The sequence below is a fragment of the Delphinus delphis genome, chromosome 11, assembly GCF_949987515.2.
Source record: "Delphinus delphis chromosome 11, mDelDel1.2, whole genome shotgun sequence".
Lineage (NCBI taxonomy): Eukaryota > Metazoa > Chordata > Mammalia > Artiodactyla > Delphinidae > Delphinus > Delphinus delphis.
The window spans coordinates 94,618,085-94,735,487 of record NC_082693.1 but is presented as its reverse complement, the minus strand read 5'-3'; the positions used below and the strand labels follow the sequence as shown (position 1 = coordinate 94,735,487).

Here is a 117,403-nt window from a genome sequence, read left to right as displayed (position 1 = left end):
TTTCTCCCTGTTTCTTCATCAAAGATTTTTTTAAAATTGAGGTATAGTTGATGTACAATGTTATATAATTTTCAGATGTATGACATAGTAATTCACAATTTTCAAAGGTTATATTCCATTTATAGTTATTACAAAATATTGGCTAATTTCCTATATTATAAAATAAATCCTTGTAGCTTATTTATCTGTACATAGTAGTTTGCCCCTCCCCCCTTTCCTCTCCCCACTTGTAACCACTAGTTTTTTCTCTATATCTGAGTCTCTTTCTTGCGGGCCTCTCACTGTTGTGGCCTCTCCCGTTGCGGAGCACAGGCTCCGGACACGCAGGCTCAGCAGCCATGGCTCACGGGCCCAGCCTCTCCACAGCATGTGGGATCTTCCCGGACCAGGGCACGAACCCGTGTCCCCCGCATCGGCAGGCAGACTCTCAACCACTGCGCCACCAGGGAAGCCCCCCCTTTTTTTCTTTTTATAAATTTATTTATTTACTTTTGGCTGTGTTGGGTCTTCGTTGCTGCACGCGGGCTTCCTCTAGTTGTGGCGAGCGGGGGCTACTCTTCGTTGCGGTGTGTGTGCTTCTCATTGCGGTGGCTTCTCTTGTTGCGAAGCACAGGCCCTAGAGCGTGGGCTTCAGTAGTTGTGGCTCGCGGGTTCTAGAGCACAGGCTCAGTAGTTGTGGCGCATGGACTTAGTTGCTCCGCGGCATGTGGGATCTTCCTGGACCAGGGCTTGAACCTGTGTCCCCTGCTTTGGCAGGCGGATTCTTAACCACTGCACCACCAGTGAAGTCCCCCGAGTCTCTTTCTTTTTTGTTGTATTCACTAGTTTATTTTTTAGATTCCATATATAAGTGATATCATACAGTATTTGTTTTTCTCTGTCTGACTTATTTCACTTAGCATAATACCCTCCAAGTCCGTCCATATTATTGCAAATTGCAAAATTTCATTCTTTTTTATGCCTGGGTCATATTCCATTGTATACATATACCCCATCTTCTTTATCCATTTATCTGTTGCTGGATAATTAGGTTGCTTCCATTTCTTGGCTATTGTAAATAATGCTGTGATGAACGTTGGGGTGCATGTACCTTCTTGAATTAGTGTTTTCGTTTTTTTTCGAATATACAGCCCGGAGTTTTAATTTGTAAAATAGGAGTAAGACCACCTCATTGGGTTTTTGTAAGAATTAGAAATAATAAATGTGCAGTGCCTGCCACATACAGGGAAGAGTAAATGGTAGTTATTATCATCCTATTAGATGCTAGGTGGCAGCAACTAGAGGAGTAAACCTACCTAGAAGAATATCTTCTGTGAGTTGCTTAAACTTTTATAATTTTATAAATGCACAGCCATGAATCTCACAGACAGAGAATATGCTCCTGGCAAACAAATCAACTTATTCATCATATACTTATTTAGCGCCTACTCTGTGCCTGGGACCACACTGGACACTTGAGGAGAAAGAGGTGAACAGCTCTGTCCTCATGGAGTTTACTGCCTCCTGCAGGGAGATAGTGGAAACTGAACAAATATCTAGTTCCAACTGAGAAGGAAATTAGCAGGGCACTGTGATGGAGAATAGGGAAGTGAGCACCTGCAGAGGGGGTGTGGGGAGAAGGCCTTACTTGCAGGATGAGAAGGAGCCAGTTAGGAGAAGAGAGTTGCTGGGGAAAGGTCATTCCAGGCACAGACACAGAATTTAGAGCGGGAGGTGAACAGCTCCAGTTGGCAGGAGAATATAATGGGAAAGCTTTAAAGGTTTTAAGGAGGGGAGTAAATGGTTCAGATTATGTTTTAAGAGCTCACTCGCTGGGTGCTGTGTGGAGAATGGATTGGAGGTGGGTCAAGAGAAGCAGCAGGGAGACCAGTTAGAAGGCTCCTGGACTGATCCAGGGGAAGGATGATGGTGGCTTGGACCAAGGCAGACTTAGAAGGCATGCAGAAAAGTAGAAGAATTTGAGAAATATGTTGGAGGCAGTAATTAATTGTATGGAGTAGGTTTGGAAGAGGAGGAATCCAGAATGACCCTGGGCAAACCTGTCAGATGGGTAGACGGTGGGACCATGTTCTGTAGTGGTTAAAAACTGTACAAGGAATAAGGGAGTTTGGGTGGCTGAATAGAGGGAATTAAGAATTCTGCTTGGTCTAGCATGCCTCCAAGAGGGCAAGAAGGCAGCTGGAGCTCACCAGAGAGCCCTGACCTGGAGATGTAAATCCTGCAATTTTTGACAACCTCCCTTTAAGATAGAATGAGAGTCCCTAAATCCATCTTCTCTGTGATGTATTATTTTTCACATCGCAATGCATATATCGTTAACAGTAGAGGAAAGCGGAAACTGGAGCTTTCCAGTTTCACACATTTCAACAAAAGAAACAAAATTACCAGGCTTTGGGGGAGGGAAGGAAGCTGAGGCAGGACCCCACAGTGACAGAAACTGTTAGCATAAGTTGAAATGGCGGTTAATTAGGAATTCAGTTGAAACATCTTATTAAACACAGGTTGCTAAGCAACAGTGGCCACCTGAAACAGTGTGGCTGTTCCTTCTGCAGTGGAGCTCCTGGGCCTTGGGTCTGAGCTGTTGCAAAGTTACGCTTTTTGGCTGGTCTGAGCCATGCCTTTACACACAACCTCATATACTCCCTTCTTTTGGGGGGGCGTCCCTCTGTGAGTCACTGTCCCTGTCTCTCTGGGATCATTAATCTCTGTCAGATCCCAGTTAACAGCACAAATGTGCTCATATGTCACCCATTCTATACAAATAAATCCCTTGAAATCACCTCCTCTGTCCCTGGCCACGGTGCTATTCCACCCCCCAATGTCTTGAAAGAATTGTCTGCACACACTACCTCCACTTCGTCTTCTCCTCACTTCGACACCTGTCCCCACACTCCACCAAAAGCACTCTGGCAAGTTCAAGTACAGCTTCTCTGATGTACAGCCACATCTTTCTTCTTTCAGTGGCATTTGACATAACCGATGACTCCATGCTTCCTGAAACACTGTCCTTTCTGGGTCCCTCTTGGTTTTCCTCCTGCCCCTCTGGCCAATCCTCTCTCCTTTGCAGGGCCTTCCTCTTCTACCTCAACCCTAAGGAATGGTGATCTCCAGGGCTCTGTCCTGGACCTGCTGCTTTTCTCTTTACTTCTCACTGAAGGTGATGTCTTTCATTCTTTTTTAAATTTATTTAATTTATTTTTGGCTGCATTGGGTCTTCCTTGCTGCGTGCGGGTTTTCTCTAGCTGCGGAGAGTGGGCGCCACTCTTTGTTGTCGTGCCCGGGCCTCTCATTGCGGTGGCTTCTCTTGTTGTGGAGCACGGGCTCTAAGTGTGTGGGCTTCAGTAGTTGTGGCACACGAGCTCAGTAGCTGTGGCTCGTGGGTTCTAGAGCGCAGGCTCTGTAGTTGTGGTGCATGGGCTTAGTTGCTCTGCGGCACGTGGGATCTGCCAGGACCAGGGCTCGAACCCATCTCCCCTGCATTGGCAGGCGGATGCTTAACAACTGCGCCACCAGGGAAGCCTGATGTCTTTCATTCTTAATGCTGTAAATGCCATTCATATGCACCGGATTCCAATCTTCAGCCTGTGTGTTTGTCCTCTGAGTTGCAGACTCATATCCATCTGTAGAGATAACTTACATCGTAAACTGCAAAACAGAACACTTTATTCCCTTACCCCAAACCTATTTCTCTTCTAGTTTTCCCCATTTCAGTACTCAGCACCATCAGCCACTCAGGAACTTCCTCTTGATTCCCCCATCTTTATCGCTTACTTTCAATCCGTCAGCAAATCCCTATAATTCTCCAAAACCTATCTCAGATATTTCCTCTTCTTTCTATCCCTACTGCCACCCCTTAAACCCAGACCACTATCATCCCTGCTCTGGATTTCACTGAAGCCTCCTAGCTGGTCTCTCTTAACCTATCCTGTAAATTGGATTAACTCCTCTGCACCAGTGCTGTGCAGGCTGGGTGCTCGTTTCCATATCATACCACACCTGTCGGGCCTTCCCCCAGTTATTTCATAAGATCTTTGGGGAGAGGGCAGGACGACTCATGTTGAGGTTAGAGAGATAGGGAAGAGCCAGAGTAAGAGTTATTTATCTTTTTTTTTTTTTTTTTTTTCCTTGCGGTACGCGGGCCTCTCACTGCTGTGGCCTCTCCCGTCGCGGAGCACAGGCTCCGGACGCACAAGCTCAGCGGCCACGGCTCACAGGCCCAGCCGCTCCGCGGCATATGGGATCTTCCAGGACCGGGGCACAAACCCGTGTCCCCTGCATCGGCAGGCGGACTCTCAACCACTGCGCCACCAGGGAAGCCCTATTTATCTTTTCTTAATAGAGAAAAATGTTTTCTTCTTTCTTCCTTTTTTTTTTTAAAATTTATTTATTTTTGGCTGCGTTAGGTCTTCGTTGCTGCTCGTGGGCTTTCTCTAGTTGCGGCGAGCAGGGGCTACTCTTCGTTGCGGTGCGCGGGCTTCTCATTGCAGTGGCTTGTCTTGTTGCCGAGCACGGGCTCTAGTTGCGTGGGCTTGTGGCACACGGGCTCTACAGCGCAGGCTCAGTAGTTGTGGCGCACGGGCTTAGTTGCTCCAGGCATGTGGGCTCTTCCCTGACCAGGGCTCAAACCCGAGTCCCCTGCATTGGCACCAGGGAAGCCCCCAGAGTTAAGAGTTATTTGTTCAAATGATTTACTGCGTGCCTACTGTGCTCTGGACACAACAGCAAACGGGAGGACGGCACAGTTCCTGCCCTCTTGGAGCTTCCATTCCAACATAATCCAAAGGAAAGGAGACCAACGCTTTCCGGCCCCGACAAGCGGGGGGCATGGTGCTAACCGCTTTGACACCCGGTCGGCCACCTATGACTCGGGGAAGGCCTCAGCTCTTCGCTTCATCTGCAAAATGGGATGATAACGGTTAGCTCCTGACTCTCTGGTGCTCCCCCGGTGGTAGGGGGTGGGGATACCGCCTAAGTGAAAGGGGATCGCAATAACTGCCCCGCCTCCATCCCCAGAGGGGCAGGGCGGGCCAGTGGGTCACGTGGCCGGGCGGCGCTCGCCGGTTCCCAGCGCCAACCGCTGGCCACCCCGCCCCGCCCCGCCCCGGGGCACGCCCCCCACGCCCGGCGCGCGGCCCCCGCCTCCATCACCCCGCCCCCGCCGCCCGTCGGCTGGAATCCTGCAGCTCGTACCCGTGCAAGCCCGGCTGGTGCGGGGAGCAGCGGCGCGGGCTCGCTGGGACCGCTGAACAGCGGGGTCCAGTCTGGGGGCGTCAGTGACCGCCGTGTAGGGTGGGGGCGCTGGGGTCGACGGGAGAACTACTGAGTTGGGGGCTACAGAGCTGGGATGTCCGCCCCCGGGCTGCGCCCAGCGTGGGGGGAGGGGGCGGCGCGACTCCCCCCCTCCCCCCTTTGTCTTGGGCTGAGGGGAGGGGCTGCGCTCGGCCAGAGCAATGAGCACAGTGCCTGGCGCGCAGGGAGCCCTCAAACTATCCCGGCCTTGATTGCAACCCCAGCGCGGGGAGAAAACAGGAAAGGGAGTGATAACTGGGCTGACAGAGGCTAACTGCCATTATTAAGCACCCAGGCTGGCCAGGCGCCGTCACCACCCTTTCCTTCCCGCGGTGGCAGCCTTGGCACACAGGGCGCACGTGTGTCCTAGGATTGTGAAAGAGGCAGAGCTGGGATGCGAACCTGGGCCATTTGGCTCTTGCCGGCTGCGCTAGGCTGAGGAAAACGCGTTCTTGAACCAGCCTTTGAAGATTGAGAAGGTTTGATGGGTGGAGATAACTGAGCGAGCTCTGCCCCAGTTCGCTGTAAGACCTTGGGAAGTCGTTTGATCTTTGAGGGCCATACTTTCCTCCGACGTGAAAATAGCTGGACTTAGGAAGACTGAGAACTAATATGTGAGTAGTGCTTTGCAAAGTGTAGAGCACTTTCAAATACGTTGTCATAGATAACGCCTCACAATTAACCCACCAAGGGAGTGTTTTTATTAGCCTCCCTTTATCAATAGATGGAGAAATTGTGTCCTAGAGAAGTTTATAAGATCAAGGAGCAGGGGCAGAGCATTAATGTTGAATAAATCAAAGGCTTGTAGGATAACTGCCTTGGATGAGCATAAAACTCTGAAACATCCTGTGAGCTCACCGGAGCTCCTAGCTGTTAGTTTAAAACAATACTTTGGCTGGGTCTGCTTGCCCCTTCCCAACTCCCAACAACTGTGTCCCAGCAACCCAGATCACCAGGCCGCAGCAGTTTTAACTCTTATTAATTTTTAAATGGTTCCTGGTTTGGGTTGGACCAGCTACGAGGAGTCCTTTAGGCAAAGTCAAAACTGGGAAGTAGTCAGATAGGGGGTTGCCTGAATTCTGAAAATGCCAACTGAATGTTTTGGGTTTTCTGAGCAACAATTATTTTGAGGGCATTGGTGATACATAATAATTTGTGTCCTTCCTATTGACAGGTTCACCTTCTAGCAAATTACTGGAAGGAACATGAGAAATGTAAGTAGGGGTTTTGAAATCTCAGTTAAAGGAACTGAAACTGTTTATTTGTAGAATAATGGCAGTTAATTTGGTGATACCATTTCTAGGGGTACAGTAAATTGGCAGGCGCTTATCAAATGCCCATTTTTGAGGGGTGTATTTACTAATACATGCAGTGAGGTCTAGGCAGGTGGCAGTCGGTCACCACAGACACTGACAGGTACCCTGAGAGATGCTATTTTTGTTCAGTCCCCATTGGCGTGTGAAAGGGAAGAGGGGCCAGGTGTTTTCTACTTCTGTGATGTGTGTCAGGTGTTTTCTGGGCTAGGTCTTATCACCTATCATATAACCTTGTTTTTCCTCACAACAAACTTAAAAGGCAGGAGGGTTTTTTTTTATCCTTTTAGAAATGAGAGTGAAGCTTAGGAAAGTTAAGTAAACCAGCCCTCTTGGTGCCGAAAAAACTTTTCACTAAACCACACTTTTCCCATTGTTGATCGATCCAGGTTCAGAGTCTGTGAATATTTAATGAGAAGCTACTTTTGTCAGGTGCCTTTGAGTATTTTATTGAATCCTCATGACAACCCACCATGCTTTTTGCTGTTTCAGCTGATCACCTTAAAATCAACTAGGAAGCCTTAAAAAAAAAAAAAAAGCCCAACCACTCCTACAGGGCAGGAGATAAGCATTTATAAATCCATGGTGATGTTGTAGTCCCTCTTTCTAAATATAATGTGGTGCTCTGGAGACGCCAACAGCAGTAATTCCTTTAATACAATCCTGACATCTCAAAAGGGGTGGTGCAAAACAAAGTGAATTGCAAGAGCACATTCTTCCACTGACAACAATTAAATCTGAAAATGTCACTGGTTTCCTGTGATAAGTGCACTCGATATTGATTAGTGGGACTAACCACTGATCTGACACTTGGACCAATTAGGTGTTACTTATGAAAAAACATCTGGTGGAGATTCCAGCATGTCCAGTAAGAAAGGTGATTGGTAGTTTGTTAAAAGGCCTTTGCCTTCAGGTGCTTAAATCTGAGCATTGAGGGAAATAGTGACAGAGGCAGCCTTCAGTCCTTTTTTTTAATTTTTGGCTGTGTTGGGTCTTCGTTGCTGTGCGCAGGCTTTCTCTAGTTGAGGTGAGCAGGGGCTACTCTTTGTTGCAGTGCACGGGCTTCTCATTGCGGTGGCTTCTCTTGTTGCAGAGCATGGTCTCTAGGTGCGCAGGCTTCAGGAGTTGTGGCTCGCAGGCTCTAGCGCGCAGGCTCAGTAGTTGTGGCGCATGGGCTTAGTTGCTCCGCGGCATGTGGGATCTTCCCGGCCCAGGGCTCAAACCCGTGTCCCCTGCGTTGGCAGGCGGATTCTTAACCACTGGGCCACCAGGGAAGTCCCAGCCTTCAGTCTTAACCCTCCTCGAACCAACCTCCACAACTCAGAGGTTGTTTTAAAAATATAAATCTGATCAGGTCATTTTTTTTTCTGCCTTTACTGGAAAGGCACATATTTTTGTTGTTGTTGTTTTTATTCATCCCAGACTTAAAAAAAATTTTTTTAATTGAAATATAATTGATTTACAATGTTGTGTTAGTTTCAGGTGTACAGCAGAGTGATTCAGTTATACACATGTATATCTATTCTTTTTTAGATTCTTTTCCGTTATAGATTATTACAAGATATTGAGTATAGTTCCCTGTGCTATACAGTAGGACCTTGTTGTTTATTGGACATTTGTACAGCCAAGAAGTAGATCAGTGGTTGCCTGGGGTGGAAGTGGGAACAGGCATTGACTGCAAACAGACAGGAGGGGTCTTTTGGGGTAATTGAGATCTAAAACTGGATTGTGGGGATGGTTATACAACTCTTTAAATTTACTAAAAATCATTGAATTGTACACATAAAAGAGATGAATTTTTATAGCATGCAAATCATACTTCAATAAAACTGTTAAAAAAATAGAACCCCTTTTTTGTTCCCCATCTCTTACCCAGTCAAGGCCCTGAATGCTTGGAAGATGTCCACCCTCCAGCCTCTCCCAATGTGCCCACCATGTTCCTTGCATGTGAGCCATTCTGGGCTGATTGCAGGTCTTTGGATAAAGATTTGGTCATCTCGAGGCCTTTGCACATGCTGCCCCTCAGCTGGCCTCTCCTTTCTGTCCTTATCTGCCTGGGAAACACTTTACTCTCTTCCTTCAAGACTCAGCTTGGGGCTTCCCTGGTGGCGCAGTGGTTGAGAGTCCGCCTGCTAATGCAGGGGACATGGGTTCGTGCCCCGGTCCGGGAAGATCCCACATGCCGCGGAGCAGCTGGGCCCGTGAGCTATGGCCGCTGAGCCTGCGCGTCCGGAGCCTGTGCTCCGCAACGGGAGAGGCCACAACAGTGAGAGGCCCGCGTACAGCAAAAAAAAAAAAAAAAAAAAAAAAAAAAGACTCAGCTTGAGCATTTCCTCTGCCAGGAAGCTTTCCCTGATTTTTGCAAGCCAAACCAAGTGACACTGCTATTATTTTAAATTAAAAATTTACACGCCTGGTACCCTCACCAAACAGCCCTCTAACCATGATCTGTTCATGTCTAGAGCCCAACAGGTGTGACTCACAGGAAGATTGTTGAAGAAATACCTGTGTTGTCAAGATCACCCTTTAGAGCCTACCGTATCCACACATACAGGTGGGGAGTGATCCATTTGTCTGTTCATTCGTGAACATTTAGTGCCAAAGTACTTATCCCTCTGGATTCAAAAATGATTAAGATGAGACACTAGTCCTCAAGGAGTTCCCCATCCAAGTCCTGACCCTGCTCTGTCTAAACGGAGTGGTCTCAGGCAGGTTACTTAATCTTATGTAAAATGGGTGTGGAGTAGTACCTGCAGTCACAGGTATGTTGAGAGGATTAGATGGGTTTTTACTGGTAAAGATCTTCAGGCAGGACCTGGCACAGTAAGTGCTCAGGGAATGTTAGGTAGTCCTACAGGGCGTGGTGGGCTAAGGGATCAGGGGACAGATTCCCGGGGAAGGTATCACCTGAGCTGGGTTGTGAAGAATAAGTAGAAATTACTTTTTTCTCTTTACCCTGAAGCATGTTGAGTGAAGTTTTAGATACTTTGTTAAAAAAAAAAAAAGACTCTCAGCTTTATTGTTAACTGAGAAAGACATGGGGACAGACAGGCTTAAGTCATTTGTACACACACAGGCAAAGATGAAGGACCCTGACCTTGGTGGAGGTACCCATTCCCACGGTTTGCCCCAGCCTCAATTTCCTAAGAAATCCTGTAGAAAAGTGTGGTGCAAACTGGAACTTATGTGCTGAATTCAGCCTGCAAAAGTGTTTTGTTTGGCTGGTACTGTGGTTATAAAATTTTTTGAAGTAATATTTAAATGTTACAAAAAATAATCTGGATTTCCAACTTTTCTTTTTTAAAAAATTAGAATATGTGGGGACACTGGTGCCTACACGGTGGGCAGCACTTGGCTGGGGCTGCTAGTTTTGTTTCCTTTAGACGGCATTTGTCCTCTCCGGCTTGCCAGTCCCCACTGTTTACAGCATGCATGCATCTGTGCTGGCATCTGGCCACTGAAAGCATGTAAGTCTGTGACTGCTGCTGGCTTGGAAGAAACTCTTGTTATCTATATAGTGTTCATCACCGAACAGAGCTACTGCCCCGGATACCTGTCTCCTTACTTTGTGGTTTAGAATGGACAGTCTAGGGCAAAGGATTCCTAAGAAATCATTTTCTTCTCCCAGTGCCAGCCCCCTGCTGACCAAAGCCATACTTCTTCTTCTTCTTCTTCTTTTTTTTTTTTTTTTTTAACCACCTTTGCTTTATTGCTAAGCACTTCAGACAGACTTACTGATTTTGGCGGTGCCTTTTGTCTTTTTGCTCACGTTTTATTTATTTATTTTTTTATTGGCGTATAGTTGATTTTCAATGTTGTGTTAGGCCATACTTACTCTTAAACATGACCCATCTTTCCAGGGTTTGGGAGCATGTAAAAAACAATGGATATGGAGTAGAAGGCTTGGATCTGTTTTTTTGTTTGTATTTTTAAAAATTTATTTATTTATGGTTGAGTTGGGTCTTCGTTGCTGCATGCAGGCTTTCTCTAGCTGCGGCGAGTGGGGGCTACTCTTCGTTGTGGTGAGCGGGCTTCTCATTGCGGTGGCTTCTTGTTGCGGAGCATAAGAAGCTCTAGGCGCGTGGGCTTCAGTAGCTCTGGCATGTGGGCTCAGTAGTTGTGGCTCGTGGGCTCTAGAGCGCAGGCTTAGTAGTTGTGGCACATGAGCTTAGTTGCTCCGAGGCATGTGTGATCTTCTGGGCCCAGGGATCGAACCCGTGTCCCCTGCATTGGCAGGCGGATTCTCAACTACTGTGCCACCAGGGAAGTCCCTAATTTTTAAAATTTTTAAAATTCTTCTCCCGTGCCAGCGTGGCTTGCAGGATCTTAGTTCCCCGACCAGGGATTGAACCTGAGTCCCCGGCAGTGGAAGCGTTGGAGTCTTAACCACTGGATCACCAGGGAAATCCCCCTGTTTAAAATTTTTATTATTAATTTTGCTATCTCTTTATTTTTCTGATTTTCAAACAATACATAAAAATACATAAAATGGAAATTTAGCCCCCCTCAAAATCTGTCCCCCCACACCCCATAATCACTATTAGCGGTCTGCTATATTTTTTGCACTTTTTAAAAGCTACTCTGCACTGCTTGCTCGATGGATGCCAGGCTCTTGACTGAGCTCATTACGTACGTCTCTTTTGCTCTTTGCAGCAACCCTGTGAGGTTATTATCATTCCATTTTACAGATGAAGACACAGATGAAGACCTAAGATGAGTCTTAGGTTAAGTAATGTATTCAGGGTCGCACAGTGAGGGTGCAGTGGGAGCATCCTCACTGTGTGTGTTCCAACACATTTCTTTCCAATTCCAGAGCCGTTTTTCCTAACCATCTCAGGGTGAAGCCTCCCTAAGAAGACCACCAACTAGGAACTAAACATACTCCCCTGGAGAAGTGTATTCATAAAAGTCTCCTCCTTCTGCATTGTTCTCCATTCATTAGATGTTTCCTGAATGGTGCTGTGCAGGGGTTTCAGAGGTGCTCTCGGTGCCTGCCCTCTGTGACTTCACAGGTGAAGGTTATAGATCAATCAGTGAAGTATTGGAATTATGTGCAATTTACAGTAGTAATAGAGAGGAGAGAGCAGTTCTTGGTGGTTGGGAAGGGAGGTGTCAGGATAAGTGATACTTAAGCTGTGTCTTGACAGATGAGTTATTGTTTAACAGGTACATGGGGGTAAGAATACTTTGGCATAGACAAAAGCATGATAAGTTGGAACAGTGGTTTATTTGGTGAACTGGAATGATATAGCATGGCTGTAGGTTAGGTCATGGGGAGGCAGGCAGGGTGCCAAGTGCGCAGGGCCTTTGGGTGTTGTTCTAGGACTTTGGGATTTTGTCTGTAGGCAGGGGAGCCGTTGCAGTGATTCTGAAAGGGGAGTGACATGACTGGTTTATGTCCGAGGTAAAGTCCTACAGCAGAGTGAGGATGGATTGGAGGCAGGGAGGCCAGGCAAAGAACAGTTACAGTTGGTTCATCGGAATGAGTGTGGAGATGTCCAGTAACTGAGCGCAGTGATAACCGCTGACATTCACTGAGCTCTTCCTGTGTGGTCAGATTCTGTGCGAAGTGCTCTGACTGGGTTCTCTCATTTAACTTCCACAGCTCCGCCTAAGCCCAAGTGTTGTTGTCCGTCCCCCTTCTACAGGGGAGGAAGCTGTGAAGATGGCTTGTATAAGGTCACACAGTGGCTGAGTGGTGGAGCCAGAATTCAAATCCACGACTGTCAGAATCTAAAGCCCTAAGGCTGCACATCTGAACCTAAGCTGCAAATGTCAACACCTGTGACTAGTACGAGGCCGACTGTCCTGAGCTTCGTAGCAGGACCTTTGTATGAAGTGCAGGTCTAGTTGATTCTACATCTAAGACACATCCCAGATCTGTCCTCTTACGTCTGTCCCTCCCCTCAGATGAAGTCACCCTCATTTCTTGCCTGAAGTCCTATAGTAGACTCTTGTCCCTAAAACCTATTCTTACAACTGCCAGACAGATCTCTTTAAAAAGTAAGTCGGAAAAAAAAAAAAAAGTCGAACCACGCCGCCTTCCTCATTTAATCACACCCTTGCTCCTCATCAGTCTTTTTTAAAAAAAATATTTATTTATTTATGTATTTTGTCTGTGCTGGGTCTTAGTTGCGGCATGCGGGATCTTTGCTGTGGCATGCAGACGTCTTGGTTGCAGCATGCAAACTCTTTTTTTTATTTTTATTTATTTAATTGTTTTTGCGGTACGCGGGCCTCTCACTGCTGTGGCCTCTGCCGTTGTGGAGCACAGGCTCCGGACGCGCAGGCTCAGTGGCCATGGCTCACGGGCCCAGCCGCTCCGCGGCATGTGGGATCTTCCCAGACCGGGGCACGAACCCGTGTCCCCTGCATCGGCAGGCGGACCCTCAACCACTGCGCCACCAGGGAAGCCCAGCATGCAAACTCTTAGTTGCGGTATGCACGCGGGATCTAGTTCCCTGACCTGGGATGGAACCAGGGCCCCCTGCCTTGGGAGCGTGGTGTCTTAACCACTGGACCACTGGAGCAGTCCCTCTCATTACTCTGAAATAAACTCTGATTCCCTGCTGACCTGTAAGGGCCTCTCCGTGATCTGTCAGCTGCCTGCCTTGCCAGCTTCACTCTGCATCATTCTCTCCCTCTCTCACTGAATTCCAGCCCTACTGACCTTCTTTCTGTCGCTGGAACATGCCAGATCTGTTCCTTGGGGAATTTGCTTTTGTTCTTTCTTTCTAGAATGTTCTTTTCCAGGATATTCTCATGTCTGGCTCCTTCTTACCATTTAGGTCTTAGTTTATTTCTTAAAGCAAATTTATTTTCACTACTGGCTTGTTTATTTTTTATTTTAATTAGTTAATTAATTTTGGCCACACTGCAGGGCTTGTGGGATCTTAGTTCCCTGACCAGGGATTGAACCTGGGCCCCTGGCAGTGAGAGTGCACAGTCCTAACCACTAGATCACCAGGGAATTCCCCTAGGTCTCAGTTTAAATGTTATCTCCTCAGAAGGGCCTTTCCTGAGCCCCCAGGGTAAAGTAGTTCATGAAGCTCTCTATCACATCCCCCTTTTTGACTTTCTTCATTGAACTTACCACAATGTAATATTCAGTGTTTGTTTTCTGTCTCCTTCCACTAGGATAAAAGTTCCCTGAGGTGTAATAGCTAAAACTTACAGACTACTTACTCTTGTTAGGCACTGTTATAAGGGCTGTAATATATTAAGTTTTTAAATCCTTATAGCAGTTCTAAGAGGTGGATACCTTTATTATCCCCATTGTGCAGATAAGGAAACTGAGTCTTAGGTAGGGTAAGTAACTTGCCCAAAGTCACACAGCTACTAAGTGACAGAGCTGGAATTTGAACCCAGGCAGTCTAGCTTTAGCATCCACTCTCCTAATCGAGTGAAAGCAGGGACGTTGTCTTTCCCACTTCTGTATCCCAACACCTTGGACATAGTGTGGCTTTTAGCAGGCTCTCACTAAAAATTGTGGAATGAAAGATTGTAGTCACAATAGAAATGTAATTAATTATAAACAAAAACCTAGGAATTATCCTTGATTCTGCTCTCTCCCACTCACAGATCCATCTACAAGTTCTGACTGAACTACTTCTCACCACAAAACATATCCCGATATGTCCACTTTTCTGCATTCCCACTGCTACCATCCCAGTCCAGTTCACGACTGGCTTTCTCCCAGACTACTCCAAAGACCTCCTAAATCACTGGTCTAGGGTGACTCTTCAACCAAATGATGGATGTCTACTGAAGCAAAGAGCCAGGTGTGTGATTAGGGCAGAAATGTTTATATATGCTGAGTGAAATTTTGCTAGCTGACTTATACCCTAGCAATTACTGATTTGAGTGGGGAATATTTAAGACCCTCTGTGGTTCTGCAGCTATGTGTTGAGGTGCTCTGAGGCATGGCAGGGACCTCTCGGGGGTGCTGAGGGATATTTTAAAATCTTAGAGGAAACCTAGTGTGTTGGTTTGCCGGGCTCCCCTAACAAATTACCAAGACTGGATGGCTTCAACAACACAGTCCTGGGAGGCTAGCAGTCCAAGATCAAGGTGTCAGCAAGTTTCATTTCTTCCAAAGCCTCTCTCTTTGGCTTGCAGATGGCTGTCTTCTTGCTGTACCTGAAGTGGTCTTTCTTTTGTGTGGGCATATCCGTGTTCTAATCTCCTCTTATAAGGGCACCAGTCATATTGGATTAGGACCCACCCATATGACCTCATTTTACCGTAATTACCTCCTTAATAGCTCTGTCTCCAAATACAGTCATAGTCGGAGGTCCTGGGGGTTAGGACTTCAACATGAATGAATTTGAAGAGGGGACACCATTCAGCCTGTAACACAGTGCCGCCTGATGCTGCAGACTGCTGGCTTGAGGCAGTTTCAGCGTTGGCTTACACTGCATTCCTTCTGATAATGTCTTATATTTGCCAAGCCGAGGTTTTGGAGGTTGTTGTGATAAAAAGCAAGTACTGTGTGTAAGTCAATGTGGAAGAGGAAAAGAGAGTGGGGTGTCCAGTCTGATTTCGAGGTTTGAGACAGTGTGCGGCGCCCAAAAGGCACTAAATTGTTAGGACATAAACACTTACTGAGTTTGGGGCTTCCCTGGTGGCGCATTGGTTAAGAATCTGCCTGCCTATGCAAGGGACATGGGTTGGAGCCCTGGTCCAGAAAGATCCCATATGCCGTGGAGCAACTACACCCGTGCGCCACAACTACTGAGCCTGAGCTCTAGAGCCCGCAAGCCACAACTACTGAGCCCACGTGCCACAACTACTGAAGCCTGCGCACCTAGAGCCCGTGCTCCGCAACAAGAGAAACCACGACAATGAGAAGTCCGCGCACCGCAACGAAGAGTAGCCCCCCACTCACCACAACTAAAGAAAGCTCGTGCGCAGCAATGAAGACCCAACACAGCCATAAATAAATAAATACATTTATTTTTAAAAAAAATAATGAGTTTTTTTGGGCTTATCTACTTAATGACAGAACTATTAGGTATTTCTTTAGGCCTAGGGGCATCATGAAGCAATTATTGAATCACTAAAGGCGCGTGAGTGGCGGAAATTTGGGAACCTTTACTCCAAATGAGTCAGTGGATCCCTGAGATCAAAAACACCAGCGTTAAGTTTTTAATTATACAGACTTCTCCAGGTGCTCCCCAAACCTACTGAAAAAGCATTTGGGAGTTGAGCCCAGGATCCACTGGTTTAGCCTAACCCCCTCATTAAGGCCCAGAAGGGGAAATCTCTTGCCAGAGGTCATACAGCAAGTTAGTGGTCGAGCTGGGATTAGAATCCAAATTCTAATGGAATCTGTCAGATTCTCCTCCCCTTCATCAGCATTTCTGATGTCCATACCTACAAATGTTGTCACACCATCTGCTACTTAAGCAGACATGGCCCTGACCTCAAAGGCAGATGGCAATTACATGGACAAACTCCATATTGAATACATGAGTGTGCGTATTAAAAGTTTATATCATACAAGACCTACATGAGGAAAACTACAAAACTCTGATGAAAGATACCAAAGAAGGATTAAATAGTTATTTCCTGTTTATGGATAGGAAGACTCACTGATATCACGTCATGATATCAGTTCTTCCTAACGTGATCTATAGATTCAATTCAATCCCAGTCAAAATCCCACTAAGTTATTTTGTGGATATTGACAAACTCAGTCTAAAGTTTGTAGGGAGAGGCAAAAGATCCAGAATTAGCCAACTCAAAATTAAAGAACAAAGTTGGAGGACTGACACTACCCAACTTCAAGACTTCCTATAAAGCTACAGTAAATCGAGACAGCGTAGTGTTGGTTCAAGAATAGACAGATCAATGAAACAGAATGGAGAGCCCAGAAATAGACCCATATAAAAATAGTCAAATGATACTTGGCCCAAGGAGCAAAGGCAATACAATGGAGCAAAGATAGTCTTTTCAACAAATGATACTGGAACATCTGGACATCACATGCAAAAAAAAAAAAAAAAGAATCTAGACAGACCATACACAGTTTGGAAAGATGAGCTCAAAATGGATCATAGACCTAAATGTAAAACAGAAAACTATAAAACTCCTGGAAGGGACTTCCCTGGTGGTTCAGTGGTTAAGAATCCGCCTTCCAATGCAGGGGACGTGGGTTCTATCCCTGGTCAGGGAACTAAGATCACGCGTGCCACGGGGCAACTAAGCCCATGTGCCACAACTAGAGAGGAGCCCACGCGCCGCAACGAAGAGCCCGTGCGCTGCAACGAAAGATCCCGCGTGCCACAACTAAGACTCCATGCAGCCAAAAGTAAATAAAAACAAACAAAAAAAACTCCTAGAAGATAACATAGGAGAAAATCTAGATGATCTTGGGCTTGGCAATGACTTCCAAGATATAACACCAGGGCTTCCCTGGTGGCGCAGTGGTTGAGAGTCCGCCTGCCGATGCAGGGGACACGGGTTTGTGCCCCGGTCCGGGAAGGTCCCACATGCTGCGGAGCGGCTGGGCCCATGAGCCATGGCCGCTGAGCCTGCGCTTCCGAAGCCTGTGCTCCGTGACGGGAGAGGCCCCAATAGTGAGAGGCCTGTGTACCGCAAAAAAAAAAAAAAAAAAGATATAACACCAAAAGCATGATCCTTGAAAGAAATAACTGGTAAGCTGGGCTTCTTTAAAATTAAAAACTTCTGCGCTGTCAGGAGAATGAAAAGATAAGCCACAGGCTGGGAGAAAATATTTGTAGAAGACATATTTGATAAAGGACTGTTATCCAAATTATACAAAGGACTCTTAAAATGCAATAATAAGGAAATAACCTGATTATAAAATGAGCCAAAGATCTTAACAGACATCTCTCCAAAGAACATATACAGATAGCAAGTAAGCATATGAAGAGATGTTCCACAGCTTGTGTCACCAGGAAAATGCAAATTAAAACAATGAGATACCACTGCACACCTATTGGAATGGCTAAAATCTGGAACACTGACAACACCAAATGCTGACAAGGCTGTAGGGCAACAGGAACTTTGCTGATGGGAATGCAAAATGGTACAGCCACTTTGGAAGACGGATTGGCGGTTTCTCATAAAACTAAGCATAATCTCACCATATGATCCAGCAATTTCACTCCTTGGTATTTATACAAAGGAGTTGAAAACTTATGTTCACACACAAACCTGCATACGATGTTTATAGCAACTTTATTCATAATTGCCTAAACTTAGAAGCAACCAAGATTCCTTCAGTAGGTGAATGAATAAACAAACTGTGGTCCATCCGGACAATGGAGTAGTATTCAGTGCTAAAAATAAATGAGCTATCAAGCCATGAAAAGACATGGAGGAATCTTAAAAGCATTTTACCTAGTGAAAGAAACCGATCTGAAAAGTCTCCGTACTGTGTGATTCCACCTACATGACATTCTGGAAAAGGCAAAGCTATGGAGACAATAAAAGGGTCAGTGGTTGCCAGGGGTTGGGGGGAGCGAGGGATGAGTAGACAGAGCACAGAGGATTTTTAGGGCAGTGAAAATACTCTGTATGTTACTGTAATGGTTTGGTTTTCTTTGTTTTTTTTTTTTTTTAATTTTGGCCATGCCGCATGGCTTGCGAGATCTCAGTTCCCCAACCAGGGATTGAACCTGGGCTTCTTTCACTCAGCATAACGCTTTTGAGGTTCAGCCATGTCATATTTATCATAGTTTGTTCTTTCTGATTGCTGAGTAGTGATGCACTGAATGGATGGATCTCAGATTGGCTATATACTCACCATCTGTTGGGCTGTTTCCATGGTTTGGCTATTACGAATAACGCTATCAACATTCACATGAAGGTCTAAAACTAAAAAATAAATTAAAAAATAAATAAATAAAAGGGAATCCCTTGGCAGTCCAGTAGTTAGGACTTGGCGCTTTCACTGCCGAAGGCCTGGGTTCGATCCCTGGTCAGAGAACTAAGATCCCACAAACGTGCAGCGCAGCCAAGAAATGAAAAACAAACCAAAAAACCCCAACATTCACATGAAGGTCTTTGTGTGGACAGAGGTTTTTCTGTCTGTTGGGTAAATATCTAGAAGTGGGAGTCCTGAGTGGTGTGGTAAGTGTCTTTTAGAAAGAAAGAAACTGCCGAAGTGTTTATAGCATTTTACATTCCCACTAGCCATGTGTGAGCGTTCCTGTTGCTCCATGTCCTTGACAGTACTTGATCTTCTCAGTCCTTTTATTTTATTATTATTTTTTTGCGGTACACGGGCCTGTCACTGCTGTGGCCTCTCCCGTTGCGGAGCACAGGCTCCGGACGCGCAGGCCCAGCGGCCATGGCTCACGGGCCCAGCTGCTCCGCGGCATGTGGGATCTTCCCGGACCGGGGCACGAACCCATGTCCCCTCTATCGGCAGGCAGACTCTCAACCACTGCGCCACCAGGGAAGCCCCTCTTCTACTTTTGAAGGAGTTTATGTAACATTGGTGTTTTATCTTCCTTAAATATTTGGTGTGGCTCTATATGCTGCGCGGAGACCCTCTGCACCCCTGCGAACATGGCGCTGCGAGTGGCGTGGCGCGGAGCGTGAGGGCCGCGGTCTGCAGCCTGCGCGCCATCTCTGCGCCCAACGCGCCCTGCCGCCTCGGCCCTGGGGACTGCGGGTGGGCGCCGTCCGGGCGCTGCGCACCGGCCCCGCACTGCTGTCGGGTCGTAAATTCACAGACAAACATGAATGGGTAACAACAGAAAACGGTGTTGGAACAGTGGTAATCAGCAATTTTGCACAGGAAGCTTTGGGAGATGTTGTTCACCGTAGTCTGCCTGAAGTTGGGACAAAATTGAACAAACAAGACGAATTTGGTGCTTTGGAAAGTGTGAAAGCTGCTAGTGAACTCTATTCTCCTCTCTCAGGAGAAGTAACTGAAATTAATGAAGCTCTAGCAGAAAATCCAGGACTTGTCAACAAATCTTGTTATGAAGATGGTTGGCCGATCAAGATGACACTCAGTAACCCTTCAGAACTAGATGAACTAATGAGTGAAGAAGCATATGAGACATACATAAAATCTATTGAGGAGTGAACATGGAACCCCTAAATAAACTAGTTTGAAACAACTTAACCTAGCATAGTTGTCTTAAATTAGTGGTGGATTTTTAAAAAGCAACTTTTAGCAAAAGAAACTGCTTGCAACAATGTTGCCTGAAAAAAATACCCCTTAACTTCCTAATGATTTCAGATAAACACTATACATCTTTTTCACAACACCCTGTGATTTTTAGGCTAGTCTCCAGTTATAATACTCAGAATTCCTGAAATTATCTGTGGTAAAACTAGTTACAAAAATTATGTAATTCAAGGATAACATTGTTATCTTAACCTTATATAATATTGTGACTTGCTTACAGCCGTCCCTGGATTTGGGTCAAAATACTCAATGAACTTGCCACTGGAAATAAATGACAGTGGAGAAAAGTTTGTTAGTTGTATAGTGTCCAGTGAAGAACATTACTGTCTTAATTTTGCAATATACTGTGTTTGCTGGTGCTATTTTTATACAGTGAAGCAACAGCCTTGCAGGAAAATAAGAAACAGTTTAATAATAAAATATTCAACTTCTTAAAAAAAAATTGGTGTAATCACCAATGAAGCATCTGGGCCTGGAGTTTTCGAGTGGGAAGGTTATTAATTATAAATTCAATTTCTTTATTATAGATCTTGAACTATTCATATATTTTATGTTTTTGTATGTTTTGGTAAATTATATTTTTCAAGAAATTTATCCATTACATTTAAGTTGTTAAACATATTGGCGTAAGGTTGTTCATAATTTCATCTTATTCTGTAGATTTTGTAGAGATGTCCTGTTTTTCATTACTGTTGTTGGTGATTTATGTTTTCTCTCTTTAATGAATCAAGAGATTCATCAGTTTTATTGGATGCTTATTCCATTTACCTTTAATGTAATCACTCATATGATTGGATTCCAGTCTGTCATCTTGATATTTGTTTTCTTTTTGTCCCCTCTGTTTTTTGTTCTTTTATTTCTCCATTCCTGGATTGTTTGGGTTAGTTATTTTTAAGTAATTCATTCTTTTTCTTCTATTGACTTTTTAGCCAGTTCTTTGATCATTTTTTAAGTGGTTACTTTAGGGATTACAGTATCCGTCCTTAATTCATCACAGCTGATTCACGTTTAACGAAACCTTTACAACAGTATCATTGTATTTACACCTTTATTGTCCTTTGTACTGTTGTCATTTATTTTACTTCTATAAATGATATAAACTTAGTGATCCACTACTATTTTTACTTTAAAAAGGCAATTGATTTTTTTTTAAACTTTTTTTTTTTAAATTAATTTATTTTGGCTGCATTGGGTCTTCATTGCTGTGCATGGGGCTTTCTCTAGTTGTGGTGTGCGGGGGCTACTCTTCGTTGTGTTGCGCGGGCTTCTCATTGCAGGGGCTTCTCTCGTTGCGTGCAGAGCATAGGCTCTAGGTGTGCGGGCTTCAGTAGTTGTGGCATGCGGGCTCAGTAGTTGTGGCTCGCGGCCTCAGTAGTTGTGGCTCGTGGGCTCTAGAGCACAGTCTCAGTAGTTGTGGCGCACGGGCTTAGTTGCTCTGAGGCATGTGCGATCTTCCCGGACCAGGGCTTGAACCCGTGTTCCCTGCATTGGCAGGCGGATTCTTAACCACTGTGCCAGCAGGGAAGCCCGGCAATTGATTTTTTAAAAAAATTTAAGTAAAGAAAGAACAGTAGTATTTTTATTTACCCACATTTTGCCATTTTCAATGTGCTTCTTTCCTTTTTGTGGACCTGAATTGTTATCTCTCCCTCCAGCCTGAAGAATTTTCTGTAGCATTTCTTGGAGTAAGGGTCTCTTGGTTACAAATTATCCCAGCTTTTGCTTTTCTGAAAATGTCTTTGTTTCATTAAAATTTTTGAAAATTGTGGCAAAAATACACATAAAATTTACCATTTAAAAAAGTTACCATTTTATTTTTTTAAATTAATTTATGTTTTGGCTGCATTGGGTCTTCATTGCTGTGAGTGAACTTTCTCTAGTTGCGGTGAGCGGGGGCTACTCTTCCTTGCGGTGCACGGGCTTCTCATTGCAGTGGCTTCTCTTTGTTGCGGAGCACGGGCTCTAGGCACGCAGGCTTCAGTAGTTGTGGCACGTGGGTTCAGTAGTTGTGGCTCGCGGGCTCTAGAGCGCAGGCTCAGTAGCTGTGGCGCACGGGCTTGGTTCCTCTGCGGCATGTGGGATCTTCCTGGTCCAGGGCTTGAACCCATGTCCCCTGCATTGGCAGGTGGATTCTTAACCACTAAGCCACCAGGGAAACCCCAGATTTACTATTTTAAAGTGTACAGTTCTGTGCCATTAAGTACCTTCATATTATTGTGCAACCATCACCACCATCTATCTCCAGAACTTCTTCATCTTCCCAAACTGAAACTCCATCCTCATTAGACACTCCCCAATAGAATAGAGGGCAGACTAGAGCCCAGAAGTAAACCCATGCATGTATTGAATATGATCATATGAGTTTCAACAAGGATGCTAAGACCATTTTATGGGGAAAGAAGGTTTTTCAACAAATAGTGCTGGAACACAGTATTGTAAATTAACTATACTCCAATAAAAATTAATTTAAATAAATAAAATTAAAAGAAAAAACAAGTAGTGCTGGGAAAACTGGATCTCTACATACCAAAAAAAAAAAAAAAAAGGAAGTTGGACCCTTACCTTTACATATACAAAATTTAACTCAAAATGGACGAAAGAACTAAGAGACCTCAGAGATGTAACTATAAATACCTAAGTGATCTAATTATAAAGACCTAACAACTAAAACTGTAAAACTCTTAGAAGAAAACAGGAGAAAACTTCATGACATTGATTCAGCAGTGATTTCTTGGATATAACACCAAAGCACAGGCAACAAAAGTAAAAATCCATTAACTGGACTACATCAAAATTAAAAACTTCTTTTCATCAAAGGACACAACCAACAGGGTGAAAAGGCAACCTATGGAATGGGAGAAAATATTTTCAAATCATGTATCTGATAAGGGATTAATATTTCAGAATATGTAAAGAACTCCTACAACTCAACAAAAAAACCCCAATTAGCCTGATTAAAAAATGAGCAAAGGAGGGACTTACTTCCCTGACGGTCCAGTAGTTAAGACTCCACACGTCCACTGCAGGGGGCACAGTTACGATCCCTGGTCGGGGAACTAAGATCCCTAGCAAGCCGCGTGGTGCGGCCAAGAAATAAAAAAATTTAAAAAGTTAAAAAAAAAAATGGGCAGAAGACTTGAATAGATATTTCTCCAAAGAAGATATACAAATGGCCACAAGCACATGAAAGAGTGCTCAACACCATCCTTAGGGGAAATGCAAATCACAACCGCCAAGAGGAAATAACAAGTGTTTTTTGAATGTGAAGAAAAGCAGTATGTTACTGGTTGGTAGTGTCTTTTATAGTGCAAAATAAAAATAGTAAAAAGAAAAAAAAGGAAAATAACAAGTGTTGACGAGACTATGGAGAAATTAGAATGCTTTTGCTGCTACTAGGAATGTGAAACGGGGGAACAGCCACTGTGGAAAACAGTATCCAGTATTTCGAAAAACTAAAAGTTTCAGGGCACTTCCCTGGTGGTCCAGTGGTTAGGACTCTGCGCTTCCAATGCAGGGGGCTCGGGTTCGATCCCTGGTCGGGGAACTAAGATTCCACATGCTGCATGCTGTGGCAAAAAAACCCCAAAGATGAAAACCCTAGAAGTTTCAGATTTGCGAGATGAAGCGTGTTCTGGGCGTTGGGTGCACAACCGTGTGAAAATGGTTAAGATGGTTAATTCTATGTTGTGCATATTTTACCACATTCAAAAAATATTTGAGAGAGAAAAAAGTACACGAATTCCAATTTCCAGTTTTTGGTGACAATGAATAATGCTGCTGCTGCAGACATTCTCATCCAGGTTTTTGTGTGAACATAAGTCTTCCTCTCTCTAGGGTAAGTATCTAGAAGTAGGATTGCTGAGTCATAAGATAAGTGTATGTTTAACCTTACAAGAAACTTGACGAACTGATTTTTGTAGTGGTTGTACATTTTGTCACACCAATGTGTGAAAGTTCCAATTGTTCCACATTGTCACCAGCACTTAGTATTACCGTTTTTTCCGCTCCGTTCTAATGGGTGTGTAGTGATGATCTCATTGTGGTTTTAATTTGCATTTCTTAATGTCTAGTGATGTTGAATCTCTTTTCCTATGCTTATTTGCCATTTGTATGTCTTTTTCGATGAAGGGTCCAGATCTTTTACTCATTTTGAAAAATTGAGTTGTTTGCCTTGTTTCATTGAGTTTTTTTTTTTTTTTTTGCGGTACGCGGGCCTCTCACTGTTGTGGCCTCTCCCGTTGCAGAGCACAGGCTCCGGACGCGCAGGCTCAGCGGCCATGGCTTACGGGCCCAGCCGCTCCGCGGCATGTGGGATCTTCTCAGACCGGGGCATGAACCCGTGTCCCCTGCGTCGGCAGGCGGACTCTCAACCACTGCGCCACCAGGGAAGCCCTCCACTTAAGTCTTGAACCCTCAAAGTCATCCACGAGGGTTGGAATCAGTTTCTTCCAAACTCCTGTTAATGTTGATATTGTGACCTTTTGCCATGAATCTTATTGGCAGCTAGAGTGGAGAATCCTTTCCAGAAGGTTTTCAGTTTACCTTGCCTGGATCCATCAAAGGAATCACTGTCTATGGAAGCTACAACCTTATGAAATGTAGTTCCTAAAAATCAGACTTGAAAGTAGAAATTACTTCGTGATCCACAGGCTGCAGAACGGGTGTTAGCAGGCATGAGGATGTTAATCTCATTACATCTCCATCAGAGCTCCTGGGTGACCAGGTGCATGGTCAATGAGCAGTACTATTTTGAAAGGGTTCTTTTTTCTGAGCAGTATGTCTCAACTGTGGGCTTAAAATATTCAGTAAACTATGTTGTATACAGATGTGCTATCACCCAGGCTTTGTTTTTCCATGTATAGAGCACAGGCAGAGTAGATTTAGCCTAATTCTTAAGGGCCCTAGAAAATCCAGAATGGTAAAAGAGCATTGGCTTCAACTTCAAGTCATCAGCTGCGTTATTCCCTGACAAGGGAGTCGGCTTGACCTTTGAAGATGTGAAGCCAGGCATTGCTGACTTCTCCTCTTTAGTTATGAAAATCCTAGATGGTGTCTTCATCCAATATAAGACTGTTTTATCTGCATTGAAAGTGTTGGGTGTAGCCATTTTCATTAATCATCTTAGCTAGGTCTTCTGGGCAACTTGCTGCAGCTTCTACATCAGCTTGGTGTTTCACCTTGTACTTTTATGCCATGGAGGTGGCTTCTTTTCATTAAACCTCATGAACCAACCTCTGCCAGCTTCGGACTTTTCTTCTGCCGCTTTCACACCTCTCTCATCCTTCCTAGAATTAAAGAGCATTAGGATCTTGCTCTGGATTAGACTTTGGCTTGAGGGAATGTTGTGGCTGATTTGATCTTCTTTCCAGATCACTAACTTTTTTTTTCAAACCAGTAATAAGGCTGTTTCGCTTTCTTATCATTTGTGTGTTCATTGGAGTAGAACTTAAAAAAATTTTATTTATTTGGCTGCGTCAGGTCTTAGTTGCGGCATGCATGTGGGATCTAGCTCCCTGACTGGGGATTGAATCCAGGCCCCCTGCATTGGGAGTGCAGAGTCTTATCCACTGGACCACCAGGGAAGTCCTTGGAGTAGCACTTTTTAATTTCCTTCAAGTATTTTTCCTTTGCATTCACAACTTGTCTGTTTGGTGCAAGAGGCCAGCTTTCAGCCTAATCTTAGTTTTTGGCATGTCTTCCTCACTAAGCTTAATCATTTCTAGCTTTTGATTTAAAGTGAGAGATGTGCGACTCTTCCTTTCACTTGAACACTCAGAGGCCATCGTAGGGTTATTAATTGGCCTGATTTCAATATTGTTGTGTCTCAAGGAATAGGGAGGCCTGAGGAGAGGGAGAGAGACGGGGGAACGGCCAGTCTGTGGAGCAGTCAGATCACATACATTTATTGATCAAGTTTGCCATCTTAGATGGGCGCAGTTCGTGGTTTCCCAAGACAGTTACAATAGTAACATCAAAGATCACTGATCACCATAGAAAAAATAATACTGAAAAAGTTTGAAATATTGGGAGAATTACGAATATGTGACACACAGAAATTAAGTAAGCAAATGCTGTTGGAAAAATGGTGCTGGTAGACTTGCTTGATGCATGGTTGCCACAAACCTTCAGTTTGTGAAAAAACGTCAGGGACTTCCCTGGTTGTCCAGTGGTTCAGACTCAGTGCTTCCAATGCAGCGGGCCTGGGTTTGATCCCACATGCCACACTAAGACCCCGTGTCAGTGTGGCAAAAAAAAAAACCCCAAACCACCAGTATCTGCAAAGTGCAATAAAGTGAAGCAAAATAAAACAAGGCAGGGGACTTCCCTGGCGGTCCAGCAGTTAAGACTCCGTGCTTCCAATGCCAGGGACTCAGGTCCGATCGCTGGTCAGGGAACTAAGATCCCACGTGCCACATGGTGCAGCAAAAAAAACCAAAAAACAAAAAAACAAAGCATGCCTGTACTTTCTTAACAGTGTTAGATCTTCCCAGTCTTCTTTTTTTAAAAATAAACTTATTTATTTTTGGCTGCGTTGGGTCTTCGTTGCTGCACACGCGCTTTCTCTAGTTGTGGCGAGTGGGGGCTACTCTTCATTGCGGTGCGCGGGCTTCTCATTGCGGTGACTTCTCTTGTTGTGGAGCACAGGCCCTAGGCGTGCAGGCTTCAGTAGTTCTGGCACACAGGTTCAGTAGTTGTGGCGCACGGGCTTGGTTGCTCTATGGCATGTGGGATCTTCCCAGACCAGGGATCGAACCGGTGTCCCCTGCATTGGCAGGCGGATTCTTAACCACTGTGCCACCAGGGAAGTCCCTTCCCAGTCTTCTGATCTGTGAACAAGGATGTCTTTTTGTTTATTTAGGTGTTTAATTTCTTTCAATTATGTTCTATAGTTTTCAACGTACAAGTCTTGTACTTCTTTTGTTAAATTTATTCCTAAACATTTTATTCTTTTTGATGCTGGCCTGTGTGCTGTTTAAGCAGGGTGACTTCATCATGAACATAACATTTTGGAAAACCATCTGTCTAGAGATTAGGTTCTTTGGTTGGAAAAGAAGCCTGGAACATACCTTTATGATTCCTGTTTTTTCCCCCTTTCAGTTTTTAGTCTGTATTTTGAATTTGGTTGGAATAGGGCCCTGTGTCACAAGGGCTTCTGTACAGTGAGAGAGAGCCAGGATACGGGGAAGGCAGGCTTTGGAATCCAGCAGAACTTTGGCTTTCTCTGGCTGTGTGACCTTGAGTACACATCTGAGCTGCCCTTTTCTCATTTGTCAGTCTTTGGAGCTGTTTTTGAGGATTCAGTGAGCTAAGTAAATGAAAAAGCACCTGGCTGCTGCTTGGCCCCCATTGGGCTCATTTCCTAGACTGATGTCTCAGAAACAGCCCAACTGGAAACTTGGGGCTCCTTTTAGCGCTTCTGAACTTTTCATTGTGATAATTTTCAAATACACATAAACATCGAAATCACCTTCCTGTATTCCTGACTGTGGATTAATTCACATCTTCCCCCTCCTTAGCACTGCCTCTGGCCTGGCGAGGACAGCCTGTTTCCCCTCCCCGTTTAATTTCTGCCCCCACTTTCTCCTTGCCACACTGGGGTGAAAACGTTAACACTTCAGTCCAGCTGTCTTTAGCCAAAGAGCCTAGGACTATGAACGCTGGGAATTTACTGCTTGGAAATGGGTTAGAATCCTAACTATTTCCCTTTTGAGGGCTCAGATCAACCCTGGGCCCCTAGTTGTGGGGACCATTATGGGGCCCTTTCTGTAACAGGCACTCAGCATCTTCTCTCTGGTCTCAGTCAAGTGGACCTGAAGCTGGTTTTCCCACTAGGATCTGATTCTTCACTCCTCTGGGCAGGGTCCCTCCTCACCCCTCTCCACCGCTTCCCATTCATCTCCCCCACAAGGTCCAGTTTCATGCTACCCTTCCCGGAAACCTTCCCGATTCCCACCAGCCAGAAGCTTTTACCCCTGCTGCCTGTGTCCCCTGCGTAGACCACTGAACACTTTTCTGTTTTATCTTGTTTAAGCATCATTCTGTCTTTTCTTCTAGATCTCGAGCTGGCTAGCCTGAGGGAAGGGCTGCACCCTGTCCACGCGTGTTGTCTGGCCTGGCACAGGACACAGGTGCTGCACGTACATCTGCTGGACCACTGACCTGAGGCAGGTGGACACCTGTTAACATTTTCTGGGGTGGGCGCCGATTAATGCTTAGTGTGCGGGTTCACCGCACATGGAGGTACTGGTTATTTTTCCTGAGACAATGTAAAATAGTGGAAAGGACAAACAGGAGTCTGAATTATGGTACTTGAAGAGAGTCTTCTTTAGCCCTCAGCAGATGATCGAACATAGTCAGTGTAGAAGCTCCGTGACAGTAACAAGGAAGACCTGCTGAACGATGCCAGAGCAGCTCACTCTCAGTATTCTTCTGAGTTTTCAAACTTGTTCAAAGCCGATGTAATGTTCAGTTCGAGGGAGGACTGGTAACCTCTCTTCAGTGCCCAGCACAGTATCAGACTCTGCGTTGTCATCTCTCTCGGCCTCCTGGGTTTATTTCCACACGGTTTCCTTTCCTACAGCCTCATTCCCCTGACGATTTCCTGACTGGCAGGTAGCAAAAACAAAGTGTAACAGAGAATAGGGATGTACTGTCAGCCCAGCTCCAAGTGCTTTTTCAAGGAGTTACTTGTGACTTAGGCAGATATGACCCCTCTTAGGTGCTCATTCTTAGCCCTGTAAGATGAGGGTGATTGGAAGACCATGAGGTTATCCACAGGGGACCACAGAAGAAGGACCTGTATCAAGCTGATAAAGGCTAATTAGTATCAATTCCAATTGATAACATTTAGCTGGTATTTGTGTTTTCCCCTGAACTTTGGACAAATTTACCAAAATCTGTTTTTTAAAATCTATTTTATCACAAAATCACGTAACAGTTAGGGAGGGCTGTAAGCTAGTGCTTGCACCCCCCTCACCAACCTGAATCCTACACATCAAGCATGCAAACTGAGGCATTCTAAGATAAAGATGCAAGAAGTGAAACAAAGTCAGGTGTCTGTCTCACACAGTTTATTTAACAATAGGTAATAAGAAATCAAATTTAACAGTCTATACAGTGATCCAAAGTTCATATTTATAAGTAATCAACTTTAATCTCATGATTTACAAGTTGAGGGTTTTTGCTTTCTATTTTCAAGTTTTACAGAAAGTGTGTGTGTGTGTGTGTGTGTGTGTGTGTGTGTGTGTGTGTTTTGGGGGTGGACAGGGTAAGGAGGAAGAAAGCAAGCAAAGAAGAAACCCCAGGGACATTTTGCATGTTAAAATCATCCCACTGGAATTGTTTCTTACCCTCTTTTTAATTTTTTCCTTTGTTAGATGTAAAAATAACGAAAAAAATTCTTTCAAGAAACAGAACCACAATATATAATACATCAATTTGGCAGCTGCCCCTGTATATTTTGAAAAAGTCATTTTCTCTCTACATGTACAAATTACTTTAATACTTGAAGTTTTTACGATCAGACTTACGGAATAGAAAATTTTCTGGAGCACAAAAGTTGACTTGAGGGGACTTTTTTTCCTTTTTTTTTTTTTAAACATTTTTAAAAGAATGAACATCTTTGCACCCAGAGAAAAAAATTGGTATTTTAATATATATTTATATATATTTATATATATATAGAATGTAATTTTAAAGTAACATTAACCCCTTTTGTCCTCTGGTTTTAGAAATGTTCTTTTTTAACTCTTCCATAAAGTGAGGAAAATAGGGAAGAATGTCAACCATCTGCACCAGTAAATAATAACTATTAATATTACATATTTTCATTAATTTAAAAAAAATAATAAAACCTATTGGAGGTGCAAGGCGGGAGCATGTGGTTGGCTTCACAGACCTCAGCCTCCTCCCAGTGCACACTTGAACCAAACACACAAGGAAAAAAAAAACCAGGCTGGTGGGGACCAGCCATAACAAAAATAGATTCTTTGTGTTCTATCAATCACCCCTCAGGTTCATTTCGCATGTTTGCTTTAAACCACAAACAGCTACCACGCAGTTCTTGTGTGTTCCAAGGAAAATTGTCTTTTCGGCTAAGAAAGATTCAAAAAAATTGTTTTCAGTACAAAAAGTCTTAAGAGAAAATAATTTTTTTGCTCCCAAAATACTACAAGGTGTCTCTAGTGTATGTCTAGTGTACTCTGTGAGAGGTTTGAATTCAAGTCTGAGTTGTCGGTGCTGAGTCCCAGGTCCGTGGCGCTGGCACCATGGAGGTTTGCCATGCCTGGATTGCTAGTCAGCTGAGAGAGCATCGAATTCTGGTCCGGGCTGGCAAAATGCCCTTGTTCCATGGGGTTGCCCTGGGCAGCGACCAGTCCAGGATGTGGAGAACTGGTCTGTGGGGAAACGTGGTGTGGAGAAGGCTGAGGCTGCATCCGTGGGGAAGGACTGGAGTGGGGGGGCTGGGACTGTGGCCGCGGAGAAGGAACAGGCTGGGGAGACCGCACTTGATTGGAGAGAGATGGGATCTGCTGGCCTGGAAGGTGCGGGGACTGAGCCTGACTCGGGAGCATATGCTGCTGGGGGCTCATGGGGTTGGGCTGAGCGGGTGACCCCATCTGTTGCTGAAGGAGTCGCTGCTGATAGGCCTGCAGGCCAGCTCCTGCCTCTGCCCCCAGGGCCTGGGGGAGCTGGCCCAGCTGGCCCCCGCTCCCTTGCTGCAGGTGCTGCATGTGCTGCTGCATCCGGGGCGGCGGCGGCGGCGGCTGGGGGGCAGGGTAGCCCAGGCCCTGGGGTGGCTGAAACTGGCTGTGGCTGGCCAGCCCAGGCCCGACTCCTGGCCCCGCTCCCTGCTGCTGCTGCTGCTGCTGCTGCTGCTGCATCATCTGCTGCCGCCTCAGAATGTCTCGGAACTGCGCCGGCATGGTGCTGTGATTCATGCTCATCTGCTGAGCCTGGGGGCTCATCCCCCCCATGGGCGGCGGGAGCTGCTGCTGTGGCGCTTGCTGCTGTGGCAGGCCGGCCCTCTGGACGCCCGCCTGCATGGGATTCAAGTTCGGCATGGCGGGGCTGGAGTGGACCCCCTGCTGGCCCGGCATGGCGGGGGGCTGCAGCCCTGGCTGGCCCTGGGGCACGCCGGGCTGCCCGGGGAGGGGCTGCGGATTGGAGTTGGCGTACTTGGCAGCCCGCTGCTTGATGAACGCAGCCAACAGCTGGGGGTTGGCGTGAAGGATACTAAGCACCTGTTGCTGCTGCAGGGGGGAGCTGGGAGACCTGAGAGTCCGCAGAAGGTTTTGTAAGGCTTGTTGAGACACAGTGCCCGGTTTGAGAGGGCTCACACCTACCTGGCCCAATCCCGGTTGGGGAGCCATGTTCAGGGGCTGACCATGCTGTGACACTGACATCATGGCTGGCCTGGGCATCCCGGGCTGCAGGTGCTGGGGCTGAGGCAATCCTCCTTGGGCCCATGGTGGTGGCTGCTGCATCCCTGTGGGCCCCACCCCTGGCTCCAAATGCCCGCCGGGACCTCTGGCCATGGGGGGTGCGTTCATACCCATGGGGGCCATCGGCGTCATCTGGGGCATCTGGTGCTGGATCGGCCTTTGAAAAATTTGCACATGGGCCATCTGGCGCTGCGTCTCGGCTGCCCTCTGAATCTGCATCGCCATTTCCACCGCTGCAGGAGGGGGTCCTGGGAGGGGTGGCTGAGTAGTCTGCGGAGGGGTCGGGGGGGTGACCTGGCCGGCTGCCTTGCCCTGGGACACCGGGCCAGCAGCCTGAGTCCTGGGCAAGTAGGGCGGCATGCTGGCGGGAGGGGTGGGCTGGGGCTGGGAGGGGGGCTGGGGTGTCTGCGGGGTGGTCGGCTGCTGGCCGGTGGGCGTGGTCGGGGTCGCAGGCGTCGGGGAGGGCAGGCCCTGCTGCTGCCCCACCACGCCAGCCCGCTGCATGCTGGCCATCCTCCTGCGGAGCATCTGGGCTTGCTGGAGCCGGTGCTGTAGCTGCTGCTGCCGGAGCTTCTGCTTGATGTTGAGGCAGAAGGGCACGGGGCACTTGTTCTCCTGGCAGTGCTTGGCGTGGTAGCAGCAGAGGGCGATGAGCTGCTTGCAGATGGGGCACCCTCCGTTGGTCTTCCGCTTGCAGCCCTTGGTGTGCTGCACAACCCGCTTCATCTTCTGGCAGGAGGGCAGGGAGCAGTTGGCATTTCGGCACTGGCAGGCGTGGACCAGAGACTGGATGCACCGCTGGATGCTCAGGCGGCGGGAATCTCCCGGGCTCTGGGTGGCCGCGGCCTGCTGGTTGTTGCTCTCGTCATCTAACCCGAGACCGAGTTTCTCCATTTTGTGGTCATGGTTTTTAGTGTTATAGCAGGTGATACACAAATCATAATCCTGGGGGAAGACATAGGTGCAGGTCAACTCTCCAGGATTAAAGTCATTCAAAAGCAGTTACATACTCTGCGTGGGCTAAAAAGCCCCGTTTTAGAGAAAGCCTCTAATCAACTACTCAGATTTGAGACCAGGCCCCACCCACCCCGTCCTGTTACTCACCAGTGGCCCCGGAGCCCAGGAAGGCCCTCCAGGCCTGCATAACCTCTGTCTGAATCGCATCTCAGGCACCTGGAAGCCCCCCCGCCCCTCCCCTGCCAGGGGCCTACCTCGCACACGGTGCAGTGCCAGCGCGTCTCCACGTGGTGCTTGCACTCGTTGCAGGTGTAGACGAAGCGGTCCTGGCTCTGGGTGTGCAGCTCCACCAGCATGCACATGGTGGACCACTGGGCTCTTCGGAGTGAGGAGAACTCCAGGTGCTTGTCCCTTGCGAGGGTGAGAAAGGCATCCCGCCCGTCCATCAGGTCGCAGGGGATGAGGGGGTCGGGATCAACGATGGGAGGCAGGGAGTTGGCGGCGGGGCCGGCGATGAGACGGATCACAAAGAAGACCTGCAAAACAGACAGGCTCATCCTGACTCTGGCACTAGAGCACCACGGGGCACTGGACCAGATGCCGCGGACGGGTGGGCCAGGCTGTGCACCTGGGGGGCCAGGACACCTGGCTTAGTTTTATGACCACCTCGCAAGGTTACACGACATGGCCCTCTTTCTCCTGCTTCACTACCTCTGTGCTCTTCTCTGGGACTTGTCTACGATGGGCCTAAAGAATCTACATCTTATGTTTTCTACCTCATTCAATAATTTTTTCAAAAGAAGACTGGTCGGGTACAGCACCGTACAGTGGACATTCTGCCTCAAAGTGGTCTACTTTAAGATACAATCCATGATTTAACCTGACTCTAATCATAAGGAAACAGAAAAATCCAAATTGAGGGACATTCTATAAACAATTGGGCTGGAGTCTTCCATGTCATGTTAAGAAAGTAAGGCCAGGAACCAAAACATGGCGACTCGGCATGGAGCAGGAGAAGCAGGCCCGAGACGGCAGCAGCGGGCGAGGTTCCTGAGCGTGAAGCCACAGCGCGCTCACACAGAAAACGCCCTCCTTCCTAGAGGGACTTGCTGCAATAAAGATAAAGAAAATGTAGCAGAATGTTAACAGCTGGTGAATCTAAGTGAAGGCTATGGGAGGGCACCTTCTATATAACTTTCCTGTAAGTTTGGAGGAAAAAAAAAGTTGGTAGGGGTGGGAAAATTAAAAAAGCAAAACCTCCTTCATCCTTGCTACAGAAACAGCAAAAGTTGAAGTTTGTTCACTGAAGTTTAAAGACACACAACCACCATTAATTCCCATAACCACTGGTGTAAAGGCTGCAAGAGGAAGCTCGGATTATATATGTAATAATAAAATGTAAAATGGAACCTTCAAGAGATCAAGAACTTGTAACTGCTGTATTGCCCACTATATTCTACCAGTTTTTCAGAGGCTGAAAATCTGTGCAAACTGGCAGTAACATTTGTTATATACTTGGGCAGCAATGCTGGCATAAAACAAGAGTCTAGAAAAAGAACACAGGGACTTGCCTGGCAGTCCAGTGCTTAAGACTCCGTGCTTCCACTGCAGGGGGCGTGGGTTCGATCCCTGGTCGGGGAGCTATTAAGACCCTGCATGCCACACAGTGTGGCCAAAAACAAAAACTTGAAAAAAACAAAAAAAAGAAAACATAGGACAAGAGTGCACACACTGACTAAAGACATATAAAAACAGATGCCGAAAGTTAAAAACATCAAGGGAGGACCGTGATGTGTGTGTGACCTTGTAATACTGGGTGTGACATTGTGGCTCAAAGAAAGCACTCATAAAGCAAGGAAGAGCATTTTGAAAATGCCTGATCTAACAAGTAGGGAATGTCTGCAGCAACCCATTCAAAAGAGGGGCAGATAAAACCATCTGGTGACTCCCTAGGAAATCTTCACTATGGCCAACCATCCAATAACAACCATTATGACTGATTCCACTGTATGTCACCCTAGAGCTAAGACAATACTTGAATTTAACCTAAATTGACAACCTTAGATTCTAACTCCTAACAGGTGACTACTACCCACATCTTCTTCAGATGATGTATCCACAACTTAAGTCACACCTATTATGACATACTCTAAGGGCTTTCCCCAACTGCTGTTATGATAGAATTCTGTGACACTATATATTGCTCAAAACAGCTGACAATCATTATCTAAGTGAGGCATCCACACCTTAAACCAAGACTTCAAGTCCCCTCTCCACATAATGGCCTCTTCCTATAAGAACTTGACTATGATGTCTGAACAGAGTCATACATGTTAAAAAACAACAACAACAACAAACTGACATGAATTACCCTTCAAGACTCCTCATCTTAGCAATGATGACGTTGGGGAGAAAAAGTCCAACACACCCAGTTTTACTCCCAAGCTACCTACAACAATAAAGCAATTTAAATAATGAAATAATTCAAAGTTTTAACTTTGCTGAGAAGGTGTTACAGGTGCATATATGAAAGTTTAACTTTTCTTCAATTCTCTACACTTCCCAGTTCCCTTTCAGGAAGGCAAATATTCATTCATTTTGCCAAAGTTCCATTACAGACAAAGTGGAGTGGCCAAATGGAGTTCTAAGGAGCTTGGTCTAAAACAAAACAGTAAAGATACCCAACAAGCCAATCTCCTGAACAACGGACAGAAATACAAACATAAAAGGATCACAAACAACAGGGTCAGACAAACTATGCTTACACTTTCCCAGCACCATCTAGCTTTATAACAGCTACAAATCAAAGACGGCTTACGTTTCCTATTCTCAGCACCCACTCTAGCCATCCTCTTTTTGCCTTCTTTCCCCTCAAATGATTTTCTTCCTTCTGAATTTCAAATGGTCTGGTGCTCACGTCATAAATACCAACCACGGTGGGGAGCTTTTGAGAAATCCTGCCCTGTTCTTTTCCATGCTTGGTGGCTATATCTTACCTCTTTATGCTTCTCCATGGTGGCATACAGTTTTTGCGAGAGGTCATTGGATACATTGGGCATGCCTGGCTTCTTCTTATTGCCCCTACTCAGGCTGCTCTTGTTTTTGCTAGTTTTCTTATTATTCTTCTTTTTAGCATTTTTGCTGTCTCCCTTTGTCACCTGCAGGTTAGCACAAGAGGACGAGAAAATGTTAACTATTTGTTAAGAGATTTAAGAAAAAATAATGGTAAAAAGACTCCATTTTTTTCTTTTTTAAGACTCCATTTTTGAAACTAGAGATCATAACCTTCCACCTTACACCATCTGCTCTCTTCATTCCTCCTCTCTTTTTTAAAGCTGTTATTTACAGTAAACTAAAGTTCACTAACGTTTTTGCACTTATTTTCTCCCAGTGAAGAATGTCTCCACTAATGTCTCTTCGTTAAGACAATAGCTTTTTGGCCAGAAGAACCCCGCAGACCAAGGAGACACCTCAGGTGGACCCAGGCTATCCCAGATTTGAGGACAAGAACAAGGAGTGAGTGGCAGTGTGGGGTAGTGAAGTGCACACAGGAGCAGGGAGCCAAAGGCCTTGGCTACATTTCCTTCTGCTCACTTTCTAGAATTTTATGGGCCTACTATTAAAAAAAAAAACTTGAAAAACGTTCAATCGAGGAGTTTAAACTGCAGGCTGTAAAGGGTTTTTATTAGACTATTTAAGGGTGACTTTAATAGTTCAGACTCAGCAAGGGCAATTTCCCCATAAACTATGGGGAAATAAATGACAAGGAAAAGCTCCTCAGATGATCCTTCTACAACATAGGTTCTGTTTGGGGACTGGCAAACTCTGGCCCAGACCTGTTTTTTTTTTTTTTTTCCCCAGACCTGTTTTTGTATGGCTAAGAATGATGGTTTTTATATCTATAAAGTGTTGTTTAAAGAAAAAAAGAAAAAACAGAAAAAAAAGAATGTGCTGGAGACAATATATGACCTGCAAGGCCAAAATATTCATAATCTAGACCTCTGCAGAAAAAGTTTACCAACCCCATGCTCTAGATGGGTAATTTTCTCAGTCTTCCATTACTAGAAATCCAAGATTCCATTTAAAAATGAGGTCTGGTACTTCCCCGGTGGTCCAATGGCTAAGATTCCGTGCTCCCAATGCAGGGGGCCCGGGTTCGATCCCTGGTCAGGGAAGTAGGTCCCGCATGCCATAACTAAGACTCTACGGAGCCAAATAAATAAATATTTTTAAAAAATGAGGTCTGGGACTTCCCTGGTGGCACAGTGGTTGAGAATCCGCCTGCCAGTGCAGGGGACAAGTGTTCGAGCCCTGGTCTGGGAGGATTGCACATGCCGCGGAGCAACTAAGCCCGTGCGCCACAACTACTGAACCTGTGCTCTAGAGCCTGCGAGCCACAATTACTGAGCCTGCGAGCCACAACTACTGCAGCCCACGTGCCTAGAGCCTGTGCTCTGCAACAAAGAGAAGCCACCGCAATGAGAAGCCCATGCACCGTAACAAAGAGTAGCCCCTGCTCGCCACAACTAGAGAAAGTCCGTGCACAGCAACGAAGACCCAAAATCAGCCAATCAATCAATTTATATATTAAAAGAAAGAGGTCTGATGCTAAAAAAGGCTTAAAACCACTCAACTAGAACCACAGTAACTTATCTACGCCAATATTTCTTGCCCAACTTGAAGAGCTGAGAGCTTTAAGACCATGTTGAAAACTTAAGCTCACTTCTGGGTTATACATGAGAATAGGTAGAGGCTGGAAAGGGAAATGCAAAGCCCTCACATCTGTGCTTTCGTTGCTCGTGTTCTCCTCTCGCTTTCTCTCTTCCTCCTCCTGTTCCAGTTCCTTAATGCTCTCTTCCAGTACATTGGGCCAGAAATCACCTTCAAAGTAAGGCAATTCCTTCGCGCTTGTTAATCGATCTTCAGTAGCTTGTTTAAAAATATCCTGTGAAAATATCCGTGTACAAATAGGAATTTATATATTAAAAAAAAACACGTTTATTATACAGAAGCAGTCATAGCTAACGGATGCAAGAAACATGAAGAATCAGATGTGTCTTCTGGAAGATGGCAGAGATTTTATACCCAAGTCTGATGTCCGGGGAGACATTTAGTGTCACAAACAGTGAAAGGTCTGGTCTGAAATCAGTATTTCTGGTTCCTCTTTCCTCTACCCATGAGGACAGGGAAATTATCTGCCTTTACATAACCAAGTGGCAAACTATCCTGTCAGGAACAATGGCAAAGGCAGCATCATTCACACCGTGGCTTCTACCACTCTTGAGACAGAACGCAGTGCGACAGGAGGCACGCCCGCCTTGCACACACCCTTGAAGTATCAGCAGTTCCTACTGAGAAATATGTTCAAAACAACCCCAATTACAATTACTGGAAACCACATCGTTAAAGAATGATTTGCTGGGCTGCTTAGGAAAACACCCATTTCATGTTTTCCTCCCCATGAGTAAAAACAGATAAGATATTTAGTAGTTCAAGTTTCTTAACATGGGATACCCTACAATCACAAATGGCTATTAAATATTTTGCCAGATCCACTCATCTTAGTAATTCAGGAAAGAAAACACCCGCTATCAAATTAGCTTAATTTTACAAATTACATGGAAGAGGGAGAACAAACAGGAGATTTCTGTTAAGATAGTAAAAAGAGCAGAATACAGAGCAGCAGGATTAGTCAAGCCACAGTTCTATCATCCCCCCCACCTCCTGACCTTGTAGTCGTGGACAATTCGCTCGGATACAGCCTTGTCGAGCATCTTTTTGTACCACTCCTGCAGTCGCTTGGGCTTGGGTATCTTCTGGTCGGGGGGGTGGCAATGGAAGATGTAGTCGTCTCCTTCACTTGGGGGGCATGCCCAAATATGCCCTGTTGTATACCTAACAACACAAAGAGAAGGAACATTCAAGAGAAAGATCACCCATCCTAGAAAGAATGTTATACTTTAAACTACAAAATGGAGTCAGTACAGAAACCAATAATTTCCCCGAGATAACATGAAGTGTGCAATCCACATCAGACCAAAAGTCTTAGGCCAGGGACTTCTCTGGTGGCACAGTGGTTAAGAATCCGCCTGCAAATGCAGGGGACGCGGGTTCGAACCCTGGTCCTAAAAGATCCCACACGCCGTGGAGCCACTAAGCCCATGAGCCACAACTACTGAGCCTGCGCATAGCAACAAGAGAAGCCACCGTAATGAGAAGTCTAGACACCGCAACGCAAGAGTAGCCCCCGGTCGCAGCAACGAAGACCCAACGCAGCCAAAAAAAAAAAAAAAAAAAAGTCTTCCAGGCCAGAACTAGGCATAACCCTGGATCAAAAAATTCCCAAATTTGCATTTAAAGACCAAACAAAAGCTACAATGCAAAGGAAAATGAATCCATGTCAGCAGGAGGGCTAAATGAAATGCAAACTGTTAAAAGGAATAACCTGCAAGGTGAGGTGGTGAGGTGCTAAATATTCTCAAGTACGTATATACCTTGAAGGTAAGGAACCAGTCTGATGAATTTTTTTTTATCCCCAGACCTTAGTGTGATTTTGGTTTTGATACTCAGGTGCAAAAGGACCAAGTGCAGGTTAAGGTTCTGGCCCTTCAAATCAAACTGTACCTAATAGCTTAACTGAACAAAATAAATCTGGGATGGGTGCAACTACGGTCAAAATATCCATTTCTTTCCCACTGGCAAAATTAACCAAGGGTCTCCAAATTATAGTTCCATTAGATGAAAGCCAAAGTTGAGGAAAAAAGACCAAAAGTCACATATCTGCATGTATATCTCACCATAATATCAGTGGTGATTAGTTTAAAACTAATTAAACAAGTTGTTTTGCATTTGTTTTTATGCTTACCCTAATTTCTTGACGTATTCCAAATACCCAATTAGAATTTCATGATAGACTGCAGTCCTCAAGCATTTAGGACGGAAGAAATGAACACTGTCCAGGTATGATATGTAAACTCTCCTATACCAAACGAGGAGAAAGAAGCCAGGTCAAGTCACGCAACGAGTTCCTACTGATGTGGCTAAAAACACCTTCTCTCTTTTCTGTGCCGTTTGCTGACCTTGTCATTTTTAATGCTTATGACACAATATTACAGTTATTTAGGTAAATGACTAGATTGTGAACCCGTCGGGGGGTTTTGTGGGCCTGTGGCTCTATTACAGTCTCAGCACCTAGCAGGGCCTGAGACACAGTATAATCAGTCAGTATTGAGCAATCCAAACATTCTGGCAGCACTCTTATTCTGGCCTTTATACTATTTTGGAAATGGAGAATTCTAAACCATATTCTACCTCATTTGTATGACATTCTTTCACGTACATCTCAGCAAGGTACTTGAAACAACCTAAACTTAATTACATTTTCTGAAAAGTCGTCATTTTGTGTTTTAAGCTGCTGTTCACATCCCTTTCCCTATTACTATGACCACACAAGAGCAGTATTTTCTAGTTTTGTTTTACTTCAATACTACACACTTGAAAACTTGCATTTCCAAAACAAGCACATCAAATATTTTCTTGTCCATTATGCTTGTTTACCTTACTATAACTTCAAACTCCCACGCAAATTAGAAAGTAGCCATAGTAAAGTCTTACCTCTGGTTCGGCGGGGGGCAGTCAGAACCATACTCTTGAACATGCATGCCAAAGAAACACAAGTCAACACCATCAATCTCCTCAAAGGCAAAGAGGGCTTTCGTTCGATATGGAAAGGATTCTGCCATCTCTCCACTGTCTACAAACCTATACAATTCATGTTGGAGGGAAAGACCACAACGTTTCATTCAGATTAGATTCATCAACAGTAACTGTGTAGGAGCAACTGTGGATCCACAAAGAAAAGGGGAAATTATGAGGTACCTTGCTTTCATGCCTGGTTTGACTTCCACAGTTTTGTCAGAAGCATGAACTACTCTAACGGTGACCTCTCCTGACTCAGGGTGATTTTGTCGCCTCAGAAAGTCATTCACACGATTCTCCAGAAAGGTGCCAAGCCTGGTAGATGGCAACCCTAAGAATTTAAAAGTTAAAAGTTCAGTAGTATCTAAGGTGCAAATTTATTACTATCAGTCTTAAGTTTCAATACCAAATCTCATTTCTGCTTTTTCAATACTAACAAGATTACTTGCTAGATTTTGTTAAGTTAGCAATCTAGTTAATACTTAAAAAAAAGATTTAATGTGGAACCCTTTACGAGTCTATCATCCTTACAGAGCGCCATGCTAATCATCTCTATATCATTCTGATTTCAGTATATGTGCAGTTAAAGCAAGCAGGGTAGTTAATACTTTTTAAATGTTATTTTCCCCAACTTTTTATTTTGAAAAATTTTCCTTTTCAGAAGAGTCAAAAAACAGAACAAACACTCATATGCACTTTGCCTCAATTGCAGTAATATTAAACAACTGTCAGGTGCTTTGATAAGCTTTACAGAGGATTAAAAGCAACCTGTAGATCAGCAAAAAACTGCAAAGGCATCATTCTACAAAACTAAAACTGACGGCCATCCCCACCCAACTGAAAAGATCAGACAGGTCTAAATGCAGTCCCGACTAAGGGTATACACAAAACTGAGGGAATCAGTTTGAGGGAATTCATGAGATGGCAATTCTGGGAAAGTATTTCCACATCTGGCCTCCATCAGGATACGTGCAGGAACAAGAAAAACATATATCCTCCTTCCTATAAATAACTAGGTCTAATGATTTTCACACCAAAAACTACATTACAGTTCAACTTTAAGTACATCATGGAAAAATTATTTGGTTTTAACTTTGGTTAAATATTTCAAACAGGGGCTTCCCTGGTGGCGCAGTGGATGGGAATCTGCCTGCCAATGCAGGGGACACGGGTTTGATCCCTGGTCGGGAAGATCCCCCATGCCGTGGAGCAACTAAGCCCGTGCACCACAACTGCTGAGCCTGCGCTCTAGAGCCTGTGAACCACAACTACTGAAGCCCGCGCGCCTGGAGAGGCCACTGCAATGAGAAGCCTGCGCACCACAATGAAGAATGGCCCCCACTCAGAAGCGAAGACCCAATGCAGCCAAAAAATAAATTAATTAAAAAAATTTTTTAAAATTTCAAATAATGTTGAAACAAAATAATTCATTCTGGATGTTTATTTTTAACTATGCTTCAGTGAAGCTTTGCCAAATTTTACCTGTAAGAATGAAACTTACTTTTAGCAGAAAACTTATTTTCTTTTCTAGTTCGTGCAGTCTTCTTTAAACAGCCATCACAGACAAATCTAAAATGTAAACCAAGACTTTGCTTAAACAACTTAGAGAAACACTTGAAGTAACGTATGCTATAGAATCTATCTTATGTATGTGTAAGGTTGAAATTTAAAAGACAACCTGGGAGCAATATTTCTAAATACACAACAAAAAGTTAATGTAACCAATATACACAGAGCTTTTAGAAAACATTAAGAGAAAAAGGATAAAAAACCTAATTGCGGGCTTCCCTGGTGGTGCAGTGGTTAAGAATCTGCCTGCCAATGCAGGGGACACAGGTTTGAGACCTGGTCCGGGAAGATCCCACATGCCGCAGAACAACTAAGCCCGTGCGCCACAACTACTGAAGCCCGCATGCCTAGAGCCTGTGCTCTGCAACAAGAGAAGCCACTGCAATGAGAAGCCTGCGCACCGCAGAGTAGTCCCCCAGCTGCCACAGCTAGAGAAAGCCCGCGCGCAGCAATGAAGACCCAACACAGCCAAAAATAAAAAAAAAAAAAGAAATAAAAAACCTAACTGAGAAATAGATAAAAGACATGAAGAAATGTGAAGGGCATATAAATTGGCATACACGCACAAAGATGCTGAAGAATCACAGATTAAAGCAGAAAATTTGTGTCATGGCCAATCACATTGGCAAAAGTCTACATGCTACCGGTGGGAATGTAAATAAGTACGTTTTGAAAGCAGCACTAATATTTTTTTAAAAAAATATTTTTTGACTACGCTGTGGGATCTTAGTTCCCTGACCAGGGATTGAACCTGTGCCCCCTGCATTGGAAGCCCAGAGTCTTAACCACTGGACTGCCAGGGAAGTCCAGCAGTAATAGATTTTAAATGTACATTCTCTTTGTTTTTGCAATTACATAAGGATATGTGCATAAGTAGAATTTAAGTACTCATCAACGCCTGGCTGACCTTCAGTTGCAAGGATCATTGCAACTCCCTTAATTATCCTTACCCACTCTTAATTAAGGAAAGCACTAAAAAGGCCTATCTAAAGACAAGCCATATAAACATCAACTACTGTGCTTTTCCTTAGTGTTTTTTTCTGGAAATTTGTTAATTAGCCTCTTCTTTCCTGTGACCTCTGAACTAGCATCAACAGTCAGTCCAGGGGACTTTCCTGGTGGTCCAGTGGCTGAGACTCCACGATCCCAATGCAGAGGGCCCGTGTTCGATCCCTAGTCAGGGAATTAGATCCCACATGCTGAAACTAAAGACCCTGCAGCCAAAGTTCTTGCGTGCCGCTACAAAGATCCCACATGCCACAACTAAGACCCGGCGTAGCCAAATAAAGAAATGAATGAATGAATGAATATTAAAAAAAAAAAAGTCACTGGAGGGAAAGCAACCTAGAAAATAAAGCTCTTAAAACAACAACAACAACAGTCCAGGAAAAGAGCAGAGAGTAGATATCCATTCAAATGAGTCATTTAATACACAGATACTCCCCCAACCCTTCCCTTGGAACAGAGCTGGGATCAGCCCCATTCCTGGACAAAGAGAGGTAGCCCATAGCAGTAAACACATAAGTGTCACAATGGACAAAAATCCACTCACTGCCCATGAAAGGCATTGATGATGTGCACCCTGGGTAAATATGTGGAGAATATTCAGAAACAGAACATGAGGCCCAAGAATACCTAGTTCATTGAAGTCTGTATCTAGTCATTTTCATGCAACTTTGCCTTTCACTGGACAACACCTAGTTAACTATTAACCAACTCCCCAAAGGATTTTATGTTTGCTTGCTTGCCTGTTTATTTATTTATTTATGGCTGCGTTCGGTCTTCGTTGCTGTGTGTGGGCTTTCTCTAGTTGTGGCGAGCAGGGGCTGCTCTTCGTTGTGGTGCATGGGCTTCTCATTGCGGTGGCTTCTCTTGTTGCGGAGCATGGGCTCTAGGCGTGCGGGCTTCAGTAGTTGTGGCGTGTGGGCTCAGTAGTTGTGGTGCATGGGCTTAGTTGCTCCACGGCATGTGGGATCTTTCAGGACCAGGGCTTGAACACATGTCCCCTGCACTGGTGGGCAGATTCTTAACCACTGTGCCACCAGAGAAGTCCCCTGGTTAGGATTTGATTTAAAATCTTTTGGGGGACTCTCCTGGTGGCACAGTGGTTAAGAATCTGTCTGCCAACACAGGGGACACAGCTTCGATCCCTGGTCTGGGAAGATCCCATATGCCTCAGAGCAACTAAGCCCGTGCGACAAAACTACTGAGCCTGCAAGCCACAACTGAGCCCATGTGCCACAAGTACTGAAGCCCGCGTACCTAGAGTCTGTGCTCCGCAACAAAAGAAGCCCCTGCCTCGCCACAACTAGAGAAAGCCCGCGCACGGCAACAAAGACCCAACGCAGCCAAAAAAAAAAAAAAAACCTAACCATGGTCACCATTCAGTATGCTGTTCAGTGCGATGTTCTCTCAGAGGCAGAAACTGAGGTGGCTCCTTGGCAACCTGCATTATCCATACCGTCTAGTTTTTCTACTACAATGTAAGTAATGTTCAAAATCTAGCAGGTTTAACTGTGTCTAACATCTCCTTGCTGGTTTCCAGGTGCTACAGACTTCCTGTTACCCTCTACTGATAAATCTTTTGTATTTACTTTTGATGCACAATGACCACTAAAGAATTTAAAACAGAATAAAGTATTTGTATATGGATTAAAACAATGCAAATAAGAGAAATATCTATATTTTTGGATTCTAGGTTATTTAATATTTTAAAACTGGATTTTAATGATCTTTTCCCAAACCAGAATAATTCTAGGGACTTCCCTGGTGGCGCAGTGGTTAAGAATCCGCCTGCCAATGCAGGGGACACGGGTTCGAGCCCTGGTCCAGGAAGATCCCACGTGCCGCAGAGCAACTAAGCCCGCACGCCACAACTACTGAGCCCGCTCACCTAGAGCCCATGCTCTGCAACAAGAGAAGCCACCGCAATGAGAACCCCATGCACCACAACCGAGAGTAAACCCCGCTTACCGCAACCAAGAGTAGCCCCCGCTTACCGCAACTAGAGAAAGCCCGCTCGTAGCAATGAAGACCCAACACAGCCATAAATAAATAAATAAAATAAATAAATATTAAAAAAAAAAAAAAAAAGAATCTGCCTTCCAACACAGGGGACATGGGCTTGATCCCTGGTTGGGGAACTAAGATCCCACGTGCTGCGGGGCAACTAAGCCTGCGCGCCACAACTAGAGAGCTTGTGCACTGCAACTACTAAGCCACAACTAGAGAGAAGCCTGCACGCCACAGCAAAGAGCCCGCCCACCGCTACTAATACCCAACACGGCCAAAAATAAATAAACAAAAAAAAGAATAATTCCAAGAGACAGTAACTTTGAAGATAAAACATAATCATTGCAGAGAAGACAAACTTCCTAAAATTCACAACAAAGAAAAAGTCTAGGGAAAATACTGATGTCTCACCCAGATGGCCAGATGATCTCATGATGAAGGACACAGATCTGATGCATCTTTCTTCCACACTCCGTACATTCAACAAACCTGGAAAGGAAAAGTCAAAATGTCAAGATTAAATCCAAAAATTCAACCAAATCAAAACTTCCAATATTTCCCAATTTCTGACAATTCAAAAGATAGCCAAAATCACGTCCAAAGAATTGAAGAATAGGTTTTAAAAGCTCTTTAGTGTAAAAGGTAGAGCAAATCTCAAAAGCAGTTTAGTCATTAAATATGAACTGTGACTATGGAATAAAAAGTGAAAGATCAAGATGACTGCTGGTTAAACTTCCAAGTGAGTCTGACACCATCATATCCATTCCAGGAATACCTAGAATACCAGTACATCTCTGTACCTCTGAATACTTCTGAAAGGCCTCACTATAAAGAAGGGGATTATGAACTGGTTTGAAAATACAGAGGACAACAGGGCTGGAATAATGGCACTGAGCAGAGGTAGCTTTGTGCTTCACTCAAGCCTATAAAACACCAAAATATTAGGTAGATTTAGTGAAATGTAAATGAATACTAACCATATGTAAATTTTAGCACTTCTACCATCTCTGTTAGATGTATGTTATAGATTTAGTCCAAGAATATAGAATCATCTCACTAGCTGTGCAAACCAAGAGAATGAAAGGAAGAAGGAAAATCAAAGTGTACTGACTACTCAAGGGGAACTACTTACAGTTCAGGATCCAGAGTGTCATTTTTTCTCTTCGAAAATTGTTCTTTATTTATTGTACTAAGGAAAAGAAGAGGGACACAATGAGAACAAGCAACACAGAAAGATTAGCAGTCTGACTACTGTTCTAATTACCAAAGGGCAAAAACCCCACCCTGTAAGTGGATTATTTAAATCTAAGAATATACCAAGGATACAACAGTACCTTCTTGGCTCCCACAAAATGCACATTTACATGCCTATGTTTTTGGAAAGGACTTTATAGTAAATCTGTTCCCATTTACAGGAAGAGAACCCAGTAAGAACTAAAAACATGAATTTGTTCTTCTTTTCCTTTTAAAATCTTGCCTACTACTCTTAGTGTTAGGTATTTACACCTTCTAATAGTTTAATGTTCCTAGACTGAGCTACGTATGAAAGATACTGTGTATAGAGGGAGCTAAACCACTATTTATAAAAAATACTAAAATTTCAGGAGTCTAGTCAAATTCTTTATATTAATAAAAAATTTCAATGTTAAGAATACATATTTCAGGTTATTCATTAAAAAATTTCCACATGGCCTCCTACTCTGAAATCTAGCCTACCACACTGCTCATAGCCTCACAAATACAGGAGCTAACAGCCTTATTCTCCACCTAGAACAAACTGCAGGGGGCCCAACTTCGACTACTGTGACTCTACCTCACAAAAATGAGGAATGAGGACATTTCCCCATTTAAACTGTTTTCTATTAGTTACAGGCTAGAGATTCATCGCTACCTGGCCTAAGGTCTTGCTACCCGAAGTGTGTTCTAAAGACCAGCAGTCTAGAAGGACCTGGGAACTTGTTAGTACCGCATACTCCCAGGCTCACTGCTGACCTGAGGAACTGCAAGAGGGGTTTCTACACTCTTCACAGTCAGAGTGGTGCTGTCCTAAGGTACAGAACATGTGGTAAGCCACTCAGTAGTACCCATGGTAAGGCTGCCTCCCTTTGCTGCATCAGACCTGACTTCCCTGGTTTACCCAAGGTCAGAAAAATCTCTTAAGGTTCAAGGGGACCCAGTATCTACCCCAAGACCAGTACCAGACCCCACTATATTATATGTCAATGGTGACTGAAGAAAAAGTACAACTTGAAAACCCAATTTGAAAACACTAACCAGTTTTTCTCAGAAGCCCTGTTTTTACTAGTAACATAACAATTCCATACTTTTTGGGGAAATGTTCTGAATTGACTGTTTATTATAGGTTAAACCGGAAAAGAAGCTGAAGAATATTAAAAGGACACCAAATAGTTCTTTCTTCCTAAAACAGTCCAAATTTGTGTGTGTAAACTAAATCTTAGAGATCAGAAGTACTATGAGGCAGTTTAGGCTATGTTTAAAAATTTTTCTTGGCATTTACCAAACCACAAGAGCATGCGAGATTGTGAATGTCCAACCAAGTCTCTTTCTAATAAATCACTCTCACAAACTCCTAAACCCCTAATGATGTTAAATGACACTGACGATTATAATGACTTTGGTATCGTTAACCTTTATGAGAAGGCTGTAAGGTGGTTATATTTGTTCAATTCCTCTCAAACTCAAAACAGTTAACAATGAAGTTCCCTTGCACTACAGCCTTTCACTTTTTAGGAGAAGCTGATTATTTCCCTATAGAAGAAATATATCTGAAATGACCATCCAATATTGATGTATTCCCTAGATCAGTACCGACACAACTCACTGCTGTGATGGAAATATTCTCTATCTGTGCTGACCAATATGGCAGCCACTAGCCACAGATTGTCTACTGAGTAACTGAAATTGGGAATTTTAAATTTTATTTACTTTGAATTAATTTGAATCTAAATAGCTACCTGTGGCTATACGATACTGGACAGCATAACCCAAGACCACTTAGAAGCCTGAGCATAATCACCTGACAACAAACTGAGAAATAAGAGAATACTTTCCAAAATAATATAGTTACTTACGTTTGAGGCTGGGAAGGGTCATCCCCCAAAGAAACGCTCTCCCCTTGGATTTCATTGAAACACTTCTCACAGAAATGATACCTGTCGGCAAGAAGGCCATACTGGGGTGAACTGTTCCGTTCACACAACACAGCCCAAGCCAAGCAACGAAGCCACCAATCACAGCAGGCCAAGAGGGGGACGGGAGCAGAGAGCAGGTCATCAACGGCGACAAGGACATTCAATGATGCAGATTTATGGGCACCACAGTTTGGGTTTTGTTTTTGGTTTTTGTTTTTTGCAATCAAAGCCAAGTGCAGACAACGACAAGCATGAGGGAGAAAAAAAAAAACACAAAACAAACGAAGAAATGAGGGATTGCAGGACAACAAAAAACATAAAAGCAAGACAAGACAACACAAAGCAGAAAGCCAAGGCAAAGCACAGATTAGCATTAAATATCTCAATGGGATCACAAGTAGCAAATGATTACAGCAAATAAAACAAACAAGTCTCACACAGACCTACAGCCTTTCATTTTAGTAATTTATGCTACTTGATGCAAATAATCGAAAGTAGGATAAATATACTGTGGAGAGAAGAACTACTACTCTATTACCTAAACATAGCAAAGAAAAAACCTTCCCCACTTCCAAAGAAAAAAATCCACTATGGATACAGTACCAGGAAACAATCATCTAGAAACAACTGTGGTTTGAAAAAACACCCCAAATTTCCTTTTGATCCCAAGGAAGCCACATAAGTACAATAAAAAGTCTGCACAAGCAGTTAAACACTGATTGTAGCCACCAACTGACATAGTTTAAGAGGGAAAAGGCAGTGGTGTATGCAGATACATGATTATATATTCCTGGGCGCTGTAGATTGGTGCTTAAAATCCAAAAAAGGTACATAAATGCCAAGATTATAGCATGAGATTACAGCATGCCAGCTGTCACTTGCTTTTTTTTTTTTTTTTTGGCGGTACACGGGCCTCTCACTGTTCTGGCCTCTCCCGTTGCGGAGCACAGGCTCCGGACGCACAGGCTCCGCGGCCATGGCTCACGGGCCCAGCCGCTCCGTGGCATGTGGGATCTTCCCAGACCGGAGCACGAACCCGTGTCCCCTGCTTCGGCAGGCGGACTCTCAACCACTGTGCCACCAGGGAAGCCCAGTCACTTGCTTTCTTGAACAACTTGAACCCCCACTTTTCCTAGGTTTTAAGGAGTAAAACACTATAGATTCTTATGACTACAAAGCATTAGGGGAGTGCACCTAACTTTTTGTAAATAAAACAAAAAGCTTAAGTGACTTTTTCAAAGCTAGAAATACATCTGTAGCACACAAGTTCAGCAAAAAACGACCACCATGGGTTTGGGTCATCAAAGTATTGACTGTCCAGCCTTGCTTTTTTATTTACATCCCATGCCAGCTATACTGCTGGCTGATTACACAAAATAAGAGACAAATCATGATTAAGATAGATTAGCAAATCCAATTTGTGTGATTACAGCCCTTATTTGAGCAGGAGAAAATAAGGCAGAAGTGTCTAATTTATTAGAAGCCTACCGTCCATGGTCATATGCAAATTTTTGTAAGGAACAGTCTGGTACAGAGGTCTCTTTAATGTGCCCAACAGAGGCAAAGCAAATACCCTGGGATCCTTTGTTTTTACATACTCCAAGAAAAACTTAGGTATCAGCTGCACACAAAAAGGAAACATTTCCTAAAAGATACAGCTGGCTAGGAAACTTTTGGTTAAAGTTTTCTGGGTGGTTTTGGGAATGGCAATAGATGGCAGCAATTTCACAGGGAAGTAGATCAATCAGTTTGAAACTTTTTTGTTTTTGCCTGAGGCTGTGGTGAGCTATACAAGGACAGTGGGAAAAAAATATGGGGCCTGGGACGTAATCCCAGGTATGCCACCAACTCATAAAGTTGCTTAACTTCTTAATGCCTTGGGTTCCTGCCTTATAAAAATAAGGGCCCAGAAAACTGATACCAGAACTTGTGCTGTACAGTTGTTTTCAAGCAAGTTACACATGAACCATGACTGTATGTGTGCTGGTCCATCCGCATGCACTCCCTGGACACGCGGACACTCTGACCATGGTCCACACAGGTCGAGCTTACCTGTTCTGGTAACTGTAGTAAGTGGCATCACGAGGGATTGTGCATAACTGTTTGCCATAGCAACAGAGTGTCTGTGGAGAGAACTCCAACTGCAAAAGAAACCATTTGTTAAATATGGTTTGAAGGGCAAGCTAAAATATTTACACTGGCAAGTAAATCAGAAACAGAAGTTAGTGAAGCCTTACTTCTCATTATGTCTCTTATAATGGGTTATTTCAGTTTCCAAGACAGTTCACTGAACTAAAACTAATCTTGTTTGCTACTGTTTTATTCCACCACTCTGAGGTAAGCTTAACAGTCATATCCTTCCACCATTTACCAAAGAACTGAAGAGGACAAGAGGAGCTCAATGTGAATTGCCATGTACAGAAAAACTAGTATATGCCACGCCCCGTGCACCACAGGTAAATACGACCAAGTCCCTATCCAAGATGAACTTACAATCTGATGACTCAGGATTCTAACTGGCAAGTTTTCCATGCAGTTCTTATCTGTGCAAACATTTCTTACCTTTCTGCCACAGCAGTATCCAAGGCTTTGCATGACTGGGTCAATTTCTTGTTCAAAGACCTCAGACAGCTTGGAGCAGTATTTGTACACCCGTGATGTTTTCCGATTATATAACCAAGCATTGTTGAACATAAGCCAAATGTCATCCACATACTGCCAGGGCTCCTGATACTGTCCAGTGTCTAACTTCCTTTTGATAGTAGAAAGATCCATGGGGCTCTTCACAATATCAAAGTAATCCTAGAAGGACAAAGTGACACCAAACAACATTATCCAAAAGTCTCACTATATTCAAGGTCCACAGCATATCTTGCTATAATCATTATAAATTTTCTGGATAATGTTGAGTCTCTGATGTGTCTGTATTTCCAAAGAAATGATCGATACCCATCACTATTTTAAATCATTAGTCTACAGAGATATGAAGCAGCCAGGGGCAGAGAGAATAACAACTACTCTGGATTTTGTAGGAGCAAGCTGATCGTCTACAGGAGCGATTCTAGATACTTTACCATAGTACATGTGTGATCAACTTAAAAGACCAAGAAATCAAAGACCCTTCACATTTTAGTACTAGATGCAGCCTACAGATGAAACTAAGCCCAGAAAATATTGGTGATCTGTCTAAGGCCACAGAAAAATATAGGGGAAAAAAAAAAGATTCTAACAGATTTTTGCCCCTCGAAGCACTCCAATGACTTATCCAATACAACTTAAAATACTCAAATGAAACCTCCCAGCAGCCTGGTGTATAAAGGCAACTTTAAAAGCAGATGAAGCTAATTTGGATCTATCTTTCCTATCATGAACTACTGCTACTCAAGTGATAAAAATAAATAAACCATATGATCCAGCAATCTCACTCTTAGATATATACCCCAGAGAAATAAAAAGATACACACACCAATTTGTATGTAAACATTCACAGGTGTGCTATCCCCAACAGCCAAAAAGTATAAACAACCCACATGTCTATCAACTAATAAATGGATAAAGAGAATGTATGCACATCCATATGATGAAATATTGCTGGGCTGTAAGAAGGAATGAAGTATTGATTTGTGCTACAATATGGACAAACTTTGAAAACATTACGCTAAGTGAAAGAATCCAGTCACAAAGAACCACATACTGTAAGACTCTCTTTGATGAAATGTCCAGAAGAGACAAATCCACAGAGGCAGAAGGCAGACCAGCAGTTGGTTGGTAGTAGGGGCTGTAGGTGGAAATGGGGAGTGACTGCTTATGGAAATGGGGTTTCTTTTTTGGGGTGATGAAAATCATCCAAAACTGACTGTGGTGATAACTGCACAATTCTGTTAATACACAAAAACCATTAAACTGTGCACTTTAAATGGGTGATTTGTACAATATGTGAACTGTATCCGAATAAAGCTGTTAACAAATTTTAAAAGAAAAGAGAAGTACCACCACATACTTACAGGGATTCCTAGAAGCTGGGGGTCCACAGGTTGACGAAAGGGAAGGGATTCTGGATCCTGTCGGTAAAGTGCCTCCAATGTTGGCATCAATGCCTGTCGTAACTCTTCAGGTTTGAAAACTTAAGAAGAGTATATTTGAAATTAGTTACCAATTAAGCAAAAGAGGAAAAAAGGTTCAAGTCAAAACTATAAAATATATCTCAAGGCTCAGAAAACACAAAATTCTCTACATTATCCCCATGAAATATCACTAAGGGTGTTTCTATTTCCTGGTTCAGAGAGATCCTTTATAACACCTTGTCGAGGGGCTTCCCTGGTGGCGCAGTGGTTGAGAGTCCGCCTGCCGATGCAGGGGACACGGGTTCGTGCCCCGGTCCGGGAAGACCCCACATGCCGTGGAGTGGCTAGGCCCGTGAGCCATGGCCGCTGAGCCTGCCCATCTGGAGCCTGTGCTCTGCAACGGGAGAGGCCACAATAGTGAGAGGCCCGCGTACCGCAAAAAAAAAAAAAAAAAAAAAAAAAAAAAAAAATCCATCTTGTCTAGTCACCTTTAAATACCCTTCATGGCTCAGATAATTTCTCAGTCAGAAACCCAGTTAAGATAGTCTTGACCAAGTAGAAACAGAATGCTAAGCCTTCCAAAAATTTATGAAAAGACTTGTCAGAATGTTCCAAAAGATACGACAGGCGGGGGATGCTGTGAAGCAAGAACGGAAGAAGCCCTCCTTCCTGGTATCAGCATGTAACAAGTCAGAAATTAGACCTGGTATTGTCTTATCGCCAAAGGAATCAGAGCCACTGAAGGCCAAGAGTCCTTTGAAATGTTTGATGTTTTAGAGCTTCAGCAGAAGACGTATTTACTATTTTAATGGCAAATGTTAGGTTCCAGTCTAAAGAAAGAACTAAATTGTTATTGCCAGAATGATGGACTCAGTTGATCAAATTATGCTCAAATGTGTTCTCAGTATGTCTCCCAAAAGTCAGGAAAGATTTGCTGGCATGTCCCAAATGGAATTAATTTAAACTACCATTTAAGAAGCTGGCCATTAAGGGTCCAGTTCGAGCTTTGAATCAGTCTGAGCAGAGAGGCCTTATTACTTCTTCTATTTACAAATTAATTTTATCTTCAAGGGGGTATATCTGTCAGTACCTTGAGTATTTTTTCACCACATGGTGGGGGCTGACATGAAAAAAATCAGACAGACGGGAGAATCTTCTTTGTCTCATACTTTGTTGTGCTTTGAGCAAATTTGTGAGATTAGCTGTTTTAAAAGCAGATTCCTAATATTAAGATTGGGTTTGTTGCAGCCTAGATCAAAATAACATCTCCATATATAACAAACATTTATTCATTCATTCATTGGCCATGCCATGCACATGCAGGATCTTACTTCCCCGACCCGCGGGGGATCAAACCCATGCCCCTACAGTAGAAGTGTGGAGCCTTAACCACAGGACCGCCAGGGAAGTCCCAACAACCTTATTTTTAAATGAAAATAATTTTTTAACCCCATCATTTTAAAGTATATTGTATTCATGGAGCACTTTTGTATACGTCATCTTCAGGAGCCAGCAGATTCCTCTTTGAGATAAGTCCTACCTGTGCCATTGAAGGGGTCACTAGAGCCACGAGAAGTTCCAGTCCTAAACTAGTTAGTAAACTAATTTCTGTGGGAATTGTTTAACACTCTCTGCTAAGCATTGCTGCTTGCTTGGCTTGACTCATTAATATTCAGTAGCGTGGTTCAGAGCAGAGACTCTGAATCAGCCTGCCTGGGCTGAGTGAGCTGGGAAGTGTTACTTGACCTTGCTGAGCCTCAGTTTTCCTGCCTGTAAAACAGTGATCAGTAACCTCACAGAGGGGCTGTGAAGTTCTTAGATGAGACACGGCAGGTTGTAGCACAGTGCCTGGCGCACAGCAGGTTAACAAAAAATATTATTATTGCTATTATTTCCTGCATTTTAGTCAAGAATATTATTTAATAATTTCTGTCCTCTAACAAAGATAAATTTGAGAAATTGTTAGCCACCCAGTGACTGTAGGATGCACATATACCTAAAGGAAAGAAAATTTCTTCTCCAACATTAGCAATAATGAAGAGACCAGGCCAAGGGCTCCAAGCTTAATGAAATCACATTAAAATTCAATTCCAAGGCCCAAGAAATCCAATCTCACTCTACTAAGGTCTTTGGTTTTTACTCTGTCTCCACAAACACAGAGCCTAAGAGACTCACTCTTCTTTTTTGACTGTCCTGGGGCTGGAGATGACTGGGCTGCTGAAGTACTTGGCTGGTCTTCCTCCTCTTTTGTTTCAGTTTTTAATTCAGTGCCTCTCTCTTCTGTTTCTGTAGGTTCCACTTTACAGTCTTCTGCTTTAGTCTAAAAGGCAAGGTAGGAATTTTTGGTTTTCTAAAGACATGTAACTGAGAAGCAATAACATCATTATCTTACTTACTCTCCCCTGTGGATGTAGCTGAAGACCCTTTTTCATATGGAAATCAATAAAATAAGACCTAATTATAGAATACTTTCCTGTAACATGTTTGAATTCCTAGACAGAGGTCCTAACCAAAAAACAGCAGTAACTGCCCTACTCTCACCTCTGGAATATCCTCTGGCTGAGTATCTGCTGGTTCTGGTGCATCCACTTCCATTTTAGCCTCCATTTTCACTTCCTGTGAAGGCTGCTTCTCAGGAATGGCCTGAGAATTCACTTCCGTGCTACTAGTAGATGGAGGGTTTGATACCTGACCTTCGATGCTTACAGCTGGCTGGGAAAGCTGGGTAGAAAGAGGGGGAAAAACAAAAAGTTTGCCTATTACACACAACAAGATGGCATGATTAACTACCTATCTTTAGGCTAGTGTCATTACACCCACTGATGGTGCTTTCACTTACTCAACCTATTTCGCCCCCTTGAAGTAAATTACACTCAAGAATAGGAGACTGAGGACTTGCAAATATAGGTTGGTTGGTTGCAGATAAAAGAGTAGGCAACTGTTTCTTCAGTAACTCATTCTGTGGCAGTGTGCCTGGGAGGGGGGTTTCAGAAATGACTACCTCAGAGGAGTTCATGTTTATAGAAAAATGGAAAGAGAACAAGGATGACTGGCAATCTTTTCTTTTAAACTTCTCATTAGAAAAGGTTTCAATGTACAGGAAAGTAGAGAGAATATTATGAACTCCCACAATAAGCAGCTGTTTTGAATCATCACACTTTAATGGGATAACTAGCAATCTCTGTTTTTCCCCTAAGTCTTCCAATAAGATATCTCATAATGAGAAATTAGTATTTTCAGAAACTATCCTACATAGAATTAAGTTTCCTTTCTGCATCCTGCCTTTCCTTACATATCAGAAGCTAAGATGAACCAGTCATGGATAAGCAACGTTTTATGAAGTAGCTATAACTCATGGGGATCCTCAGCTTGCCAGTATGACAGAGAACTGAAATATTAGTATCAGTGATCAAGTAGAAAGTTTTAGATTGTGACACATAGAGTTCTATTAGTAAGAATGCAAGTATTAAATGTGCATTTGGATCTCTACTATATAGATAACAAGCCTTTCACAAGGAAGCTACCGGTTTGTTTCAGGCCCATAGTTTTCTAATCTCTTACATGATGAATTTTCTAACTTTGGCTAGTACCACAGACACTCATAAATCGATGATTTTGTTCATTTGCTCTTGAGTACATCAGTTCAGACTGTATGAAAAGATTCTTTAAATATCTGTAAAATTCACGTGGGGTATTAAATGTACTGTCGATGCTCTCCCTTTGTCACCTCTCCTTACATGCCTTCGAGCCTCGTAATACAACATGACCATGGTCAACATACGATCTAAACAAAATCTTTTGAGCTCCTCCTACGTTAGGTACGACAGCAAGAAAAAAAGAGAAAGAAGGTCTGTAACTATAAACAGATTCTAGTCTAACTGCGGAGACAACAATAAGAGAAGAAACAACACAGAAGAGAAACAGCACAGAGAATTCCCCGGCGGTCCAGTGATTAGGACTCGGCACTGTCACTGCCGTGTGCCCGGGCCAGGATCCATGGTTGGGGAACTAAGATCCCACAAACCATGTAATGCGGCCAAAAAAAAAAAAAAAAAGGGAGAAAAGAATAAAGAAACAGCACAGAAGCAGTGTAAAACTACAGCACAGCTGACACGATCCTGCTTAAAGCCCCGTCTCTGCTTACTGGAGTTGCCGGCTGCGGAGGCAGCAGTGGCGCCGTCGGGGTGGGCACAGAGGCTGCTGTACTCTGCTGGGACAGAGGCTGCTGCTGCGCTTGGTCAACTGAAGGAGCAGCAGGAAGTGAAGGCTGCACTTGGGGAGGAAGTTGTGTTGGTGGCGGTGTAGGTGTCTGTCTTGGAGGAGGATGTAGAGCCTGGGACTGTGGCCCAGGTGGCATGGCTGGAGGTGTAGGAACAGGGGCTGGAATTGCTGTTGCTGGTGGCTGCTGAGCCCCTATGCTTGGGGGAGTGTGGTGAGGGGTTGGGGTACGACTAGGTACAGGTGAGGGTGAGTTCTGATGCAGAGCTGGTTGAGGGAGAGGGGGACAGTGAATGTGGCTCCCTTGGGACCCAGGAGGCATTATAGGAGAGTTCACAGGGCAGGAAGAACTGGACATTTGTGCCTGTTAAAATGAAAAACATAAGACGCAATTCAGAACAGAATTGAAAATCCAACCAATACAGTATGTAATTAAGTAGACTTAGTAATCCTTTCATGTTCAGAATACCATGTCCATAACTGTTTTTATTAAAAGCTTAATCATCTATTTCCACCCATTCTTTGCTGTCACCCTTCTCTGTAAAAACCCAAATTAAGAAGTTCCAGGAATCACGGAAACAAGTTTAAAAAAACAACAACAACAAAAAACCCATTTGTGAGACATACTTGAGACACTGGTGCTTGACTGCCAGACGGAGCCAAAGGCATATTTGTTACATTCATTCCCTGTGTTGAGAACTGAGTCTGAGGAAGGAACTGGCTCTGGCTGGAAGGCTGCTGCATGCGAGGCCCATAGCCCATAGGCTGTACACACATACAAAAACAAAAACAAAAAAACACAGAGCACCAAATTGCTTTTTTTCAGTTATTCTACTATAGCTGGAATTACCAATTGCTCTGGCTCTGCTATGGGGAGGGTGGGGTAGGAAAGGAAGAAAGTGGTGCTACAACAGCTGACGCTCATGCCAAGATAATGGAGAACAGCGTCACAGCTTACCTAAGCCCACCGTCAAGAAATTGCACAAATGCATCTAGAACGAGGCACATAGGTAACTGCCTATACACTCCGTTTGTTTTATAAGTGAGGAGAGCGAATCACAATTTCATGAGGTCTTTGCTTACGTAGGCGGTATTGTTAAAGCACAAACTATAAGACTCCATAGTGAGTAATTATGGATACCAAAGGCCAAGAACTTCAAAGTCTAAGAAAGGTATTTGTTTCATAGGTTAAAATGAAGAATAAGACCCCTCATTAAATACAGCAGACTGGTGCTAGACAACTCCAAAGAGGCTTAACAATTGATAGTACTAACTAACTCTGAGAGGCAGGGTAAGGGTTGGGGACAATATTGAAAGCTGGATGACAGGTTTAGAATTTGCACAAGGAGCAGTGAGATGCTCAGAGGCCATCTTCTCCACGCTCTAAAATCAGGCAACTGCCCCTCCATCACCCTTGACAGTTTCCTGCCTGGGTAGGTTCTGTGTTTGGGGGAGAGAGGCATTACGGAAGAGAGATGACTGTGTCAAAGTATGCAGACTACTCAACACTGAGACTCCAGGCAGTGGCGACTGGCTGCTCCTACAAGCTTTCTAGTACTGTGACTATATATGAACAGTATTTGGAAGGAAATCTTTCTTTTAGTGTTTATTTTATATAAATTATAATCAAGAAAGTCCTTAACGATACAGGATCCTATAATAAATATACTTTAGACACCTGATTTTCCCACTTAAAGCTGTAAACACCTTTCATGCCATCATATAAATTCTGAAATTATTGCTTATGAAGCATTCCAATTTACAGATGTACTGTAATTTAAACATAATCCCTTACAGTACATTCAGGCTATGGCCTTTTCCTAAAACACAGTACATAACGTAGCATCCTTAATATGCATTTTCTTCAAATTATATCTTTTTTTTTTTCGGGACACGGGCCTCTCACTGTTGTGGCCTCTCCCGTTGCAAAGCACAGGCTCCGGACGCGCAGGCTCAGCGGCCATGGCTCACGGGCCTAGCTGCTCCACAGAATGTGGGATCTTCCCGGACCGGGGCACGAACTCGTGTCCCCTGCATCAGCAGGCGGACTCTCAACCACTGCGCCACCAGGGAAGCCCTTCAAATTATATCCTTTTAGTATCTCAAGAATTATTTATGTAGGATAAATTTCTAAAAACAACGCATACAGGTAAAAGAGGTAGGTGAAAATTAAGGACTTTAGTATTCTCTGCCTAATTGTGGTATATGGTTTAGTTTTAATTATTTAATCATGTCTATATTAAGGGTAAATACAACAGAATTATAGAAAAAAATCAGTGTTAAGAATTAATTATGTATAGTTAGCTGTTTAAGCAAGTGTGAGAATTTGTTCTCTGAAAGAAAAAAGGATTTTAAAAATGTCAAGTAAAGGCCAAAGATTACTCAGAGGTCAAACTTACCGGGTTGAGAGTTCCAGGTTGAGCTAACTGTCCATGGTGCTGAAGAGGAGAGGTTTGCCGGGGTCCAATAGGGGGCTGGGGCATACTCATCTGGCCAAATTGATTCAAACCTGTGAGTAAGTGTAAAATATTAGATCTGAACACCTTCATGTAATTGGAGAATAAAAGAGTTCTTATTTATGATTCTATGTCACTGTATCAGGACAAATAAAGGCACCTGCTTCCAACTGTGAATCTCTGTTTAATTCACAGCAGCCACAGAAGGGCACTGTTAATGAATGTATGGTCTCTGAACCAAATTTTACAATCTGGAATAAATTTCATCTTGGCTAGTTGTTTTTAAATGGATGCTTGATCATTTAATGTCTTTTGCCCCTTGACCTGTCAGCCAATCTGCTCTTCACCCTTCCTTCCTCCCTGGGCTCCCACTCTAATAAAAGGCTTTCTGATTTCTCAGGCAGGTAATTATGATAGCTGCTGCTGGCCTGCGGCAGGTGTAATCTTGTAATACACTAGGAACTCTGTTAAAAAAAAGCCATGGTTAAGTACACCGATTTCCCTCATAATTTACCAGGTTGTGGAGTTATCCGAGGCATCATCTGGTTTGGCACACTGCCACGGATCATAGATGGATCAGGTAGAGGGCCATCTAGAATGGAATACAGAAATGGTTAGAAATGCATCTTTTAGGCAGCCATTCCCCTTTAAAAAATAAAGTATAACTTACAGAATTCAGTCTGAATATCAAAAAAATAAAGCTATGAAGTAGACAGGAACCTGAAGAAAATGTTATTTCTGGAACACAAGAAAATGCCTCCAAATGGTTTTAGTACATTTCTTTATGAACCAGGGTGCTTTCAGCACTGACAGGACAATAATATAAAAGCTCATATTTAAACAGACTAATACAGCATTTAATATGCTGTTATTTGATCAAGCCTGATTATTTCATTGGTATGAAGAATACCTCTATAGACAATAGCCACAGATTCTATCCAGTGACCAAGTTTGACTGTGTACCCCAATAATGTGTTTTTATGCATACAAGCCCATTGTGAACACTGACTTTAAATAATACATATTACACTGCACTTTATCTCATCATGCAGCTCTTAAAACAAATACAAAAATAGAAATAACTAAGAATGATGAAAATATACATATGTATATACTCTAAATGTATATTAAGGAAACTAGCACCTTTAATATGAAAATAGTTTCCTTGGTTTGCTCACTAATTATGTTTATGGTATCTTCCGTTTTTTTCTTCTTTCTTTAAAGCTTCCAGGTAGGGCTTCTTTGGTGGCGCAGTGGTTGGGAATCCGCCTGCCGATGCAGGCAACACGGGTTCGAGCCCTGGCCTGGGAAGATCCCACATGCTGCGGAGCAACTGAGCCCATGTGCCACAACTACTGAGCCTGCGCTCTAGCGCCCTCGAGCCACAGCTACTGAGCCCGCGTGCCACAACTACTGAAGCCCGTGTGCCTAGAGCCCATGCTCCACAACAAGAGAAGTCACCGCAATGAGAAGCCTGCACACTGCAATGAGGAGTGGCCCCCGCTCGCTGCAACTAGAGAAAAGCAATGAAGCAGCAACAAAGACCCAACGCAGCCAGAAACAATAAATAATATAATAAATAAATTCATTAAAAAAAAAAAAAGCTACCAGGTAGTATTTACTTTAGAGACCTTTCTCATTTCATTTTATATTTGCTTCAGTATTCTCTGTAGTACTTTTGATTTTTTGGTTTATAGTTTAAAAAATTTGGATTCTTCTACAATTAATTCCTGTGTATGGGGTAAGACAGGAATCTCAGTCTATAAACACATACTTAGGGCTATTCAGTTCCACTAATATTTATCCCTACCCTACTGCACCAGTACCATCCTGTCTTTATTTTAACGTAACACTACAGTTTAACATCTGATAAACTTTTAACTTGGCTCAAATTTCTGAAGAATTCAAGTAAATTCAACCACACCCAAGTATCTCAAATTTGTCTACTTGTCTCTGTATCTTAGTTACTGCCCTAGTTCAAACCATTAGCACTGAGGCAGTGTCCACAACTCTAGTCTTGACTTTGTTTCTGAACAATTGTTCTCGTACCTACTCAAAAAATACCTGCATTTTCCCTTGCTAGTGGGGCCTCTGTGTATGCTGTTCCCTCTGCCAGAAATGCTATTCTCAATTCTTTTCACATCATGGCTCAATGAGAAAATGTATCTAGCACAACACTGCAGTTAACAAATGAGGCTGCTAAAAGTTCTCCATTTGACTACTTCAAGGCCTGTGGGGGGTGAATTTCTCAGCCCACTTATAATCCACTAATGGCCTAAGAGTTGGTACCTGCTGGCTCATTTGGCACTATCTATAGGTAGCCAGCTTTCCCTGACTCAAGAAACATAGGTTTTCCCTATCATAGCCTTTCACACATCATTTAAGTAGCCTGTATTTTTCCTCACCGTTGTGTACCCACACCATATTTCACTGCTTGGAACCTAGTAATGAGTCAATAAATGAATAATGGAATGCATGATCATCCTGGCTATCCAGTTAATTCATTAGGTCAAGAAGGCTGAAACTGTCAAGATGAATTTCAAATGCTGCTTCTAAAATATAAACAGTTCTTAGACTTTGAACATATTGGGTCAGGAAGAAAGTGTGATAACGTAAGTAACATATTGTTTAGGATGTATCAAAGCCAGTAAGGCATTTGAACCTGCTCAGTCTACATCTATTGGCTGGCTGCCTACCATATGCAAATCAGTGAAAACCTGTGGACTATCACTTCCTAGGTGTCACTATGACAGAATAATATCTTTGGCACTAAAAATGATGCCATATTGTCAAGTCATGTCCAGAAATTTCAATATACTGTTCAGCTTACTGTTTTTACTAGAGAATGAATTATTTTCTTTGAAAAGGCAAAAAAGAGTCATTTGAAAGCTCAAGAATAGTTACACAAGCCAATGCAAATTAGTGAATTTGGTTAGGTACCGTTTTATTTCAGTTTCTCCCCAAAATAAATATAATAAAAAGCACTTACTAGAAGTCATTCCTGGTTGTGGCTGCCCCATGTTAGGCCCTGGGTTCATGGAAACTGGCACCATGCTTGCAGCACTTGGTAGCATGTTCTGTTTTTGTAGTCTAGTCCTTCGTTTTTCTTCCAGTTCTTTCTGGATCTTATAGATCTTCTCAGCTAGCAGGTGGTAGTATTCCGCCTTTTTGAATTTTGAAAATAGAGATGAGGAAAAAAGGGGGACTACCATCAGGTAACAAAAAATGAACTAAGAACAGACATTAGCTTCATTTAAAAAGGTAGGCAGAAATGAAAACGGAGAAGAGTAAATCTAATCTACTTTCCTACAACATTAAAAATATGAGCTCATGTTTGGAATGATCATATGAATAGCTGCTATATAATGAACCTACATAGTAAAGCATGACTTTTCAAAGTAGGTTTACAATTTACAGCATGTGGGAAGAATATGCTACATTTTGAAAAAGTGCCAATTTAGGGAGGAAGGTTCAACTGATACAGAAATACTACTTGAGATGAAAATACTAAGCAGCTGATTCACCATATTCTAGTGAAAATAGCACAGAGCTGGTAACAGCTCAACCACTTTTTAGCTGACAGAAGGACAACCCAGATAAAGTGCCACATGAGTGCACTGTATTATTAAGAGGAAAAATGTAAGATTCTTGACGTACACTTTAAGAAAACTGCTTTGTTATCGTGACTCCACAGTGAGAGTAAGACAGGATGGCTAAAGGGTGTCCTCTAAAGTATAGTATTCCGTGTATGTGCAACTAAGAGGAATAAACTAAACAGCCAGAAGAGGTCCACTTTTGCCTTGAGTAGAAAAAAACAGACGCTCACTCGATTGTTCGCAGATTCATACATGTCCCCTTCCACTTTCCGGGCATATGCAACCAGGTTTTCCATCCGTCTGTCTTTTAAAGCAGCAGGATCCGGAGTAGGAAATATGGCTTGAACACTAGGAATAGAAAATCCTTCTACTATTATATCATGTCAGCATTTTTTTACTCACCATATAAGTACACAGTATTTTAAATGTCTTCCTGATTAGTATTTACTCATTTTTATACAACGAACACTTTAGGTAAAATTTTAAAATGAGGTATGAGATGTCTTCAAATATAAATTACTGACCAAAATGAAAGTGTCTCTCTGTGGTAATGAAACGGTTTTCCTGATCAGAATTAAGAAATGACTCCATAAAAATACTTTCTGGTCCCAGTCACTCTAACGTAGAGCAAGAAACTTATACTGTGGGACCTCCCTGGTGGTACAGTGGTTAAGAATCCGCCTGCCAATGCAGGGGACCCGGGTTTGAGCCCTGGTCTGGGAAGATCCCACATGCTGCGGAGCAACTAAGCCCGTGCGCCACAACTACTGAGCCTGCACTCTAGAGCCCGTGAGCCACAACTACTGAGCCCACGTGCCGCAGCTACTGAAGTCCGTGTGCCTAGAGCCCGTGCTCCATAACAAGAGAAGCCACTGCAATGAGAAGCCCATGCGCCTCAATGAAGAGTAGCCCCCACTCGCTGCAACCAGAGAAAGCCCGTGCACAGCAATAAAGACCCAACGCAGCCAAAAATAAATAAATAAACAAATAAAATTAAAAAAAAAAAACTTATACTGTGCTATTTGCATAAAGGAAGTGAGAAAACCTGACCTTTGCCAAAGTACCAACAGCCTTAAGATCCTTCTCTCTTTATTCAGCTTAGTAAAATAAAACTGAATAATCTCTACAAAATCTTAAATGATCAAAAACTTGAAGTGAAGGGAACAAAAATGCATAATAATTCTGCTAAATTCAATGTCTTTTGCTCTCTAGCAATTCCCTGCAAAATGCTTGGCACTAACTTTCCTGAAGGTTGACAAAATGTGATGTCAGCTACTAATTTTATCATCTGGACATCTCATGTTCAGTTGTGTATTATACCTGAAATAACCAAGTGGAGAAGAAATAAATGGAAAACCCGAATTAGTAAAAAATTTGCAAGCACATAATAAACATTTAACATCAAGTCAGATGATCAATCCTAAATAATCTATTGTGATCACAAGATAAGTTTGTTTTGGTTATTCCTTATTAATTCAGTATTAAAATCTCAGAGTTTTCTCCTTGTGTCAAATTCCATTATTGATGCTATCATTTGAGAACTCCTAAATGAAGCTCAAGTTGAATTAGTAGGCCAATGTAACATAAAAATAAGAAGATAAAAGACAGACCACATGGTTCTAAGCCAATACAAAATTGGATGAATTGAAGGAGATCCCTCTATTAAGTGTAAGGGAAATGAAAAAAGACTGATTCTTCCAAGAAAAAAAAAAATGCTGCATTTTGTTTGAAGTATAAGCTCTCTAATCAGTAAGGGCAGAGCTCTATCTTTAGGATACTGGGCACATTACATTTTACCACTCTATAAGCCTTCCCCCTCTTTCATCCAACAAGACAGTGCTTGTGAGGCAGTGTGCCTGGCATACATAAACTTCACACCAAACAGTGCAGGGGTATTTCACATACTACTACAATGTGCACGTTTGGAGGACCAGAAGACCACAGAGAGACCACCCAAACAGATTCAATTTGTCAAGATAATAAAAGCTTTACCAAGGATAACAACAGAAGACAGTGTTGCCTCTACCATTCTAATGATCTAAGACCTAGATTTTCTTTTAAAATATGAGTTTTGTTGAGATAGCATTAAATGAATAATTTTTTTTTTTTTTGCGGTACGCGGGCCTCTCACTGTTGTGGCCTCTCCTGTTGCAGAGCACAGGCTCCGGACGCGCAGGCTCAGCGGCCATGGCTCACGGGCCCAGCCGCTCCGCAGCATGTGGGATCCTCCCGCACTGGGGCTCAAATCCGTGTCCCCTGCATCGGCAGGCAGACTCTCAACCACCTAAGCCCTAACTGAATAACTTTTAACTAATATATATTGATTATTGTTGCTAGGCGGAATCATTCACACACCATTAAAGGCTGAAAAACTCCTAACAAATGATGGTGAAAATGTTGAGAAGCAGAGAATAGGAAGCAGGAAAGCCATAGAAGTAGCAGCAGCAGCAGCCAGGCTATAGAAAAATCAGTAATATTTCTCGTGTTTAAGTGCCTGGCAGATTGGTAGCATGTTGACCTGGTAACTCCTTATGAATAAGACAAGCCGACAATCTTACAGTTTGTGAACAAGATGATTTCGAAGATCCTGAGTAATATCTTCATGCCATTGTTTCCGAATTCCAGTACTGGATGGTTGAGCTGCTGTTGGCATAGGACCCAGGGAGGCCACACTGGCATTTTCACTCATCATTGGGCTTTTAAAAGGAGTGAAATAGTTTTAGTGAAGAAGGGTAGGAGAAGGAGGATCTCATTTAAGTAGAGCTGACAGTGATGACTGCAATAGGACCAATACACTATGACAAGTCTATTTACACATAAAGAAGTCTGGGGGAAATGGTGTGTATGTATTTGTACTTGTGTGAGGGAAAAGAGTTAAACCCACAACATTTCTTTGTGTGAAGGGGTAGATGATGTCTTGTGTTTAAAAGACTAAGTCTTGTGTTATAAGACTAAGTTGTCACTTTGACACAGCTTATCCCAGGGAATCCACTGGGCAATGGATTAATTGTTAACACTGGGATAGAGCAAACTCGTTTTTTAAGCAGCTGCATTTGGAACTTTCTACTGTATGTGGGAAGGTGTCAGTTACCCCAAATAATTGATACAATTTCTAAAGAGGTTATAGAGAGCCTAAAGAATAAACTCAAACATACTATTTGTCTTCATTCATCAAGGATATCTTCAAATCAAGCAAACTAAAAAAACTCAAGGAATTCTAACAAGTGTCTGAAATCTGACAAAGGGCACAACGCAAGATAAAACTTACTTTTGAGAATTTATGGCTGAATGCAACATCGAGTCAGAAAGAAGATTCGACGTTTGAACCCCTACACCTCCATTTACTCCCATAGGACTAGCACCTAGGTCAAAACAAAAAGCAAGACAGAGTATTTTAAATGCCAGCAACAATAAAAACAACAAAAATGGATGAAGAGAAAGGAAAAGCTATGAAAGTACTAGAAGAAAATATCACAGAAATTTTTATCCTTTTAAAGTAAGACCCAAAACAGAAGTCTTAAGGACATTTAGAAATTTGAGTAATAAGTAAAATAATCACCATAGACAAAGTCAAGAGACAGAAGACAAATCGGGGGAAAAAATGCTAGCATTGTATATAATAAACAATCATTTGCGATATAATTAGCAACACATATATAAAGGCTAATACACAAAGTACCTTTACAACCCAGTGAGAAAAAGATGAAGAATCCAAGAGGAAAGGAATAGGCAATTTACATAAAAAAGAAATACAACAGCTTTAAAAGTATGCAAGTATGTTCAACTGCATTTAAAGTAAAACTTAAAGTAATATATTTTTCATGTACGAAAATATGAAAACTTTTTTTTTTCTTTTGGCTGTGCGGCTTGAGGGATCTTAGTAGCTTATGGGATCTTAGTTACCCAACCAGGGATCGAAACTGTGCCCCCTGCAGTGGAAGCCTGGAGTCCTAACCACTGGACGGCCAGGGAATTCCTGTGAAAACTTTTTTATAGAGTCTGAGAATACCAAGTGTTGAGAAAGGTTTGGGAAAAGAAGCATTTTCAATAAAAATTCACAGATGTGTAAACTGACCCACTCTTGGGAGAGCTATCTGGTAACTGCTAAACAAATGAAAAAATGCGTGCATATATTCATTGACTTAGGATTTCCACTTGATATTGTCTTACAGTTATATATGTATGGACAGACATAAGAGTAATGATGTTAAAAGGAGCTAAAAAACTAGAACCAAAATTGCTTAGGGAACTGAATTAATATATGCAGGTGCTTTCATAAGCACAATCTATGTAAGGACATGTATGATGACCCCTAGGGAGGGGAATGAAAAACAGTGTTTGGGTTAAACATTTTTAATTGAATACTCCTTCAAATTGGCTTGAATAGCTCTATGTACACATATTAACTTTTTTGATTAATGATTTTAATGAATATTATTTCTTTAAAAACAAAAAAACAAACAATATTTACACTAAACCAGATTTTCATGTGGTTAAAAATTTTTCTGATATACAATTTTATTAATATACCCTCCAAGATATTAAAAAAAAGAAAAAACTTCCGTAAAATGAAAATAATTGACTAGATTTCTAGACAATGGCTAATAAAAATCCTGTTGCCTTCTTTCATCATGCTTCCCAAATGCTTAGGCAGAACTCTGCTTCTGACATCATCAAGGCAGGCTCTAAAATGTAGTTGCTGGTAGTGGTCTACTTGTCACTATGAACACTCCACGTGTGAATACTCATTTTTAGAAAAATTACGTACCCTTAACACAGATTTGTTTTACTGGTCGTAAGAATATGAAGGTAAAAGAAACAGTGATTACACTATGTATCAATTTGCTTATCTTACTGCCTTCTGATGGCACATGAAAACACAGCCAAACATTCCCTCTGAAGTATCCGGGTCCATTACTGCAAGTAATGGCTCCATAATAACTTGAGAAGGATACCCTTATATAGGTTCGCATTCAAGACCCTAAGAGTGAGCATTCACTTGAGAATACAAAAATGTAGGAAGAAAGACACTACTGGCACTGAGAGAATAAGTCAGAAAGAAAATGAACAAAAAAAGAATTCAAGGCACCTAATATTCAGTGAGTGTGTGTGTGTGTGTGTGTGTGTGTGTGTGTGTGTATTTTAAAGCCCTAGGGGGAATCCTAAGCCATAGGAGAATACGTATTTTTTCTAAGCCCTAACACAATCTTTACAGAATAAGTGAATTCAATAGAAACCAGAAGATTAAGAATGTGGTCAAATATGGTCATGGAAGGCTTACAGTAAAAAGCTCTAATATGGAGTTCTGGAGTGGATTCCCTCTTGCCCTCCCTGTTACAGAGTCTCTATAACCTGATACACGTAGTAGAGATCTTGCTATTTTGCCTATTTAGTCACTTACCTGCCCATCCAAACTAGAGATGTTTCAAAAGTAGGGATCATGCCCCCTTTAGTATGTTTTTTTCAGCACACAGCACATCTAAGTGAATGCTGTTTTTATTCAAATGCCCTTGTCACTCACAGGTACGTAAAATTTATAACTCTGAGAATGTCCCTGCATTACAGGACTTTGGTATAAAAGGAAAAATTACTTCAAAGGAGGCCTTTGACTATCTGGCTTGTGCCTGAAGAAAAGAAACCATGATGACATTTTATGTTTGTTTTACACCAGTTTTCAAGATGGGCTCTGACACAACAAAGAAATATCTGAGGTATTCTAAAAGTACTGGCTCACAATGATGATTATTATCAAAAAGGCACCGTTAACTCAATAACAAGAAATGGAAAAACCTGATTAATCTTAATCCTAAAACATTTTTTAAAAAGACACTGAGAAAGGGGAAAAAAGAAATCCAAGAAGCTAGTTAACTTTCAAATAATCTTGTGGGTATATATAAATGTACATGCAAATACACAGATGATACAAGAGAAGATGACAAGAACTAAACTGGTAATTATACACAGAAACTTGAAAAAGTAATGGGAAACAACCAATTACAAAAATGAAAATCTAGGCCAGGGGTAGACAGCTGCATTGGGTCAAGATCCTAAAGCTCAAGGAAGATGCACTCTACATAACTTTGAAAGAGAGAGGAAAAAAGCAATCATAAGTCGGGGGGGGGGGGGGAGGAGGGAGGGGGAGGGGAGGAGGGAGGGGGAGGGGAGGAGGGGGAGGGAGGGGAGGAGGGGGAGGGGGACGGAGGGGAGGGGGAGGGAGAGGGAGGGGAGGGGAGGGGAGGGGAGGGGGAGGGAGAGAAGGAGATGGAAAAGGGGGGGAATGAAGTCCTCAGATCTCTCTTTTAATAAATATGAGCTTGAAAACAAGTCTGAAAAGGCAGGAATGCTCTTCATTCCGGTTTCTAGTCCAGTTTTTAAAACTCCTTTCTCAATAACTGTTTAGCATTGCTTCTTATGAAATAGTGTACATTTCCTTAAGTTAAAAATAAAAATCAGTAAGATTTACATTCTTACAAGAGTAGCGTGCCCAATTTTCTCATTTAGAATCAAACAGTTTGCAGAAACTAAAGCCTACTGCACTTACTAATAGAGGGATGAAAATGGGTTTCAAAGGAAAAAGCATGGTAGATTATTCCAAATTAGACAGTTGTCTAATTACAGAAGAACTTCATCATCAAGAACAATTTTAGAATAAGAGGCAAATAATTAAAAGTTATGGGCTTACCTGTGCTGGGCATTTAACAATTTATATAAAATTGCTTAGATGTTCAACTGCCTGACAGTAAAGGGATAGTCATAGGGCAAATCTCCTTTATTTTACCATACAATTAGAGAATAAAAACTACCCCCAAATCAGGATATTAAAACACTGCTCACACTTCCCCTTCCCTCTCAGTTTTACTATAGGAAGAGGTTAGGAAAACAAGTGTATTTGATAAACTATTTCAAAGGCAAACGACTACTGCTGCCAGATATGCAGAAATCTATATTAACAATAACCAAACATTTCAAATCAAAAGAATACTACCAAAAGAATACTTTGAGCCAAAACAGTTTCTTTTTGGCATTTAAAATATCAAAAAATTTGGAAACTTAAATGTCCACCTGTAACACACTGTTCTATGCGACAAAATACTATACAAGTATTAAAAAGGATACATTAGACATGGAAACGGAAAGATGTCCACATTGTGTAAAGAAATAAGTCTGTTATAACACATGGGACCCCACTTCTAGAAATATGAACTAATATATGTATAACAGGATTAAGAAGGATATAAACCAATAGCAGTTGCCTCTGGTATGTGGATTACAAGGGGATTTCTACACTATAATCTTTTAAAAGTTACTTCAAAAAATTAATCATGTAACAAAAAAAGTAAGAGAGGGAGACATGGAGAGAGAGAGAGACAATAAAAGAGATAGACACACACACAGAGACTAAAATGAACAAAGAAGTTAACCTTGCATATTACATGGTATTTACACACACAACTGGTATCACATCTGTCACTAGGAGGACACAGACTTACTCATGTTGCTCATGGGCCGCATCCCCTGGGGAGACTGTCCAGATTGCTGGTTCTGCTGGTTCTTTGCTTGCACCTGGGGCTGTGTTGGCATCTGATTTACTTGATAGGGTAGTCCAAGGGCTGCATAAGCCCTTTCTATAGAGCTGGGATCAATCTGACTAACAGTGCTTAGGCTGGGAGTAGACTGTTGACCCACCCCTAGAGAGCTAGTATTTCCAAGTCCAACTGGTGCTCCAGTCAGAATTGCTAGAGAAAACAAAAGAAACAGTATTACAACATTAAAGATGGTGAGAAAGAAAACACTAGGATGTCTGAGTGAATTTTAAACACAAAATTATTGTTACGTGATTATGAAATACACACATCTTGTTTCCCATTATTTCCTTGAAAAAATTTCTAGATGCAGAACTGATTGGTCAAAGGGGATCATTGGCATGAAAAGCTTTTGATCCAAAATACCCAAAAGCCTTCCCACAGGCTGTATCAATATTCCCATCAGAGTGTATGAAATGCCTCAGAGCCACACAAAAGCCAACACCAGGTAGCATCATTTCTATCAATGTGACAGGAGAGAAATGGTACTTTATTTCATTCCTTAATTTAACAGGGAACTTTTTGGTATTTCCTCCCTCTAGTGAACTATTTCCTAGTCCCAATTCTCTACTGGGCTATTTATGATTTCTTCATTAATTTATGGAATTTAATTACTTTTTAAAAACATGCTATATATACAGTTCCAAATTTATCTTTCAATCCTAAATGCTAAATGTTTTGTTTCTAAAGGAGGTGTGGTGGCTGCACTTTCTACTTTTGACTTGTCTTTCCTCTAAGAAAAGCTCATCACCCCAGGCTTCTAAAAATAATCTCAAACTTTCTTCTTTCTTTTTACATTAATTTCAAATTATCTAAATATTTATATCACAGGTATAAAAGAGTAACTTGCCCAATGTCAAAGCAATGATCTTTCTGGATCTTATTTTAGGTAATAAGTACTTCCATTCTAACCTTATTAATATGAAGTTAGTGGTAAGTGGAAATAATCTAGTGTGATAGCACTAGGCAGTCACAGGAACTTCACACAATCAAGAGGTACTCTACCATCTCACCAAGTTGTGCTGGTGAGTCTAAGAATACTTTTGATATAAAGCTTCAAAAGATTTAGTCACTTACACTGTTGATTTCTCTTATCTCCAGCATTTTTAAGGGGTAGACACACAGGACAATCATGCCTTGTACAATTCTTCCAGTGTGAAATGATTTGTCGAGAAGATGCACAGTGTGCCACTAAAAAGAAGAAAAATGATTATTTTTTCAAATGCAGGTTATATTTTTATATTACTGTTAGCTAACTTATCGATCACATAATGAGTGCTACAAATGCTATTAACTCATTGCATATTCATAACACCTCTATAGGGTAGTTATTAATCCTCCCACTTTATAGTTGAGAAAACAGGCAAAAACTGGTTAAGTAATGTGTACAAAGTCACAGAGCACCCAAAGTGGGATTCAAACTCAAGTGGTCTGGCTTCCAGAGCCTCTATTTTTCACCACAAAGCTGTGCAATCTACTTTACATTATAAAAACCTGGGGACTTCCCTGGTGGTGCAGTGGTTAAGAATCCGCCTGCCATACAGGGGTCATGGGTTCGATCCCTGGTCCGGGAAGATCCCACATGCTGCAGAGCAACAAAGCCCGTGCGCCACAACTACTGAAGCCCATGCGCCTAGAGCCTGTGCTCCGCAACAAGAGAAGCCACTGCAATGAGAAGCCTGCGTGCCACAACAAAGAGTAGCCCCCACCTACCACAACTAGAGAAAGCCCCCGTGCAGCAACAAAGACCCGAGACAGCCAAAAATAAATAAATTAAATAAATTAAAAAAAAACCCTATAAAAACAGATTTCTCTTAAAAAAAAGAAATGGTACAAATTAACTTATTTACAAAACAGAAATAGAGTTACAGGTGTAAAAAACAAACTTATGGTTCCCACGAGGGAAAGGGAGGGGGGGATAAACTGGGAAATTGGGATCGACATATACACACTACTATATATAAAATAGATAACTAATAAGGACCTAGTGTATAGCACAGGGAACTCTACTCAATATTCTGTAATGACCTGTATGCGAAAAGAATCTAAAGAAGAGTGGATATATGTATATGTTTAACTGATTCACTTTGCTGTACAGCAGAAACTAACACAACATTGTAAATCAACTATACTCCAATAAAAAATTAAAAAAAAAACAACACACAGATTTCTAATGACTCTATAAACATACAAATTGTACTAAGTTGGGTAACATTCTTTTAGTATTGGCCTACATGATAGTTAGCAAACCCTCAATAATATTTAAAGCTATGCTGGGGCAAATAAAAGTCAGTATCACCCCAAAAGGGAAGAATCTAAAACTTCCTCTCCTACCACATCTCTAGATACTCATTCACAAAATGATTCTGAATTTTATCATAATTAAATACAGAGTAAGGCATTATCAGTAAGGAGTCTCAAAAGAGAAGAGAGAAAATGTGATCAGCTCTAACTGTAAAAAAAAATATTAATTGCTGAGCACAAAAACCTTTTGAGCCCACTCACCTTGGCAGGACTTGCCTGACTGGCAGTGTGTCATGTGGTTAAGGACGTTCTTCATTGTACGACAGTGGGGAAGGTTGCACTGCCTCACTTCCCCATTGGCCTGCTCTCGCCGCTGGCACTTGTGAGCGTGCAAAAGGAGAACAAGCTGCTGCTGGATGAGCTTGCGCTTCTCTGGATCAGCTGTGTGTGCTCCAGAACCCATCCCTTGGGCCACCGGAGTCACCAGGCCTGGCTGCTGGACCTGCGGGGTCTGCTGCTGGCCCTAAGGGATAAAACAATAAAGATGCATTTGATGTTAGGTGTCATAGTTTGCTACCTCCTTAATAAATACGGACTTGGAGATTTTCAATGAAAACCTTTAAGGACAGTCTACCATGTACCAGACCCAATTTTTTGACACAGGGGATTCTACGATAAATGATGACTTCTACCAAGAAGAAGCTCAATTTAACAAGAAAACAAATTGCTATATTAGCAAGCAATATAATCAAAGTATGTATAACATACAGAGAGCAAAAGAAAGAGAAGGACAACTGTAAAACAACTATACTCCAATAAAAATTTTTTTAAAATGTGTATTTGTATTTGGTTGCTCTGAAGCAACTCTTCTGAAAACAGAAAGAGAAGGACATGGTAAACTCCAGTGCGAGGGGGGGAAAGGAAGGGATCTGTTGTGAAGAGCGTGTTCAAGTTAGGTTTTGAAGAATAGTGAAGAGCTTCTTGGGAGAGCTGGCAGGGGTCTTTCAGGTGGGTGAAAAATTAGTTTCTGTAAACCCTGGAAGAAATTTGGTTTTTCCTAATAAAAAAGTAAACATTTCTGGAGGCAGAAATGACATGTTTTGTTCATCTTTGTCTCCAGTACTTAGTGAAGTATCTGAAATATAGGCATTCAATGACTATGGGACACAAAGCAAAAAACCTAAAACATCTGAAAAGGAAATAAAATTCCTATAGGACAATTTTTTCCAAAGATGGACATGGACTACCTGACACATTTACAAATGGAGATAGTTTTACTTTAGAAAAATAGCAACGTTAGAAGCTTTGGAGATTTTACCATAACAAAAATCACTGTTAAAAACAATCTGTAACTTTGAAAGGGAAGTTACTTCTGTGTTATAGCATCAGATACAAATCAGTAGATGTGGTGATTGAGAGTTGGAATCCTTTTTCAGAGAGTCCTTCCCAAGAGGAAAAAGGTTCCACTTTTGTATCCTACAAAAAGAATTGCTCACAAGGAGAAGCTGCATATGGCAGGACCCCAAAACTTTCAGTGTAGCAGCCCCATTTGCTCCTATTTGGACAGCATCCTTACTGGTCAATACTGCAAGTAAAAAAACACCAGGTGAAATGGAAGGAAGGCACAAGCTTCCTCAATCACAGGGGCCATCCATTACATCCTAGTGTGTATAGTATAATAGAAGACATAAGAGGTTTAACACAATTCTGTTAAAGTGTCAGATGGAAGACAAATTTGTAAACAGATTACTACCCACCATGTTGGGCATTCCTCCACCAGGAGGAACTGCCTTTTTGTCCATTGCAAATGGAGATAAGCTATTTGGTAGTACAGACTTTGTCGGAATCTGTAGACCAAGGCCACTGGCTCCAATCTGCTGTCCAGAATTCTGAGTATATGGTGAACCGTAAGGATTAGGGTTGTTCATCATTCCCATCTAAGAACAAGAAACAGAAGAGAAATTAAATCTTATTCCCCACACTAATAGGAAATTACTATTTCCTTTCCTTTTCCACTTCCTAATTTACAAAGACAATTTTAAAAGAAACTCTCTGTATACATAAACAGACTATAATCTAGGGGCCTGAGGTACAGTAAATTTAGAGCTGTTTGCTGTAAATATGCGATAAATGTTTTAGAAAAATGTATAAGCGTCTTCATTTAGCTATATCTACTAAGCAGGCTCTGCCATTCATCTCCACTTTTAATGCACTAAATAACTTTCATTTAAGGTGCAAACTATAACTTAATAAATTCAATTCAACTCAATAAACCATCTAATCCTTAAATACATTAGAGAACTTGATATATCAAAATGCTTATTCCAGCATTTTGTTTATATAAAAGGTAGAAGATTGGTAGCCTGGGGGGATATGTACTTTTTTACTTAGGGACAGGATAGAACAGTGATTTTAAAACTTTTTCAATCTGAATCCTTTAGGTATAGCATGCAAACTTCAAAGTCTGCACCATTTCTTGCTGTCTTACACCTAGCTGCTTTATTAAATTGCCTTCTTGGCTCTTAAAGTAATCTGAGTGTATGTGCAATCCCTATGTACTTTAAAATGTAAGTTTTGGGAATTCCCTGGCAGTCCAGTGATTAGGACTCCACATTCCCAATGCAAGGGGGCACAGGTTCGATCCTTGGTCGTGGAACTAAGATCCCACATGCTGTGCAGTATGGCCAAAAAGAAAAAAAAGTAAGTTTTTTCCTGTGTTTATGTAAGTCCACGTGGAACCATCATACTGTATAATGATTAACTTGAACAGAGCATTAATTATTCAAAAACCAAATGTTTTACTGATAACAATGATGCAACTTACAATTCTATCCTTCCACATAAGACCCCACTGTAAGTCAATCATCACCTACTAGGCAAGCACTCAGAATGAAAACTAATGACACTACAGCTACTGTCCAATTAAAAGGAGTCATACTAGATTTCTATATCCTTCTCAGAGAGATCCAATTCTATCAAAGGGTCCTTCAAATTCTGCCTCTAGCCACCCAATCCCCATCATTCCCATGTATACATGCCCACTGTCACTTTCCTAATACAAAGCAAAGCTCTTCATCACAGCTTTTGTAGACTGTGACTAACAGGTTTTCTTGCCTTCTGTCCTCACTTGGTTTCTACTCATAAAGGGGGAAAACCACGGTATACCAGACCTTTCATGATCTTCATGTGAACTGACTACTTCTCCATGGTATCCTATCTCCTATACCCATTAACTTGCAAACCTGAGAGCATCATGCTTCTTGAATCGCCAGCATTTGCTTAAGATTTTCCCTTTCCCTACAACTAGGCAGTTGAGTGGCACACCCTCCTTTCCTATTTTTTACTCCTGAATGCTGACCTGTAAAGGAAATAAAATATTAAATTCGCAAAGAGGCAGGAATGATGATAGGGAACGAGACTGAGGGAAGTGGCATAGTGTGGGTGAAAGCATAAAAAAATGAGGCAGCATGAATGGGAAGCATCCAGAGTAAAAAATTTATTCAGTCTCCAATAACTGGAATTTCCTACGTGAATCTGGCCAGAAAATCAAATACAAAAACAGGCTTAAATGCAAAGTTCAGGTTTCTTTTGGTAGTTTCCAATGTGGCTGGGAGTGCTGCTGCTACATATTGCTTTTTTTTTTGCGGTACGCGGGCCTCTCACTGTTGTGGCCTCTCCCGTTGCGGAGCACAGGCTCCGGACGCACAGGCTCAGCGGCCATGGCTCACGGGCCCAGCCGCTCCGCGGCATGTGGGATCTTCCTGGACTGGGGTACGAACCCGTGTCCCCTGCATCAGCAGGCGGACTGTCAACCACTGCGCCACCAGGGAAGCCCTACATATTGCTTTTAAAGTACTAATATTTATACTAATATAGTCCCAATAGTATGCTCACCTACACCTGGGGGAGTATTTTACTTGTATTTCTTATTAGCATGGAAATTCATGGTAGACATAAAATGAAAGCCATTTAAGAGTCCATAATTTATATAGATAAAATGCTGGGATTTGTAAGATGCCTTGATGTCTCCTGTTAATAAGCTAATACCTTCATCAAACACGTCCTAGTAGAATCTGGTCCTTCACACATTTGTTCACATGGATATTGCCTTGACTGCCTACACTAACCGAGTTTCAACCAATTCCTGACATTGCTTGTTCCCTCAGTCACAATGCATTACCTAGAAACTCCAAGTTCACTCTGTAGCAGACTACGGTCTCAAATATACAGATTGTACTAACTGCGGGTCAGCTGGCAGTAATTCACTCCTGACACTTCTGGTCACTCTCACCAACAAAGACTCTCTCAGGCTTTTTGTTTACCTATCTCCCTCAGAGTTCTGCTGTCAGTGTTAGAAAATGAAATGCAACCAACCCCCCCCACCGCTACCCTTTCTATTTACCCACCCCCCACTACTCCCCCGCGAAATGGAATAGGAAGGGAATATACTGTACTTAATTTCTGCTACACTGTAGTTAGTTATTTGATCTTGTTCCCTTCTCTATAGCTAATGGGATCCAGATGTCCAACTAGTTAACTACCACCTACCTGAACAGCAGCGATACAGATCTCCACCTAAACTGAAAAGGCAGAGGACCAGGAAGCCACAGTCCTAGGCAACTAAAACCAAAGGGCCTGCAGGGGACTATTTTATCTTTCTTTAAAAATAAATCTGACACTACAGGTTGTTTCTTAGTGTTCAATACATTAAAAGGGAACACAGGAACACATAAGACACACCATGGTACCAAACACTGACAAATAAAAAAGTAGTGCCCAATATACAACAAATATAACAGTTTAGGAACATTTAACATAGGGACAAAAATCCCTTAATAAGACTTGCAGGCATCAACAGTAGTGCACATCGATACTAAATGTGAAAATGTGACTCCGTGATTCACCAAATAATAACAAATTAAACAACATCCTGACATGTCCTCCAGCCTATCAGATTTGATAAATACATCTATATCCAAGTCATTCGCCAGGCACTATGTTAACCATGGCAGGGGCAGGGCAGCACGTACAATGATAAACAAGGAAGACTACAGGGATCTCTCAGAACAGAACTGACAACAAATCTTAAACGTTTTCTAGACTCAGTCCTATTACTCTTATACCACTGCCTTAGTTTAGGGGGGCGTCATCACCCCACAGGGACTATTTTTCAAATTGATACTGTACACCTAAAACCACACCCATCTAGATCGTAAATTTGGGAATAAGATCCTCCTCTTTAGAACCCATCAGGATATGGCATTAAGATCTGTCTTTTTCTCTCTCAACATGCATTATTCCTCCCTGCCTTATACTTAATACCCTCTTAACTGGCTCTTCCTACCTGCTTCACTCCTTGCCTATCCAAGAACACACAAGAAAGACAAAGATGCAACATATCAATCACTGCTCTTACTTTAAAATTTATAGGTTAAACACTCTTTAATATCACATGCCAAAGCGCATCACAAACTGATGTTAATTTTAAGAGAAGAGCTCCAAAAGTAACAATTTACATCAACTTTCAAATATAAAATATAGGTGGGATTTCCTTGTTTCATTTAAAACAAGGAAATATTTTAATAATTAAGTTTTTATATTTGAATTGCCCCTTTCCATGAAAATATAAGCTCCACAGGTACAGGGATTTTTGTCTGATTAATTTACTGCTATATATCCAGTCCCTGAAACAATGTTGATACAGAAATTTGTGATTTAGATTAGAAGTAGGACAGTGCCCCACTCTCAACCTAGGCCTTCTCCCAATGTGCCTTTCCTTCCTTTATTTTTCTTCACAGCACTTACCTGGAACACTATGAATTTATATCTTATGTGTACACTAGAAAGTAAGTTCCGGGCTTCCCTGGTGCAGCAGTGGTTAAGAATCTGCCTGCCAACGCAGGGGGCATGGGTTCGAGCCCTGGTCCGGGAAGATCCCACATGCCGCGGAGCAACTAAGCCCGTGCGCCACAACTACTGAGCCTGCACTCTATAGAGCCCACGAGCCACAACTACTGAAGCCCAGTGTGCCTAGAGTCCGTGCTCCGCAACAAGAGAAGCCACTGCAATGAGAAGCCCGCGCACTGCAACGAAGAGTAGCCCCCGCTTGCTGCAACTAGAGAAAGCCGGCACGTAGCAATGAAGACCCAACGCGGCCAAAAATAAATAAAATAAATTTTTATATATATATATATATGTATATGTGTGTATATATATATATATATATATATATATATATATATATATATATATATATAAAAAGAAAGTTCCATGAAGTGAGTTTATTCACTGCTCTATCTTCAGCATCTAAGCTAGGACTTGGGGCTTCCCTGGTGGCGCAGTGGTTGAGAGTCCGCCTGCCAATGCAGGGGACGTGGGTTCGTGCCCCGGTCCGGGAACATCCCACATGCCACGGAGCGGTTGGGCCCGTGAGCCATGGCCACTGAGCCTGCACGTCTGGAGCCTGTGCTCCGCAACGGGAGAGGCCACAACAGTGAGAGGCCCGCGTACAGCAAAAAAAAAAAAAAAGCAAGCTAGGACTCAGTAAATATTTGTTCAATCAGTGAAACTTTCAATGTCTGTCATCCCTGCCCCCCCACACCCCATATAAACATCAGGAGGGCAGGGACTCTTCACAGGCAGGTTCCTAGAAATCTAGAAGAGGTACCTAATAAATATTCTACCTTCTTGTTTCTGGTTCTCACTCCAAGTGTTCTAAGTAAACCACATCAAAACAGCAACATAAAAGTGCCAGAAAGGGAGAACCTATAGAGTAGATAGTGATGCCAAACAGAATTTTTTCCTAAGTCAAGATGTCAATATTCTTTATCCTGTAGCAAAAAAAAATATTTAAGGGCTTTCATTTATCTACATGTGACCTCAGTGCCCCCACTCCCAATTCATCCGTATGTCTTCATTTCATCCTTGAACTCTCACCATCATTATTCTCAGGAATATAGAAGTCCCAATGCCTGCTCAAATTATTCCTCTTACAGAGCAAGCTTGCTCCTGACTCCTTGTGAAAATCTCTCCCATCTCTAATATCACCTTCCAAGCGAAGCCATCTCTTTCATTCAACAAGTATTTACTAACTACATGCCAGGCACTGGCAACCATAGTGTGATACCATTTTAAGAAAAAGGAGTAAAATGTGTATGAAAAATATGGTGGAATAAACATCCAACATATGCTTATAACATCTTAATTATACATACAGAGTACACATTTAAAAGGTTTTTAAAAATATATTTAGCATTCTCTACTTAATAAGGCTAAGAAAGTAGGCTTTTTAAAAAAGAAAAGGCTTTCGGACTTCCCTGGCAGTCCACTGGTTAGGACTCTGCGCTTCCACTGCAGGGGGCATGGGTTCGATCCCTGGTCAGGGAACAGAAGATGGAGCAAGAGAGCCAACACAACACTCAGGATAGGCCCAGGGATGGGGAAGGCCAAGAGAACAATTCACACCGCATGGCCCCTCTATGAAACACAAAACCTATTTTTCTCTAAACCTTTCAAATAACAGCCAAAATCAGGATAACTGGAAGACCTGGAATGTTGGTTGAGGCTTTATAGTAAACTAATGCATCTTAATTTCCATCAACCGTTAAGAAAAAAAAATAACACATCTCTTAAAAAACAGGGACATCCCAAGCAATCTTCAGGTAGACAAATAAAGTCTACCTGAAGATAATATAATGCTGGTTATCTCAAAACTGTGTTGTTTTTTTTTAAGGAAGGCTATGAAGGCTAAAATGAGATGAATTAGAAATGAAATGAAAATATTCTAATACTTGTGCCACAGGGAACAGGAATTAGCTGGCAATCATTTGTAAAAAAAAAAAAAAAAGTATCACTTACATTTAATATAAGAGCTTCATAAAACTTGTGACAACACAGTAGATCCCTGGCATATAATATGTGGGAAATGATACATGATGTAAGAAGATTAAACATGAACAATAAAGAATAAATGAATAACTGACCTCAAGCCCTCCTCCTCCATCACTGGAGCACTGAAAAACATACTGACGGTACACAGAAACCAGAACTGCACTTACCTTAAGAGGCTGGGGCCCTCTCAATCCTGTTTGTCCTCCCATCTGGGGAGAGCCTTGCTGCAGTGGCTCAGTCATTAAGTTGCCAGCATTTCCCATGCCTGGGTTTGGGTACTGCATATTAGGTCGCCCCCGGCCTGCTCCAATTGAACCGTTCATGACTTGATTAGGCATCATCCCTTGTCCATTGCCTGCAGTCAACATTCCAGGATTCATGCCAGCATTCATCCCTGTGTTCATTCCCATGCCAGGCTGATTTACTGGACTGTTCATCATACCTGTTGCAGATGGTGTGGGACCCTGATTTGGTCCACTAGTGCCCATCCCCATGTTGGGGGAAGTCAAGCCTGCCTGTGCCATTGGGCTTTTGACCATGCTATTTATCAAACTTAATCCAGGACTGTTCTGTTGGGCCTGGCTGGCCATGCCTTGGCCTGGGCCACTAACCCCCATGTTGAGGTTAGGGGAACTACCAGAACGTAGCAATTCTGACAGTTGTTTATGTTTAGAGGCTGCATCTTGTACCATGCCAAGGCTCGTCTGAAGCTGACTAATATCACCACCATTGGTTAGTCCCAATTCTGTAGAGTTGATTAATTCATCTGGTAAGTCGTGCTCCAAGTCAAATAGAGAGCCAAAATCTAAAAACAAAGAGGAAAGATAAAGGTTAAAGTATGACAGAGTCAAAATTACAAAGTTCTCTATACTTTGTTCTTGATAAGCATTAAATATCATTTCTAAACCTCACTCCATGGAATACTATCTATTTTTATTAGTTTTTCATATTATACTAAAAAAAGGTGTTTTATATATATATAAATATATATAAATTATTGTCATGCCAACAAGTTTGAACACTTACAGACTGTACCTAAAACAAGACCAGAGAAAAGGGGAATACATCTTACATGGGGGGAACACACACCCATTACATGAGTTGCCAAAAGTTTGTACTGACAGTCATGCAAAAGATACACAATTAAGTTGTGTACCAGACTTCCCTGGTGACACAGTGGTTAAGAATCCCCCTGCTGGGCTTCCCTGGTGGTCGAGAGTCCGCCTGCCGATGCAGGGGACACGGGTTCGTGCCCCCGTCCAGGAAGATCCCACATGCTGTGGAGGGGCTGGGCCCGTGAGCCATGGCCACTGAGCCTGCGCGTCTGGAGCCTGTGCTCCGCAACGGGAGAGGCCACAACAGTGAGGGGCCCGCATACCGCAACAAAGAGTAGCCCCTGCTCGACGCAACCAGAGAAAGCCCACGCACAGCAACGAAGACCCAAAGCAATAAAAAATAGATTAAAAAAAAAAGGTGTATACTATTCCAGAATTCCTTAGAAGAGCTTAAAATAACTTATCTATACACAAAATAAATTCAGAACAAAAGATTTAAAATATAATAATAATAAAAAAAGACAACTGATAAAAAAGATCTCCCCTTTGTAAACCATTCAGTGTAAGCTCCAGGAAGACAGGAGCTGCTTACCACTTTACCAAATTCCCATCACACAGTGCCTGCTACAAAGCTGAATGAATTTGCTTTGACCTGACTTCAGACTACAGATTAGTTTTCCTTAACCAAAATCTAGCTGAACAGGATACAAAACCATGCCTCTAGATTCTTCAACAACTGACAAACCACTACCATTCCACCTCTGCCCCATCCCTGAGAAAGAGGATGCAAAAATTATGGATTAACCTAGGTTTCTCATCCTTGGCACTATTAAACATTCTAGGCTGGATAATTCTTTGGGGAGAGGGGGAGATTGCCCTATGCACTGTAAGATACTCAGCAAATCCCTGGTCTCTCCTCTTAATACCAGTAGTAGCTCTAACCCATTTGTGACATCAAAAATGTCTCCATATATCACCAAATGTTCCCTGGAGGTGCAAAATTGTCCCTTGGTTGACCTGTTGACAGTACTAACTCATTATACAGATTGAGGTGTTTTGAGTTTTAATTCTCCAAGTAGTTTTAACATTAAAAGGACACTTCTGGGTATTTAAAAATTAAATATATTTGTATCTACAACTGATAATCCTATTAAAAATAACCCATCCATCAAAGACAAGATACCACTCTAATAATGATCGTGTTGGTCCAATTACCCTTGGTTCGTAAGTGCAATTCTTCCTCTATGTGTCCTTCCTGTTCTTTTGCATTCTATCATGGCACTGAAATTAACATGTGTGTCTATATTTCTCTCCTCCTCTCCTGCCATCTCTTCCCCATCACCACCCCTCACCCCACCTATGCACCCAGACTGTAACTCCGGGAATAACATGTCTTACCACTTACATACCAACTCCTTGCCTAATGCCCAACAGAGATAAGCAACTGGTCATATTTTAGTTGAACTGAATTATACCCCAGGATCTCAGGACATGATTTAGAGTCCAGATTTTTACAGAATTATTCAATTCCTTTGGAAAAATCATGTGCCCCTCCATCATAAAAATAAAATGTCTTATGAATAGTTGTGGAATATGAATAAGGTTTCAAATAAAATTTACCTGACATGACTACTCAAAAGGCAACTGCTTAATATCAATATAATGATATATTTCCTTCATTATTTCCTATTTACATAATTCACAATACTGGAATCATATACACTTTTAAATAAATAAATAAATAAATAAAATTATTTATTTATTTATTTATTTTTGGCTGTGTTGGGTCTTCATTGCTGCTCACAGGCTTTCTCTAGTTGCGGCGAGTGGGGGCTGCTCTTAGTTGCGGTGCGTGGGCTTCTCATTGCAGTGGCTTCTCATCACTGAGCACGGGCTCTAGGCGCGCGGGCTTCAGTAGTTGTGGTACGTGCCTCAGTAGTTGTGGTTCGCAGGCTCTAGAGCGCAGGCTCAATAGTTGTGGCACACAGGCTTAGTTGCTCCGCAGCATGTGGGATCTTCCCGGGCCAGGGCTCGAACCTGTGTCCCCTGCATTGGCAGGCGGATTCTTAACCACTGTGCCACCAGGGAAGTCCCCATATATACTTTTAAGCAATTTTGCATTCTACTTTCCCCCTGGAGTATACAAGGAAACATTCCATCATCAGCATATTTTTAGTGTTAAACATTTAGGAAAAAATAAAAATAATCTCTACCTATTTAGAAACTTAAAAAATACACATGGGGTATTCCCTGGCAGTCCATTGGTTAGGACTCTGTGCTTTCACTGCTGAGAGCCTGGGTTCAATCCCTGGTCAGGGAACTAAAATCCCACAAGCCATACAGCACAGCCAAGAAAAAAAAAATAATAATAAAATAAAATAAATCAAAAATACACAGGGACTTCCCTGGTGGCACAGTGGTTAAGACTCTGTGCTCCCAACACAGCGGGGGCCCGGGTCCAATCCCTGGTCAGGGAACTAGATCCTACATACATGCCACAACTAAGAGTTCACAAACAACAACTAAGGAGCCCACATGCCACAACCAAGGAGCCGGTGAGCTGCAACTATAGAAGCCCGCCTGCCACAACTAAGACCCAGTGCAACCAAATAAATAATATTTAAAAAATTAATCAAAAATCAAAAATCAAAATACACACATACGTAAGTGATAAAGGAGAAATCACAAACTGAGAAATAATAAAAATACTACATTTCAAAACTTAAAGGTTTATGTTAGAAAATAAAGCTTGAAATTAACAAGTATCCAAGTTATGTTAAAAAACAGTAAGAAGAAGATGATCAAATATAAAAGCAATTAAAAAAATAGAAAAATGGAGATAGAACTGAGAGGTTATTAACAAGATCAGAATTTGGTTCCTTGAAAAGAGTAATAAAAGATAAACTTCTGGGAAAGTTAAGGAAAAAAGACAATAAAAAGAGAAAGTGGTCCTACTAATCAATTTCACACAAAAAAACTGAAGAAAGAAAAATGAATAAATTCCTCATAAAATACTCAATAGGGCTTCCCTGGTGGCACAGTGGTTGAGAGTCTGCCTGCCGATGCAGGGGACACGGTTTCGTGCCCCGGTCCGGGAAGATCCCACATGCTGCGGAGTGGCTGGGCCCGTGAGCCATGGCCACTGAGCCTGCGCGTCGGGAGAGGCCACAACAATGAGAGGCCCGCGTACCGCAAAAATAAAAAATAAAATAAAATACTCAATAAACTTCAATTAAAAAGAAATTATATAGGATAAGTGTCCTAGCTTCTCCAACAAATCAATGGCATAAAAGGGGGAAGGAAAAAAAAAAAGAGAGAGAATGAGAGAAGCTGTTATCATTCAACAACCAAACATACCTCGTTTGGATCCTGATTCAAACTAACTGGAAATACATTTTAAGAGAATCAGGATAATACAGACTGAATAGTGGGTAATATTAAGAAATTATTAATTTTGTTAGGTATGACAATAGCATAGTTAAGTTAAAATAAGTCCTAAGAGACATATATTTAAGTATTTCTACTGAAATGACAAGTCCGGGATTTGCTTTTAAAAACTCCAGCAGAAAAAAAAAGGGTGTGTGGGGGGGTGGTGGACAAAATGATCAGTAACTTGTAGTAATAGGCACATAAGAGTTCTTTCTACTGTTCTACTAAATTGAATTATCTCATTTAAAAAACTTTAAAAGGAGACAGAGAAAACCTGAATAATCCTATTACTATTAAAGACTTATTGGTTAATTTTTCCCATTAAGACCAGAACTAGATATTTTTACAGGCATGTCCTACTGAACTTTCAAGGAAAAGACAATTCAAGCTTATACAAACACTTCTAGAAAATAGAAATACTCTGAAAACCACATATGGCCAGTAAAAGAAAAGGAAGTCATGAACACAGAAGCAAGAATCCTTTAAAAAAAAAAGAGAGAGAGAGAGAGAAAAGAAAAAAAAGAAAGAAAAAAAAATGAAGAGCAAATCAAGTTTATCAGTGTTTTATAGATGTAATATCATGATCGAGTTGGGATCATCTCAGGAATCCAGAAGGAGAGTTTAGCATATTCACTGTAAGTAACAAAGGAGAAAGAAAACATTATATCTATCTCAATGACTATAATAAAAGCACTGGCTAAAAGTCAATACCCAATCACAATTTTTTTTTTTTTTTTGGTGGCTGCATTGGGTCTTCGTTGCTGCACATGGACTTTCTCTATTCTCTAGTTGGAGTGACCAGGGGCTACCCTTCCTTGTGGTGCACAGGTTTCTCACTGTGGTGGCTTCTTCTTGCTGTGGAGCACAGGCTCTAGGCACGTGGGCTGCTTCAGTAGTTGTGGCACACAGTCCCTAGAACAGGGGTGCTTCAGTAGTTGCGGCCACAGGCTTAGTTGCTCCGTGGCTGCAACTACTGAGCCTGCGCTCTCGAGCCTGAGAGCCGCAACTACTGAGCCCGTGCTCCACAACAAGAGAAGCCACAATGATAAGAAGTCTGTGCACTGCAATGAAGAGTAGCCCCTGGTCACTCCAACTAGAGAAAGTCCATGCGCAGCAACGAAGACCCAATGCAGCCAAAAATAAATTAATTAATAAAAAAAAAAAAACTGATGGGAAGAAGGATATATGTGTATGTATAACTGAATCACTTTGCTGTACATCTGAAACTAACACAACAGTGTAAATCAACTATACTCCAATATAAAATAAAAATTAAAACAAACAAAAAAAAATGATGGGGCTTCCCTGGTGGCGCAGTGGTTGAGAGTCCGCCTGCTGATGCAGGGGACACGCGTTTGTGCCTCGGTCCGGGAAGATCCCACATGCCGCAGAGCGGCTGGGCCCATGAGCCATGGCCGCTGAGCCTGTGCGTCCGGAGCCTGTGCTCCGCAACAGGAGAGGCCACAACAGTGAGAGGCCCGTGTACCGACAAAAAAAAAAAATGATGGGAACTTCCTTAAACTGATAAAAAGGTCTCTTCCAAAACCTAAAAACTGACAGCAAATATGGATAATGGACCAACATTAAAAGTAGCCTCTTTAGCATCGAAACAAGACAAAGATACCCATAACAACCACTTCTATTCAGTGTGAACTGGAGTCTCTAGCCAAAGAAATAATATAAGAAACACTCATGAGTCAAGATTGAAAAGGAAGAAACACAACTTATTGTATGCAAATGATATAACTGTCAACATGGAAAACCCAAGGCAAAGAAGTAGAAATAGTGAGAGGGTAGCCAGGTGATTGAACATACCACAAATACAGACAAATTAAATTGCACTTCTATACATGAGCAAAAAATGATTAGAAATAAGTTTTAAAAACGCAATAGGGGAAAAAAGATCTGACAACGTTATTAGAAAATATGTGTAAACTGTGAAACTAAAGACCACCGAAACAGGACTTCCCTGGTGGTGCAATGGTTAAGAATTGCCTGCCAATGCAGGGGACAGGGGTTCGAGCCCTGGTCCAGGAAGATCCCACAGGCCGCAGAGCAACTAAGCACGCGTGCCTAGACCCCGTGCTCTGCAACAGAAGAAACCACCGCAATGATAAACCCACGTACCAAAACAAAGAGCAGTCCCTGTTCACCACAACTAGAGAAAGCCTGCGTGCAGCAATGAAGACCCAAAGCAGTCAAAAAAAGACCACCTAAATAAATAAAACAACATCACAAAATCACAAGTGTCTGGATACAAACCCTCAATGTTATATAAAGACTTCAATGCTTCCCCAATATTGATCTAGATTCAATGCAATGCCAATCAAAATTCTAACAGTTTGGACTTCCCTGGTGGTGCAGTGGTTATTCATCCCCCTGCCAATGCAGGCGACAAGGGTTCGATCCCTGGTCCGGGAAGATCCCACATGCTGTGGAGCAACTAAGCCTGTGCACCACAACTACTGAGCCTGCATTCTAGAGCCTGCGAGCTACAACTACTGAGCCTGCATGTCTAGAGCCCGGGCTCCGCAACAAGAGAAGCCACTGCAATGAGAAGCCTGCGCACCGCAACAAAGAGTCACCCCCACTTGCCTCAACTAGAGAAAGCCCGCGTGCAGCAACGAAGACCCAACATGGCAATCAATCAATCAATAAATTCTAACAGTTTTTCAAAGAACCAGACAAGATGATTCTAAAGAACCTAGTTTCCACCTCTGTGTAACAGGAAAAGTACCCACTTCACAGGTTATTTGTGAGAATTCAATGAGTTAATATAAGTAATTGGAACAGTGCCTGGCATATATTAAGCACTATGAAAATGTTACCTCTATTATTATTTAGTGGAATCATCACTCTATTAGGAGATAAGACTAGCTCATAATAATAAGAACAAATTTTTTTCAGGCACTCTCAATGTGTCAGGCATTGTCTCTGTGGCTCCTCAATAACTGTATTATTCTCATTAATCCTCTAACAACTTCAGAAGTAGTTAACAGCCACATATATAGAGTCCATTGAGGAAAAATCAACTTCAGTAATACCAAAGTCTTACTCCAGGCTCTAGTCTTGAGGACTTTAATTTAACCTGTACTACAGCCAAATCTGCTGCACTTGGTTGTTGTTTCATGTTTATTATGCAAAACATTTAACATCTCATTACAAGGTTTCACCTTAGAGATGAAAGTCAAATCTACAGAACTCTAATAATTCTTAAAACAGTTTGGCTAGACATGAAAACTATCAATCTCACAAAGATCTCTCCTTATTGGTTTAGGGCACTTCTACTCTTACATTAACTCAGCTGTTTTGGGTGCTTAACAAAGTATGACGTTTTAAAACACCGTGGCCTTTAAAATGAGGCGATTTTGTAAATTTCATGAACTTATCAGGTTAAAATAACCATCCTAACTTTCATCCAGTACTTTATTTCAGAAATGGTATTTAATACTCCGTAGATGAAGCAGAATTAACCTAATCATAAAAAACCCACCTATCAAGGAAGTAAAGGTGCATAAACACTTAAAACTACAATATTGAATTTGAAGGACACTACGAAAATGTAACGAGGGCTTCCCTGGTGGCACAGTGGTTAAGAATCCACCTGCCAATGCAAGGGACACGGGTTCGAGCCCTGGTCCGGGAAGATCCCACATGCCACGGAGCAACTAAGCCCATGTGCCACAACTACTGAGCCTGCACTCTAGAGCCCACGAGCCACAGCTACTGAAGCCCGTGCACCTAGAGCCCGTGCTCCGCAACAAGAGAAGCCACCACAATGAGAAGCCCGCGCACCGCAACGAAGAGTAGCCCCCACTCGCTGCAACTAGAGAAAAGCCTGCGCGCAGCAACGAAGACCCAACGCAGCCAAAAAAACCAAAACCAAAAAACAACTGGTAACAACCTGTGGGTTATATACAAATTTGATCGAAGATGATAATCAATATTAAGTTTCACAGGATCACATAGCTATGCATGTTGGCAGCTGGTGAACTGTGAAAGCTAATAGAGCCAAAGGGCAAAAGTACAGGTTAATTTTCAAAATATGCATTTTAAAAAATTAATTAATTGGTTGATTTTTGGCTGTGTTGGGTCTTCGTTGCTGCACGCGGGCTTTCTCTAGTTGTGGCAGCGGGTGCTACTCTTCGTTGCGGCGAGCAGACTTCTCATTGCAGTGGCTTCTTTTTGTTGTGGAACACAGGCTCTAGGCGTGTGGGCTTCAGCAGTTGTGACTCATGGGCTCTAGAGAGCAGGCTCAGTAGTTGTGGCGCACGGGCTTAGTTGCTCCGCAGCATGTGGGATCTTCCCGGGCCAGGCTCGAACCCGTGTCCCCTGCATTGGCAAGCAGATTCTTAACCACCGTGCCACCGGAGAAGCCCGAGTATAGTAACATTTTGAGAGAAGCTTTGCAGTGAGGGTTGGATTTGTTTGCCTAATTGGGGTTTGCTCCAAGGGAATGCCTATAGGGGATCCTAGATGGTGAAACTATCGTACCATTTCTGAAAAAAAAAGAAAAAGTCTCCTAGAAATTGTATATCTGTAAAGAGAAAGGGGAGCGTGACTTTTAAAAAAAATCTGCTACATTTTCTACATGCATGACAACTGGTAAACAAAACGGATCTTAAGAAAATAAACAGTTCACTTTGTTAACTACAATTTACCAAAAACTTCAAAGACAAATGATAAGTGCATTTCAAGAGATAAATGACAAACCCTAAGTCTTCCTGCCATTAGGTTCCCTCCCTGCTACTGATCCTGTGCAGTGTCACTAGCATTACTCTTTCCCTGACCATGTCACTCTTCTCATAAAATTTTTATCCAGATGGTGAGATGAATGTCAAATTCCTTAGCATATTTGTCTTTCCATATTAGGACCCTAACATCCTTTTCCATCTGTCTCGCATGAAAACATTCCACCGTATGGTCTGTTCCAGTCACATAAAAACCACTTGTATTTGTTCCACCTGAAATACCACTCCAACTTTCCCTACTTTTTTTGTCTTGGCTGCACCGCATGGCTTGCGGAATCTTAGTTCCCAAGGAGGGACTGAACCCGGGCCCTCGGCAGTTAAAGTTCTAACCACTGGACCACCAGGTAATTCCCAACTTCTAAGAAAAGGTAGGTCATGCTCTCCTACCCCCATTTTAATATACATTTTCTATATGAAGTTTTCCCCCAATACTCCAAACCCCTCCTGTCAGAAATAATCCCTATCCTCTGCCTTTATCTAAAACATTTAAAACTTATCAGAGTAGGGCTTCCCTGGTGGCGCAGTGGTTGAGAGTCCGCCTGCTGATGCAGGGGACACGGGTTCGTGCCCCGGTCCGGGAAGATCCCACGTGCCGCGGAGTGGCTAGGCCCGTGAGCCATGGCCGCTGAGCCTGCACGTGCTCCGCAACAGGAGAGGCCACAACAGTGAGAGGCCCGCGTACCACAAAAAACAAACAAAAAAAAAACAACAAAAAACCTTATCAGAGTATAACTCATGGGAAAACTGTGTGGATACGTGTACTACCAACTCCACCAGATCCTAAAGGCTTTGAGAGCAGAAATTGCACCTTGATTCATCTTTACATTCCAAATACCTAAAACTTGGTGGGTAGTCAATGTTTCTTGGCTCGAATGAAAGGTGCTCCAAATGAAAATAGTGACTACCCAATTCAGGAGAATCACACAACTTCAAAATATGCAAATTTAACTCATCACAACCCCCCCCCCCCAATCCATATCCATACACAAACACTTCTCTAAGTATTGAATAAATGACATCCTCACCAATTCTGCTACCCAAGCTTGAAACTTGGGAATTACCCTTGATTCCTCTATGGCAATATTCTGACACTCATTAATTAATCCCCAAGTTCTGCTGACCACCCACGTTCTCTCAAACCTTTTCACTTCTTTCCGTGTACTAATCCAGGCCACCCTCATCACAGCTGGAATTCTGAAACAGTCATCTCACTGGTCTCCCTGCCTATTTTCCCCTGTTCCTTTCCAAACCATTCCTCGCTTTAGTCAATCATCTAAGGTACAATTCTGTCCATCCATTTAAAAGAGCTAAAAAAATCTAAACTCCAATAAGCAGTAACTCCAATAAATCCTGCAAGATTGGCCCCTTGCTCACCTCTACAGTTATATTTCTTGCTATCCCCCAGATAGACGAAATTTACAGATTCCATGACAGACCATCTCTTGTTTTCAACCTGGGCTCACTCTTAGAAACCCTTTATCCTTCAAATCCCAAGATCAGACACCGATTTCCTCAAAAAAAGCCACTAGAGCAACAGTAACTACAGGTTAGGTACCCGTTTCTCCCACTGTACACCGTGCAAATACAACACTGTACATTGTACATATACAACACTGGTCACATCAGACTTGAATGTCGTTCTTTCCCCTTATCTACAAACCCCAGGAAGGAAGGGCCCACGTCTTTCTGGATCACCAGAGTATTCCCTGTTTTGAGTTGAAATGCCGGGCATACAGAAAACGTTGGTCCAATACAGGACGTTGGTCCAATACAGGACAACTGGCAGCTTGTCAACTCTTTTAAACTAGTATTTTTCAAATTGTGAGTCACAAGCCATAGTGGGTCATGAAATCAATATAGTGAGTCACAACCACCACTTTTTTTTTTTTTTTTTTGCAGTACGCGGGCCTCTCACTGCTGTGGCCTCTCCTGTTGCGGAGCACAGGCTCCGGACGCGCAGGCTCAGCAGCCATGGCTCACGGACCCAGTCGCTCCGCGGCACGTGGGATCTTCCTGGACCGGGGCAAGAACCCGCGTCCCCTACATCGGCAGACGGACTCTCAACCACTGCACCACCAGGGAAGCCCACGACCACCACTTTTTAAAACATGAAATGCAATAGAAAATATCAGAGTATATTATAAGTAGTAAGGCTAGGTAGGATAAATATTGTTTGCTCACTTCCTGAGACAGGGTCTCTGGTTCTCCATGTAAAATGTAGTTCTTACTTGGGTGTGGTCAAAAAATATTGAAAAGCTCTGCATTGCCCCTTCTACTTTTCTTCCTCCTCCTTTAAGAAAGTCTTCTTTTAAGACCCAGATAATGCACTTCCCTGGCGGCACAGTGGTTAAGAATCCACCTGCCAATGCAGGGGACACGGGTTCTAGCCCTGGTCCGGGAAGATTCCACATGCTGCGGAGCAACTAAGCCTGGGCTGAGCCTGCACTCTAGAGCCCGCAACCCACAACTACTGAGCCCGCATGCCACAACTACTGAAGCCCGCGCCTAGAGCCCGAGCTCTGCAACAAGAGAAGCCACTGCAACGAAAAGCCTGCACAACGCAACGAACAGCAGCCCACACTCGCCACAACTAGAGAAAGCCCGCGCACAGCAACGAAGACCCAACACAGCCAAAAATAAATAAAATGATTAAAAAAAGACCCAGATAAATAAAAAATAATGCTCAACCACATGATTCTTTAGAAAAAAGCCATTCTTACCTTGATCATTTCCAATAAGAACAATCTTATTTCTCATTATGCCTTAAATATTTATGTTCATTTCAATTACTTACATATACAAGATTCCCCTATGTGACAATATATATACTTTTATTTTAACCTCTGCTGCCATATTCTTATACTCTCAAAAAACTTAATCTTTGAATAGATGATGTATACGCTAACTCTGCACCTTAAAAGTAAGGCTCTGTAAGCCTTACTTTTCAGACCACTCTCAACTTCACACATTTTGTTTTCTCTTTACCCAATCTATCTGTATACCCATTAAAAAAATCCAGCACTGCTTTTTTGGGATATATTTAGCAGTAAAGTTAAAAACAGTTAACACTTAATGAAAACATACTATGCTGCAGCAAACACTGTCCTAAGTATTTGACAAAGAGAATTCTCATTTACTATTCCTTACCACAATCCTACAAGGTGGGTACTACAGGTGAGGAAGCTGAGACAGAGAGATTAAGTAACTGGCCCAAGGCTCACAGGTAATAAAGGCAGGTCTGGGATTTTAACTCTACTAGTCTGACTCCAAAACAAATTCTCTCACCACTCACTTTTTTCCAGCAGTTTAAATTTTATACTCTCTCTCAACTAAATTACTCCTAATTGTCTTTTGGGGCATTTATTTAAAAAGATCTACATCTAGGGACCTCCCTGGCGGTCCAGTGGTTGAGGCTTCACCTTCCAATGCAGGGGGTGCAGGTTTGATCCCTGGTCAGGGAGTTAGGATCCCCCATGCCTCGTGGCCAAAGAGCCAAAACATAAAACAGAAGCAATGCTGTAACAAATTCAATAAAGACTTTAAAAATGGTCCATGGGCTTCCCTGGTGGTGCAGTGGGTAAGAATCTGCCTGCCAATGCAGGGGACACGAGTTCGATTCCTGATCCGGGAAGATCCCACATGCCGCAGAGCAACTAAGCCTGTGTGCCACAACTACTGAGCCCGTGTGCCACAACTACTGAAGCCTGAGCGCCTAGAGCCCATGCTCTGTGACAAGAGAAGCCACCGCAATGAGAAGCCCACGCACCGCCATGAAGAGCAGCCCCCACTCGCAGCAACTAGAGAAAGCCTGCGCGCAAACAACAGAGATCCAACGCAGCCAAAAATAAATAAATAAAATTAAAAAATAAAAATGGTCCACATCAAAAAAATCTTAAAAAAGAAAACAAAAAGATCTACATCTAAAAACAAATGATATCCAAATTGTTCAGAAGAGGCTTAAAACCTCAATGTTTATTCTCTTAAACATTTTTTGAGACCTGAGCAATAAAATATTTTACTATTAAAATTTCAGAAGAAAATTACCATCCATTTCATGAAAAAAAATCATCTGCAAAAGCCAATGTTTTAAATATTTTACACGTGGCATAATTTAAGTTTCAACTTGCCCATTAATTTCTCTAATGCTTGCCACACTAAAAAAAATTCAACTTCAGAAATTCTCTAAAGAGGGACCCTAAAATTTCAAAAACACACAAAACAAGTTGTCTTATTTTTCCATTAATTGTTGTGTGTAAGAACTGGCAGAATAACTCGAATTGTTTTTGTAAATATACCAGGAAGAAGCATTTTACACTTCCACTTGTATCTGCAACATTCTTCCTACTCGTTTTCTTTCTTATTTACCACTTAATGTCCTTACAAAAACACCACAAGGCACTAATTTTCAACTTCTCGTTTTACCCCCCCCCTTTATAGAATAGACTAAGGAAAAGGTAGAAAGCAAAGTAAAACAGAGAAAACAATGTCGCAACCAAGGCAGAAACCTTTTCCTCCCTCCCCATCATCCAATCACTGGACATGCGAATACATTTCTTACCTCTGTAACAGAATATGAACTCCAGCTGAAAAAGGGAACCCTTGTTGTAACACATACAAGATTTACAACGTAACAAGTCACCTTAACTTACTATCCACCACAGATAGCTTTCTTGAAGCCCTATAAATGAACTTACAAAGCCTTGAGAGTAAGCAACTGCCAGAGTTCGAGACACTTAGTAAAACGTTTTGCAATTTAGCAGAGAGGTCGGCAATACCTCGCTGGACCAAAGAGCAGTAACTCAAAAACTTCAGAAGCAGAACTCTCATGTAAACGCTGATGCCCGAAAAATAAAATTAAAACACAGTATCACAGGTTTAAGAGCTAACAAAGAAATCATCTCCAAAAAAAAATATTCTAGTTACATGACAAACCACTAAGACACAATGGTGTTGAGAAAGTAAAACTGACATTTAAAAAATCCTTGCCAATGGAATATCACTCAGCCATAAAAAGAAACGAAACTGAGATATTTGTAGTGAGGTGGATGGACCTAGAGTCTGTCATACAGAGTGAAGTAAGTCAGAAAGAAAAAATACTATATGCTAACACATATACATGGAATCTAAAAAAAAAGGTTCTGAAAGTGTAAAACATAGCTAGTGGGAAGCAGCTGCACTGCACAGGGAGATCAGCTCGGTGCTTTGTGACCACCTAGAGGGGTTGGATAGGGAGGGAAACGCAAGAGGGAGGATATATGGGGATATATGTATACATATAGCTGATTCACTTTGTTATACAGCAAAAACTAACACAACATTGTAAAGCAATTATACTCCAATAAAGATGTTAAAAAAAAATTCCTGTCACAAAAAAATCTATTGTGTACACTAATCTAGGGGTCAAAATGCAGATGTATCTGCCCTGTGCCTTCAAAATGAAAACGGGCATAAAATCCAAGCCAATTTTGACACATGGGTACACAGCAGGGCCACAAAACCATACCAAGACCAGAAGAATCTTTTACCCTACTAAATATGCCAGATCCTAATGCCGACACGCCTCTTTCCAGAGTCTGTTCTTTCAGCCCATACAGCATCAAGTGTTCACAAAGCAGTGACAAAACATGTCCTGTGAGCAATGAAGGCAATATATCATCCTCATCATTCCATCACACAGGTGATTATCAGAAACAGGTTCAAGAAATACTTGAAGGACAATGTATTAACTATTCTGGTCAATAATTTTACCAAAAAATTTTTGCAAATGGTTTTTATGATGGAGTGGTAATGGAGGTGTTAGGACAGGAAGGCATTTGATTCCTCAAACAGTTTTGATCTAACCATGCCAAGTTAAATAGTATTTTCAATGTATCAAGTGCAAAGATTGAAACAGGAACATAAAAATACAAAAGTGGTAAGTCTTTCTCCCCATTCTAACATGTAAAACTTAAATGTAATTCAAATTATTTTTATCAACCTAGAAAATTTTTAGAAGAATCTTTGAAAATTAAATAAGTCATTTTTATTCTGCATCAGTGGATAACCTTAGAAAATCAAATTTTGGGATTTAAGTACTAATTTGTTTTGTAACACTTTAGTTTAGCATGTCGACCCAACTGGGTTCCAATTTTCTTTCCTATAAAACTGGAACATGCAAACACTCTTGGCAGGTACACTTACACTACTAAAACTGCAAGCCTCAATCATTTAAAAAAAGTTTCTGGAGTCTAGAATTTTGGGATAATTTTGAACAGTTCTAAATAAAATTAATCAAGTACGAAGGAATAATTTACATTCACATTTACAAAATATGCGGCAACTCAGAAGTAAAAATGTAGAAATTACAAGTTTAAAATGTAATGTTTTAAAAAATGAAGAGTCTCTGTTAAAAGTTGACTGCAAACTTATACTACACAGTGCTAGATGCAAATAAATCAAAATGTAATGGTGCCCAACTTGAAGTTCACAGGGGGACAGTATATTCTTAACACTCATTTCTCCCCTTCCCCCATCAAAAAATCCAAACTGGTTAGCATTAAAAATTGGATACCAAAGAATTCCTGGAGTAGAATCTTAAGGGGGGTGGGGGCAGAAAAATCAACCTACACTACAAAATTTAGAGAAAGATAAACTCTTAGGACTAAGACTGAATTAATCTCAGTGCTGAGGGTTTTATATTATAAAAACCCACTTGATACATTTAGCACTGTTACAATGATTCAAAGATATTTCAAGTAGCAAAACAGTTCCTGTGCATTAGTCAGGTGAGACAGCACCAAAATGAGTTAAAGTTACCAAATACACAGATCAAATATGGAGACTGCAGCAGTGCACCTGAACAGAGATACTTGAACAAGAGAGCACAGCCTCCCTTTCAGACCTTGCATTACTCTAAGACTAAACTGTTCAAATCAGGAGTCATCAAAACAGTACAAGTAAAAAGTTTTCTCTACAATATTCCCAGTCACTGGCTAACTCAAATGTAAAATCCATTACCATATTACACAAAAACTAAAGAAACAAAACAAAAATCTACAGGTGAAAAATGTGTCTAAAGGTGATCTAAAAGTCCTACCAAGTGACATTTTAGTAAGTACAAAGGAATACAATACTCCATATGGGTATGAATTCTGAGGAAAAAACACAGGTTTTAAAAAAAAATCCCTGAAGACTACAGAAACTTCAAGGAATGAGGACAGATCAAAGTTCATGTACTGCCAACGTTACAAGCCTGAAGCAGAGAAACTCTGCAAAAATCCTCAATCTCTGCAGGTTACCTTAAACTCACGATACATCTTTCTTATAAAAGCAAAGAATCCAAAGCATTTGCCATATCCTTACGTTTTTCACCCACAGAAACGAGCCTACTTAGAACCACGCTTCTTTAGAAGTTCTCTACAAACTCAAAGGGTACATTTAACTCCATTATGCACTCTCACTGGCAGATGGAGGAATGACGTTGAGCCTGTTTTCTCAGGGAGTTAAAGAGATGCTCCGTAGTAAGGGGGAACATCTTGTAGACTGTCAGATGGCCAGCCATTCTTCATCTTCATTACCCTGGCACCTCAAACAACTAAGACAGCAAAAGAGAAGGTCGGTGGCCATCAGGATAGCATCAAACTAACTGTAAGAAGGGAATGATGGAAAGAAGTCTCCCCGAATTTCTCTTGACAAAAGGGCTAATCCACAAATGAGTGAAGTAAAAAATTTGAAGCGCTTTTTAAAACTAAAATCTGGATCTCCACATATGTTTAAAGTGTAAAAAAGACAAAACACACAAATACAAAACCTACTGCACATTTAAAATTCTTGTATTATCAGTTCATGTTTGCAGTTCATGACTGGGACTCTTTCAACTTTTAATCTTGATTTCCAAGTACATAACTCCATAAAATCTGTTAGCCCCCCATCCAGCCCTCCCCGAAGAGAAAGTAACTGCAAACTGCAAAGAAAATGCCTCTGTCCTCTCTCCCAACCTAAAAACCCCAGAGTTTCAGACGTTTTGGTCTGGCACCAAAGAAATGAGATGGAAAATGAACAGCGCTCCATATTGATTTTTAAAGCAAATGGGGGTGTGGGGGGTCGGCAAAAAAGCTGGGAATGGTAGATAAAATAATTCATACCAAATTTCGGGTTTGACATTTAACTTCACGTCAAACCTGAAATCCTGGATCACACACACACAAATAAATAAAACCAAGATTTTTTTATATCCTCATCCTCAACAGAAAATCTCATGTAAAGAGAAATTTTTGAAGAGTAGAAAGCAGAGGAAACGGGACAAGTACGATCAGGAAGAAAGGATTCACGATTCCTCATTTATCAACAACAGAAAAAGTAAAATTGCAAAAAAGGCCCTTACACTCAAATGCACTGGCATTTCCAAAATTAAACTGAATGGGAACAACAATAAAGGCCATTTCTGCAGCACCACTCAATACCTCTAATTCCAGAACACATAGCGATATGACATAGTATTGCAATAAATGTATTAAGAAGGAAAGAAAATGGTTGGGCTACTGGACGCCTTCGACCAGTTCATTCAAACACCTTTAAAATCAATCAAGAGGCAGAGAACTAGGAAGAGAGAGAAAGAAAATATGGACGAATAAAGCTGCGAGGAGAAAAGATTAAGGAGGAGGTGGAAGGCCAGGGTTCCCAAGACTAACCTGTGCCATCGCTGGCGGACGCCGAGAGGGCCGGAGATGAGAGTTTAGGCCGCTTGGCTGAAGGCGGCCCCGGTTCCACCACATTCTCGGCCATTTTTAATTCTTTCGGAGATACGGGCGAGGAAAACGAGAATCCCCGGGAAATCTCTTCTTCAGGCCTGGGTCCCCGCCCGGATCCCTGGGGTGGGCTTGGGGGGCTCTGCCGGCCCCCGAAGGGGGTGGGGGAAGTTCCTTTTTCTCTTCGCCGGATCGCGGTGGCTGAAGAGGGATGCGGGCTCGATAGAAAAGGTAGGGGCAAGTGCGAGGGGCCGGGCCTGAGCCCAGGCCCGGAGGAGGGCACAGGCACACAAATGCGCCGAGCGCGTCCGCTGCGGCGAATCCCCGAGAACTCGCGGCTCTAGAGGCGCAGTCCCCGGCCCGCCACGGCCGGCCCCTGCCCAGCCGAGGTCTCTCGGAGCTCCGCCGCCGCCATCAGCTTCTTCCTCCTCGGCGCTGTCCTCCTCCTTCTCATCGCCACAAGGAGGCGGGGGCGAAAAGGGGGGAGAGGAGGAGGCGACGAGAGACACTCACCTCCTCCCGGTGCCCCCTCCCGGACCTGAGCCCCCACCCTCCGAACCCTCCTCTTGCCGCCGCGCTCCGCGCCGCCGCCGCACCGGCCACTAATGGCCGCAGAGAGCTCGCCCGAGCCGAGAGCCAGGCTGGCGCCGCCGCCTCACATCGCGCGGCGGGCGGCGGAGGCGCGGCGAGGACGCCGGGCGCGGAGCTCGCCGGCGCAGAGGGCCGAGGGGGCCGGGCCGAGCAGCGCCGCCAGCCCGCGCCGACGCCGAGGCCACCGAGGAGGCCCCGCTCTGGCGGGCAGCGCAGGCGGCTTCCTCTCGCGCCGCGCTCTCCTCCTTCGCCCTCCCTCCCGCGGAAAATAAATAAATACGGCCGCCGCTACGGCCCCCACCCCCGGCGGCCAGATGCCGGGAGCGCCCGCCCCCCGGGGCTCCGCTCGGGGCCGCCCTCGGCGGCGGGCGAAGGCGCCGCGGGGCGCGGGGTTATGTAATGGTCCCCCCTAGGCGTCGACGCCGGCCCGGCTCCCGGGCCGCGGTGGGGGTGTGTGCCGGCGGGAGGGGGCTGGGGGTCGCCTCAACCCGTGCGCCCCGGGCCCCCTGCCACTGTCTCGGCCCCTGCCGCCTCTCTCCGTCCCGGCTCTCCTCCGAACTCTCGCTCCCGCAGTTCGCACTCAGCCCGGCACCCCGCTTGCCCACTCTCGCCCGCTCCCTCTCGCCCTCTCTCCCCCCGAGCCTAGCACACAAACAAGATGGCGGCTGTTGTTTCTTCCCTCTGCCGAATCCTCCTTACAGGCTAGCGGTAGCAGCGGCGGCCGGAAATGAGCCAAGGTGGGGGGGGTGAAAAAAAGGGGAGGGGTTGGGCCTCCAGAGGGAGGTGGCAGTGGGCGGGGCCTGGGCCCGAGCCGCTCTCACAATGGGGGAAGAGGACCCGGGGGCGGGGCCGGCTCCAATCACGGGATCCGCCCAAGGCCCCAGCGCGTTTGGCGCTTCCGCAAACTCCCCCGGCGTCACCCGGTGGCTCCCTTTAAAGGGGAGGATTTGAAGGGGGGGGGTCAGGGGCGGGCTCGGTATCTATTTTCAGTCGGTGGACACTTACGGGGGACTGTGTCTGGGTTGGGTCTCTGCGTAGGAGATCGGTGGGAACTGGGGGTGACGGGGCTGGCAGCTACTCGGGGAGGACGACAAGTCGCCGCACAGGTGGCCGAATGGGAACGCCATGGGGATGGCCCTGCGCCCCGGGCCCTTTGGCGGCCTGACTTCCGAAGCCGGTTGAATTTACCAGGCAGGGGAAACCCCGCCGCCCGGTATTCCAGGCCAGAGACAGTGCGTTCCTCTCCATCGCTTTCCCAAAGGGAAGGGCTCACATCCAAAAATCACACCAATTACGAGTTGTTTCCTTTTTCTCTTAATTTTAGTTTTTTGACAATGGACATATATTATTTTGATAACCAGGAAACAAAAATCACAGCAGTGGGAAGATGTTTTAATACCAGATCTAAATTCATTTCTTACCCACCGTGTATCCACATTACCCCTACCAGTTAGCAGTCTCACCAAACGAGCCTTGAATTATTTTTGTGAACCACATCCAGGACCTGATGACATTTTAGGGTGTTCCTTTTAACCCACTCTCAAACCAGCTTAAAAAAAGACCATGTTTAGGCAGTGCCTTAAAGATAACGTAATTAGGGGAAAAAAGCAAAAACATACTATGCTAAAGGTAATGTAAGGATGGAAAAAAGCAAAAATGTAACGATGAAGGAAAATGCTTGAATATAAATAAGATGTGGTGTGTGTGATAACAGTTTTGCAGAGGAGGGCCTTGCCAGCATTCTTTCACATTCCTACAGGTTACAGGATTCCTCTGTGTTTGGCCTTGGGTAAATTGGTGGCAAGATCTCCCCAAGGAAACCCCCAAACCAGTATCTATGGAGATAGTTAAAAGCTTTTAAACATATTTCAAATCTTATGGTCCTTAGGTGATGTATGCTTGTCGTCCAGGATACTTTGATTTTTGTTGATTTTGTTTATTGCCTTTTAAATGAATGAATAGGAGAATAAATAAAAACCTAGGAGTGAAAATCTTAATGAAGCAACTCGGGTTGCCAGCAAGGATGAATTCTGTCCTGTGATTTCAGGCCTAATGTACCCCAAACTTTAGTGGAAAACCAGGCAAATTGAAAAGGACAGTACCGACTAACCTTAAAGTTGTTACAGGATGGATTCACCATGTTGGGCTAAGGTCAGAACTGGCCTTCAGGAGTGATTCAATTATCTTTAATAGTTTATACCCACATTCACAGTCAAGAGGACAGAGGAAAGAAATGTGGACAACACCTGGAAATTTTGCCTGTAATTTCCTCGTGGGAGGTGGCTCATCCGATTTTTTGACCTTTGGGAAAAGATTTGCCTAGTTTTGCAGAGGATGCAGCTTGAGGCTAAACAGCATTCAAACAGCCCTGGCCCATCTAGCCCCAAATACTGTGGGACTAGGTATAGGAAACTTATCAAGGAAGATCTGAGGAACATCTCATGAGAAAATTCTGCAGAGAGGAGTCAGGGGCCATGGATCTGCCTGGAAGGGAAGGCTCTGCCTGCTGTGAATGGGGAATTCTGAAGCATGGCACTCCTGCTTTACCCTGAGTTTGACACTGAAGTCAGTCCTATTGGGAGTAGCTGGAGGAATGTTGTCAACACAAAAGGCAATCAAGGTGAAACTGCAGATGTTTTCAAAAACACAGAATTGAATCTTCAGCTTGGATTATATCTACCCTAATCAAATGAAAATTTAATCAATTGTGGAGTGCTACGTGTAGGTGAAGAGAGCATTCAGAATGGTGCGGTGGCTGGGTGGTGGGAGAGAGTGGGGAAGGGAGACACACCAGACAGTAGAGCCTGGCAGGTGAGAAGTCAGCCAGGACTGGGTTTAAATTCCGGCTCTGTCACTTGGCAGCTGTGTGACTTGGCTCCTCATTGGGAAAATGGATGTTTTTCTTTTTTTTTTTTTTGAAAATGGATTTCTTGATTAGACCTACTTTACTGCTGTGAAGACTAAACAGGATAATTCATGAATAATGCTTAACACAGTGCCTGGCATACAGTAAGTACACAGTACACCTTAGTTGTTTCTGGTCATTCCTTCTAAAAGGGAAAAGGTCTTACGTAACTCAGAGAGTTGCTAGGAGAATGAAAATGAGATCACTGCACGTAAAGTGATTAGCAGTGCCCAGAGCCTGGCGATTGCTCCTGGGCTACCACACTGGCCTCTCCATAGTCAGAAGGAAACATCTCACAGGGTCGTCCAACTCCTTTAAGACATTCTCTGTTCACCTCGAAACATCTGATCACTAATCCAGCTTCCCAGGTACCCTGATTGCCAAAAGGAGACCCCTAGAGAGTGGCACAAGAATAGGAGAAGAATGGTATTACCCCAGGGTGAATCCATCAGTTGCGTCTGGTCGAGATGCTACCCATATGACCCACTGGTACGATAGCCTTAGTTCATCCCCGCCCGCTTTCCCCAGGATCTATACCTCTTGTTTTGTGTTTCTTATTCCTATGTCCCTCTATTTGTCCAGCTGGATATCTGGGGACCATCCATGAATCCACATAGTCCTCCCTATTCCTTCTTCCTCACACCCAGTCAAGTCCTGTGGATTCTACTTCCTGAATTATCTTCCAAATCAAGGATGTTGAACCATGTGCAAGTATTGCCTATTCACAAAAATTAAAAAAAAAAAAAATACTCTTGCTCTTCCCTGGTGGTGCAGTGGTTAAGAATCTGCCTACCAATGCAGGGGACACAGGTTCGAGCCCTGGTCCAGGAAGATCCCACATGCTGCGGAGCAACTAAGCCCATGCGCCACAACTACTGAGCCTGCACTCTAGAGCCCGCGAGCCACAACTACTGAGCCCACATGCCGCAACTACTGAAGCCCGCGTTCCTAGAGCCCGTGCTCCGCGACAAGAGAAGCCACTACAATGAGAAGCACACGCATCACAATGAAGAGTAGCCCCCGCTCGCCACAACTAGAGAAAGCCCGCGTGCAGCAACGAAGACCCAATGCAGCCAAAAATTTAAAAATAAAATAAATAAATAAATGAATCTTTAAAACACAACAAAACAAAACAAAAAACCTTTTATAGGTGTGGCCTCAGCAAAGTTTTTCCAAAGCACTGTCATCAAGAGAAAAGTGGTTCACGAACTTGGGTTGCTCCTGCAGATGTGAACGTGGACAGGATTGTGAAAGTGGCCGCACATCCTTCACAAGGAATTATTGATTTATATATTATATACTCTTGTAAAGTGTTGCCGACATTTGCAAGGACACTTTTTTTTTTTTGTGGCCGCGCTGCACGGCATGCGGGATCTTACCCTAACCAGGGATTGAACCCTGTACCCCTGCAGTGGGAGCACAGAGTCTTACCCACTGGACCACAAGGGAAGTCTCCACATTTTTTTAATATCACACATTTAATAAGATCTGTTCTTTTTTTTTTTTTTCCTTTTTTTTGCTGTACGCGGGCCTCTCACTGTTGTGGCCTCTCCCGTTGCGGAGCACAGGCTCCGGACGCGCAGGCTCAGCAGCCATGGCTCACGGGCCTAGCCGCTCCGCGGCATGTGGCATCTTCCTGGACCTGGGCACGAGCCCGCGTCCCCTGCATCGGCAGGCGGACTCTCAACCACTGCGCCACCAGGGAAGCCCCTGTTATGTGTATTTTACCAACGTTTATTTAAAAATTTTTTAAATGGTAAAAATGATAAATTTTGTTTCATATATACATTTTGTTTTAAAATATAGATGTGTATATATATATTTTTTACCACAGTAAAAAACAAACAGCTTTGCAATGATGGGGTATTATGCAGTCATTTAAAAACTAGTAGGTAGATATGCAGTACCATAGAAAGATATCCATATATTGCTAAGGACAAAGAGAAAATTATAGGACAGCAAGTAAAGAATGGCTCTATTTTTACAAATGTAATTAATAATAATAATGGGTTAGAAACAGAGTGAATATGCACCCAACTGTTACCAGTGTCGGGGTGAGAGCAGTGATCTGGGGAGATTTCATTCTACATTATGAATTTTGTGGTGTGTGAAATCAGAACCAAAAAGTGTTTTTTCAGAAACTTTCAATAGTTCCTCTTTGCTGTTACGGTAAAGTTTCATGTTCAAGAAATGGCCCTTGCCTACCTGTCTCATTCCTCTCAACTTCCTTCCTTGCAGGCAAGTGGAATTATTTTTATTCTGTTGTGCCATGCTATCTCTGTCCCTGGGACAGTCACACGTACATTCTTTCTGTCTGAAACACTCACCGCCCTCATCCCTTTTCCCCACTTAATTCCCAATCACCCTTCAGGTCTCAGCTCACACATCCCTTTTCTTGGAAAGTCCTCCCCCATCCCCCCGAGTCCAGGTTACCGACTCCTCCCATGCCCTCCCATGGTGAGCATCCTACACTTCTAAACTGCCTCCCATTTCACACTGTGACAGTCCCTGTTGGCCTTTCCCTGTGGCAGCAGGAAGGGTGACTATATGGTCCATCTCTCTCTCCCCAGCTCCTAATTTAGGACCTGATGCATAGTTAGAACTCAACACAAATTTCTTGAACAAATTAATGGATACCATTGACTTGTGAATCTGGTCTGGGTTGGTGGGTCTCCCTGTCCATCCTCATCTGTTTTTCTGCAGTGACAAGGATTTTCTGGCCTTGAAGAAGAGATGGTCTTTTTTCTCTGTCCATCAGGGTGCCAGCCAATCTTCCTCTCTCCTGAAGTCTTGAATGTCTTGACCTGGATTGTTTATAATTACAACAGAAGGAGAATGTTTGTATTCATTAATGATCTGGGAAACTGGGGCTCTAAAGCAAGTAAAATGTCCTTCATGAGACCCCAAACTGAGGCAGAGGGAAGGCTTGAGCTCAGGTCTTCCAGCGTCACATACAGGCCTCTTAGCACTGAACACTTAGGGTGGGAAGCAGCTTCCTCATATCTCCGGCACCTCATACAGGAACTGCCACAGAATTCATAGCCAGTGAGTGTTTGTTGAATGAATGAATGAATGAATAAAGGAAGAAGAAAGTTCTATACATAAACACACACTCATAGTATCTCTTCTATAAAATCAGAAGACAGAGTGCCAAAGCCACAAAAGCAGCCACAGAACTTGTAATTGTCCATGTCATTAGGCACAGTGTCCCACCATTAAGACTGAAGTGGATGAGCATAGTCTAAGGTAACTGAGGAACTTGCGTTCCTTATACCCTGAAGCAACCTTTACTGAGCATCTTCTCTGTGCCCAGCACTTTGCTGGATATTGTGAATTCCAACATGGGAAAAACACTATTCCTCTCCTCTGGGCACACTATCTGGTTGGAAAGAAACTCATAGAGGTAAAGTTCCTGGACAGAGTGATAGAGGCTCTCTCAGGGCAAACAAGGATGGTTAATTCATGAGCGAAAGCACTTGTCACATTGGTGCCTCTATGCTGCTCACCAAGGCTGGAGCATATGCTAATGAGAACAGCCAGGAAGGATTGGATACCAGAAAAGTGGGCTTGGCCAGGCCACAAAGGACCCTGTGTGCCATGCTGGGAAGTTTGGGCTGAGACCTAAGTCCTGATTTTTTGTTTGGGTTTTGTGGTCATTTGATCTATAAATTAGCACATCTGTACAGTAATTCAGTGGAATATTAAAATATGTTAGTAGTATTGCAAATAAAAATTTGATTGACTGCAAAATAAGAAAAACGATGACCTAAAATTTGCTACTTTGTATTCTAAAAGGGAGCTCCAAAGGATGACAAAAGAGACAGATATACAAATAAGATGTTTTCAATGCCTTGTACTCCTAAGTTGAGTGTAACTATTACCAAAACGTGTGGGTTTATCAGACTGTGACGCTACCTAAAAGATCTCAAAATAGCTCTGCTCTGCTGTCTGCGGCAGAAAAGGTTCTGCTCTATTCGGCAGTAGCTCATTCTTTACTATTGTTGCTATGTGACAAACTATTGGCTCTCAGTGTTAATCCAAGCCTGCTAGAGAAGGAGGGCGGGCAGAGGGCTCTGAGAGAAGCACCTTTCCCAGAATCTAATGTAACAAACGTGTCCTGAGCATTTTCAAGATTCCCGCACGGCCCCTGGCCCTGAAGATACAGATATCCAGTTCAGTTCAGTGACCATTTATTGAATAACTCCTATATGGGAGGCACTGTGCTGGGCTCCAGAGATAGAAAGATAAATAAAATTCCCATGGTTTTGCCCTCAGTTGCTCACTATTTAATGGGAGAGATAGTTTTGTGAACAGGAAACTACAATCTAACATACAAGATGCAATGAAAGAGGCTTGGATGCTGTACAGACACTCAGAGTGGGTGCTTCAGGTGAGGTCAGCTTTGGACATGGTGATGTGCTTGTGGGAACCCATATGGAGATCTCCCGTGGACAGCTGCATGTACAGTTTTTAGGGAAATCAAACTCGGTCCTTGTCCTGGAGGGTCTTGCTATGGAGTGAAAGAAACAGAAATGTGAATATAATAGATCAATTACAATACTCTGCAGTGAAGGCTAACACAGGGGTTCACAAAGTTGATGGTATGACTACCTTGGCCTGGAAGTTGTGATGTCCTTCTAGGAGACAGCCTAGGAGGAGCTGAGTCTTGAATGATTCAGAGTGGTTATCCTTGTTAAAAAAAAAAAAAAAAAAAAAGGAGAGGCTTTTGTGAAATAATGGAGCAGCTCCTCTTTGGCTCTGTAGTCTAGGCACAGGTAAGAGGAGAGTGCCCAGAGCTGGCACAGCAAACATAAAGCTTAGAAGCTGGACAATGGCCACTGGTAAAGTGGCTTACTGGGGAGCTGAATGTATCACCTGGTGACATAAGATGTTTTGGGGTGTTGAGGTCATTAGAGGCAGACAAGGCAGCAAACCCAGTGTCCCCCACTCTGCCAACCTACAGATATCTCATTCTGTAGGACTTCAGGTACACGTCCATGAGACTCAGGTGAAATACCTGCCGTGTTCTCCTACCTGCAGCCTCATTGCAGGTTTATTCTTTGCACTACTTCTTTGGCTCATCTTGGCATAAATCATAGTCAGAGCAACTTCAAGTCAAGTCCAAATCAATATTCTCACTCATCCTTGAACATTAATTAAATTCTGTGCTTTGACCCAACTCAGCTTTCTAGGTAAGGGAAACAGACTCTGTAAAGGCCTGAAGTCACTGTTGCCGTAGCTAAAAGTGTATAGAGCAACTAATAGGAGATTCGTGAAGTCATGTATTAATTTATCAAAATTGTTTGAATTGGCACCTCATGTGGCAAACAAAGGGTTAACATATCCACAGGGCTCTTGCGAAAAGATAAAGGAAAAAAAAGTAGAAAAACATTGGGCAAAGAACCCTCCCCAAGCAATAAACAGTTGTGGCTGACAAACCTTAAGGTGACTCCCGATAATTCCCACCTCCTGGTGTCCATGCCTCTGTGTAATTCCCTCCCCTGAAGTGTGGGCAGAAGCTGTGGCTCACTTCTAACCGGTAGAATATGGCAAAGGTAACGGGATGACACTCCCAGATCATGCTGTGTTACGTATGACTGTATCAAGAGCAGCCACGTTGAGGAAGCTCACCTGGCAAGGGACTCTGGGTGGTCTCGAGGAACTGCAGGAGGCCATCAGCCAACACAAAGCCAGGGCGTCAGTCATACAGCTACAAGGAAATGAATTCTGCAACCATCTGAATGAGCTTGGAAATAGATTCTTCCTCATTTGAGCCTCCCAATGAAAATGTAGCCCAGTCGACACTTTGTGCGGCCCTGGGAGACGCTGAAGTAAGGACCCAGCTAGGCTATGCCTGGACTCCTGACCCACATAAACTGTGAGATAATAAGTATATGTGTTGTTTTAAGCCACTAAATTTGTGTAACTTGTAATGTAGCAGTAGAAAACTAAAACAATACAGGAAAGGAAATACCAACAGGACTTTTTTTTATGCAAATGTATGTATGTATGTATTTTTCTATTTATTTATTTATTTAAGCCTCTCTGGGTGGCTTGTGGGCTTTTAGTTCCCGAATCCTCGGCAGTGAAAGCGAGGATCATAACCACTGGGCCACCAGGGAATTCCCCATGCAAATGTATTTTTAAGTAGGTAATATATTAACATGGTTTAGCACTGTAAAAGACAGCTTTTTCGTCCTACTCTTGTCCCCCAGTGACAATCTTTGTTACCAGTTTCTTCTGTATGCTCCCAGAGCTAGAGCTAATCAGTGCACATATGAGGAAACAAATGTATATTTCTTTGCCTTTTTAAAACTATTTTCTTTTAGTTAAGTGGTATTATACATATGCTATTCTGAACCTTTATTTTTATATTGTGAAATACATCATACCCACAGAGGAGTGTATGAAACATATACATACATTTTAAAGACAAAGCCAACACTCTGTAAAACCGTCATCCAGGTAATGAAATCAAATAAAGCCAGTATCTTAGCAGCCCTACCCCTGGCTGGGTGGCCTCTCCTATCACAAACCCCTTGCTTCTCAGAGGACGTAACCACTACACTGACTTCAGTCATTATCATTCCCTAGTCTTTTTATTTTATTTTATAAATTTATATTATTTATTTATTTATTTTTGGCTGCGTTGGGTCTTCATCACTGCGTACGGGCTTTTTCTAGCTGCAGCGAGCAGGGGTTACTCTTCATTGCAGTGCGCAGGCTTCTCATTGTGGTGGCTTCTCTTGTTGCAGAGCACAGGCTCTAGGCGCACGGACTTCAGTAGTTGTGGCATGCGGGCTCAGTAGTTGTCGCTTGCGGGCTCTAGAGCGCAGGCTCAGTAATTGTGGTGCATGGGCTTAGTTGCTCCAGGGCATGTGGGATCTTCCCGGGCCAGGGCTCGAACCTGTGTCCCCTGAATTGGCAGGCAGATTCTCAACCACTGCGCCACCAGGGAAGTCCCCCTAGTCTTTTTTTTTTTTTTTAATTTATTTATTTTTGGCTGCGTTGGGTCTTTGTTGCTGCTTGTGGGCTTTCTCTAGTTGCAGCGAGCGGGGACTACTCTTCCTTGCGGTGCGCAGGCTTCTCATTGCAGTGGCTTCTCTTGCTGTGGAGCACGGGCTCTAGGCGCCCGGGCTTCAGCAGTTGTGGCACGCCGGCTCAGTACTTGTGGCTCATGGGCTCTAGAGCACAGGCTCAGTAGTTGTGGTGCATGGGCTTAGTTGGTCTGTGGCATGTGGGATCTTCCCGGACCAGGGAACAAACCCGTGTCCCGTGCACTGGTAGGCGGCTTCTTAGCCATTGCACCACCAGGGAAGTCCCCCTCCTAGTCTATTTAATATAGTTTTTCCTCCTATGTTTGCATCCTCAGACACTGTACAGTAGTTTAGTTCCACCCATTTTTGACCTTTATATAAGGAGAATCATGCTCTTCATTTGTGACTTATTTAGCTTGCTTTTTTTTTTGCGGTACGCGGGCCTCTCACTGTTGTGGCCTCTCCCGTTGCGGAGCACAGGCTCCGGACGCGCAGGCTCAGCGGCCATGGCTCACGGGCCTAGCCGCTCCGCGGCATGTGGGATCTTCCCCGACCGGGGCACGAACCCGTGTTCCCTGCATTGGCAGGCAGACTCTCAACCACTGCGCCACCAGGGAAGCTCTAGCTCGCATTTTTATGCACCTCGGCCATGAGGATGAATGAAGTTGTGAGTTGTTCATTCTATTGCTGTATGGTTTTCCACTGTTTTTAACAAACTACAATTTAGTTTTCCATTCTACTATGGATGGACATTTAAGATTTTACGTTTTTGTTCCATTGGGAGCAATTCTGCTCTGAAATTCATTTACATAACTCCTGGTATACATGGGCAAGGCTTTCTCAAGGAGCATAGATACCAGGATTGGAATTTCTGGGATATAGGGCATTCATATCGTCAGTTTTTCTGAGCAGTTTATCAGTTTATACTCCTGCCGGCAGTGTATGAGAGTTCCTATTGCTCCACATCATTGAGGGCATTTGGTATTGTCAGACTTCTTAATTTTAGCTACTCTGGTGGGAATGCAGTGCAGTCTTGGTGTGATTTTAATTTGTATTTCCCTTAATGCCTATTAGGAGTTCTTCTTTTATGGAGTGCCAGTTCAAGCTTTTGTTCAATTTTCCGTTGGTTTGTTTGTCTTTGTCTGATTGATGATTTGTAATTTCCCACTTTGTCGTTGTCCTTTAACTTTGCAAATGGATCTTAAGTATATAGGATGTTCACCTTCAATTATGAAAAGAGATGATAAAACTATGATGGCGTTCTTTTTGTTATTATCAGATTGGGCAAATATCAAGGAGTTTGATGATATTCTTGGCTGCCATGTGAAGAATGTATAGTAGTACATTACAGACGGGTGTGTAAATGGGTGAACTTCTATGATATCAGCGTGGCACATCTAACACACTTTGAAATGTATGTATGGTTTGACTCAGCCATTTCATTTCTAGGAATTTATCCTGTGATATACAGCTGTTCCCCAACTTACGATGGTTCAACCTTAGGATGGTGCGAAAGTGACACTCATTCAGCAGAAACCATACTTCAAATTTTGAATTTGGATCTTTTCCCGAGTTAGTGGTATTTGGGAGAATTGCTCTCTCAGGATGCTGGGCAGGGCAGCAGCTATGGCTCCCAGGCAGCCACGTGATCATGAGGGTAAACACCCAATACACCTACAACCATTCTGGACCCAGACAGCCACTCTGTTTTTCACTTTCAGTACAGTATTCATATAATGACATGAGATAGTCGACACTTTATTATCAAATAGGCTTTGTGTTAGATGATTTTGCCCAACTGTAGGCTAATGTAAGTGTTCTGAGCACGTTTAAGGTAGGCTCAGCTAAACTTGATGTGTTGTAGGTTTAGGTGTATTGAATGCATTTTTTAAAATAAATTTATTTATTATTATTTATTTTTGGCTGTGTTGGGTCTTCGTTGCTGCACGTGGGCTTTCTCTAGTTGTGACGAGTGGGGGCTACTCTTTGTTGCAGTGCGCGGGCTTCTCATTGCCGTAGCTTCTCTTGTTGTGGAGCACGGGCTCTAGGCACAGGGGCTTCAGTAGTTGTAGCGCATGGGCTTAGTTGCTGCATGGCATGTGGGATCCTCCTGGACCAGGGCTTGAACCCGTGTCCCTTGAATTAACAGGTGGATTCTTAACCACTGTGCCACCAGGGAAGTCCCTTGAATGCATTTTTGACTTGTAATATTTTCAACTTATGATGGGTTATAGGGACATAACCCCATCTTAAGGTCGAGGAAGATCTGTATTCGCTTATGTGTGAAATGACACATTCAAGGTTATTCAGGGTAACATTGTTATAATAGCAAAAGATTGAAAACAACTTAAATACCTAGCAGCTAAGGACTGCTTCAATAATTTATGACGCATCTTTACAAAGGAACATGCAGATTTTTAAAAAATTTATACAAGCTGAAAAGGAATATCTTTCAAGATACATTGTTAAGAAGGAAAATAGCCAGGTGTAGAATACTGTGTATAATATGCTACAGCACCTACAGTATATATGCACATATGCTTGTATTTGCAAAGAATATCTTGAAAGGATCCTCAAGAAAATAGGTAGAGTGGGTGATTGGGGAATTAGGGTGGAAAGAGACTTTTTTTTACTGTATGTCCCTTTGCACCTTTCGGATTTTCTACTAGGTGCACATATCACCTAAAAGTAAGTTAAATAATTTTAAAATGTATTGAGCTCCAATTATGGGCCAGTTCTGTGCTAAATCCTAGAGATATGGTGGTGACCAAAACAAAGACTTTGCCTTGTGGAGCTCCTCGTCTAGTGATGGGTGACTGTCCCTGAAACCATCATTGGGGTGATATGTGATGAGTGCTATAATAGGGGACATTGAGGCACTTTGGAGGAAAGTGACACAAAGCAGGGATGTCTAACAGAGCCTTGCAGGTGAGCAGGCAGCCTGATGTTTACGTGAGGAGCAGAAAGAAGAGGGAGCCAGCCTGTGGAGGTGGCTTACAGAGACCACAGGCCCCAGCAGAGGAAACAGCATTTATGGAGGGAGAGCAGAGCTCTGTCCATTTGAGGAACTGAAAGAAGTTCGGCTCAGCAGGAAGTTGACAAGAGCAGAGTTGGTTTTCAGAAAAAGCCACAGTAGAAGTATGGGGAAAGGATTGAAAGGGGACAAGAGTGGAGTCCAGAAGACTGGTTAGGAAGCTTCTGCCGTCATCAGGTGATAGAGGACAGGTGGCTGGATCAAGATGGTGGCCGTGGGGATAGAAAGGATGGGACAGATTCCAGAGATATTGAGAATATAGAATTTACAGACCTGGTGGTTGGATGACAGGGTGAAGGAGAGAGAGGATCAGTATAACAATAAAGACTAATATTTGGTAAGGATTTACCACGCGGTAGTACCTGCCCAGCACTTGGTGTGACTCCGTCATTCAGCCGGGTGTGCTTAAAGAAGGAGATTGAATTTTATCCTGAAAATAGTGGTAAAACTTTGGAGGTAAGCAGGGAGGTTATGTGATCAGATTTGCCCTCTAGAAAGATCCCTGTGGCTGCAATGTGGGGAATGGGCAGGAGGAGGCCAGATGCCCAGCAAGAAAGATAGCTGGGAGGATGCTGCGGTGGGAGTGGGGAATGGTGACAGTGATCCAGGTAGAAATGATAAGGACTTGAATTCAGGTGTATGTACTACTCAGCTCTCTCTAAGTTATGCTGCATAACAAACAACTTTAAAATCTCATGGCAGGGCTTCCCTGGTGGCGCAGTGGTTGAGAGTCCGCCTGCTGATGCAGGGGACATGGGTTCGTGACCCGGTCCGGGAAGATCCCACATGCCGCGGGGAGGCTGGGCCCGTGAGCCATGGCCGCTGAGCCTGCGCGTCCGGAGCCTGTGCTCCGCAACGGGAGAGGCCACAACAGTGAGAGGCCCGCGTACCTCAAAAAAGAAAAAAAAAAAAATCTCATGGCATATGGCAACATATACTTATTTTTCCCTCATGTAACATGAAGGTTGCAGGTTGGCTATCCCTCTGCTAGATGCAGCTGCACAAATCTTTTCTTTCTGGAACCCGGGATGAAGGAACAGCCACCTTCTGAGACATGTTATTCTCATAGCAGAGGGTTGGAGAAAAAGCCCCCGGTCAAGCCACACAATTGCGTTTAAAACTCTGCTCAGTTGTGACAAAGGTCACATACACTTAAATCCCACCGGCCAAAGCATATCAAGTGGCAAAATCCAAAGTCAGTAGGCCAGGGAAATTTGTTATGCGTTGGAGGGAATGAATGATTGTGAACATATAAGACAGTTGATAGCAACCTGTCGTTGAGGACAGAAAGGAAAAATTGATTAGAATCTTGTCGTTTGGTGGATTTGATTGGATGTGCCAAGGATTACCTCAGGTGGTTAAGTCAAAGGTGGTACCACTCAGTAAGAAAAGGGATACAGGAAAAGGGATACAGGAAGAGGAACCTTGTAGTAGATGATGCTCAACATCAAATCTGCCTTCTTGTGATAATGGTACCCTGGTTCTGCTTTAAGGGAACCATTCCTCCCCCACTTTCAACCGTTATGCTTCGAGTGAAACTTCTTCCAGCCCCGTACCAAGGGTGGAGCATGTGACCTAGTCTTAAGCCAATAAGAACATTCTGTACCCTTGAACACAATAATCGGTTCAAGATGGGTTCATGACACAAATCTGGTCAATCAGAGCCAGTGAGGCTCAATTTTAGGTCTTTAATTTGCTGACTTGAATGAGAAAGGCCAGAGTTATGGCAGCACCACGGGAATGGAATAGAGCCTAGGAATAGAGTCAGCACAGAGGAAGCAGGACAGGGAGAAGATATGAGACTGGTTCCTGGTGATACCACCTGAACCTTGACCAAGCCATATGTGGAGCAATCCCAGGGAATTACGAATTCTAAGCATCAGAAACCCAGAGGGAAAAGCTAGAGAATGAGTGGTTCATGGAGGTAAGAATAATCCAAGCAAGAGATAATGTGGAATTGAAGTAAGTCAGTGGCTTTGGAAATGGATAGAAAGACTGAGTGAGAAACATGTTTGAAGACCATGGAATTTGTCGGCTCACAGCACATGGGGGTTAATGGAGAGAAAGGTGAAGATGATGATGTACTAGTAGAGAGCGAGAAATATTTGGAGAGATGGTGAAAGCATTGAGATCAAGAGTACAGGGCTTCCCTGGTGGTGCAGTGCTTAAGAATCCACCTGCCAATGCAGGGAACACAGGTTCGAGCCCTGGTCCGGGAAGATCCCACATGCCGCGGAGCAACTAAGCCCGTGCGCCACAGCTACTGAGCCTGCGCTCTAGAGCCCATGAGCCACAACTACTGAAGCCCGCGTGCCTAGAGTCCGTGCTCCGCAACAAGAGAAGCCATTGCAGTGAGAAGCCCGCGCACCACAACAAAGAGTAGCCCCCGCTCGCTGCAACTAGAGAAAAGCCACGCGCAGCAACAAAGGACAAAAGCAGCCAAAATAAATAAATAAATAAAATTTATTAGAAAAGAAAAAAGAGTACAGAAAGTGGGGCATTCTTGGGGGTCAAATAATAGGTTCTATTTTGGACACGTTCAATTTGAGGTGCCTATTGCGGACAGAAAGGCTGGTATGGAACATGATAAACAATGGGTCAAGAATGGAGATGTAGGGCTTCCCTGGTGGCGCAGTGCTTGGGAGTCCGCCTGCCGATGCAGGGGACACAGGTCCGTGACCCGGTCCGGGAAGATCCCACATGCCGCGGAGCAGCTGGGCCCGTGAGCCGTGGCCGCTGAGCCTGCGCGTCCGGAGCCTGTGCTCTGCAACGGGAGAGGCCACAACAGTGAGAGACCCGCATACCGCAAAAACAAAACAAAACAAAACACACAAAAAAGAATGGAGATGTAGACTCGGAAAATGTCAGTATATAGTTAAGAGTAGAAGCTAAGGGGTAAGTGCGCTTTCCCAGAGAAAGCTGATAAAATTGGAGTGGAAGAGAGTCATAGGCCTTGAAGAATCACATCCTTTAAGGAGCTGGCAATGATGGTGGAGAAGTGACAAGACTGAGAGGCATGACTTGGGAAAGGGAAGGGCAAAGTGCTGCCGGCACCAAGGACTCGGGGAGTCTCCGGAAGTAAGGGGTCTTTCCTAACACCCCCCTCTCCCACACAATCTGTACCCAATCCATTGGCAAATGTGATCAATTCTATTTTAAAAATAAATCTCAAATCTCTCCCCTTATCTCTTTCCCCACTGCCAGCATGTGGTCTAAGCCACCATTTCACCTGCATAAGAAGACGCATTCACTGGTCTTCCTGCTGCTACTTTTGCCCCCTGTCAAAGTAGTTGTTCCACGCAGAAGCCAGAGTGACCTTTTCAACACGTTAATTGAATCAAATCACTGCTCCAAGCCCTCCAGTGGCTTCTGCTGTGCTTAGAACGAAGCCCACAGATGACAGGGAACCAGTGGAGGGCTTTAAGTAGGGGAGTGACACAATCAAATTTTTGAGAATTTGGAAAGCATCTGAAAGTTACTGTAATAGGCTGGCGGAGTGAAGAAAGAACAGAAGCAGAGACTCCAATGAGGAAGCTGTTATACGATGAAAGATGGATGGATATAGAGGGGATGGATTTAAGGAATATTTAGGCAGTTGAATCTGTAAGGTTGGTGGTTGAATGGCTGGCTCCTTGAGGGCTTGAGGTTTCCTGTTAGGGGACAATAGTGCTATTAGCCAGGAATAGGAGACAGTGGTGCATCTAGGCAGCTGTATGCTGCAGGGGCAAACTGGTCTGGCTTAAAATTCAGGGTCACCCATCTCCCTGGGCCTTCAACAATGCTGAGAGTATTACCAAGCATCTCTGGTCAGCTCTCTCTCCAGGTCTCCACAAGACTATTGCTAATCTTTCTTTCTTTTTTTTTCTGCTAAACTATGTACTCCTTTGCCTTCCCGTTTTACTCTCAGTAGATGGCCTTGCTTCCTACCGCACAGAGCAAAGATAAAGCATCAGAACACAACTCATCCACATCCTTAGGCCTGGTGTCTACCCCTTCTCTGGTTTCAATACTATGGCAGAGGGCTTCACTGGTGGTGCAGTGATTAAGAATCCACCTGCCAATGCAGGGGACATGAGTTGAAGCCCTGGTCCGGGAAGATCCCACATGCTGCAGAGCAGCTAAGCCTGTGTGCCACAACTACTGAGCCCATGTGCCACAACTACTGAAGCCTGCGCGCCTAGAGCTCGTGCTCCACAACAAGAGAAGCCACCGCAATGAGAAGCCCACACAACGCAATGAAGAGTAGCCCCTGCTCTCTGCAACTAGAGAAAGCCCACGCGCAGCAATGAAGACCCAACACAGCCAAAAATAAAAATAAATAAATAAATATATTAAAAAAAAATACTATGGCAGAATGGACAAAACCCTCCCTAGATTAGAAGAGAAGTTTGGGAAATCAGAGATCTAGTCCAGAATGATGCTATCCTTCCCTGGCAGCTCAGATGGAGGCATTATCATATATCATTTTTATGAAAAAAATCCCCAGGAGGAAAGCAAATGCGTTTTGGGGACAGAAAGGCTAAGGAATTTTTATCATTTCTTAGGGAAAAGGGCAAAATCATATCAATCAGAGGAAATCGTGTTTTTCACTGGACTAGACAGTGTGGAGTTGGAAGAAATGAATTCTGTGGTGAGAAGGTGAGTTTGCCATTTGGTAACTGAGGAGCGAAACAGCTACAGCTATGGCTGATACAGAGATTCAGCTGAATGCCTAAGATTTTACATCCCTGTTAAGAGTCCAGAGCACTCCCCCACCACCCTTAATCCCTTTGGAAAGTAGTAGACACCCAAGCAGAAGAAGGTTCCACTGACATCCAACTGGAACGTGACACCAGAAGAGCTACTCTCATGCCTGGAGGGACGGGGAGTCCCAAGAGGCAGGAATGGGGCTCAAAGTGAGGAAGGGCTTAGGGAAGAGGCTGACTGAAGATCCAGAGGAGAGCATGAGGGAGGATCCACTTGAAAGAAAGGGAGCCCTTCACTCCTCCCCAATCTCATTTTCTGGGCCCTCCTCCTCTGCCTTCAAAATGCTGAGTGGAGGGACTTCCCTCATGGTTCAGTAGGTAAGACTCTGCTCTCCCAATGCAGGGGGCCTGGGTTTGATCCCTGGTCAGGGAACTAAGATCCTGCAAGCCACGTGGCGCAGCCAAAATAAATTTTAAAAAAAAGTGCTCAGCTCCCCAAGACTTAGACCTTGGCCACCTAATACCACTCTCTATCCCTAGGCAGCCTTTCAGTGCCATCTCTACATATGTCCAGTACATGTTTGTTGAATGAATCGTGCATAAATGAAGGTGAAGATTTCTGGAGCAAGATGATGTTATGGGGTCAATTGTGTTCCCCCCAAATTTGTAAAGTCCCAATGCCCAGTATCTCAGAATATAGCTTATTTAGAGAAGAGCTCTTTAAAGAGGTGATTAAGTAAAAATGAGGCTGTTAGGGTAGGGCCCTAATCCTATATGACTAGCCTTCTAATAAGGAGAGGCAGAGACACCAGCGATTGGAGCACACAGAGAAAAGGCCATGTGAGGACACAGGGAGAAGGGACTGTGATATTGTGATATAAGAAATATATATTTGGTCTTTGTCTCCAGTTCATGGCACAGAATTCCTAAAACCCTGAGTGATGGGGGGAGAGGAGTGTCTTTTGTTATTCATAATAAGCTCCTTTCAATCATACCTGAGTTTATGCTAATGATGTACTCTTGGTGGGCCCCCTGGGTAGCTTCAGGAGCTACCAGAAGCCCACCAAGCTTGGGTAGCCCCTTACCAGAGGAGCCAGCCATGGGATTAGAGAGTTGGAACTTCCAACTCCATCTTCACCCACCCACTTCTGGGGAGAAGGGAGGGGCTGGAGATTAATCACCAAAGACCCATGATTTGAGCATGATTTGGCTGCATTGGGTCTTTGTTGCTGCGCGCGGGTTTTCTCTAGTTGTGGCGAGCAGGGGCTACTCTTTGTTGGGGTGTCTGGACTTCTCATTGTGGTGGCTTCTCTTGTTGCGGAGCATGGGCTCTAGGCACACAAGCTTCAGTAGTTGCAGCGCATGGGCTCAGTAGTTGTGGCACATGGGCTTAGTTGCTCCGCAGCATGTGGGATCTTTCTGGACCAGGGCTCGAACCTGTGTCCCCTGCATTGGCAGGCGGATTCTTAACCACTGTGCCACCAGGGAAGCCGGAAACATTTGTTTCTTGAAGTTTCTGTAGGTTAGGAATCCA

The 117,403-nt window shown here is 43.1% G+C and overlaps 1 protein-coding gene, 1 non-coding gene and 1 pseudogene across 2 annotated transcripts; 1 reads left to right on the top strand and 2 right to left on the bottom strand.

The window, feature by feature from the left end:
- The first annotated feature begins 19,108 nt into the window (after window positions 1-19,108).
- LOC132434341 (glycine cleavage system H protein, mitochondrial-like) lies at window positions 19,109-19,694 on the top strand (annotated as a pseudogene).
- Window positions 19,695-28,990: 9,296 nt separating this feature from the next.
- EP300 (E1A binding protein p300) lies at window positions 28,991-98,906 on the bottom strand. The gene is made up of 31 exons (XM_060025726.2): window positions 97,561-98,906; window positions 79,824-80,461; window positions 73,524-73,703; window positions 72,028-72,289; window positions 70,600-70,713; window positions 69,430-69,675; window positions 65,208-65,301; window positions 64,498-64,635; window positions 62,170-62,287; window positions 61,333-61,507; window positions 58,858-58,935; window positions 58,287-58,396; window positions 56,515-56,652; window positions 55,814-56,251; window positions 54,211-54,390; window positions 53,845-53,989; window positions 51,610-51,728; window positions 50,168-50,407; window positions 49,658-49,746; window positions 47,546-47,626; window positions 45,586-45,642; window positions 44,865-44,942; window positions 41,374-41,441; window positions 40,053-40,203; window positions 39,789-39,935; window positions 39,040-39,153; window positions 37,904-38,069; window positions 36,955-37,119; window positions 35,171-35,332; window positions 32,429-32,710; window positions 28,991-32,162 (listed from the first exon to the last, which is right to left on the bottom strand). The coding sequence occupies exons 1-31, from the start codon at window positions 97,652-97,654 to the stop codon at window positions 29,955-29,957; spliced, it is 7,275 nt and encodes a 2,424-aa protein (XP_059881709.1). The 5' UTR covers window positions 97,655-98,906; the 3' UTR covers window positions 28,991-29,954.
- On the bottom strand, window positions 40,362-40,464 carry LOC132434618 (U6 spliceosomal RNA). The gene has a single exon (XR_009521341.1). It is a non-coding gene; the product is annotated as a U6 spliceosomal RNA (small nuclear RNA).
- Window positions 98,907-117,403: the final 18,497 nt, after the last annotated feature.

Bases quoted from the DNA above. Each gene is read 5' to 3' on its own strand.
- EP300 (XM_060025726.2), bottom strand. From the start codon at position 97,654: ATGGCCGAGAATGTGGTGGAACCGGGGCCGCCTTCAGCCAAGCGGCCT. The intron at 40,204-41,373 runs GTAAGTTTCATT...TTAAATTCTTAG, and splicing joins AAATAAGTTTTCTGCTAAAA to GGTTGCCATCTACCAGGCTT. The intron at 35,333-36,954 runs GTGAGGGCTTTG...GCTAACCTGCAG, and splicing joins CGAGCAACGAAAGCACAGAT to GTGACAAAGGGAGACAGCAA.